This window comes from Phaethon aethereus, assembly GCF_964289735.1.
Source record: "Phaethon aethereus genome assembly, chromosome: 7".
NCBI classification, from domain to species: Eukaryota; Metazoa; Chordata; class Aves; order Phaethontiformes; family Phaethontidae; genus Phaethon; species Phaethon aethereus.
This window is the reverse complement of record NC_138583.1, coordinates 40572134-40715347: the sequence shown is the minus strand read 5'-3', so window position 1 is coordinate 40715347 and position 143214 is coordinate 40572134. Positions and strand designations below refer to the sequence as shown.

The window sequence follows — 143214 nt, the reverse complement described above, 5'->3', positions numbered from 1 at the left end:
TGGTGGTGTCGGGTTGATGGTTGGACTCGATGACCTTAAAGGTCTTTTCCAACCTTAACGATTATGTGATTCTGTGAAATTGGATACCATGCAATGGGTGTGTCAGTTTATTTTGATCTGACTTTGTTGTACTGCATCCTTCTCCTAACTGTCCGTTTCTAGAAGAGGGGGAGAGGTGAGGGAGTGCTGTTTCTCAGGGTGCATGTTCAAGCTTAAAGGAAAAAAAAAACCAAAAACATTCAAAAAGTTTGAGAACCATCCTTCTACTACCCAAAGTGAAGCATTGACCCTGATGTGCCTAATTTTATAGTAAACAAGGAAAACGGACACGGTGAAATAGTGTTACTCCCATTTTCTTCTGGAGTAGCATCCTGCAGCCGGGGAAGCAGATCCGTTGCCCTGCTGCCGGTCACCCCGTGGCATGTGTGGGGAAGGCCAAGGCTGGAAGGAGAAATTTGGGAATGCCCGCGTGAGCCATAGTGTTTCTTGGCCTTACTGTTGGCCTGTAAAACTGATGTCGTGTTGAGAAACAACACAACGGTGGTGCCTTAGTAGGCAGCTGGCTGGGGGCTGTATCGCAACGTGGCTGGTGCTGCCTGCTGTGCTCCTGCAGCCAAAATATAGTGAAAAGCTAGACGGGGTCTCCGCTCGTACAGCGAAGACGGAAGAGATGGTCAAAATTGTCGGAGCGCTCCTGTGAGCACCTGGATGTTGCAGGAGTGCCAACGACTGAAGTCCCTGGCTCACGCCCGACACAAAGCCTCCGAGGGAAGGCCCGGGAAGGGAGGCGTGAGTGGAGAGGGGTGAGAGGATTTGTGTGTTAGGTTTTCTGATGAGCCCTTCCCTACGGGAGCACGGTCCTTCCCCTGATCACCAGGGAGGAGGTTTTGGGCTGTGTGAGGCTGTCGGCGGCAGTCTGGATCCCTGCCTGAGCCTGGGGGAAGAAAGGCAGTAACAGATTAGATACTGAATTATAAGCTCACTTAAGATGTCTAAATACTGGAACTAGACTCATACTTTTAAGTAATTTTAGAAGCTTTACGACTTTTCCTCATGAGCAGACTCCTTGTCTCACTAGGGCTGTGCTACTGATGAAATGCAGCCATGGCTGGTGTACTACTAACCACTTTTTTCTAATAAAGCCACAATCAAATTCCATTTTTCTGGAGTGAAGCCTTATATGATGATGCAGGATGCATTCATTTGTAGCTGTCATCATTAATTACATGCTATCAGGTAATTTTACACTGATTCATGCAGCCAGCTGTGAAACGCTGCATTAAATATGTTACTGAGAAGAGACCGAAAGGTGAGCTTTACTGAGATTCATAGAGGAACAGTGGATTTCTTGGTGAAATCTCCCTTTACAGGGTGTAGCAAAGGTGTGCATACTATGCACTTGCTTTATTTGCTATGTAATGTTCTGTCTTCATCATGGGGCAAAACCAAATAAAAGAAAGTGCTCATTTAGGAGTGTCATGATGCTGTCAAGCTGAAAAAAAGTGCATGAATAAGTGGAAGACTTGAGAAAAGAACCCATTAATAACAACCGATAGCAGTAGTCACTGGCATGTATGAGGCAACATTTGTCATTTGGGAGATTTCTGAATTAGACAAGTTCTAGAAGCACAGATGCTTTTTTTATTGATCCAAGACATGTTTTCCTTATTCCCCGCTGTCTCACAATGAGAGCATTACTGCTGTTTCTTTTCGTAGTTGACAGTTTTATATCTGCTCTTTCTACGATCCCCATCTTGATGGCTAACACGGGTACAAAAGAGATGCTGCTGTCAAGTGGTGGGGGTAAGCAATGAGACCATTACTTTTTCGTTTTCCATGTGATTACTGTGATCAACTGGAGCCATGCATAGGTAGAAATACAGGTAGTATGCATTATTTATACATAATAGTAGACAAATAAACAATAGGTATTGAAGGATTAATGCTGAGATGTATTTTTTTAAAACTACTACTCTGCTGCTTTACATAAGAAAAATAATGCCCGGACTTGCGCAGGTGTTGGGAAGGGGCCTTTGCGTGCCGGCGGTGTGTGCCCTCCGCGGGCTGGGGGTCCTGGCACGCCAGGAAGCATATCGGCTGCTGGAGGACAGGTCTCCAGCCCTCCAATCCGCACTTACAAATCACTTATTTCTGCGTTTCTTCCTTGTTCGTGTTTTGCATAAGGGCATTCTGGTGCTGTCTTGCCTATTTTTAAATGTAGAAATCTTTTCTGCTCATTTTTATTCGGGTGCGAGTTAAATAACTAAACGCTTTACTGGTGCCTGCAGTGCTGTTTGGCAGACCTGGGCATCCCGGAGGTGGAAGTCTCCTGGTGGTGTTTGCTGTATTGACTTGCCAATGATTTAAGTGAATGGAAAAACAAAGCGGAGTCAGGGACTGAACTTGTGGAAATGCTGTTGAAACCGATACCTGGCTAGTAAATAACGTATATTCTTAGTCATCACCAAAGGAAAGTGAGGAGAGGTATTTGAGAGCCTGGTAGATCATAGGTCTAAGCTGTGTTGCTCTAAGTTTGGCAAATGCTATTTCTCAAATATTGAGGAACTGACTGTATCAAAGTTTATGTAAACCAAAAATATTACTTCTAATAAGCCATATCTTATTAGCAGTATGAATGTGTTTCTAAATCCTTGCTTTGCAGAGATGTAATGTGCAATCCAAGACTATAAAACATTGAACTTGGCAAGCTGTTCTCTGCCTGACATCCAGGTAGTGATTAACTTAAATGATGCCTTTCCACACAGAGTATTTCTGTGTCTAATGAACTTCTGGATAATACTGATTGCAATCAGTTCTCTGTCCAAAATTCACAAAATGATGGCTTTTTTTTTTTTGCAAAACAATTCAGAGACTTTAAGGATACATCTTCTGCCAACTGTCCAATGAATATTAATCTACTAGTAATAAACTCTTATGAATAATTTGTTTCACAAAATGAGTGAATTTAAGATATGGCAAAGTTAAATGAACCATTAGTGATGTATCTGTTGTAAATATTGTCAATTATTGGATGTTGTTGCAGAGAGTTTGTCACATGCTTTTATTCATTTATGAACATGTTACAAAGAATCTTTACCCTTTGTTCCTTATCTATCTCTTTGCTGTCTCTATTGAAATGCTAGATGGATTTGTGTTAGATTATGATGGTTATGGCCCATTGCTAAGCATGAAAAAGACTGAAATGCTACCATCCAGTGAAGAACAGAAGGCAGGAGATGAAGTACCTTGATAAAGTGAGAGCTAAGGATGCCTGAGTTAAGATTTTGGATCTTAAATTACCTGTGTTACCCAGGGCAGGACTTTCAGCCTGCCTCAGTTCCCTATATTATAAAATAAGGATTATAGTCCCTATTTTGTTTAAAAATTCTTTTCTTGATGAGAATATTTGGGCACTTTTCTGTGTGAGTGTGGTGCTTAGCTCAGGGTACTAAGTTCTGTTACCTGACTTTTAACAACAAAAAGTTCTCAAAGTTTAACCAAATTGGCTTAGATAAGTAAACAATAAAATAAATTAAAGCTTTCTCAGCAGTGTCCACAGATTATGAACATACTGCACTGCCCTTTTCTCTCAGACCTGCGTTCCTGCTCTCGTCTTGGTTGTGGGTGCCATGAACTGTTATTTCTGCAAAGCCTCAGGACTCAAAAGTAGCACGGAGTGGGGAGAAGGGCCCCAAACTCACAGGGTCTGCATGGTTCCTTAACTATAAATTAATTAGTCACTGACTTCTGTAAGCTCTCTGCCTTCAGAAAGCTTAATTTCCATATTGTAGTGGCAAATATTGTGTATTAAGGTTGGAAAAGACCTCTAAGATTATCAAGTCCAACCATCAACCCAACACCACCATGCCCACTGAACCATGTCCTGAAGGGCCACGTCTACACGTTTTTTGAACACTTCCAGTGATGGTGACTCCACCACCTCCCTGGGCAGCCTGTGCCAATGCCTGACCACTCTCTCAGTAAAGAAATTTTTCCCAATATCCAGTCTAAACCTTCCCTGGCACAACTTGAGGCCGTTTCCTCTCGTCCTGTCGCTGGTTACTTGGGAGAAGAGACCAACCCCCACCTCACCACAAGCCCCTTTCAGGTGGTTGTAGAGAGCGATGAGGGCTCCCCTCAGCCTCCTCTTCTCCAGACTGAACACCCCCAGTTCCCTCAGCCGCTCCTCATCAGACTTGTGCTCCAGCCCCCTCCCCAGCTCCGTTGCCCTTCTCTGGACATGTTCCAGCATCTTCAGGCACTCCCTGTCTCTGCCCTGGCGAGAAAGCAGTGCGCATCCAAAGCAAAGGAGGAAATCTGTTCACTGATGTTTTCAAAGTAATTGTCTAATTATAAACAAATCAATATTATCTTAATAACATGTTATTTTCCCATTGTTCTCTTATTTTGAAAAGCACGTTACTCATTTCTGTAGGTGAGCTTCAGACAGGCAAGATGAAGATTTGCCTTTGGAAACCACAAGAATAGTCAAACTTAATCACTAAAACTGCAGTGAAAAATTCCTTAAACTGCTTCCTTCAAAATAAAAGATCTAGTAAACTGTGGAAAAAGCAATTTTAAAGAAAATGTTTATAGCAGTTAGATGATTTATTCTCTAGAAACCATTCTCAGCTTGACTTTTTGAAAGCTCTCAGTAAAAAAAAATAAATTACTACTTTAAACCATGCAAAATTTTAAAGTAGACAATAAAGTCATAACAACAGTGCCTACTTTTAATATGCTTTAAATTGCAGATTAAAAAAATAGACTCTTTGTATCTAAAGCTTTTAAAGCTGTCGTTATTCATGATTATAGGAATATCTTCATAATTGCTGAAATTCATCCTTTTTTTGTTGGAGAATGTAATCTACCTGTGGAGAAGCAAATGCACCATTTTTTGTTTGCATTGTCTAATTCAGTGATGGGAGAGCGTGTTTCCTTGAGTGAACACAGACCAGAAAAGGTGCTTTGTCAGCAAGTTACCCCCTCCTTTTTAAAATGCTACCTGTGATTTCCACAGAGAGTCAGTGGCTGGACTCTGTTATTCACACAACTGGTGATTCAATACACATTTTTTTTAAGCGTTCAAAAAACGTGTAGACGTGGCACTTCAGGACATGGTTTAGGGGGCGTAGTGGTGTTGGGTTGATGGTTGGACTTGATGGCCTTAAAGGTCTTTTCCAATCTTAATGATTCTGTGAATATTGTGGCAGGTTCATCAAAATCCCCAAGCTGAAAACCTCTGACTAATTAGAGGTTGGCTGTACAGCGGACATAAATCCATTTCCTCTGAGAAATAAGGTGAGACACAAATCTCTCAGCTTCCAAACTTTGAATGGTTAAAGAACTTAGCTATTTATAAAGAAAATATGCAAGCTGTAGAGACAGATAAGGCTTGCTTATGAATAGCATTACCCTATAATTCTCATCTGACGCTCTTATCCTTTCCCTGCCATTGCTACGAAGATTGCAAAGTAGATAATAGAGCCATTTGTGAATTAAGCAAAGTGGTTTTTATAAATTATTCTAACGTTTCAGTTTGTTTCCCTTTTTCCACTTTGGGCTAATTCGGACCTGACCTTTTTCCTTCGCTCCCAGTGAAGCCCACCTCTCGGCACAGCGCTCGTTTCCCACTGCCCATGAGCCGCTGGATGCCGCGCGTCCGTGGCAGCGGCTCGGGCGTGACGCCGTTTGCGCACCGGGGTGCGTCCCCCCGTGACGCACCTGACAGTATTCAGCAGTCCTGTGGCCATCTTAATTTGGACGAAAGGTACTCTGCAAGTCAACTGTCCATAGAGTAACGCCGGACCCCGCTGCCCCTGTGGTATCACCCCGATTTAAAGACTCGCAGAGGCCCTTCATCGCGAGGGGTGATGTGCTGGACGGCGGTTCTCAGCATCCCCAGTGAGTGTCAATTTGGGCAATGGCAGCCTGAAGCTGTGGCCGTCTCCATTTTCGGTTTGGTGATTAATAGCTCTGTTCGGTGCCGGAGCTGGCAGCTTATTTCCTTCGTGCTGCCTCCGTAGCTTCAGGAGCTCATTTCATCTGCACGAGGGTGTAAGAGAAGACCACTCTCACCAGTCTGTACTCGCAGGTAAACAGTCACGTTTTACTGGGGGAGCCCTGCGCTTTGGGGAGGTATTTAATAAAAGGTTGCAACTCCAATAAAATCTATACAAAACAAACTCTTCCACCAAAGTTCTGGCCCTTTTTTCCTCAACTGGGAGCAGACATCCATCTTCCCTGAGCACGGCCACGTGCACGCGGCTGGGAAGGTCGGGGAGGAGCAAAACTGGAGCTGCTTTGTAGAGGTGATTATTCAACTTTGTTCTTTTATAGGAAATTAATTAGGCTATTATCAGGGGCTCAGCAGCGAGTCGCCATGTGGTTCTCATGTGTGTGGGTGTAGTCCTGAAGGTTTTCTGAATCTTTTAATTACTAGTCATGAGTGTAGCAAAGCCTCGTGGAGGTATATGCCTTTGGAGGAAAATATTAATACTATCTGGATGGGAGACTGTGGGGAATATTTCCAGCTACGTGCCTGGAGGCAAACCTGCTTGAAACAGTCTCTGAGACAAATAAAATCAGAAGGAACAATTCCATGGGTTTGAATCAACATTACAACAGCAATGGGGATATATACATTTTGTTTTTAATTTAACAATCTTATCAAATCTGGCTACCACAGTGAGGGATTCAGAGGGCCCTTAGACTGCCAATATTTTTTTTCTCACTGCTAAAAGCGTCCTTTCACGTGCTCGCTTCTGGAAGAAAAAAAAACCTTCCTGTTTTCACTTGGCTAATCCGGTTTCTTATACAGATTTTAAAGGTTTATTGCTTAAGAACAGAAAATACCTCATCCGTATACAAGCTGTGTTGCATTCCTCAACTGTCACTGAAAAAAAATCCCCCTTACAATCTGCATTGGAAGCTGCCTGTATAGCATCACCCAGGGCAGACTGCCATACTCTTCAGTAGCTTGCGGTAAGGTGCTGCTAAGGTCCGTTAGAGATTTTCCTGAGTGAGAAATGCAGGGTCTGGTCCGTAATCCTCATTGCTTTTTGGTTTGGGTTTTTTTTTTTAATAGAAAAATTTACAAAACTTTGTGGTTGCCTGGGTGGTACCTACTGCTGTGCTGCTGTCTCGGTAAGGTCTCGGGCTGGTCCTCGCGAGGTGTGGCACCGTGCGCGGTGTGGGTACGTGTCCCCTGTCCCGCACCGCGCAGCAGGCACCGGCGGCAGGGCGTTGTCTGGCTTCAGCAGAGGGAGCATCACTCTGGCGGCGCCCACTGTTGTATTTCCACAGGCTTAGCTGGGTTGGGAAGGTACAAATACGAAGCCTAGAAGCGCTACTCTTAAGCCAAACCCAGAGCTCTACAGACATGTCCCTCAATCGGGATTTATTTTGCTTGGCAGAGGAACCTCAGTCTTTATCCTACACTTGATGCACAGCTCCTGTTCCATTTGGTGGGCAAATAAATCATCCCCTGTACTTTGGGACATAAGATTTCCTCAAAAAAATAAAAAGGCGTGTAAACCCTTGGGGTTTCTTTCTATTTGATAATTCAAGGAACTGAACAATTCAAATGTTTCTTCTACCTACAAGCTCTGTGCTGTGGTGGCCATGTGATTGTTTTAGGCTGACACTTCAAAAGTTGATCGTGCAAAGCAGCTGGTGAACGAGATGGGAAATGGGCATAGATAGCCAAAGGTGTTCAACCACTCTCTGGGGGAAAAAGGGCTAACAGAAGAGCAGTACCGATAAACGCATTGATTTTGGGCTTTTCAGTGTCAGAAGAAAAAGCCAGCAATTAATTCTGCCCTGATGTGAAGAAATACCCAAAGCATTATGAGTATTTTGTCTGTAGCTTTGAACAAATACTACTACTGCTACTATTCCTTCCCTATAATCGCCAGCAGATTACTGGTTAGAACAGTGTTTATTACCTATAATGTTACCTGTGATGTTGTGTAGTCTCTAGCAAACCTTAAATGTGGCAGAGGTTGTTTAAACTGGAGATTTTGAGCAGCGTTTGCTGCCTCCAAAACACAGCCAAATTTTTTCTTTCATGACAGTCTTTAGATCATGTTTGTGCAATTGCAGGTAGAAGTTTCTGCATGTAACTTTTATGCTGAAGACAGACGTTAGTTAAAAAAAGAAACAAAACAACCCTAATAGCCTGCAATAACTCATAACGTCAATTCCTAAATTGTGTTTTTGTGGCATTGAGATTGGCACTGAGATTACATAAATGTTTTCTTCCAACTGAGGATCTGAAAGACCTGCGTATTTTATTTTGTTGATGAAGACAAATTCTTCAAATGTTCAGTTGCATTAGCTTAATGTTTGAGTGTGTTTCCTTAGGAATATGATGATAAATTAAATTGGTTGGTGTTTGGCATACACGTGTGCAGTTGATCGGTACAAGGTTTCAGGATAATATGTAGAAGTTATCTACCTATAAAGTTATTCTATATGCAACAGTTCACATAACACGTGTTGCTGCCATCAGGTGTGCTGGTTTTTCTCCCACCCCAAGTTTAGTTGTGGGATTCTGAGATTTTTCTGAGGCTACCTTTGCGTTCACCTCTTCGGTGCAGAAATTTAGCTGACTTCCAATGTTCAGCTGAAGCATTTGGTAAAGACAGAGTTCTGCCTAACCTTGGTTTCACCATGTAAGAAACATTCATTTGCGGGATGGTTTAAAACTTGGTTTTCTTTCAACTGAGCTTCTTTGTTCTCTTTTTCTTTTCATTGCTTTCCTTCCTTCTTCATCTTACTTATTTTTAAGTATCCATCTTTCTCTTGCCTTGATTTTACTCATCCTTTTTTCCATTTCTGATCAGTCATTCTGATGATCTTTGTCGTGGTTTAGTCCCAGCCGGCAACTAAGCACCACGCAGCCGCTCGCTCACTCCCCCTCCCCCAGTGGGACGGGGGAGAGAATTAGGAAAAACCTCGTGGGTTGAGATAAACACGGTTTAATAGGACAGAAAGAAAGAAGGGAACAATAATGATAATACCAACAAAGGAATGTACAAGAACAAGTGATGCCCAATACAGCAATTGCTCACCACCCCGTGATCGACAGCCTGTCCCCAAGCAGCGATTTCCGCCCCCCGGCCAACTCCAGTTTATGTACTGGGCATGACGTCGGATGGTAGGGAATATCTCTTTGGCCAGCCTGGGTCAGCTGTCCCGGCTGTGTCCCCTCCCAGCTCCCCGTGCACCCCCAGCCTGCTTGCTGGCAGCCCAGCACGAGAAGCTGGACTGTCCTTGACGGCTCAGCAACAACCCAAAACATCAGCACATTATCAACAGTTCCTCATCCCAAATCCAAAACACAGTCTCACACTAGCTTCTGTGAGGAAAACCAGCTCTATCCTGGCTGAAACCAGGACATCTTTCATCAGTCTGCTCTCTCTGCTTTTTCTTAACTTTACTTTCTTTACATTTCCTTTTGACGTTATTTTCTTAGCATTACTTTCTGGATACACATTTTTAAAAGCCCTGATGGGAGGGGTGCCAAGGCGGAGGGAGGTAGTTCTATCTCTGCAGAAAGCTGACTTCTCTTGCTAGCCTTGAAAACTCAGAAATGCCTTCCACTCCCTTGCAGTCAAAACCAGATTTTGTTCCTGCATGAAGAATATGGTTAAATTCATCCATTAACCTTGCTGGGAGTGTGGTGACCTTCAGCTCATTCAGGCTCTTGTTGGGTTAGCTACAAGAGGGAAGGGTGAACCTCATGATGCTCAACTGCACTGGTCAAGCGCTGGTTGGATGTCAATGGAAGGTTTTGTGGTAACCTCATCTCACTAATTCTGTACTGCTATCCAAAGAGAGAGGGGGGAAAAAAGTGATTCAGAATGTATTTGACTCGAGAGAATGTCTATCCTTCCTGCAAATGCAGCTTGACTATCTATGGAAGAAATATGATCTATTTAGTTTCATATTTCAGACTTCCTCCATTTCAACTCATACAGCGGTAATGAATCACTGACCCTAGAAAAATATCACTGATTTGATTAATTAGCACTTAAAAGAACTCTTCAGAAAGGAAACTTTCAAAGGTTGGAAATAATGCTGGTATTTAATTTGTCCTTTCGTTAACTGGAATCCTAAGAAAAATTCTGACATGATTTTTATGGGGATTAGTTTCCAGTTGGTGCAGTGTAACCTCTGATTAGGTCACCTTTAGCAGAAATATTACCATACATAAACCAGAAGGGAAATTCAAAGGGAAGCAGATTTCATTTCACTGAGTTGGAATTTCTTTTTAAAATTAACATTTTCATTTTGGAAAGCATGGGATGTATTCAGGATGGATAATCTATACTTTATTCATAAAGATGGTATTAGATTGTGTTTATCTGTTTTCAAAGAGATATATCCCACTCTGCCACCTCTACTGGTTTCACCCTTCAACAACACAACTGCATGACAATGAAGGAAAGGCATGTTCTCCAGTCCTCTGCAGGAGCTGCTCATGTGGTGTATTCGGCGGCGCTCAGAATACCTGATGAGACGGGTGAGAAACTCTGCAGAGGGACGAAATACTGAAGAGCTGACTGGTGCTCTTGTAGGTGACCACCTTCCTCTCTCTGCTGTGTTGATGACCTACCAAACAGTGTTTGCTCTAGAGACTCGCCCCAGAGTCTCGTCAGGGGACTAAATGTACTATTAATGAGTTAGAAAAGGCTTTAAGTGTAATGTTTGCTTTTGGGGCAGGGAGTGCAAAAGCCTTGCATGTAACCAATGAATGGTGGAGAAAGTTTTGGGGCAGGGGAGCTCAGGAGGTGTTTTGGCTGTGATGAAAGCTCTCCCAACAGACAGCACGGGTGTTGGTGTCTGCGCAGCAGTGCACAAAGGGTCACAGTCCCAGGGTGGGGAACGGAGAGCTCCTCTCTGCTGGCTACCTGGAAGGTGCTCTGGTCAGCCGCAGCCTTGCTGTGACCTGGGCAGAGACACCCAGAGTAAAGAACAAAGAAAACTGGGCAAACTCCAACGGAATTACAGGAACCAACGTTATCCCCACATCCTCCCGCTGCTGCCGCCCTTGCTCTGTCACTTTTCCTCTCCTTTCCCAGCCCTGCATTTCATGGCTTGGCGTTCCCCTGCCCGTTCCACGGGACCCGACTTGTGCCGTAGCCGATTTCTTATCGTGTTCACACAGAAAACAACGCTGACAAGCAAACATCTTTCAAAGCACTATGGGCTATTACTTACCCTTTTATCAAGATTTTGGTTTTGAAAGTGATCTTGATTTCTTTTTTTATGTTTTCTAGTAGATCAAAGCAGAATTTTCCAGAGGCTGGTGTGAAAGGCAAGCAAGGGTCTGGCAGTGGGGAGTCCCCCAGGCGATGCTGGAGGCATCTTGCTGAGACCTGGGAAGTGGTTCCCAGTTTCCTTCAAGAACTGGGGGTCTGGGGCTGGGTGACAGGCTCCAATAAATTCCCTTTGGGTCCAAACAAGAGAGAAAATACCAGGAATGGTGTCAGAATTGCCAGCCAACTGCTGTTGATCTGATTGTCCTTTATAACGGCTGGTGAACCACCAGACTTGAATCTGGTCTGTTGATCCAAATGGTATGAGCCAGGGAGGGACAGGCTGACCAGCGCTGTAACTGGGTGCGGGATGTATTCTGAGTGCTGGCATTTGCCCTTTGTAGTTAAAGAAGGACACAAATAATCTTGGACTAATTGACACCTATGGATTTCATGAAACCTGTATGTTCACTTAATGAATTCATTTTTCCAGAACTTATGTTTGTGCCTGCCCTTAAAGGGTGTGAAGAAGAAAAGGGAGAAAAGTTGCTTTCATTTTTATTTCATTAAGGAATGGACATGTTCTGCAGTAACTTAGAATTTAATCTGAAAACAAGTTATGCTATTATCTTGGCATGATGTAATGTTATTACATGTTAATTAAATTAATTGAAATATGTTAACTGGTGATTAGTCAAATGCCCCTTAATTGGATAGATGGCATTACGGCGCAGGGAATAAAGCGACAGACACGCATTACAGATCTCTCCTACCTTTGGGTTGTCTACGCACGCAGTAAATAGGCTTTGCGTTTTATGTTGCTGAACTTTACGTGAGTGGTTTTCTGCGTATTGTGCCTCTGGGATATTCTTTGATCCATCCTGTTTTGTTTTATTGGATTAAAACTAATTTAATAACTGCAGAAAGCTGTGTTTGTATTAAGGAGGAAAATTAATGCTACGAGGAAGTAAAATAATGAGACTGATCCTACGCCTTGCTCATCTGACTCCAGTCTCGCTGCATGAGCAAAATCTGCTTGTCAGTGTGCGGGACTGGCTGAAACGGGCATTTTGGGTTCTGCTGAATACCACGTATCAGTAGGGGAAAGGAAACGTTTCTTAACTTCTGCAGAAGTTTGTCACGTGCAACTACAGCACAGGTCAGGAAACACGACGGTGCCTCTCGCTGGAGAGCAGAGCAGCCTTTCCCGGGTGGGCTGCACCCTTCTCCAGCGCCGCCGTGCGCTGGTGCCGCGGGGCGCCTCGGCGCTGATGCGAGCAGGCGCGGCGGGGGGCCCTCCTGCGCCGGAGCTGAAGGCTCAGGGCCGGGACAGCTTCCGCTTCCAAAGGTTCCCTCAAAAGTTTTCGAGTTCAAACAATTTTTTGTTCCAGTACATGCATTTCTAGGATAAGGGAGGACTTACAATAGTTACCTGATAAATTTTTAGCCGCAAACTATATGAGAGTAATTTTTTCACTGCTTTGATGCAGCAGTCCGAAGTCTGTGTGCTTCCCGAGACTAATAGAAAACTTACCTCTCTTATGGAGGATTCACTTCAGTTTGAACCAAAGTTGTTGTATTATCATTAGAACTTGGATAGTGTGAAGAGCCAACACTTTTTCTAACGACATGCGAGGCTTCAACAACGGAGCCGTGACATGAAGATGCCCTATTGATTCAGAACGCTTCCCTGTGGAGGGGTGCTCCCAGCATGCGCGCCGGCGTGCCTCTGAGGGAGCGGCCCGCGCCTGGGGCTCGCCGCGTGCCGCAGGGCTGGGCTGTCGCCCGAGGCTCACTCTGCTTCCCCGGCACTCACAGCCGGCTCCAGCTCAGCCCCGGCAGTAGCTTCCAGCGCAGGCGTGTTGTCATCTGTTATGGCTAGCAGTTTGGTCGGATCTGATGGTTTGGCAATTCTTTCTGGGAAGATCCCAACACAAGTCTAGAGTGTTTAGGGTGGCTACTTAGAAATGCGAGTAACATTTTTTTTTTTTTTTTGGATCGTTGTTATCATTCCAGTCTAGTGCGATATTTTTTCCTGCCTACAGCAGTGAGACAGGCTTTAAATGAGAAACTGTGTATAGTAACCTATTCATCAGTCACCTCCAAGGACAGCTTCTGTGCCTGTGACCCTACCCGTGATGCCAGAGGCAAACCTGAGACCTGCCACGCCAGGTACGGACGCCGGGGCGAGCGTGAAGTTACATGTACTTGACAAAGAAATGGAAACGGAGCAGCCCCAGACCCATTTGGCAGGGAGCAAAATAATGAGTTCCAGCCCCTAAGAAGCATTCATTCACCTAAAGAGCATGCTCTAACTTAGTTAGGCTCATGCCCAAATCAAAGAATACGTGATTTTCTTAGTACTCATTTGGTAGCAACACAGATACACTCACGTTCACTTGTGTACTGTGCTGCTATTCATATGCAGAACTGTGTTTTTTAGAGACCTAATACCAAAACACCCTCATAAGCCCTGTCCAGACAGACCGCTGGGCCACAGTTACACAAACCAGTTACCTCCTGCCCCTTTTAAAGCACTCTGGTTTGTTTTCTTTTACATTTAGAAAGTGCAGACGTTTCCCATAGGAATTAGGACACTTCTAGGAAAACCAGTTCCCCCTCAGGGGCTGGCTGGCCCTGGGGCCTCGTGGGCCTCTGCCGCTGCAGAGGTGAGGGGCGAGCAAATGGCGGGGCTCCGGCGCCCCGGGACGAGCGCGCGGCGCCGCTCTCTCTCCAGGCGGGTGGTGGGTGCTGGCGGGGAGCTGAGTGTTGGCCTGTCGTGCAGCCCCGGCCCGGGGGCACGTAACCTGTCTCGGTGAATTGCCCCTCAGTTCTTGTGGATGAAGCTTCCGGATAGGGCTCGGGCACGCTGGATCAGTCTGTATGGCAGCAGCATTTATAAAGATAAACTGAAAACTGGGTCTCTAACTGCACCAGAAGATCTACTTTATTTTGGGTTATATCTGTGAGTTGAGAGCTGAAGTGCACAGCCAAAGCTGGGAATGCAGTACAGACACTACTATTAATGAAGTTACAACACAGTTGATGGGTAGAGAGCTTGGGAAGAGAGGGAGGATGTGTATTTATACAAAGGCAGTAGTTCACTTGTAATTAGGAGGAACATCAATAGGCTGCCCAGGGAGGTGGTGGAGTCACCATCACTGGAAGTGTTCAAAAAACGGGTAGATGTGGCACTTTGGGACATGGTTTAGTGGGCATGGTGGTGTTGGGTTGACGGTTGGACTTGATGGTCTTAAAGGTCTTTTCCAACCTTAATGATTCTGTGACCGAGCTCTTGGAGAAGTTTGCATGTTCTCACAGAAGCAGCATGTGTGCTCTCTCATTTCCTCCGTCGTGGACTCGCACTCGCCGACACCCGCTTTGGGAAGTCATGAGAGAGTCTCCCCCATGATGGCCTGTCATGGCATATCTTGCTGCTACAGAGCAAGGAGTGAGAAGAGAATTATTTTTTTTTAAACCTTGCTATTATTGGTATTCAACAAACAATAATGTAATCAGAACGATCAAATCTTCAATTACTGTCAAATTATTTCTACAAGATGAAAGCACGAAATGTTCTGTGCTTCTAGCAGTTTTTGCTACAGAAACTGAACAAACTGGAGAGTTTGATAATGCGTTAATGTTACAGCTTTTAAGTGGAGCTGTGTGAAGTGCTACATTTCCCCATTTTTTTCTCATTGTTTGGCGTGTTGGGGGTTTTCTCTCCCATTCCTGCACGATCATGCTCAGGTCTGACATAAAACCTCACGCGTTCCTGGCGGTGCAGCATCGCAGCTGACCCCCTGGTCCCGCTCGGGGGGAGTTTGAGCTTTGCTATGGACTGGGGAGCTAAAGAAACTGTCCCTTGCTGTTAAAATCTCAGAGGAAATTTGAGGAACCAAACCCGGTTGTGGTTAAATGGGTGTCCGTAAGACTGCCAGAGAATGAAAAAGAGCCAGTTTAAAGACTTTGATCATTTATTTGTCCAAACTGATAAATACAAGACTTTCTATCTTTTTGAAGATAAGATGCACATCATGTATGTTGTGGAGTAAGGGGAGATTAAAATGAAGTAAGGCCTCGGGGGTCTGGTGTGAGCTGGGCTGTGGTCTGGACCTGCTGCTGAAATTCAAGACTCAGGCACATCTGATGAGCGGCATCGCTCATGGGGTCGCAGACAGGGACCCCTTTCCTGCTTGTACCAAAGGAAAAATAATTGGTGGACTTACAGTAAAAGAAGCAAGCAACATAAGGGAGTAAGAGCAAAATTCAGAGGGATTGCAGAGGAGTGTAAAAGTAGCACCGCTCTTTTGAGAAATTTTTAAAAGATATGGGTAACTAAATTGTTTTGTTGAAGCGCTGTGATATTAAATATCTACCGCTCAGTCCAGACTGCCCAGACGTGCAGGAGCTGGTTAGATACAAAAGCTGCATCGCTCGGTGAGGCGGGACAGCCAGGCCTGTGCTGTGTCCCCCGTGGATGGAGACGGGTACTGCCGCCCGCCTCCTCACCGGGGACCTCAGCGAGGCTTCCGAAAGCCGAGGTCATGCACGCCAGTCTGGGCAGCGGGGACCAGCACTCAGCGCTACGTCTCTGGCCGAGCTCTTGGCAGGGAGGACTCCGGCTCGCGGGCAGTGCTGGCTCGTGCTGGGGGCAGCTTGAGGGGTACTGCTCGTGGGCAAGCTACAGGCTGGGGGGGGCAGTACTTTATTTTTAATTTGTTAGCGAAAAAGCCGCCTCGTTTAGCTCGGAGAAAACCACTGATGCCAAGTGGCAGCCTGTACTGGAAACACTACATTTCCCTGCCCGATGAGAAACTTTTTGATTTCTGGCTTGCTACCATAAATATCAAAGGATTTTTAACGGGAGAGCTTAGGGGAGGGCAGGCCACATAGTTAATCATGTCATTATCTGAGTGGATAAATAATTCTTCAGGAATGGCATTAAATTCTCATGGTCTGCTAACTGTATTCTTAAAATGGTTAGCCATGTTGCTTAGAAATACTTGTGTCTGGGCTTTTTTTTTCTTTAGAAAGTTCCTGGGAAATCCAGCTCATCCACCATGTCCACCCCTACCCCAGCATGCTCCAACAGGCCGTTAGTATATTGAGTTTTCTCTGAAAGACCCCACGAAGAACTCAGGAAAGACTTAAAAACAAACAAATAAACCCCAAACACCAAACCTAAAAAACACAACAACCACCCTCCAAAAAAACCGCAAAACAAACCCCAAACAAACACAGAAAAGACTGTGATAAGCTCAGGAACCGTTGACTTTTACGTGGGCTCACCAGAAGAGCCACACAGAACTGCATTACCGAGAAGAAATGCCGTGGAAGATGTAATTGCCATCTACCAGCAGGACCCTCTTGCATTGATTACTTTTTCCCTCTAGGAGCTTGCTTGTCAGTTAAGCTTTGCTTTCATTAAAGTACTTCTTTTTCTTTCAATTTTCCTTTGCTCAAAAATATACTAACAAGAAACTTAGGGTTTCTTTTCCCTCCCTCATAGAATAGTGCTACCAGCAGTTGCTTAGGCTATTTTTAAATTAAAGAGAGCAGAGGCATTTTCTAATAAGAAGAGACGATTTTGGTCATTATTAGTCTCCCTTGAAGCCCAAGCCTGAAGCAGAGTCTTCCCCACTTCTCCCTGTCCTTTTGGAGAAGAAAGGCACAAGAAGTCTGCCGTTGTGCCAGGCACAGCGTTATTTTTTTGGGTTTGTTTTGTAATGTAAGATTTTATACTCTTGTCTGAAATTTGCAATCCTCAAGGCGTCTGGAGACTTAAACTGCTTTACAAGGCCGATCACAAGTCTTTACAGAGTAGTAATAGTGATTTTTTTTTTTTTTTGATGAGCAATACCAAGATGTCTAGATGTGGATTCCTTTCAAAAACCTGTGTTAACAGATTTCTTTTCAAAGCTGCTTAGAAATTCTCTTCTCTGTCCCTGCCTCTCTTTCCATTGTCCCACCTTCTTATGGAAATTTAAGAGCATATCCATATGTATGTTAAAAATAGCATACAATATCCATTTGTACATTAAAAATAACCATTCCTTTTCCTACAGGAGAAGAAAGTGATAATTTGGAATTCTGTCTCAACAACTTCTTAGTTTGTATTTCTTTAAGACGTACTTGAATGTTTTCTAAGAACTGATCTTATAAAAATGAAGTTAGGAAAGTGTCATTATGGATGGATGAAATAACAAAGAACATTATTACTTGAATGAAAGGAACTGATTTGAATGCAGTAATGATTAGTTTAATGATAATGACTAGCTAGAAATACTTTGGGCCAACATTTCTTTTTTTTAGGTAGGCTGGATGCATATTTATAATTTACAAAGCGTATCTGGCACAGCAGAAGGAAGTGTTTGAAAGTGAATAATAGACTTACTTCTGTGATATGGCTACCAAGATTTCAGAAAAAAAAAAGTATATGTGCTCCTAGGGAAGGAGAAGGGATGTTACAGCAAAGCCTTTTTTGGCGGGGGGGTTAAGAACTCTGATCAGGTCTATCAAACAGAGGGGAAAAACATGTAGATGACTTTATGAAAGATGAAAGGGTCAAATATCTTACTTAATTGTATTAATAAACCAAGAAAAAATATCCACTTGTAACCATAACCGGTGCAAAATCATTGCTGGTGTGTGGTTATGAGATGAGAACCTGAAGCATTCTTTTTAGAGCGGTGTAATGGGCCCGTTTTTCCTTAACATGTTAGATAAGGAAAAATGAACAGAGTAAGAGAAATCAAGCAGGTGGCTATTGCAGGAGTTACCACTGGCTGTTATCGTAAATACCCACTGTATTTATTGTGTTCCAAGTGTGTATGAGAAGGATTCCAGTTCTTCTTGTGCCAGCCACCAGCCCAAAGCACCGCATTGCTTGGTCCTGTTTCGTCTTGCAACGTCAGGTTAAACGGTACGTGAGCTTCGTGCTTTCGCGTGGCTGAACCTCAGCCCCTGCGAGCTCGCCGAGCGAGCGGCAGAAGCTGTGCTGAAGTGCAATGTCGCGAGATCTCCCGAACTGGGAGCCGGCTGTCGGTGAAGGACCCCTGCGGGGGATCTCAAACACGCTCGCGTTCGGTTCGTGTGGCAACGCTGCAGAAAACACTGTAAGAGGTCATTTTCTAAGTTTAAAGGCTGAAAGCCACAGCCTCATCTACGTTATTCACAAGCTGGGTGAAACGGGGTGATCAATGACTCCCTCAGAAACGTAGGAAGCTGCTGGCGCATCCCAGCGGGCAGCTCCTCTGCATCCCGCGCCAGCCTGGCCAGCTCCTCGGCTCTGCCAGCGGCAGCCTGTTTTGTGCCGGGCCGCATGCCGCCACGCGGGCCGCATCCGGAGCCGCAGACGGGGCCTCGGGCTCCCCGTAGAAAGGAGGGAGGCACGGCTGCGCCTGAGCCCGGCGGCCGCCGGGCTGAGGCCTGCTGCTGTTTCTGCGGAGAAGCCTGCGGGGGCGGATCCAGGACAGGGGATGGCGTGAGGCGTCGGTGGCCGCGGCGGGGAGGGATGGGGCTGGAAGCAGGAGTCGTCCCTGGCTGTCAGTGCGCCGGTGCCCAGCGGCATGCACCGTCGCCTGCCTCCCCCCTCGTCCATCCCCGCACCGGGGCTGCGAACCAGCTCCAAGAGACGAGCTGGACGAGGCCTCCTGAACCCTCCCCAGCACCATCTCCTCCTCCTGCGCCCTTGGGGCTCCCCGCCGGCGGCGGGGGAAACCGCAGGCTGTCGCTGCGGTAGGTTGGGCCGTGGCCCTGGGCGGCCTGCCTGGGGACGGGGCTGCGGGGGACGCTCGGCTCCCTTTGGGGGACAGAGCCCAGCTGCGGCTCTGAGGAGGTGGCTAACCATGGCAGAACGGCGAGTCCTGCCCCCGAAACCGGGCTGAGTGCTACGACTGGCATCTGCTGTTACAGTGGGGAGCTTAGCACTCACTGGAGAGGCTTGGGCGGGGTTTTGCTCCTGGCCGGGGGGCTTCCAGGCACCCGAGGTCTCTGGCAGACCCCAGACCCGCTTCTCCTCTCGGGCTCGGGTGCCTCCCATGCAGGGCAGCACGCGCCCAGCTCGGAGGCAGGGGCTTTAATGCGAGCGCCTGGTTTTCGAACGGTTTTGTCTTCTACCTAATTTCGAAGTGAATGGCCGAGCGCTTTAGTACGTAGGAAAACCAGACGTCTTCTATCCCGCCCTCGGCCGCAGGGGCAGGGCAGGCTCACGGCGTGCGGGGAGGCGAGTTGCACCATCCAGCCGTGCTCGTAGGCTTGCCGGTCACCATCCCAAAGGGCAGGAGAAGGGACGGGGGGTGGAATCAATGGCCAAAGCTAACAGCCAGCTGCGAAGTAAAATCATCCCTGAAATGGGTAACTAGGCAGCAAGCAAAAGTAGCTGCAGTAAGGAGAGACCAGGAGAGCTCTGTCCTGAAAGTGCCGCGAGATGCTCTTCTGAGCGCGGCACAGAACCCATTACAGCTGAGTGACTAAAGAACGATACCAGGGGATTTAATGTTGGAGAAATTAAATCTGAAGGTTTCCAGATGGAATAATTGGTTCTTGGTACATTTTTTTGTAACTTGACTCTGATATTTCCACATTTGATTCCCAAAATGGTTTTGGAGATACGTATGCGATCTGGTATGCTGTCTCCACCACTGTATCCAGAATAATGGTGATGTTATTTAAGAGCAATAATCTGGGAAGAGAAATAATTAGGTAATGAAAGTGTATTAAAGTTACTACAAAGAGGATAAAACTCATAAAAATTAAATTGCTTGGCTGATGAAGTGAAGTTTTAAACCTGCAATGAGCTTTGACATAACCGTGTTAACATGGGAGGTAAAATACCTAATTAACAAGCTAAAAACATGTATTTGTACCTAGGAATAATGTATAGAAAGTAGAGGTAGTAATGACTTTCTACCTTCTGCAGAGACCGAAGTGCCCACGACTCGCCCTCCCTCCCCTCATGTATTTTAAATAACCTGAGTTCAGTGTAACCAACTGTCTCATAACGCTGCCTTTGCAATAAGCCCTTCTAAGCAATTTGTGAAAATAGCGTGTGGGCTGATGATAATTAGGTGCCTCAGGAAAAGTCTGTCCTTGGCATGAAACATTACTGTCTCTTCACCAACTGATTCGGTGCGTGTTGTGTACAACAGTAGTGTGGTGGGTGGGCACGGCACCTTTCAAACATTCCCACTTTGCACCCAGAACATTGCTGTGGGGCATCACGTCTGCATCCAGAAGCCTCCTCCTTGCCTGGTGAATGACACGACCATCCTTTGAGGACCGGCAGTCACCATGCGTGCTGGAAACAGCAGCTCCAAGACAGACAATGGTGTCCTGTGGGCAGTTTTGAAGACTTTCTTCAAGAGACAATGTGATGAATGACTTTCCAGCCCGCTGCAAAGCTGACCACGCTTTTTGCTGTTCTCAATGTTACCCACACTTCGAGCTGTTCTTATTCCTGTTATTTCTAAGGTTCGCCACTGAGTTTGAATAAAGCAGCTTTCAGGAAGGGCCTTGCGACTACCAGATAAACTGTGGGGCCATTCTGCTGCCTGATGTCTTACCAGCTAATGCAGTGTTGCTCCTGCATCTTTTCTGGAAAACTGATCTTTTCTAAACTGGAGATTAAGCAATAACAAATTTTGGTTTAGGATTGTAAGAACTGGTACGAAGACTCCTCTTCTTCCAACTTCCATGCAAACCACAGTGTTAAAATGCTGAGTGGTCTACAGCTGTGAGAAGAGGACAATTTTTTATCCCTCCAGGGTGAAATGCAACTTGGTTTTGAGAGTAAACAAACAAGTTGCTGAGTATGTGACAGGCTGTTTTGCTGGACTGTGGTATCTTCTGCCTGCCCTGCTAGTGCTATGGAGTGTGCAGACTGGATTACTGCTCTTCACCTTTTATGGATAAACTAGCTACTAGTGGGAACCAAAAAAATTTGAATCTTCATACTATAAACCCTACTGTTAGCCTTTCTACAAGGATGTTCATCTGACTATCCATCAAGTATCTTTAGAGTAGTAGGTAGATGTGAGATGGCACCATCTGTTGTTTGTTGTTTTGGAGTCCACAGTTTTTTGACTAGTGATGTTTTGAGCCTTTCACATACATATTTTGCTGAAATTCATGAAACAGTTAATTTCTAAGCAAGTTACTGTGAGTGAATTCATTGACCAGACTTCACTGAGAACCTGGAATGCTCAAAATTTCTTCCTAGTGACCTGAGGTACCCAAAATGCATGTGAGACACATGGTGATGCAGAGGACTAGATCTCCAGGCTTTCAGTGATGGCTGAAGATGTAAATGAGGAAAGCATCCATCTTTTGAAAAGTTAAAACACCCCTACTGATTCTCTTCTGGGCTATACCAGCTGCAATCCAACATCTTCTCTTCAAACCCTCAACGCTACGCATGAGCCTCAGTATTTTGGAGGAATAAGAAGGTGCAAATCTGATTCTGGGAAGGCTACCTTTCTGCAACCTGTCTCCTCTGAGATCCACAGATTTCTTCCAGACCATCTGTAGGCTCTGAAAGACAGGAGGGAACAAGGACATTTGGCTCGCTCTGCTTGTGGTCAGCAATGCCTACCAGGAGCATCTCCCTTGGAAAGCCCTGAGGGCCCTTCTTGAGCACGTGGACCAGCACCGGGTCAACACACTTGCCTCAGTGATGCTTGTACTTACAGGGAGGTGACCACATGTGGCTGGGAGGGAGCTCCTCCCGCGTAGCCCTTTCCACCTTCTGCTACTGTGGGGTGGAGCTGGGAATGGCTACCAGAGAGGGTTAAAATCAGACCAGAGATGTGTTCCGTCTGACTAGTTAAAAAGCAATTCTTGCCTCAAATGACTTTGCTCTTTATTCTTCAATTCCAAAAGAAAGTGTTTCCAGCAACTTAGTCTCTAGCATGCACGTACAAAATATGCCATTTTTTATATTCCGCTTGGTTTGAACACCTTTCTGTTTCTTTTCCTAGCTACCTGAATTGATCTTCCTATCTGAAAACCCTGCAGAGCTTTACTCTGGGCTGTGCATTAGTTTTTCTGTTTTTAAAGAAAAAAGGCGTGTCTGACTTCTGCATCCAAGACAATCAGAATAAATTTAGGATTTTAGTGAATGGGTTTAGCTGTCCCAGCAGTCCTGGCAGGAGATGTTTGCCTATCCCCTCCATGCTTCTGCTTTCAGTTGACCATGCAACTGAAGGGCAGTGGTCTCTCATTTGTTTTTCCTTCCTAAATAACCAAAGTGTGAAACTTTGGTATCAATAACTCCATCTTTGTATAGAAATAAGAATATTGTATAAGAAACTGGAAAAAAAATCGATTGAAGCGTAATGGAAAGGAAATTCATATTTTACAGCTTAACTTGCCAGTTAATCATCTTTGTGCAATCACGTCCTTCTCTGAGAGCTGCTCAAACTGCCACTGGGTTCATCTAGCACCCGGCAAGGTGAAGATGATTCTTCAGCCATAATCTCCTGGTGGGACCACCAAGAAACCTGAAGTCTGGCAAGTTTGAAGACTGAGTGAAAAAGGCAATATAAACAGTGACTCAGACATATAAACGGTATCGATGGTAGAGCAGCTCCAGAACTCACCAGCAGCATTACGGGGACTCTCTTCACTCACACCAGCAGAAGGTGTTGATGCCTGCTGGGGCAGGCTGGGGATGGAGGAATGCTGCTCCACCCATCTCCCCACCCAACGATGATTTTTGGCACTCACCTTCTTGCAAGCTGTGAAGCAGCCCACCTCCCCAGCTGGCAGAGGGCTGTGCTGACCTGCAGGACAGTCCCTGGGGTGACAGGAACGTCTGTGAAGCCTCAGCTGCTCTGCCCGGTCTCCAGGCCATGGCCATGGCCAAGTCCAGCTGGTTGCTCCTCCATAGCTCATTCCCACACCGGCTCATGTCAGTATCTATAACCTCTCAGGGTTTATAACCTTTTATAACCTCTGGGGCTTGTTAAGCATGGTGATCCCTTCAGCCCAAAGACATTTAGATGATCTCTTTGTAGTTTCCCGAAGCGTGTCCCCTTATTTAACCACTCTGCTGTTTGACTTTTTCACTCTCCTTGCCTGTCTCCTGTTGCAGTTTAGGGTGTTTATGTCCTCTGGGTACTCAGCAGTGCTTGTCTGACTGTCCGACCAGGTTCGCCATGGGTCACCGCTGGAGAGCTGGGAGAGGCCTCCCCGGGGAGCCAGGTGTCTCAAGGCAATGCTCGCCATCCCCAGAGACCGAAAAAGGGCTCCTGGGAAGGTTGAACTTATGTATCACGTGTGTTTTCCTGCAGTGATTTTTATTACACTGAAGCTACTATCCATTTGAGTCCTATGCCTTTGCTTTCTCTTAATGGAGTTGAAATGGGCTTGATGCGCTGCATGTAGAAATCAATGGAATTTAGCAAAAATCAGATCAGAGATCGGGTACTTCACATTACGGGAACAGAAGCAAAAGGTTGTTTTATTTCAGGATTTTTCTTTGATGTGTTTGCCTTGGGGACTCTGTTCAGCAGAGGACTGACTTGTGCTCTCAGGGGTGGTGGAATCTGTTCCACCATCCACCTCTCGCACGTACTGCGTTACTCCTCCCAGGCACGGGTGATGGCAGCGAAATCACATGAGAACCTGACTGGGGTAGGCATCGGGGTTTAATCCCTCTATCCAGGGACAGAGGGACTACTGCTTGGCAGCCACCGTTTCCAAAAAGGGGGATTTCTCAAAGCTTCAGACGAGCTGCATAGCAGAATAAAAATAGCATCTGTGATTCTGCTAGCTAGAATAAAAGACATAGGAACAATCAATCCTCATGCTACGGACTGTAAGCTGATCGCTAGCTGGACTCAAGCTCATTTCCCTTCGTAGTACGGTATCGCACAATTAGGTGCATAGAGGGTTTATTTGATATGTTTCTGAAATATATGCTATTTACCGCTGTTGGAAACAAATGACTAATGCAGCAGATAAGGATTAACCCAAGGGACAGACTATTAGTCTATGTTGTTATGAGAAAACTCAGCAGAATGATCACCTAGCCAGGTCATTTGTTTGGCCGGATATTTTGACAGCTCTGCTTGGGAAGAAATAAGAGCTGCTCAGATGGGGTTCCTGATTGCTGCACTGCTGTGAAGGAGTGAATCAGGTGGGTTAGTACCTCAAAAGAAAAAATCCGCTTGTGTTCACGCTTGCTTCCTCACACAGGACCAGATGCTCAAAGATGGCAGAGGAGATGCCCTCTTCTCGCTCCAGCCCCTCCGCACGCTGTGAAATGAGCACTTTGACCTGAGAGGCAGACGCTGGCAAAGATAGCCGCAAACCTCGTTGCCTGGGACTCTGAGCTTAGACAGCACACGGAAGCAGGGAGGAATGTATTTATTAGGAATATGCTGAGGCATGTAATTCCACCGAGAATCTGGTCAGTGCTATCATCTATAGGCAACTTCAGCAGGCTCAAATATACATGGCTACAAATACATCTGTATGTAGGGGCTTCTACGTAACGTATGGTACTGGATATTGTTCTGTTCACGTGTGTCATACCAAATTAAATTTATCCCTATGGATGGCTACTGTGCTACAAGGGAGAGTTACATCACCTATTCTGCCAAATAGTTTGGTCATCACCTGATCTTGTCTCACAAGACAACCTTGGCATGAAGACAAGTGGTTAAGAAAGTCATCAGGAAGAAAAGTCTGTAATTTAGATATTAACGAAAGGGATCCCTTTGTGATTGCTTAGACCCATTTTTCAGACTTAAAAATGAAGATGATGGGTCTCAAACCTTTTATTCCAGTGCTAAACTGGCTTTTTGGCTACCTAAAGTATACTTTGTGGCATTTGAGGGCTAACGTGTGCAGCAGGAGTGAGACTGATTAACTCTCAGGTGCCTTTTTTTTTTTTTTCCCCAAAGCACTTCCAAGCTTAAGTTGCAATAGTTGTAAAAAGTTATGCCTCAAACACTTCTCTCTTCTTTCACCATGGCCTTTCTATTAACCCTCCCTTTAGTGACAAAATGTGAAAAATAAGCCCCCTTTGCTGACATGTGAGGTTTTTCCAGTTTGGTTACAGGCCCTAGGCTGGTATGGGCTGTGCTGCGCTGGCCTCATGGCAGGGAGCCGTGGCTGGGTCGCCCGCTCGCCCGTTCCCGTGCTGGAGCAGACCCCAGCCCTTCTGTGCCCCTTTCTCACCCTTAGAAAACTCTTCTGAGGCCTAAACTAGATTTTTCTTGCTACAATTTAGGACTGCTGCTTCGGGTTCTATCCACCAGGAGCATGAAAAACACATTAATCCCTTCTTGTCAGCAGCCCTTGTGCATATTTACAGGTTGTTACCACGTCTCCGCTCCCCCCTCTCCTTCCCATTCTTTAGCCCCAGTGGGCCACTGGCACCTCCAGCCCACCAGCATCACTGTCACGAATTTCATCCAGCATTGAGCACTGGGGGGAGACTCCTTGAGCCAGTTAATACTGCAGCTGGGGGGCCTGGAAGGGGCTGCTGCTGAAGTGACAAGTGGGTTACTGTACCATCCTCTCAGCAATATAGGCTGTTTCAAGCACATCACGCTTTAATGTGGCCGTAAATGCCCCCTTGGTTCACGAGAACGTGTAACAAGCCCGTCAGCAGAGGAAGAATGCCGCTGCCACGGGCGCTGGGCATAAGCTCCATGAGGAACCGGGGGACTACCTTGACCCGTGTCACTTCTCACTCGAACGCAAGGGCATCCCTCCAACTGTTCCGTTACGGAAAACACTGCGAGGGTTGGACAGGAGGAAGACGGGTGTTCAGCCCCTGATCAGAGCGAAGCAAGCTACTGCGTATGTTTTGGAGAGTGAGGAAGCAGTCGGTGGTAAACAGCATTACGGATGCCGCCTCATTCTTCAGGGGAGGCCACCCCATGCTCTGAAGATAAATATGAAAAGCAGAGCCCCGGCAGCGTACATCACCTGTCTCCGGTGGGCGAGGCAGCCCCTCGCTCCTGCCGTCACCCCTCCCCTGCCTGGCTGCAGCGTGGGAGCTCTGAGCTTAGACCATGACGAGCCTCTTGCATATGGGCTTGTCATCAACCTGCTGCACAAATAGCCTGGGAAATGCCCAAACACTTCTCTAGCTCCGGGGAGGATGGCAAAAAAAATTTTATTAGTATTTTTTAAAGTGTAGGAAAAGGAAGCCTAAGCAAAAAAAGCAGCTGATGCTGGTCTGTGCATTGTTCAGCCAGGCTACAACATGTCTACCAGACGAGAAACTCCCCTGACCCCACTGCCGCGAGTGAGCTGGAGCCTTCTGAAGCCACATTACATATACAGACTTTCCCATCTAATATTCATAGAACCACAGAATATCTCAAGTGGGAAGGGACTGACACGGATTGTCGAGTCCAACTCCCTGCTCCTCGCAGGACTCCCTAAAACTAAACTGTATCACTAAGAAAGAGCATCACCCAGATGCTGAAGTAGTCGCTGAACTTCTTTGAATTCTCTTTCAAACTTTTTCCTCCCAAAAGCAAATCTAATAAAGTGTTCTGTTTTGCTGCTGTTTTCAGTATTTTATAGGTGAGCTATTGCATTTAAAACAGACTGCTCAAGGACCACTGCCTTTCGTAGGAAACAACCTTTTTTTTTCTTTTTGTTGTTGTCTTTCTGTTTCTTTTTCTCTGCTCACTTACAACTACCAGGAAGTGATTTTTGAGTTTAACAAATAGCCAAGCACTAAAACATTTAGAAGTGATCTTCTCTTTATCTGATTTCTGTCACTCTGTAGATACTCAAATCTGTATTTCCCAGTATCTCTCTGAGGATAATTGTAAGCAATGTATTTCCCTGGTCTCGTGTTTATTCACAGATCACAATAATTTGATTTCAAAACTTCTTGGGAATTACCTTTACTACAGTTATTCACTGCCGTGAGAGATCCAATTCCTCTGCACACTGAGTAAAATCAGAGACACTGAGGAGAGAAGATTAATTTCTGAGACCTTTGACTTTCTTCCGGGCAGCTTTAAGAAGCCCCTGCTTTGCCTGCGCACAGCTGGGTCGTCCTGATGCAGCAAGCCTTCCAGGACACTGGTCTGGCCAGTGGCGATTTACAGACTTGTGGCTGGCGCAGTCGGGTATTGGCCTTCTCTCCCCGCGCCGCGCGTGTTGCGCCGCTGTGATGGAGAGCCGGAGTAGTGCTGGTGGTTTGGCAGGGAAACGTGAGCCATGATTTTAAAGTTTGAAGTGTTCGTATGTTCTGTGAGCTCAGGCTCAGCCCATTTTACTGGTATTCATTCCTTTAATTTTTTGCTGGAGAGGCTGGAAGCTGCGATGCCATCAGCAGCGCGAAGAGGCTGGCTCAGCTCCTCTCTCCTCGCAGCCCCGGGCAGCGGGGAGGAGAAGGCAGGAGACACAAACCCGCGGGCTGCAAAGCAAACAAGTTGCTCACCCCGGGGGCTGCCTGAACCGGGCCAGAGAAGGGAGCTGCGTTGGCAGAGGTCGGTGCCTGGTTCTCCTCAAAGTATGATGACTCGCTCCTAAAGGCTAGAGGTTACCCGTGACCAAGCGTCAAGGGCTTCATTTTTAACGAGGACCTACCAACCAATGGCCGCTTCCAGGGCCCGGCAGGGCAGAGGGCACGCCCGGGCGGTGCGCGGTGGTAGTGCCGTCGGGGGCGGTGGGACTCTCGCCCTCTCCTCAGCAGCAGCACCCGCGGAGCTTAGCGCTGCGCTGGGCGCCCGCTCCCCCAGACGCCTGTCTCCGGCAGCAGCGCCGGTACCGAGCTCGCCTCCTCCTGCGTGGCAGCCCACCCGCGCCGCGAGGGTCCTACTCCCACTGGAACCCGAGAAGGGCCTCGTCCGAGGGCGCGTCCCTGGCGCTTGGGCCTGACGCTGCTGCCGGCTCCCCACAGCAGCGCGCTCCGCCCCGCGCCCCACGCCGGGCCTGGGGAAGGTGGGGTGTGGCCGAGGCGCCCTGCCCAGCCCGGGCGCCGCTCCCCGCCTCTGGCGGCCGGGGGCGGCCGTGATCCGCCCGAAGGCAGAGGGGGGCCCCGCAGCGGTGCCAGGCGCTGCCGAACAACCTCAACGCGAGATGATGCCGAAAAGCTTTTTTTTTTTGACCCGTGAGGACCGCAGCACCGCCCGGGCGGACGGGTCCGCGCCGCAGGCGGGCCGGGCCGGTTACTGGGCGCCCCCCGCCCCGGGGCGGCCCCCGCGCGGCTCCCGCCCCGCGCGGCACCCGCCCCGCCCGCGCGGGCGGAGCCAGCCGGCGGCGCCCCCGCCGAGCGGAGTTTCACTCGGCGGCGGCGCCGGTGCGGAGCGTCGGCCCCGCCGCGCCCCGTGCCATGCGGGATGCTGCCGCCTCCCGCCGCCCCGCGCCCGCCGCCCCTGCTCTGGGCCCCCCCTCCCGCCGCCGCCGAGCCCCCGGCGCCCCCTTGGGCCTGGGTGCTCCCGGCCGCCGCGGGGGTGGTCGCGGTCGGCGGCGCCGCCGGGGCTCCCCCGCCGCCGCCGCTGCTGCTCCCGGCGCCGCCGCCCGCGCCGCCCCCCGCCGCCCTGCTGCGGGCCGCCCCGGGCTGGCGCGTCCCCTGCGAGCCGCTCCTGCCGCTGCTCGCCGCCGACCGGCACGCCGCCGCGCTCCTCCGCGGGCAGGTAGGCGTGGGGCGGCGCGGCGGGGGGGGCGAGGCTTCCCGTCGCCGCTGCCCGGAGCCCATCGCCGGCCCCGGGGACGGAGCCTCCGTCCGGCCCGGCGCCGGCTGCCGCCCGCCCGTGGGAGTGGGAGCGCCGAGCGGAGGCGGCGTGGGGGGGCGGCAGCGGCGGGACAGGCGCCCACGGAGCCGCGGAGTGGTACCGTGGGCTCTACCCGCCGCCCCGGCAGCGGGGGCTCCCGGGAGGAGCGGCGCCGGGAGAGGGTCCGCCGCTGCCTCCGGCGTGCGCCGTCCGCCAAAAGCGGGCCAGGAGCGGGGGAAGCGCGCGGGCCGTGCTCGTGCGTGACATGCCCGGCGTTGCGGCGTTCCGGGCGTTCGCAAAGGGCAGCGTCGGCGCCGGGCGGCCGCGGCGCGCGCTGCCGCCGAAGGCCGCCCGCCAGACGGCGAAGCGCGGGCGCTGCCTGTGCGTCCCGCCGCAGCGGAGCGGCTGGGAGCCGCGCGCGGAGTTTCGCCGCCTCCTCATCCTTGTTACCAGGAGGGAGCGGAGAGCGGGCGGGGCGGGGGCGCGGCGGTGCCCGCAGGGTCTCCCCGCCGCGCCTCCCGCCGCTTGGGGCAGCGGCGTCGCGGGCGGTGCGGGAGCCGACCGCCCCAGCAACCCGCGCCCGCGCTTCTGCTGCGGGAGCCCCTTCGCCGCGCGAATTCGAGTCACGAGGAAGTGCGTTTCCGACGCTGCCTTCGGTTCTCCTTCGCCTCGGGACGAGTTTTCAAAGCGGTTCCTGGGGGTGGTTTTGTTTCGCGTGCGGGGGGCTGTCCGAGAGGGGCAAGCCGAGCCTCCCCGGCGGCTGGCAGCCCTCGCCAAGGGCCGCTTTTGCTGCCAGGCTGCTGATGGATGGCTTCCTGAAGCAGTTCGTAACGTCAGTGCCCTGTGTCACGCAGTATAATGTCTAAAGAAACACAAATGGTTATTGGACTTAAAGACATGTTTGAAATTTTCTGTACTCATCTTTTATGTAATGGGGAAATCATGAAAAGCATCTGGTTACTCAGGGTAAAATCCTTTTCTTAACTTTTCTTCTTTTTTTTTTTTTTCTTCCCCCCCAAGTGGGTATTTGGAGCTCATTCTCCAGTCATAGGATTTTCACCTTCTTCGAGCGTGGAATTTGTTCCTGTTTTTCCGCCTGTGTACACATCTACGGTTCCGCCTCATGCTGGGAAAAACTGGATCGATAAAAGGCTACCGAACTGCAAAGTAAGTCTGATCTTGGTATGCTGAAGTATTTTTAAGGCTAAAGAATAAGACGTATATGAGCTGACAAACGTTGTGGGTTTTGTGAACTGGGAAGGCGTGCGAAAAGTCAGGAATTTGTCAGGCAAAACCTGGTGGAGGAGGAATGTTGTGAGGCATGGCTGATGGAGGAGGCTCCTTCAGCAGTTACGTGTCTTCACTTCTCCAAACTTTTAGAAAGACTAAAATATCTTTAATATGTATCTTTTACTATGTTGAGTAAAATGTTTTAATTTTACTACACGATGTGATTAGGGTTGTGTTCCATTTTCCTTTTCTTTCGGGCACTTGCGCTGTTTTTCCCCAGAAGTGATGCTGCGGTACAGCGCTGGCAGCTGTGACGTCACGGCGAGCACTGCCACATCACCGGCGCCAGGGTTTCAGTCGCAGTCCTGCGCCCTCGTCCCGCCCACGGTTACCTGCAGCTGTAGACTTACCTACCTGGATAATTAAAAGGATAATGTTATTTAATTATCCCGTTTCCCTCCTTCGCCCACACCTCTCCTGTTTAGAAGACAGCTGAAGTCCCTGCGGGTGGGCTTGCTCCAGAGTAACTGTGTCTGGGACGCACTTGCCTTCAGCTATTCTTTCCTTTTTGTGGTGCTGCATCAGCTGATTAGTTGTGCTTAAAAGCTGGTTAATTTTTCAGTGGTCAGCTAAACTCAGCCTGCAGCACTTGTGGAGCAGAAATCAATTTATTTTTGCAAGTTTGTCCCAGAGTTGAGATACTATCTGTATTGTAATAGTGCGCTAAAGATGCCTTATTCTCACTTTTCATTCTGAATTCTGTATCTCAAACCTTAACGTTCTTGTATTTATTTATGTTGGACAGATATACTTGAATAATGCATTTGCTCTGGATTCAGCGTGGATACATCCTGAGGAATTGAGACTCTTCCAGGGAAGTGAGAAACCTCTGTTAATGACAAATCAAATAGCTATGGCTATAGCCAGGCCAACTGCTGCCTCCCGGCCTCTCCCCACCGTGGTGTTGGCGCCTCAGCTGATACCAGGTCAGTAGGACATAAATAATTAAGTATTTACTTTTTTTTAATGCATCTTCCCAACGATGTGTAAGCTGTTTTCCAAAGTAAGGGTTTCATTGCATTCAGCTGAAAATCTCTTGCTTGATCTGAACCTTGGTGGCTTCGTCCTCTAAATTACTTTTAAGGCAAGAAAAGACCATGTATAATTGTAGAAGATCGTAAGAGATTATCCTGTAACTGGTTGTCAACTCCCAGGCTGAAGGGGCCACTAACTCCCAACATACATGGATTATTTTTTCTTAATTAGAAGAAATTGCTGACACAATTCATGCATAATTTTCCTATTGGCTGCTAATTTTACGAATTTGGTGTGGTCTGTGTCGACAGCTGTCGGTAGAGAAGAGCAATTGATCCATCATCTCATTAAGACTTGGTTATGCACAGTGGTATTTATGAAATAAATTCCATTAATTTGCGTAACTTGGGTATGTCACAGCTGTTAACAGAAAAGTGAAGACAGAAAATACATTGTCGTAAAGCTCAATCTCCCTATTTTGGTGCTACAGTACTAACTTGAAACAGCAGTTGTCTCGTAGATAAAGGTTCAAATGCTGCTGATGTTTAAACCCCTAACATATATTCTGAAGTTCAGAATTAGGATATTCTCAAAGGCTTGCTCTCGTCCTTTCTTCCTTGCTTAGATCAAAGGTGCTGTCGGTGGGGTTGGCAGCGGAGCCCGCTTACCTCGGCCTTTGCACTGCAAAGGGCTCCTCGTTTTGCAGCTGTGCAGCATGCAGGAAGTTTTCTTGTATTTCGCCAGTAACGCAGAGGTTCAGCGGGAGGGTGCGGGAGGAGATCCTTCCTGTCTGGGTTCATTTGCGAGACTGATTAATTGGCAGCCAATATCGCTCCGCGCTGAAGCGTGTTGAACCGCTCAGTGGGTTCCGCGCTCCAACGTTTTAGCAATCCGTTGCAGCAAGCTGCCGTCTCCTGCCGGGGCCGGCCGGTGCCCGGGCGGAGCGCTGCGCAGCGACGCGCGGTGACGGAGAGCCGGGGTCGAAACCCCGCTGGGTTATCGCCTTCCTGCGGGGCGCCCTGGGGAGGGCTCTGGCGTCCAGCCGCGCTCCCAGGCGGCACGCGCTGCTCGAAGCCTGTTTTTAAGGACAGTGGCGATGGTGAGGGAGGTGTTCTGTGCAGGGGAGCGACAGCCCGTCCTTTGTTTATGTACGTTAAAAAGGTTGCAGTATTTTCAACGTGTTTTGTCACGTACAACTTTTCAGACGTAAAGCGGGAGCGGGTGAGGGAAGCGTGCCTGGCAGAGCAGGGGCCTTCCCAGCCTGATGCCACGGCTGTGGCCTGTAAGTAGCACAGGGAAAAGAAGGTTTTATTCCTCCTGGACAATACATGCACACACCAGCCTGTTTTCACAGGCGATGTTCAGGTGGATCCCGCTCTTCCTCCGGCAGCGTGCTCAGCGTTGGCCGCCGCCTCTTCAGAACCCCCCTGAGCTCCTGTTCGGGGGGAGAGGTGCAAGGAGGAGCACGAAGACACTCCCGCCCCGCCCCGGTCTTTCTAAACCTTCCCATTCCTCTTTAAATCTTATTTCCGATTGATGCGACCGATGCTCATCCAATGACGTGCCCGGCCGTGTGCGAACTCCAGAGGTTGGGCGGAGAAGCGTGCGCGGCGATGGCGTTACCGCGGGGCGGCAACAGCGGTGCCCTACGGCCGTCACCAGAAGCTGCTTCTAGGAGGTGATGTGGCAGTACTTCAAGTATTTCCAGCATAATCTTTACACTTAATATGAAGAGTAATAAAAATACCGAGAGCAAATTGCTTAGTTAAGTGGTTTAAACTGAGAAGTTAATAAGCTTTTTGTAGGCTATGCAGCTGTATTCGTTTTGAAAGCCTGTCTTACGGCAGGTTTGCCTTCTGCAGTTATCGGTAATGATATAATTGTTTTCTCAATGTATCAGCAATGTTACAAAGATAAAGGAATGAGGTACTGGAGTTGGGTGAATGGTAATGCACATAATTTAACAGCTGCGAGCTCCAGCTACTGGAAGGTGTTATTTTCTGTAAGAAAAGGAAGCGGCTGTTATTCTCGCGCATATTGCGAAACATGAATTTATGTACTTACCATTTGGTGTATCTAAAGCGAATAGTGACATTTTATTTTCCCATCTAGGAATGATAACTTGTTTTATGTCTACTGGATACTGCATTTTTTGTGAGGAAGGCAACGTCTAGATACTTTTGCAGAGAAGGGATTAATATTTTTGTCTCCTGCATTGCGCTCTTGCCGTGCGGCTGAAGTCAGGGCTGGCTGGGTCCTGAGTCCATATGGCATCTCCGCGTTCCGCACATCCCTGGTGGGGTGAGGGAGCGCCGCCAGGACCCCTTGGTGCCACCCGTTAGGTGAAGGCTGTAGCCCTCGGGTACGTGATGTTCCGTGCTTTTACTATTATTGATGCTATTTTAAATGTTTGAAGATATGTTCTTGCATTTTGGCATTCCTGGCTCTCAAGAGCATCGCCAACGTGGCTCCTTGCGAGGAGGGTGTGTTCTTATTGGTATTTTCACGAAGGTTTTCCCAGGAAAACATTGGAGAACGAGCCTTTCATCCAGCCTCCTGTGACGGAGGGAGCAGGAGGTACAGGTGGAAGCGTGTGGTCGTCTCTCCAAGAAGCGGAGTTCCCCAGAAGTGCTCTGCAAGCTGCGGTGGGAGCCTGCCCGAGCAGAGTGCACGGCAGGCTGCCGCTGCGGCAGCAGCTGGGCAGTGAGGGGAGCCTCCCTGTCGAGGTCAGAAATTCAGCAGGTTTGTTGAGATGGTGGCTTCCAGCTTATAGCCCTTGAAATGCGCGTTTGCCTCTGCTTGCTGGAGGGTGGCTGCGGAGGGAAGGCTAGCGAGTCGATGTCCCTTGTAACTGTACGCGCGGTCCCGTACCGCGCAGGCTCCAGCATTTGCAGGGACCGAAAGCTCGGCTCTGCAGGAAACTCCCGTGCGATGCCAATCCTAACGGTCTGTGGGCACTCCAGTAGAACCAGTAATATAACGGTCGTTACTGGGCTCCTTACCGAAGACCACAATACTCTGCAGCTCGTTGCAGGGTGTCATGCTTTGGGCGGATAGCCTACGTAGAGACCCAGGAATTCTGTAGGGAGGCCCTCAGCCCGTGGTGAGGACTTCCCATCCACACCCGAGCGAAGTCCTGGCCACAACCAGTGCTGCCAGCGCACAGAAACAAAAGTTGCTTCTGTAAACCTTGCTGATGGCTTATTGAATAAATACCCTCGAGAGTTTCTAGGGGTTAAAGCTGTGGGCAGTTGCTCAGCAGAAATTTGGAGGCTTGCATAACCTTGAAAACGGAGTGTTTGTAGTACAGGAGCTTCAGCTAGGTGGTTGGGTGAATGGAGCCTGGGTGCTGCCTTCTGCACGTCTCCTCAGAGCAAAGGCCAATCTAACATTTGAACATTGTTTCCCTTTGAAAACGTTTGACCGTCCTCAAATGGATTTTTTTATACACATTTCAGCCTAACTTGCGTTTTCTTACTGCTCTTGAGTGTTGTGCTGGCCCTGGTCCTGTGGATGCCCTCAGTACTAGCGGCTAAGGTGTACGCAGAAGAGTGCATTACAGCAAACGCATTGCGTCCTCGGAGGTCTCCTTCAGGGAGCCTTGTCGGAGCCATGAGTGCTGGCAGGAGGTGCTGAAGAGGTAAAAGCCTTTTAATGGTTTTCATCTTTAACAAAATGCTCGGAGTATTTTTTTCCTTTGTAGCGGAGGTAATCTAACCTGGAATGAAGACTTTCATTGTTTTTCAGTGTTTGGTTTCCTTGAAGGAAAATAGTCGTCTTAAATCTGATACTTTCTTTTCTTTCTTTTTTTTTTTTTTTGGTGGAATGATTTTTCAGTAGAAAATGTTTTCTGCCAAGTCAAAGCTTCATTGCTGCCTCTACATTTCCACAGTGTCTCTTTCCTCAATAGCAATCTCTTTGCTCTTTCATCTGTTGGTGTTGAAATCAGAAATGCCAGAATGAAGAGTTCATGTATACTCTTGCACCAAATTGCTTTAGCATTACCAATCCTATGTAGATTAAAATTTTGACCCTTCCTGTTAGTGTCCTTTTTTTTTAATCCCACTAATCTGTACAGAACTGAGCCAATGTTTTTCATAGCAAGTATCAGTATTAGAATTTATATGCATCTACACATACGTACAGATACAGTTTTCTAGGTAACTTCAGTTTTGATTTCAGACGTTACAAATCTGTGAAGAAATGTGGTTGCTTTGTGTTAAATTTGGGTTCCATTTTCTTACATTTTTTATCAGTTTTGAAATACATGACACAGGACCTCTGATCTTCTGCGTTTCCTAAACACAAGCTTTATATTTGAAGCATGTGTGTATATACAAGTAGTTGCGTTTTGGGCCTCTTAAATTGGATTCTCTTGTATTTAATGTGCATATGCTAGGGCTCCCCGGTTGTAAAACGAGAATAGCACTGCAGGAACCTGAATATCCCTGAAATGCCGTGAAAACCCTCTTTATTTGTGGAGCGTTCAGGCACTGCAGAGACAGATGCTTTACTAAGCCTGTGGGAATGCTTGGCTTTAATCACAGCCTTTACAAAGTTTTTGTTTTGCTTATTAAGTTTGTGCTTTTTTAGTGCTTTTTCTGTTACCTACCCAAATCAAGTGCGAACTTTAGCCCAGATAAGATTTTTTTTTTTCCCCCCCACTTAAATTATAGAAATAAAACTACCTGTAATGTGTTTATGTAGTTCTGGCCCTTTCATAATACTGTCCTACCTGGCACCAAGACGTCTTTGTAAAGGAAGCCAGATCTTTCAGCGGTTTGCAGAGGCTGTTTTGGTTTGTGAGGAGCCAGGTATTTTTATTTATTGCGTATGAGCAAAAAACTGAGCTGCTAGGAGTGCTGTTACCAGCAGACTCGTGCAATAGCTGAAGTTTACAAATGGAAAAGACAATAAGCTTTTTTCTAACCTTTGGGCTACAGAAGATATATCAATATGTTTTCCTTTGCATTGGGATAAATACACTATTTAAGTCAATCCACTGCTTCATTTTATTGATCGATAAATGCCGCTTCAGTTGTGCGGTGGCGGATGTTTCGGACCACGTGTGATTTAGGTAGCGGGGCCAGCAGCTTCTCGGTCGTCTGCCTTCCGCGAGCGTTGACACTGGTGCTATAAATCCACGCGCTATAGGTCTTCCCGGTATTTGTACTGGGTGGAAAAGACACGGTTCCTTGCCTGAGGCACGCAAACTGCGGCTGGAGCCAAGCCCTGAGGCGGGGGAGCGTTGCGCAGGCAGGGACAGGCTGGGATTGCGGCGGGGGAGCGGCCGCAGCGGGTGCGGCCGCAGCGGGTGCGCCAGGCGTTTGCGCGCTGCTGCTCAGAGAAGTTTGGCTTGTGTAGGAAATGGCAGGAGGGGATTAACCGGGAAGTGACGGTATATCTGTCTTCAAAGCTCGAGCCCACCTTTTCAAGGATGCGCTGTGCTAAGGGGGAAGGTGCCGCTGCTGTCCCGGCCGGGGCCGCTGCTGTCCCGGCCGGGGCCGCTGCTGTCCCGGCCGGGGCCGCTGCTGTCCCGGCCGGGGCCGCTGCTGTCCCGGCCGGGGCCGCTGCTGTCCCGGCCGGGGCCGCTGCTGTCCCGGCCGGGGCCGCTGCTGTCCCGGCCGGGGCCGCTGCTGTCCCGGCCGGGGCCGCTGCTGTCCCGGCCGGGGCCGCTGCTGTCCACGTGAGCCTTCCCGAGTGCCTGGCGTCGGGGATAGCCTGCGCGAGACGCTCGGGCGCAAGCTGTTCTGTGGGGCTGGCCTTGGTTCAGATAACACTTCCCATTCCCCCTCCTCCCGTAAAGTGTCCGCGTGGGCTTTTCCGCTGGAGTCCCTGGTCGTTGTCTCCAGCGGAGGCTCGCCAGCTTGCCCCCGGCCGCCAGCCCGGCTTTCAGGCGGGAGCGCACCGTGGAGCCTGCCGAAACAGATGCCGAAAAAAATCAGGTTTCACTGTTTCTGAAAAGGAAACTTATTTTTATTGGTAGTTTGTGTGTATCTTTTTTTAGAGATACACTTATTCTATGGAAAGTACCCATCTGGAATGGCATCTCTGTCTGCTGAAGGGTGTTGGTCTGATTAACTTCACAGCACCAGAAAGTGGCTTTTAAATGGTAGAGAGCTGAGCGGAGCAAGTAAGGAGAATAGCGACTGCTTGCAGTAAATAGCCTTCTAATGCTGTTGATGACTAAAACAGTAATAAAAGTAACTTATCTTCCTAGCTGCTATCCATTTATGGGGAATTATATAATAATAATAAAAAAATCAAATCCTAATATTCACAAAATGCCTACGGATACAAAGTTTGACCCTGACTCACAAAACTTGGACCCCCCCTTCTTTTAATACCTCTTTCTACTTGGCATCTTGCGTCTGGTCCTCTACCAGTGTGAGGGACACTTTATTGAGAAAGTTGAGAATTCAGCCTTAAAGTTTGGGGAGCCTGTGCCCCCTCATCTCAGCCCTGAGAGAGGAAAAGCTGAAGCCAACCAGCATCTACTTGGAGGTGCTGAAGCCAGTATATTTACGTGTATCTATATGTAGTATAAATACCTATGTTACTAGAATACTCATGTCTTTGAACCTAACATTTTTATAATCAGTAGCCTTGAAATCCTAGTTACCATTTTTTACATGTAAATGATCCTTTTTTTCAGCTCTGCAAATAGTTGAATGTGCAGGGTTTTCAGAAATACCGTTTTTGTAACTGACAGCCGAAATACTTTCTCAAAAGCTTTTTTTTCTTGGCAGCCGTCCGCTGGGGTTCCTCTTGCCGGCTGCGGGCGTGGGCGTATGGGGCTCCTGCAGAAAAGGCTCGTTTTCCGCAGGAAATTGCCAGGTTTTGCCATGTTGCCTTGTTTGGGGTTTTTTTTTTTTACCTTGTGTTTTAACGGATTAGCTGGCCGGGACGGCTTCTCTGATGCCGCCGCTGTTGGTCAAGAGAAGGTGGTGGGAGCATGGCCTCGCTCTGTGGAGGCTGGTGGCCGTGGTGCGGGAGGGCGAGGGCAGAAACCACCGGTCCCCGCACAGCTTTTGTTGTGCTTCTCCTCCCTTTAACGGCTTGTCTTCAAGGAAGAAGGATCAAGCAACCACAGTCATTTTAGCCTATTTCAACCACCTCTTTCTTTTTCCCTCTCCGTCAAAAGGCAGCTGTTGTCAGTTTTAATTCTGATAAGTCTAATAAAGAACTGTCATCTAAAAGACTTCAGCTCGCAGGCTCTACAGCTGAACAGAAAGGGAATAAGGGATAATAATAATAATTCACATTTCAATTTTTTTCTTTTCTTTCTTTTGGAGTTGTTTTTCCATACATCTTTGGGAGCAGTGCTAAGTATTCTGAGGGCTGTTGCCTCAGAGCTAAACTGGCTGCGGTGCCAGGACGGCACCCTTGCCAGGCTGGGTGATGGTCGCTGTCTCCCCGGGCTGGTACGTGCTGGGGACGCAGGTGCGACGGAGCTGCCACGTCGGCTCTTCGCTACTGCCCCATCCCCTCGAACTGTCCGGCGGCAGCTGCTGCCCAGGGAATTGCTCCGCGCCAGGCGTACCCCTTGTCAGCACGGCCTGGCTTTGGGCGGGCACCGTGCCCCGCGCCGGACCCGGGGCCGGCTGCCTGGGGCCGCGTCGTCCCGCAGGCCCTCCGTCCCCGGTCGGGACAGCACAGCCGAGAGCCAGCGAACGTTTCTGAAGCGGCTTTGTGACCGCGAGCGGGGGGATTTGCAGTGTCTCCTTTAAACGGCAGCTGGGCTCTGCTGTGCTGGGTGCAGCAAGCTCAGCGGCAGCGGGGCCGGGCGGCGGCGCGGGCGCCCGAAGAGCAGCAACGTGCCCGAGGCCAGGGCGGGCAGTGGGGAGCCCCCCCAAAACGGGAGTACAGGCAGCCAGGGTGTTGGGGACCAGCTGCGTTACGAATAAAAATAAGGAGCTTGCGTATCACTTCAAAAAGAAGCGAGAATGGGATATGTCCTGCCGTGGCTGAGGTTTAGGACCTCAGCATTACTAACTTTTATTAAGTCTTGGGTCAAAGTATTTAACTTCTATTTAATTGAATTGGTGGTCCATTTTATATGACTTCCATAGCATACACATTTAGATTGAAACCCTTCAAAATACGTTCTATTTTAAATACATGTGGAAAACATTTCAGATCCCTTGGAAAGCTACTCAGTAATCGGTGTAATTCCCCCCCGGTGGCGTTGAGCTCTGCTGTCCTTTCCCCCGCTACGCCGCCACAGATTAGCGTGGGGAGCAGCGCTGAGAAGAGCTGCGGTGGCTGGAAAGCTTTGGCAGAGACGGTGCGGTGTGATTCCGTGCGCCTGGTTCGCTTTTACCTGGGTAGAGACAGATCGGCACGTTGCAGTGGAAATCTGTTTGCGTTATAATTGTGTCTTTGGGCTATTCAAGGCAAAAAAGAAGAGGCAGCCAGGTCAGTGTCTGCGTTGGGGTCCTTTTGGTCCTCACCCAAAGGAGGACTTCTAATGCAGAAGAGCTCTTGCAGGGCCTTTGGGCGCTTGCAGTAGCTCACGGGCTGAAAGGACAAGCAGAGCCTAGTGATTCACTGGATCATTAAAAAAAGTTACGAGGAATATTATGCTCATGTGTATTAATACTTTTTTCTCCAGGAGGGATGAAAAGTTCAAAAGGTCTTTAACCTGCTTGAAATTTTTTTCTCTTATTTTTTTAATGTAGGTCTTTTGGGAAGGAGATTCATAATCCTTTAGTAAAGATGTTTTCCTGTAGGCAAAACTGAAGACAAAGACTGAAATGCTATAATAATCAAGTGCAATTTAGAATTCATTACACTGTCCGTACAGTAAGTTTTCACAATACCCTTTTTTTTTATTTGAAAGGGAAGGTCTTGAATTACCCTTTTTGGGTAAGAGTGAGTCTCTATATCTCACAAGTGTTGGTAGTCATTACTTTTGTCTTTTTAAATAAAGTAATTTCTGTTCTCTTGGGTGTTTTTTTTTCTTCAAGGAAGAAAATCTCGTGGTTTCAGTTGTTAACGTATTAGACAACGTCAGCAGCCAAAAGGCAGTTTTGGTGTGCTCTGGTTGCAGAGACCGTATGTGAACGTAGGGAGGGCACTGGGGCAGACCGGGGGAGTGGAGGAGTCTGGTGGGTTTTGGTGCGTAGGATGCTGGGCATCATACGTCTGGTGGGTCTGAGCGGGGTCAGCCTTTATATTGCTGAGGTTCTCCTTCCTCCCTGGCATGTGATGGAGACCGCTTGCGGGCAGCGCATCGTGCCGTGTGATTTAGCGTGTGCCATAGGACCACCATGTCTGTCTGTCGGGTTTGAGTACACGTGTGGGGGGAAGGCTCACAGTCTGCTCTCGGCCTCCTGAAAACCCCGGGAGGGAAAAACGGTGGCTTTGGGCAGCGGAGGTTGTGCTGCTGTTCTAGCAAGCCGTGTGCTGGCCAGACGCGGCAGCGGTACCCGGCAGTTCGGTGATGGAGCTGGCAGGAAGATGGAGCTGGTGAGAAGCTTGGCTTCTCACCAAGAGCAGGAAATCGGGCCCAACTCACAAACTTGTAGATGCTGCTGTGCTAGAGGAGAAGGCACAATCGGAGCAGCTCCTCTTCTATACCCAGACATGTAGACCCGTTCCCACGCGGATGTTAGCCGGCAGATATGTGGCGATCACGCCCCGTCCCTCGTGATGGGTTTCCCGGCCGGCTCCAGTGCCCTCATCGCATTTCGCCACCGCCAGTGAATTATCTCCGAAGAAGCTCTCCATTGCTGCTTCAACTGCTCTTCAGTTGCTTCACACCAAAATGGGCTGCCCGTCTCGGAGGTTCCCCCCTGCTCTGTCCGCTTGAGGAGAGCGGGGCTGGGGAAGGACATTGAAATGGGGTTTGTTGTGGCAGCAGACAGGTATTACCTTACTACCCAGGATGTGGTGTGACTGGGCAAAACAGATCTGGGGAATCCACCATTGCTAGGAAAAAAATCTGCATTTTTTTTCCCTCGAGGGTGTATCGATGACAGTATTTTACTACTATTTTCAAGGCATTTGACTCTTGAAGTTTATGTAAATGGGGGGTGATTGATGATGATTCTAAAAAGCCCTTTCAAGAAGTTTTAGGAAATACTTTACAGCAGAATCTGGTTTGTTACTGATGCGAACAACTTCTCTCCAGCCACGCTGAGCGCCGATGGAAGTCCCTAGCTCTCCACAGCCCATGTCCTGGGCCAGCTTCCAGCTGCTTTGGCAAATCATATGTTATGTTAGAGGTGGATAAATTGCTGAGGCGATTGTTCAGTTGAGTGCAAAGCGAGAGAGTGGGCTTGATGGCCCCCAGCCACCGTGTCCGTGCTCTCCTCTTGAGTATTAACAGTTATAGGGGTAGTCCTTTCTTCACAGAATTATTTAGCAGGAGAGAGGGAACTTCATCAAAGGCGGGGAAATCACCAAAACTTCTCTTTCAACTGACTGATGAAACTTTAATAAGGGTCTTGATGAAACTTTAATAAGGAAGCCCTGCTTCAGGAGCATTACTCGTCTGTGCTGGTGGAAGACTTTGGCTATCCAAGCAACTAAGGCTTCCATTATTTTGCTGCTTTCCTGGGCTCTTTGGGGAGATCGCATCTTCTCCAAAATAAAAGAATTAAATGAGAAGTAAACAACCTTTCTGCTCACGTACTCTGTAGGAAGCCAGTACAAAAGTAATTTTTCTAGACAACATTGGTTTTCATAAGAGTTACAGAAGATGTTTTGTGGATTTTTCCCAACTGCAGACAGCTCCAATTAGGAATGAGTGCAGGCTCTTGGAGGCCAGGTGTTTAACCTAACCTCATGGTCTGTGCTAGTCCTCAGGTTAATAAAAAATACACTTGTATTAAACAGTTGGATTTGTTGGACACTGCTTTTTTTTTTTTAATTTCCATTGTGACTCCAGCAAAATAATCTGTGTTTCATCTATTCTTGGTTGAATGATCAGAACCTTAATATTTGTGGCTTTTCTTTGCCTGCGTGCCTGTTAATCAGTGCATATGCAGGTGTTTTAAGTGAATGCTTCTTGGCATTAACCAATACAGTAGAAATAATAGAAGGTTTTTTGTGATGCTTACTGAAGGTATTTGACTCTGTTTTGCTAATGCAGAGCTTGTTTTGTTGGCAAATAATGGTTTATGAAGAGTTAGGAGCAAAGCTGCCAAAAGTTAGTATAATGGATAGCCTCAGGAGCCCCAATTAGCTGCAACCAAAGGTGGTTCCTTTCCAAAAAACACTGACCCGCTCTTTCCCTGGCACCAGCTGAGAGCAAAACAGCATTTGGCGTCTGAAAGTCAAAACTTTTCAGGTGTCTGAAGCCAGAGCGGGATGGAAAAGCCTGGATGAGGCGTCTGGGCTACGAAGCTGTGTCGGGGACTCTGACCTGCCTGGGAACATGCTCTTAACCAGGCTTGCTCAGCCGCGGCACCCACCCCGACGCCCGCGTGGTCACGGGCCGCTTCCCTGCTTTTCCCACGGATACGCACCTGGGAAAAGAGATCCTGCAAACTCACGGAACGCCTGCAGTGAGGAGCCTGATCAAATAGTGATTTTTTTTTTTAATTTTTTTTTTGCAGAGCTACAGTTGGCTCTTACTGCCTGAAGGATTTTCACATGAACTGAAAACATTTGCTAAATGACATAATAAGCTAATGATTGCTTAATTTTTGAATGCATAGCTCAGTGTAGAGGGAGTAACAGCTGGTGTTTGTCAAATTAGGTTTCCTCCTTAAGATTTTTACTACTCATTTTCTTGTTTATTTAACATATTTAGCCAAGATTGAGCTCTGAAGGTCTTCCCCCCAAGCTTGTTAGACTCAAAGGTAATCGTTCGATAGTCTGTAGTGCGTTCGAGCCTCCATTTGGTGGGCTGCTCCCCTGTGAAACCGTTGGGAGCTTCCTGAGTTTCAATTAAAAAAACCAATCTGTTATATCTCACTCTTCCACAGGTGGTTGCCAGAATAGCCTTAAACCGGTCAGCGGCAATCAGACCCTCGCGTTGGCCACCACGGCCACCACCGCGATGGTTTCAGTGGAGCCTGAAGCTCCTCAGGGACCTTTGGCGCCGAGTGTCCAGCCCTGCCACGTGCTGACCTTCTCCCCTATCAAGATTCCAGTCTTGGCTTCACCTTTTCCAGGTAAGGTCCCTCCTGTGGCACTAATGAGCAGCTTTTTATGTTTATTTTGCAACAGAGAGAGGCTTCTGAGAGTGAGTTTTGGTGTGCTTTGGTAAATATCCAGGGGATGGAGGTGGCATTACTGTAATCTGGAATTAAAGTTATTTTTTCCTGGTGCCGCTTAGAAGCGTTCTCTGAAGCTGTGTGTCAGAAGTGAGCTCCAAGCTCCGTCTACGCTTGCAGTGCTTACGTCGCTGTGACGTTTGCAGGCAGTATACAAGCCGAGTTGCGTCCTCTGCAGTCTTAGTGACTTCGTGAGAAAACGTGGTCATGGTGGCACCACGTCTTCGTGGCACATCCCCAGGTTGCAGCGCTGGCAGCTGAAATTATCTGCTTGACATACGATAGTATTTGGCTAAGACTTAAGTAGATTGTTTAGAATTATAAAATGTGCTGGAAGAATGTAGCCATGGTTTTGTATTTTTTCTGATAGGTTTAGATGTGGTTGCTGACTGGGAAAAAATGGTCTTTTTCTTGGCATGAATTTCTGTAACAACTTTCTGAATACGGCAGCTGGGGAAGAGCTATGGCATCCCTGACTGGCTGTGGAAGTCTGACTGGCTTGAAGTCTCTAGGGTAATTTTTGAAACTTTTGGCACTTTGAATGCTTAAGGCTATATTTTAGAAAAGTTATGTACCAATTAAGTGGAGAATTTAAATTAGGGTGAATTTTCCATCTTTTTGTTACTTGAAGTGTAACACAGCAAGATACAGTGAGATTGAATTTTGCCAAAGGTATGCGGTTATGATTTTCTGTGTTCAGATGAGATCTTTTTGAGAAATGTAACTCAGTAATTATTGTTCCTGTTGAGCAGCCATTAGAATCACCCAGATAGATGCTTACCAAGGGTGTACAGCAGTGTTCTTGTGTTCAGGGAGTCTGGAGAGCAAACTGGCCCATAGGAATAGAGGTACGAGTCTTTCAGACTTCGCTGAGAAAGGACGGTACTGAAGTAAGGACAGAAAGCAGAGTTAATCACTGCCATAGGGCAGGGAGTTGGCGGTGCTTTTGCCTGTTTGTAAGTGAGCATCTGAGAGGAGAATCCAAAGTGGGGGGGATAAAAAAAATCATCCTTATCTGTGCTGTAAAGCAGAATTACATGCCAGGTGTGTTCTTCCCTGAACTGAGATGCTTGGGTGACGGGGGAACGAGCCGGCGTGGGACTTTTTATTTCCAGCTGCGCAGGTGAGCTCTGCGTGAAGCGTGTTAGATGTGATTGAACAGAGTAATGCCGGGAAGCTCTACCGCTTCCATAACGGGCTCAGCTCTGCAACGATAGACGTGTCAGGCCATGATAATGGTTGCTTTCCTTTTGAGTGAGTGTATGAGAGGCTACCAGATATCCCGCCTCGAATGCCCGAGTGATCATCCTGTTATCAGTCTTTCACAGTAAACCACGCACTTCTGGGTGTTTTCTCCTACAGAAAATATAGCAGCTTTTTAGAAGAGAAAAAGCTTCAGGACATGGTTTAGGGGACATGGTGGCGTCGGGTTAACGGTTGGACTTGATGATCTTGAAGGTCTTTTCCAACCTTAGTGATTCTGTGAAAGCTTGGAAATGCCCAGTCCATGTACCATAAGCTTGAGATCCAGCTAACCGTTTTTCCCTATTACTCGCCGTCTCCGGAGGGACGGCTAGTGCCTTTGCAAAGGCTTATGTAAAGCGCTTGATGAAACTCCTTTTCGTTGTGCTCGAGAAGAGGACTCGAAGGTGCTGGGTTTAGATTCCCTTTGCCAGCAGCAGCTTGGTGAGCAGCTTCCCCAGCTGGTGCTGGGCTGGGTGGGTGGGAAGGAGGCTTGGTGTGCCCTCGGGGCAGGGACCACTCGTAGCTGGGCTGGCATCCTCTGGCTGGGTCCAGCAAGGCGCAGCCATGGCTCCCTGACAAACGAGGGGTGAGGGTTTCTATGGGTGCTGGCAAGAGAGCCAGGCTTTTGATAGGCGAGGGAGAAAAGGGGGGAGAAGCACGTGCAGAAGCTTTAAACCCGACGCATGCTCTGCGCCCCTTCGCCGAAACACGGCGGGCGAGGTGCTGAATCTGGATTCAACTTAAGTTACAGGAACAAATGGTCAGCCGGCCAAAGGCAGCTCTCTGCTGGCAAAAATAAATGTGTCTATTGCCGTATAAGTTAATGGTTGGAAAGCATCAAGAAAGCGTACTCTAATGTACAGGTAAACCCAAGTGTGGAGCGTGCTTTATAAACCTGTCAGCCTCTCAGTAAAGACGTCTGTGCGTTGGTGTTTATTAGGGATGAGTTACTGTTCTTGAAATAAAATACATCTTGGAGAGAGCATCATCTGTGGACTCTGGGGGCAGCTGCGTTTTTGTTGACCCATGTGTGATTTATAAAGTAATGTGGTAATTAATGAACTCTCCGTGTTCTCCCTGTCTAAAGGTCGTGCAAGGCAATCTTCACATGACGGGCGTGAACTTGGGGAACAAAAGATGAAATTATTTCCAACTTAAATCTACATGTATATTGGTGCCGCTAAGGCTGAATGTTGTGTGCTTAGTCATACGCTGTTAACTGATGATACTGGAGATGGGTATGGCACTAGCGCCTTGTGCAGCGCTGTGTTTCTGATCACAGCGGTTCGTTCACTCAATAATCTTATGATTGACTATTGACTTCTAAAGATGCCTTCTAGTATGATTAGTTTCGCAGCCTTACAGTTTGGCTGCGTTAACTTTATGCCATCTAAATCAGTAAACTTGTTGAGTTAGTAAGAAATAGCAAGTTGGTGAAACAAGGTGGGCCGTTGGTGAGGTATGGCAGCGGGCGCTGGCCGGGACAGGATCCAGGCTCCAGCGTTTTTCCAGCCTCGCAGAGGGAATTTCTCGGAGCTTCCTTGAAGCAAATCGCCAGGTCCCGTGGACTAAGGAGAACTCGAAGTATGCAGAATGCGGTGGTAATTTTTACAAGTTCATTTTAATACAATTTATTTTACATTTTGTAAAAGAAAATCAGGAGCAGAGCTATGATAGAGTACAGGATATTTGGGGAATTTAAAGCCTTTCCCTGTGTGGGGTGCTGTGAAGGATCCCTGTTGGGTCTTTGGCCCTGGGGAGAAGCAGACAAGGGTGGGATGTGCTGGTCAGGAGAGGGGGGTGCAGGTCTGCTGTGCCCTTGGCTGTGTGATGGGAGAAGCTTCTGTGATCGTATTTGCCGTTGGGTATTATTTTGGCACCATGCTGATCTTAGAGACTTTTGACAATGAAATAAATTTATGGAAAAGAAGAATTGTAGAATACTTAAGGTTAACGAACCTGTTTGTCTCTAGATGAAGTGGCCTGTGATCTTCTGGGGGGCTATGGTTGGATGTTACAACGTAATGCAAAATCAAAATACGAGCAAGGCTCTGACCACCAGTGAACAGCTGAAGGAGGGGAAAAAGAAAACAAAAAAGGCACAGACACAACTTTTTTCACCCTCGGAAGTTCATGCTTGGGTGTTTATGTATCCCGCTGGTTCTAGGTTGAGGTCTTGGTGCCTGTGTACTGAGGCCAAATGCCAGCTCGGAGCACAGCATCTCCTCCCCGACCAGACTCCCTCGCCCTGGGGATCAGTGGGCTGGAAAGATTTCTCTTTTCTAGCCCAAGACATTTCCCTTGGCCGAAGAGCTGACTGTAGCCGCAGTCCCTCCTGGTATAGGACATGAATTTTCTGCTCTTAATGCTTTTGGACTTGACATTTAAACTGTTGATATCCATTAAAATCAGAAGCCCAACTGAATTTCAGTATGACATGGTCATTAGAATAAATTGATATGACAAAGCCTTGTCTTGCTGCCGGGGGGGTTGAAGTTGAATACCAGTGTCGTTCTCATTTTGCGTTTGGGTTCGTTTACTGCTCATGCGATTGACAGCAGTTGTTTCTGATCTATACAAGATGGTTTCTGCTGCTGCCCTGATCTGGAGCTGTGTAAACGTGTCGTGGTGTTCACATGAGAGTGAGGTCGCTGCTGAAGCACGTTGTGGAAGTGAGGTGTCGGAGCGATGCTGTAGGCAGAAAAGGAGGGAGCGAGTGTTGTGTCTCTCCTTCTCCAGCCCTACCCGCACTTCAGAAAATCCTGACTTGAATGTGCATAGAGGACATGTGTATTGATGTTCTTTTTTTAAATTCTTTTCATTTGGTAGTAATTTCAGATAGAGCAAACCTGTTTTTCAGAGCCACCTGAAAGTCACATTATTCCTCCCTACCCTTCAAAAACCACGTCAGTGGTCAGGCTCCTTATGGGCTGGAGTGTGAGTAGGCCACAGGATCGTTAAGGTTGGAAGAGTCCTTTAAGATCATCAAGTCCAACCATCAACCCAACACCACCATGCCCGCTGGTGCCCTGACACCAGCTCAGTAAAATCTGCGGGAGCTTTGCTGATGGCAGTAGGGCCACATCTACAAATAGTGAGTAAGTGTTTGGTAAGACTGAAAAAATCTTGAAATCCTTGCGGAAGGATAAAGCTAAATGCAGACCAAATGTGATGTGGAAAGCTAACGGTGCCTGGAAATAGTGAGGCTCCAGGTTATTACAAAAAAAGTTGAAGTAGTTAAATAAAAATGAAATAAAAACTAAAAGAGAATCTAAAGTCAAAAGTCTGTTTGAACTATGGCAGCCGATGGTGCCGGCTCTTCTAGCTGTGCCCCAGGGAGATGTAATGGAGGGTCTCAGGGGTCTCGGCTTCTGTTTCCGACAGCTGGAAGGAAGTGTTCTCCTCCTGCTCTCGGCTCTTCTAGACTGGTTTGGTTAGTCATTTCTCATTTGGTTTCAAAAAAAAAAGTGTCAAATGGTGTGGAAATACGTGGATAAAATCAGAGAATTTTGTTCCAGAGAGCAGCTTGGTTAGTTTGTGTAGGAATGTGACACTTGAAATTGGTGCAGTTGAAAACTGATGCCCCTTAGACTTGCTTCCCAGGTGTTTTCCTCTTTAGCCATCCCCGTCTCCAAACCGCTGATCTCAAACCATTTTAGTCCTGTGGCAATCAGTTTTGTAATATAGTTGTGAGGTATTTGTACAACTGCCAGACCCGTTTTTCTGTTTTCTGTCCGCCAGAATGTAGGATTCTGTCTTAATTCATTTCAGCATTTTCCAAGAAACTCCAAGTGTGCTGGGCTGATGCCATTTTTGTTTACAAAAGTCCCTTTTCCCCCCTGATATTTTTTAAACAAAGTTAAATGTTTCAATTTGCTTTCCTTGACGGGGTCTTTGATGTGCTTGTTTTCTTTTCTTGAGGTTTCACTGGGTTTAGCACGGTGCCTCGTACCATTGCCTTGCTGTGAGCTCTGCCTCTGACGTGCTAAAACGCGGAGCGGTGGCGGCAGCCCCTGGGAGAACGGGCTGGAGCAGTTTTCCTAGTTTTAAGCTGTAAAGCAATTTTTTTAAGCTGGTAAGAAATGAGATCTGCACGGTGTCTTCCATGCAGTATATAGAGCAATGCCAGATGAAATGCCGATTTAACCATCTTCTAAGGACAAATACCCTGAACGACTGGACTTTCTTCTGAAAGCGGTTAAAGCTGTAATTATTAGGGGCTCCTGCAATGATAACGTTAATTCTTTGGCACCACTTTTGCTTTCTTGTAAGCACTGTTGAGCCTCCAGCAGTGGGTTTTGAGGGAGGTCTGTGTCGTGGTCAGCCAGCATTCATTCTTGGAGAAGGGGATGTTCGAGTCTGTGGTGTGTTACCTAAAATGCTTTACGCTGCAATTATCATCAGCTTCTGGAGGATAAGTGGTATTTCTTTTACCTTAGATTTTATCTATGATGACTTGAGACAAGCCTCAACCAAGCTGGAGATGCAACACCAATCCTCTTGGCTAAACAAATGTGAAAATGTTGGCAGTTGAGTCATTCCTAAGCTGTTTACTGAAACATCCTTGTGCATCTAATGTAGCCATGTGAATGCTCTTTAATGGGCTTCAATCTTTAGTGTCTGGTGGAAAAAAAAATACCAGATCTTCAATACTAGCAAATACCCTTATCCCCAGGAAAAAAAAAAAAAAAAATCATCTTCCTTAAGCAGAGGGAAACTGGCTGGGTGAGCCTGGCATCAATACATGGCAGACTTGATACGTGGCGCCGTGACCTCCGGGATGCTTTCCGAAATGTTGCATCCCAGAAGGTGTTGGGCCTTTTCTAGCTCTCTTGTTAAATGATGCTTTCACTCATCCTTTTTCTAGAGAACCTCGTGATTTAAGTTAAATTGATTGCAAGCAGCAAGTGTGTTATAAGCAATGCGTCTTGGCAAAAATTCACATTTCTTTAAATACCTCGAGCCTCCATCAGTTGGGATTAAGAGAGGGTGTGTAAGATCATAAGCAACAGCAGTAGGAAGAGATTCAAAAATGGAGTGGAGCCTGGAGGTCACTGGTCATGCAGGGGTGGGCTCGGAGCGTGGTCGGGCTTGGAGCATCGCCTCCGTCCCTGCCGCAGCCCAGGGAAGCGTCGCTTGATGTTCAGTTCTCCCTCGACATGGGTTTTGTTCCAATGGTCCATGCTGGCGACAGCCTTGTCCTCGGGATCGTGCATGGGAACATTCACCAGAATAAAACTCGAGTACCTGGGGCTGGAGCCGTTCAGAAGCACTGTGCGGTGGGAAAGCTCTTAGCACAGTATTTCTGGGCTGTCTGCTGAGCACGGCGTCAACTGTTTCCACATCTGTGAGTTAAAACGGAGAAGGTTCCAGCAATGCCATTGTAGCTCGGTTTTGGGGTATTCGTTCCTTTTTTCTGTTCATCTTTTTTTCATCTACTGGTGGTTCTGCTTATACATGTACCAGGCAAAATCTTCCCTTAAATATTTAATGTCAGCCTTGCTGTTAACTTAGTTTTTGTGCCAGATTTAATATAAAGGCTAAATAGGAGCTTGTGGAGATGCAGCTATTCACTGTGCTGCATCTTCATGCATATGTGCTCTGCTGGTGAAGAGAAAACTTAATTTTCCAGCACTATCAAACGAAGTCTTTAAAAAAAACCAAAAAAACCCCCAAAAAACCCAAAACAAAACCAAACAACCAAATGCAATCAACTTTGGGAATGTAAGCAGTTACATAGAGTAATTCAGGTATGGGATATCTAGTAATCTCTAATACTGCTTTTATGGCTACTGTATTAAGAACTGGGATATCTATTTTCTTACTTTCACATACAGTTTCTTAATTGAGTGAAAAAGGTAAGATATGAGTCTGTGGTTATGGACTCCATAAATTAGCAGTGAGTACAAATATTAAAAAAGGCACCATCTGCCATATAAACCATTTGCCACCTGTTCCCTTGCTCTCAGAATTATTTAATGGTTTAAATTTAATGTTTTAGCCTGCCACAGAACAGCTGGGAAGTGACTAAGTATTTTTCCTATCAGTACCTTAATGGCCAGGCATTACATGTTAAAAACAGCTCTTAATGCCAGCGTTCTTCTACATGCTCTTTCATGTGTCTGTCAGCTTGCTTCATTAGCAGATTCTGCTGATATAAAACACATTTTCATAACAACAATTACTCAAATTATTTTTATGGTGTTTTTTGGGGAAGAAGCAGCTTCTCTTCTGCAGCAGACCGGTGATGGCTATTTCAAAGTGGTCACAGCACTTTGTAAAAGTTCAATGTACATCAGGGGGAAGGTAGTGTGACGGCGGAGTTACTCGTGTAAAACCCTTAAGCTCAGCCTAATATCTTCCCTCCCACTTAACTGCTGTCGTTGGTGAGGCTGAATGAGTGAGGTGAGATAAAATTTGTCCGTAAGAATTAAATTCTTTTTCCTCGCAAAAGGGATTTAAGAAACTAAAGAGGAAGGTCAGAAATCTGTAGCACCTTCCAGTCGCCCGGAGGTTTGTCCTGCTCGCTTCTCCCAGCACTCAGCTGATGGGGTTGGGGCGGTCCAGCAAGCTGTGGGGCTGAGGACATTTGTCCAGCCTCTGTGGAAACTACAAATGCTTTTTCTTTCTTTTCTTAACAAGATTAATTTAAAAACGTAATCCAGTGAGTAAATGCTTGGAAAGCTTGTGCAGTTCGGGGAGTTTGGATTGTTCCTCCCTGCTCTGCTGGTCCGGGTGCGCTCCGCAGGACTTTGTTTCCCCAGGTACTTATTCCCATCGTGGAGACAATTCACTCTGTGGTAACACTCCTTGTGCATTTCACAGAATCACAGAATCATTAAGGTTGGAAAGGACCTTCAAGATCATCAAGTCCAACTGTTAACCCAACACCACCATGCCCCCTAAACCATGTCCTGAAGAGCCACATCCACATGTTTTTTGAACACTTCCAGTGATGGTGACTCCACCACCTCCCTGGGCAGCCTGTGCCAATGTTTGACCACTCTCTCAGTAAAGAAATCTTTCCCCATATCCAGTCTAAGCCTCCCCTGGCACAACTTGAGGCCATTTCCTCTCGTTCTATCGCTGGTTACCTGGGAGAAGAGACCAACCCCCCACCTCACCACAACCCCCTTTCAGGCAGCTGCAGAGAGCGATGAGGGCTCCCCTCAGCCTCCTCTTCTCCAGACTGAACACCCCCAGTTCCCTCAGCCGCTCCTCATCAGACTTGTGCTCCAGCCCCTTCCCCAGCTCCGTTGCCCTTCTCTGGACACGCTCCAGCACCTCAGTGTCCTTCTTGGAGTGAAGGACTGTTGCGTTAAGAGGCAGATGCCCAAAAGCAGCGTTAGTAGTCTGGTCGCGCCCAGCCCCTTTCGTTGGACTCTCACGGGTCCGGATGCACTACTAACATCGCACGACCTGCTCAGCCGGACACCTCCTGAACTCACACGGCCGCACTCAGAGGTACGGTCGCGTTCAGGGACAACACACACGCGGCTGAGTCAACCAACAGTGCGATTTATTGAAGCAACAGATGCACAAGTTCTTTGGATTGCCGGCAATAAATTCACTGTCTGCAAGCAAGTGCACTAAATCGATTACGGTCGGGTTACACACGCGTGGGGTGATGAAACAACTCTAGAGATTCCTAAAGTTCCCGCGGATCCACTCGGGATAGCCGAGTGTTCGAATCTTACCCAGAGGCATCCCAATGGGGGCGAAGGAGAGGGTCAGCCCGTCGGCGGATCCTAAAGGTCAGGAGTGATGGTGTCTTCCCTGACATCCAGCTCTTACAGTGTTTTACTTTGCAGGTGGAGCTGGAGTGACTCCAGTCATATGTACCTTTATCAGGATTGGTCAAAGTTCTCTCGCTTCGCGTTTAAAGGTACAGACTAGGAAAAATTCAGTGCGCACGCTCATTGAGGGGTGGTCGCACCTTGGGAGGTGGGTAACTTTTGAGAGGGGTGTGCGTTTTAGTATTACAATGATATTATAATAAGCAAAGTTCACTCCAGGTACAGCATTTCATCAAAGTTGACAGGTCACTGACCCAGGGCATCGCACGAGCAGCTTATCAATGTACACACTGTGTACCTTTAAATTCCCCCGTTCACAGAGCGTGGCCGCGACGTCTCCGCTCCGCTCCACCCTCCATGCGATCTCTCCCAGGGTCAGCACACCAAGTGCCCCTGATGCTGCCAACACCTGGCGTTGCCTGGGGAATTGCCATGGCACAGACTCATTGTACACGAGCTACGTTCCACCCTGCTTCAATGCTGTTCTTGGAGGCTAAATTTCCAAATTGCCCCTCAGCGATTACTCCACAGGGGCCCAAAACTGAAATTTGTTATTTAAGATAGTCTAGCCATTGTATACCAGAATTTCTAATTGCTAGGTGAGCAAGAAATAAAGATTTTGGAAAATGAAATGAGCAAGTCCAAGTATTCCAACCAGAAGTGCGATGCTCATCTGCTCGGATAGCTTTTCTTTCCCCTTCCTGGGTGTCCTACATGTCTCGCAGTAAAGCGTGCTTGACTTTGAATACTGAGTAGTTCTAACAAGCTTGTTGTAAATGATCTGCCCAGCTTTAATGCTGTGTAACGAAGCAAGCAAATGAATGTTTATAGTTATTAAAGTGATAACTTCCTACTCGAGCTAATATTCAGCATAAAATTACTTTTCTGTTTCATTTCCGTGTTGGCACACGCAAGGGAAGGAGGGCGTGCATGTACCGTGGGTTTCTGAGCTAAAGTAACGCCAGAGATCAAATTCAAATGAGTATCAATTTTCTCCTCCCGTTGGACAGTAAACCTCTGCTGGAAACTGCTGCCCAATTAAGACTCTAAGAAACGTGATGATCATTCCTAAGATGGCTCTTATTGTTTGTGTGAGAATTCAGCCATTTCTTTGGGTTACCAAGGCACACGTATTGGCATGGGAAGGACAGGCAGAATGATATCAGGCAGAACTTTTTGATACTGCAAATTTTTTACACCATCCCCATTGAAAAATAAAGTCAATCATGGAGCATTTAATGATGCAAACGTGTGGATGGACTAAACCGGCTTTATGGGTCATGAGGCAGTTAGGCTATACAAAGAGACAGTGATTTCCAAGGCGTTAAGATGATGTCTGTCTCAGCCTGTCTTGGGTATCTGTAGGAAGAAACATCTCTAATCCTCCTTTTCCTGCAATATCGCTGACATGACTAACTGGAAGTAGAAGGCAGGATCTTCTGGTGGGATAAAAATACACTTGCAGAGGGAATGTACTGTTGTGGTACTTCATCTTATCTCTTGCAAGAATCCTACGGCCAAGCTGGCATCAGTTACAAATGATCCCTGCTTCATTTATGTCATGTTCTTGGGTAAACAGCTATTTTCTGTGGTGTGAACCAGAAGAAACTGGCTCAGTGTCTGGAATGTAATATCAAGATACTGACAATAGCAAAAACTTAATTAAATATTTCATGTAGTAGGTAGAAAAGACAAACAACCCAAATTCTTTCATTCATGTCCAGCTGTTTGCTTGGTAAATGTCATGAAAGTCAGACTTAATTTACTATATGTTCAACTGCTTGTTAAAACAAGTAGTAGGGTTTTTTCTTTGAGAAATGCCAGTGCACTGCTGTAGAGAGACTTTAAATCAGATTTCAAGTGTTCACACTGTTAAATTTACCTTGTTAAAATACCTGCGGGGTGGCTTTTCCCCATTCAGGAGACAAGCAAGTGGTGCAGACCCAGGCAGTTATTGCTGCTGCTGCTTGGAAGATTAATACCAACAGAGCACGTAGCAATTTTCCCTGCGGAAAAGCAAAGGCACTTCGAGAAACTTTGTCTGAATTGGTCACGTTTTGCTCTTTCCCCAGCTGGACAGGCCTCCTTGGGCTGTGGTGGGCCGCAGTGCTGCCAGGCCCCTCGCCATGGCGCCCGGGGAGTGCGCTGCAAGGACGCCGATATCACTTTTCTCCCTATTTTCTGCTTTGTGATTATTTGGCTGGCCTAGGAATGTGTTAATCTCTGTCTCGGGAGTTTTGAATTCCTGCCTTGGCAGGGCGTGGATGCCTCAACCCTCTCTTGATCCCAGGCTGAAGATGAGGTGTTGTAGTGCGGTCGGGACTGGTGGGATCTCTATGGGTTTCGCAGCTTTATGGGCTAAATTCCTCCCACCTTCGTCAGGTGGGAGCACTGGGGATCCATAGGGAAAGGTCTCCTTTTCCATGAGGCTCCTGAGGCGCCCACCTGCCCACCAGCATTCCTGAAGCATGGTCCCTAGGCTGGGGGTGGTTCTGTCAGTTGGTGGGCGTTTCACACCCTTGCTTAAACGTTTCATTTCAAATCAGTTCAGCTTCTCCTTGTTAAAGAATCACAGAACCATTCAGGTTGAAAAAGACCTTCAAGACCATCAAGTCCAACCGTCAACCCAACACCACCATGCCCACTAAACCATGTCCCGAAGTGCCACGTCTACACGTTTTTTGAACACCTCCAGTGATGGTGACTCCACCACCTCCCGGGGCAGCCTGTTCCAATGCCTGACCACTCTCTCAGTAAAGACATTTTTCCTAATATCCAATCTAAACCTCCCCTGGCACAACTTGAGGCCATTTCCTCTCGTTCTATCGCTGGTTACCTGGGAGAAAAGACCAACCTCACCACAACCCCCTTTCAGGCAGCTGCAGAGAGCGATGAGGGCTCCCCTCAGCCTCCTCTTCTCCAGACTGAACACCCCCAGTTCCCTCAGCCGCTCCTCATCAGACTTGTGCTCCAGCCCCTTCCCCAGCTCCGTTGCCCTTCTCTGGACACGCTCCAGCACCTCAACGTCCTTCTTGTAGTGAGGGGCCCAACACTGAAGACAGTATTTGAGGTGCGGTCTCTTACCTACAAGAGACACCATTTCCCCCCCCAGAAGACTTTTCAATAAGGGATTCTCCTGCTTGATGTTTTTTCTCTTGCAGACTCAAATTTAGTTGATATATCTGTAGCTTAAAGCAGAGTCTTAGCTAAACTTGATATATCCTAAGTGGAGCAGAAGTCTTAGAAGAAAAAAACAAATTGACTGAAACGAAGAAATAGGTCTTGCAAGGATAACGTAATAGTTTCAGGAGTCATTAGCTTGCCCCCTCCAGGAGAAGATGAACAGATGAGAATTACTGTTTGTGATCGTGAGTTTTAAATCAGAGCTGAAGGAACACATTGTTTTGGTGGCTGCTCTTGTTGTTTCCTTAAATTTATTTATACAATTAAACCATTAGGATCTTTGCATGCATTGCCAAGGCTTAGTACGGTTACGATGTAATGTTGCTGCAATGTGAAATAATTCAAGGTGCGATGAAACAAAGCCATCTTTTCTGAACTGCTTATTGGTACCCACCAGAAATATTGTGGAGATTTTGGCAGCGGTACAAAGGAGCAAGGTTTGCGAAGGTTCACGTAAAAGATGGAAAGATGCAACAGGAGTGACGTTACTTTGCATTTCTCTAGCACTGGAGAAAGCTTTAAGCATGTTATCAGAAGAGAAATGAGTGAATGCTTTTTCCTCAGTTATTTAGTTATTTTTCATACTACGTTCAGCCAACTTTATTCTATTTTCTCAGTTTATTATTTGGCTTATTTTGACATTGTAAAATGAAGCTGTAGTGTGGATTTGAACCAACATGTTCTCAATGTTTGATCTGAAGTTGCAGTACTGAATCAGGCCTGTGTGTTCTGTAAACTTGTGCAATGTCTGATGGAGGAAGAAATTTTGTGCTCTCTGTAGACTGATGTGTTTTTGTAGAATTTGCAGCCACAAAATCTTGTGCCTTCTGATAGAAAATGGTCAGAATGATGTGCTAGATAAGGGGATAATTTCACAGCGTTCCCTGAAATAGAATGGGTTCTTGAAAGGCTCATAGTTTAAGTTTCTCCTAAACGGTTTGTCTAATGCAGTTGTGAACTGAGTAAACCCGTGCCACAAAAGCGTCCTTCAGATAATTTAGGAATGCGGTTACATTTAACCTTGGAAGTTAAAAATAATCTAGAAAGGCCTGTTTGGAAGTTTATTCTAAAGAAACCTAAATATAAATTTCAGGGAACCATAGCAGTTCTGAGCAGCTCAGAGCAGATGGGGAGGTCGGCAGGGCTGAGAGCTCAGGGTGGTTCCCTGGCAAGGACCTGCTGGCCCTTCTGCTGGTGGCTTTGGTCTTCCAGCCCCAGGCCCGCACGGGTGGTTGTCATCCCCCGGGGGAGGACACAGGGAATGGGAGAGATTGCATCATCATCATCATCATCATCATTATTATTATTATTATTATTATTATTATTACTACTACTACTACTACTACTAATACTCCAGTAGAACAGCTCTACCTGTTCAACCTCTTAGATGGTGGGAAACAAATTTATAGCAATTTTCATGATATTTTTAACCAGTTACAGTTAGGAGTCAGTGGACGTTTTCTGGTTGACTTCATGTGTTTCTCAATCAGGCCCCACTGTATAAGTGTAAATAAATTTAATGAGGTAAAATGAATCTCAGTTCGTTGGCCAGAATATAAATAAGGAAAATTAATTAAATTCTACAATTTTAAGTGTTCCATAGTTGCTTCCCTAGAGTAGCTAAATAGCATTTCATTGATTTCATTGCAAATTCAGTACTGTTTACCGCATGCAAAGCACGACGATGAAGTTTCTGCAACCAGGGCAGGAGGTCTGCGAACCCCAGGGTGGAGGAGGCTCCATCTGCAGCCACGCCTGAAGCTCCTCTGGACACCAGCCCCGCAGCAGTGATGTAAGGTGACGGCAGATGACGTCACAGAAATCTGGAGTAAGATACAGGGGTGAGACTTTTCAGCTAAAGGTTTAGCAAAGCCAGTGTGCTTGAGGAGCTGGCAGCAAAGAGCCCAAAGCGGAGTCCTGTTGGCCTTGAGTTTGTTTTGGAGAACAGATAAAGCAGCAGAGAACCTCTGACCAGACCCCCATGGTTCCAGGAAAGACAAACATTCCTGCCAGGCCCTGAGTTCTTCCCACTGCCCACCATGATTTCAAGAACCAGTTATCTTGCGTCTCGGCTCAGACACCATCATAAAAGTTGTGCGAGAGAATCTCATTTCTGGTTTCTGCTTTACTGGTTTCAAAATTCCAAACCTAATTTATAACTCATATCCTCGTAGAAATAAGTATTTGAAGATTTTACTCTGAAATACAAAGGATTAGTTCATGCAGAAATAATTACTCTGATATGCTGGAGAGAAAGTGGAAGTTCCAAAGGTTTGATACTGCATAATTTAGTGTATTCTCTCAGAATTACATCCTATTAAAGAAAGAGATTGAAATTTTATGCTGGAGTTAGTTTTCATAAGGCTGGAGATAAATCATAAAAGTTTTGCAAATGGGACCGTGTTAAGGAGCAGTGAGAAGCGTTGCGGGCGGTGGAAGGTGTGGGGCGATTGTCGTCGTCCCCTTTGCGTGCCCGGCTCCACGGGTGCGGGACGGGCACGCTGCAGCCCTCGTCCGTGTTTGCTGGTGCCCCTCGGATGCAGCCGATGCTTGGGGAACCGCCACGCTTGTGGCCTCGGAGACTCCGTTACCTGCGAAATGTGCCGAGCCACGCGGCGTAAATCGCTGCTCTTGGGTTTGGGGACCTACATGCTTGTTTTCCAATTTTATATGATGGATTGTGTGAATAATTCAAAAGCAGCCCTTCATTTAACAGTGGCTGTCACGTTCTTGGGTTCGGGAGGTCCCGCTGCGTGGGGAGGTCACCTGGGTTAGGTGCTACTGCACTGAGGAACTTACCAAAAACCTAATACTAACTTTTCTTTCCGTTTGAGGGGACTGCATTACGCTCTGTAAGGCAACAGGAGCCGGCAGCACCTAAAGTGTTCTCGGTGGAGTTTTAGACCTGCGTCCCTAGGAACACATACGAACCACCGCTAGAAAAACACGGCGGCTCAAATGCCGCTGCTCTGAGCCATCGGTTACATCTCATTTGTGCTTTACTGAGGAGTGAAATAGTAGTGCCGCAATCGTGCCCTTTACAAAAGGGAATTAAGAGGAAGTAATCCTTAAAATGAGAACCCAGAAAAATTTAAACTACTGGTTCTTTAATACCGATACTAATAATGACATTATTTTAAATATAATCCAGATGTAGAGAACGTGCTGGTTTTGTTCTGGATCTATAAGGCGCAATGGGCAGAATAAAGAAGAGTTTAGCGCGTTGCCTTTTTACGGGCGGCCCCTGCGCGGGGGACCGGTGCCACCCTCTCTCCAGCTCAGCCCAAGCAGCAGAGACATTCCGGTGGGAAGGATGGCAGCTGCGAGCGACCCCCCGTGCGGCAGTGGCAGGTCTCTGCGTCCCAGCCATCCAGGCCAGTTCCTCTGGTGTCGTGCAGCGGAGATCAGGGGCTCTCGCCCGGTGTCTGTCAGCCGGGAAGGCGATTCCCCGGACCCGGCGCCTGCCCTGCGGGAGGGAGGGCTGCGAGCGGAGGCACCATGCTCCTCCCTTGCGCTCGCCGTGGCTTGCGAGGGGCCACTGGCCGCGAGGCCGACGGGGCAGTGGCCAGCCATCTTCAGCAGCCGTAAAGCTGGGGCCAGGCGCGGGCCCAGAGCCTGCAGCATGGCAGCCCCGGCACCGCCGGCTGCCGACGCTCCTCCGTGCGCTCGGTAGGTCCCTCCAGGAGCGGCAGTCCACACGGCGTCACCTTCTGTCGGACAGCGCTGGTTTTGCGAGCGGTTAAAATGAAGCACAGAAGAGAAAGTGTCTTTTAAAATAAAAGGGTAAACAAGTCTTTTTTTCCCCCTAAGTGAGCAGAAGAGCTTGGTTTCGCTTCACACGTTGCTTATTTTGATGGTAAATCTGGAGGATGATTTAATTCCATGGGCTTTGTAAATCACACAAGCTAAACATCCGGATTTCATTCGCTTTTAGTGAACGGTCTGACTTTCTGTGCAGTATTGCACAAATCCAGCTCCGGCTTTCGTTATACCTGGCAGGTGTGCTCTGTTTACTGTAGGCAAAGATGATTTTGCTGGGAGAACGGCAGTATTTGAATTTTTTTTTTCTGAATTAGCATATTGTTTGCTTTCCAGAGGATCATATTCACCAGGCTGCTTGGGTTTAGGCTGTAGTTGCTTTGGAAAGGATAAAGATAACTGTCCTTTTGCTGTTTGCTGCAGGAGGACTCAGTACTGTTGTGTACATCTCTTCTGCGACTGTACGGCGCTGGCCACGCGTTCCCAGGGTGTGTTATGGCAATTAATTTCATTATTACCTGGTGGTGAGCTCACACCACTCATGGAAATGAAAATGAGTATCCGTGCTACCGCATGGTGAGGCAGGGAAGTTTGTTTAATCCCGCTCGTCCCAACCTGCAGGTCTCGGGTGCCGAGAAGTCCAGACTCTTCCTCCTGGTTTCTGGTGGCATCTCGGGGCTGCCGAGGTGCATGGTGGGCTCTGTCCTGCTCTTGGCAGGTTTTGTCACTGGGGAGGAGAGCATTTCCCTTTTTATTATTTCCCCCTTCCCTTCTGTCTTTTCTCATGCCTTTTCCCTCTCCTGCCTCGCAGCCCAAGGCAGCTAGATAAGTTTTCAGCATTTTTTTTTGTTTTCATACTGCCTCAAACGTTGCCTTCTTTAGCATCTCACAATGGGATCCAGCTCTTAGATGCCTCATTTTTTGGCACAATTCTGGCAAGATTTCTTTTTAATCGGTAATATTGCCTTGATACTTTTGTTTTTCTCAGTGTAATATTTTGATAGTCAGGGTAATATTCAATCAGAAAGGTATTACCATCAGAAGAACAGCAGCTCCGGGACAGGGTCTCTGTGATAATAAACATGAGTTTGTCCCGGGAAGCCTGGGACACGGCACGTTCCAGCCGTGCCATCACCCACTTTGCCAGAACAGTTCAGTAACTCAGAGAAACTTGTCGTAGTTCAGAATAATCCCAAGCAGTGTGCCGTAGGGAATTGCTTGCTTGTTCGTGGTTCCCAGGATATATTTTGGTGTCTGTTGCTAGCCTGTCCCCCTTCCCCCAAAGCGAGCTGGAGGAGAAGCCGTGCCCAGGGGCATTCTGGTTTTCCCTGGGCACCCAGCGTACGGAAGGGTCTTGTGGTTCAGCTTAATATCGGTGCTGGGGAAGAAAAGGAGAAAAGTGAGTAAAGGTGACTGTTCTTCTGTACTGTGCGTTGTTGTGTCGGTAGCATGTCTATACGCGTACCAACGTAAACGCGGGCAGCGGGGCTGGGGGCCGGTGCTGGCGCCTGGCAGCTCGCATGAGACTTCTTTAGTCTGATCCTTGGCCCTTCTTTTTCTTTTTTTTCTTTCCTATGGCATTGCCTCCCTCTCTGATCAAAGTGGGCAGAATTAGGTGGAGAAGCATACTCGCTCCTAATACTGCTTTTGGCAGAAGGAACGTGTCTTTGGCTTAATAGGGAAAAATGACGAAGTCGGCGTCAGGGTGCGCTGGGTGGTGGTCAGGGGTTCGGAGGAGTTTGTCGGTAAGGGCAAACGCCGGGGCAGGAGGAGGAGGAACCCCCTGGGAAGGGGGAGAGCTGGAGCTCCTGCCCCAGGTGTCGTACAGTCTGTGGTTACTGAGATGGATTCCGGAGTTAGTTAATTTTTTAGGGCAAAAGCAGGGAATCTAATTTCACACTTGATGTATGCAGCTGTTGGGAAGCTCGCTGTAAACGGTGCTGAGGATCTCTCTTACTAAATATATGAAGATCTTTCCCGGGGTTGAAACCTTAGGGGCGTCTCTCGGTTCCCTGCTGTGGCCGTGCGACCCGTAAAGCTGCGGGAAAACCTGCAACAGTAGAGGTGGGGAATTTCACCTTTATGACTTTGGGTGGGGGATCAGTGTTCGACGGCTCAGAAGCTGGATATCTTCTGGGTTGTACTATTTGTCTTTAAAAATAGAAAGGGTGAGAAAAAACTTCTGGGTGGGATTTGTATTTTCAGTCTTCTAAAGATGTGGAATCTGACCCCAGGCAAAGTGCCTCGAGCATTGGGTTCAGAGAAGTCCAGACAGCTGAGCAGTTACGTGGGGACACTGGCTGAGAATTCGGGCATTTGCATCATTTGCTTTTCTAACTATGGGGCTTAAAGTGGTGTTTAATAGTCTTGTTAGCTTTGTTATTAAATATGTCATTTTTTTTACTACCATCATTATGATTCTTGCTTTTACGGCTATTGTGCTGAGAAATCTCATTAAAAGTTGGGAAGTGGTTTGTGTTAAGTTTTGCTGGTCACAGAGCTCTCATTTAAATTTGGACTTTTTTTTTTTTTTTCAATGAAGCACCAGCACCAGGACATAGCTGATGTCGTGCACAAAGGGAGTAATTCCTGCTTTGATGACAGTGATTCCTGTCATTCCATGACAGAGGGGTAAGGCAGTACCAGAGGAGGGGTGGAGCGGAGCACTGCTGGGTCCGGGCAAGATACGTCTTGGGGAGGGTTGAAGAACTGTTTCTCCCCAAAAGGCTCTCCACACGCACGTCCTCCCTCCCCGGCTGAGATGAGCAGCGGTGGAGGGGATGGCCGGTGGCTTGTGTTGTCCCTTTCCCCCTCCCTCGAGTCAGACAGAAGCGGTTTGGTTGATTTTTTTTAACTGATGGTAGCTACAAGCATCAATAATACAGTAGACAATTTCTAAAAAAGCCTAAATCTGCCACTTTAGCTTTTAAGGAGTTTTGACTTCACTTTGGTTTTGAAGCCACTTCGACTTTACTTGTTTTTCTGCTCATGTGTTGGAAACTGCAAAAACCAGATTGATAAGAGAAAGTAGATAGAAGAATCTTACCCCGTCTCGGCTCGTTGGCAGGAGATACTCATTGAGACGTGGTGCTTACTGCGCAGATTTACGGAAATACTTGCTGACTTTCTATCTGCACATCTTGAGTTCTCACTCCAATGAGCAATTTACTTTGTCGCTTACTGGTTCCTAAAGTGGCTATGCCAAGGCATACCGAAATGAAAGCTTAAAATTATCCTGCAGAAACAGAAGCGCAGCTAGTGCTTGTGCTGGGGAGGGTGCGGACTCGGGTGCGCCCGGCTCCGTGACAGCAGCGGTTTTGCATTTGCTGTTGGAGGTATGTGATGACTTCAGTGTTTCCCACCTTCAGCGGAGAGTGAGGGCGAAGCTGCGGAGTTTTCTCAGTAGGAGAAAAATACGGAGCTCAGGTAAAGCAAGAAAGGAAAATTTTGAGAAAGACTGTGGGACTTGCTGCACTGGACGGAGCTAGGGAGGAGGACCGCTGCTGGGGGCTTGCCTACTGGGAGGTATGGGAGGTGGTGGGACAGGACCGCACCCCAGCAGGCAGTGGTGGAGGACAGAGGGAAACCATTTCCCATGAGGAGCTCTGAGGGAAAGGGCTGAAACCCACCTTTTGTCCTATCTACAAACAAGAGTGGGCTGTAGGAGCTTCCTCTATTGACCCAAAGGCATCCAAATTTACTTTCAGAGTTTGCAGAAGTGTTTGGTGCTCTTGTTTAATTATTTTAAAGTACTGGGCAGGGTCAGCTGCCTGTGGCACTCCCACAGATGTTCCTGCTGCCTTCTGCCCGTGGTTCGCCATCTTCACTTCTACGGTTTTCTCCAGCTATCTGATGAGCACATGAGCTTGCATTTTCCAAAGAGCACAGTATAGTCAGCTGTTGATTTTCTGGATTCCATGTTTGATGAAGTTATATCCTCGTGTTGTTTCCTAGGCCAGGCTGCTGTGCCGCTACCCCGTCCCTCTGATCTCTTCTGCCACCCAAGCCCGTCCTACCGAGGAGAATTTGATGTCTTTCCTAAGATCACGGCTCCTATTTGCCAAAATAATTTTGAGAAGAAGAAACAAAATATGTCCGTTTTCTCTTTGATATTGGTATTTACCCAGCTTCTGTTTTCTGCTAGGAGCCAAGTAATGGAAATGAAAACCTGGCTGGAGGTGAGGGTGCCCCGGGCGTCCAGCTCTGCTGCTTGGTGGGCTGGTTAGGTGGCTGTGGAATTTTTGAGCCTTTTATACCCCCAGGCTTTCTGGCAAATTAATTTTAGTTGCATAAATTGACGTAGGTGCGTAGTTGGAAGGCTTAGAAAACTTCCTGGTTCAGCTTTCCAGATTCTGCCATTAGCTGTCCAGTTGCTGCTCGGGGCTTCTGTGGGAATTTTGGCATTTGGCTGAATTAGCATCGCTTGGGTTTGTGGTGGACATTAACTAGGTGCGAAGGACAAGGGTGAAGGTGTCGCGGTGAGCCCTGGTGAGGAGTTCGGAGTTGGCTGCGAGCGGGTGAAAGCACCTACTCGAGCACATGCCGGCCCTGCTCTTCTTCAGGATGTTAAAGTCACCACTCTGCCTCACGCCTCCCCCCTTACAGCGCAGCCGTGGGCTGGTGTGCCCCGTTTCTTCGTATTAAAGGTGGCAAATTTTAGCTCTGGTTAAGCAGCTGCTTATGTCCCATTTAGTTTGGGGTTGCATTTCCTGCAGACTCCATCAATAATGTTTTTACAGGGTTGATGTTGAAAGAATTTTTTAAATTTTTTTTAAGGAAAGTCATGGCAGCACATTATGGAAGGTGCTTGCGCACGCATCAGGTGAGCGCCAAGTTACTTTAAGTGCTGTCACTGTCTGTCCATCTGCACATTGTGTCATCCTGTAAGGCTGAGGGTGGCAGGAAATCCAAGCTGGAGAACACCAACAATTTGCTAAATATGTCTCCTCACAAAAGTAAAGTGCCTGATGTTGCTCTCTTTCCCTCAAGTTATTATTTGTGTGTATATGTGTCTGCAATAGATACTTGATATCAATACAGATCATTTTGAAGGAAAAATTTTCTGGGGCAAGCTTTAGTAGAAGCAAAGTAATTTAAAACCATGCCAGCCTAGCACAGATTGTAATCTAATATTTGTAGCCATGTCGTCTTCATGATTTCTATCTTGTAAATATCCGCTTGCATGAAATGAGATGAAATCATATTTTCTCTTTGTCCTTAAAAATCAATTGTGCTGCTAAAATCCTAGTGAATGAAATGCAGAGCAGTATCAAGATCTGCAATCGTGTCAGGCAGTCTGACCGTTTTTCTAGTCTGTTCATGGATATGAAGACCATCTTCTTCCTTGCTAAAGGGCGAGGGACGTAGGATGTAGTTATAGACCCGTGGGCATGGCTTTGTACCGCGGCAGGTCTGGGACACACACCCCCTAGCACACCACGTCTCCAGCCACCCACGCTTTGTTTCCCTGGGCCAGAGCCAAAAACATCTTCAGAGACGAACCTCGAGCTTTCTGCTACACAAAACACGGTTTCAGCGGCTGTTTGTGGAATAGCGGTTTGTACAAAGCTGGCAGTGGAGAACCTGCTGTTGGAGTATGGGAAGAAATGCAAGGCCAGGACTTTGGAAATGGGAACCCAAACTGAGGCTCTTGAACTTCTCCTGGTCTCCTGAACCCCAGTGTGGCTTCTGCAGAATCACAGAATCATTAACGTTGGAAAAGACCTTTAAGATCATCAAGTCCAACCGTCAACCCAACACCACCATGCCCACTGAACCATGTCCTGAAGTGCCACACCGATATGTTTTTGGAACACTTCCAGTGATGGTGACTCCACCGCCTCCCTGGGCAGCCTGTTCCAACGTTTAAGCACTCTCTCAGCAAAGACATTTTTACTAATATCCAGTCCAGATCTCCCTTGGCGCAACTTGAGGCCATTTCTTCTCGTTCTGTCGCTAGAACTAGCAAACATTTTAAAAAGAGGAGGTGTCAGAGGGATAAATGGCACCGAACCCATCTGTGCATCAGTGCGTGAGGCTTAAGAGCATCCCGAGGTGGAAGGCTTTGTCTGGGAGCCTTCTGCAGAGGAAGGGCTGTTGCTCCGTCCACCTCCGCAGGCTGGGGTGGGTTGGTCTGTGCTGGCATCTTGCACTCAAGCGAGCCACCCAGAAATGCCATGCAAATTCTGGCTTCGGAAGGATGACACTGAGCCTGCTGTTACTAAGCAGCGATGTGAGAGCAGCAGTGTTGTTTTCCCAGAAGTTCTTCAGATAGCTTCAGACCCAAGTTTAAACCAAGACAGTGATGAAGATGCAGGAGGAGAGCACTATATGATCTTGACCGGGCTCTATAGAAGTAATTGCCATATTATCAGGTGTTGGCTCTGCTCCAAAATATATTTCACTTATTTATCTGAAACTAATAGTGACACACAGCTTGCCAATTATTTGCCATGATAATTTATTTTTTATCTTTCAGGGAATGAGGGGTCATTGCACATGAAAATGAAAAAAGCATAAACTCACAAATGTTGCTTTTTAAAAAATTGTACCAGATTCTCTTAGCCCCTCATCATACTGTTTTTCTATTAAATTTTTTGTGCATTTCTTTCTTGAAGAAAACAAATGCTGGTTCAGATTAGATGTAACCCAGTGCTTCCCAGACAATGAAGTATAGCTAGAAAATACTAAAATGCTCCCTTCAAACAACTACAATAGTAGAAGCACTGAGTTGCTTCAGAAGTTACTAGCAAGCATTTGATGCTGACTTGCGCCATTTAGCCTCCTGCAGATGAATGGTCCCTGTGGGTTGCAAGGTCTGATGCTGCCAGCCTTGCTCGGAGTGGGTTTTGTTCCCCATAACACCAGTGCCTGGGTCAGACTCTCGATATAAAGCAACAGATTTCCTTCTTTCAGCTTTACGTGGGGGTGGAGAAATTCGGGATGGGATTTAGAAGCCATAGGGTAGAGCAGGCTGGAGGTGCGGAGGGTGTAGATGATGGAGGTGGCAGCTGTGGCGAGGTGCTCTTTTGTGTCCAGCATGACCAGAGAAGACAGTACGATTCTGCACCCCAAAAAAATTCCATGTCAGTTCTGCTCATTTCTGAGGCATGGAGCATTGCTGAATGTACAGTCCTGCCTTTACCATGAAGATGTGTTTGCATTTTGTTTCTCCCTTTAGTTTTGAAAAAAAACCCCAAAACCCACTTTTAGCCTTACAGCGATGGAGTTGGTGGCAATTAAATATTGAAGTTCCCAAATCTACCTGTAAATCCAAGCTGGTTGGGTTGTGCACGGCTGGCACTGTTACTGAGCCGGGGCACTTCTGGAGACCAGTCTGACATTCACTGTCGAAGATCTTCCAGAGAGAGGACACCCGACACAACAAAGTTATGACCTGGGAGAATGGCGTGAGTGAGAACCCCGAGTTGTGCCCTTTATGTAGGGGAGAGGGAGCTTTTCAGCACGTCTGAGCCTCCCTGCTTTTGGGAGAGGACATTCACCGACAGTGATCTCGTACGTTACTGCAATTTTGGTACCAGGTGAAACATGCTTTGTTTTAATTTCTGCTTATGGTTGCAACTAGTCCGTGTTCTGATTTCTCTGCTTAGCCGGACCTGAGAAGCACTGAAAACAAAGGAAACCGGTGAGGAAAAAAAGTGCCAAACAAATTTGTTTTCTTAGGATCCCTAACTTCTCTTTAATGAACTACAATATCATGCATAATTTTAAGCATGCGTTTTGCATATTTTTAAAATGCATTTTTGCGGAAGAAAACTGTAGCTGTTGCCTGTACCTCCCAGCTGATCTGGATCCGGTGCAATGTTCTGGTTCTTTTAAAATTTCATTATAAAAAATGTTTCCAGCCCAGAACAGCTATTGTTTTTGTAGCTGGCAGAAAATCAGAAGCGTAACTCTCCAGTAGGTTTGCATTACTATGGATTGGTTTGGCTCAAGAAGGATTGCTTTTTTTTTCCCTTTTAATCCTTTTTGGCACCTTAGAAGGTGCCTCGTTTCATTTGTTTTCTGTTACTGCCTTGTTTGTTCAAACAGATACTTAAGAAGTCATGACTGACTGGCGAGGCAGCCAGCACATTTCCATAGGCATCGCCAATTAATCGATCGATTCCAAAGAACGCAAATATTTCCAGTATTTCCAAATACGTGAAACAGAAACATGTTAAGAACGTGCCAAAGCTGAGGTCAAAGTAATTCAGCGAGAGTTCCCCCTGCAGAGATTTCCACAGACTTGCCCTGGAGGAGGAATCAGACGAGCAGCTGCATCGGTTGCCGGCTGCCCTTGGCAGAGCTCGCCCGCCGGCCGCCTCCTGCGGCTCTCCGGAAGGCGAGCGGCAGCATCCCGTGCCGAGGAGTCGCATGGGGAACGGGAGATGGCCACCGAATCCAGACCCGTGTCTGTGCAGCGCTCTGGTGCCACTGGTGTCAGATCTTGTAGGTGCTCCCTGAGTGCTCGCTCATGTTGGTATCAGGGAGGAGAGTCTGCATAAAGCTACGTAACATGGGAATGAGCTTGGGGGGGTTTCCGTCGTAGGTTTCTTTTTGCATATAAACATTGAATCCATTGAGATTTGTGAGAAATTTGTACACCAGGGTTGGGTCACGGCTGATAAAAGGACAGAAACTTGCGTCAAGCCATATTATGAGCCAAAGTTTTCCCATATTTTTTAAATATTCCTTTCCAAAAAGAAGGAATTAGAGGAAAGGGAAGAGCAAAGACTTTTTTGCTTTTGTAGGTGTGCCCAAAAATGGTACAGGTCCTTAAACCTTTAGTCCAGGTAGTAGATTTATGTCTGAGGGAGGTTGTGTCCTGAAAAGCTTCTCCACAAGCGAGATGAACTCTGAAATGATAGTCCTATCCCAAAATCCCATCAGAAATTAAGTTTTTCAAGGAAATCTAAATTACTGTGTAGGAGAATGTAAGAGTTGCAGAGTCGATCTTAATTTTAACCACGGTGGTGCCACGGATCTGCCAGTGCTGTTCGCCACAGACAGACAAGGGCGGGCTGCTTTTTTATTGTGCTGAAGTTCTTCACCTCTACAGACGTACTGAGAGAGTAACTGGTACGAGATTATTTTCTGATTTTTCGGAAGCCTGAAGACTTACTCGTTCCCCAAAAGGTCACCATCCTGTCAGCGGATCTACTGCGCAGATGCCCAGCACTCCACCGGGTGAGTTCTGGGACCTGCTGATCAGAGACCGCCAAACCACTTCCCTTGAAAATCCAAATATGAAAAACATCACTGAGCTTCCTTGTGGGACACAGGGAGGAGCGACAGTGCGTGTCAGGGTTGCTGCCTGGGCGGCAGGACGCGGCGGCGGCCTTGGGCAGATTCCCAAGTTGAAAGGCTGCCACAGAGGACTGAATTGTAAGAACTACACAAAAAGAAATGTTTGTTTTGTGAGCTGCCATAGTAAATACACACCTTGCTACTCATCCTAAATGAGGATGTTCTCATTCAAAACAAACAGATACTTATTTTTTCTACTTTAACTGTGCTTTGAGAGCTGAATCTTATCTTCTCAAGCACCTTGTTCAGGCATCACAGCGTTTCCCACATAGACTAGGAAAATTCCCCGCGCGAGCACTAGGCAGAAGGAGCCGGGCTGCGCTGCCCGTGCTGCCTGCGCTGCCCGCGCTGCCTGTTCTGCGGTTCCCCCCCTCCCTCTGCGGGTGCCTGTCCCACGGCTCTGGGCCACAGCTGCCGTGTGCCTGATCCCTGAAACCGCCTCATTACATGCAAGACTACTCCTAACGTAGAGGAAAAGATTTTTCCAATAATCTGTTTTTTAGGCAGAACTCACTTGCCAGCCTGGCATTCACAAATGTAGCAGAGGATCATTGTAATGAAATGTAAATATTTTCCAAGCGCAGAGCCTTTTCTGTCGGGAGCCTGCTGCTGTCAGACGTACCCCGGCGTGCTCTTCCAGCTGCCGGTTCGGTGCTTTTGGCTGCTGGCTCTGCACCCGTGGCCGGCGGCACGGCTGGGCTCCCGGCCACGGTGGAGTGTGCAGGGGAGCGTTGCTCGCCCCTTTCCTTGTGCCCGGGATTTAGAACCGGGCAGAGTCCTCGCAGCTGGAACCGAACAGCCCTTCGTTCCTCGCTGGTGAAGGATGCTGAAACAGGGCTTTCCGACAGCAGGGTAACTTGGCGGCAGTCGCGGGAGGTGACTTGCGCTTGATGCTGAGGCAGCTGTGTCTGCTGGCCCGTAAGTGTGCAAGGAGGTGGGCAGTTACCTCCTGAAGTAATTCTCTGGCCTAATGAGGGCGAGTTTCCCATGGATTTATGCCTCCTGGTATTTAAATAAGTGCAAACTTCAGCTGAAGCTTTTTTGACATTCAAAGCACTTCCCTTTCTCGTGGATGCTCGGGCACTTAAATGATGAGGTTTCACCGTCGTCTTCTTTCAGTCCGTGGGCTTACAGCATCTCTCTCCTCCTCCCTGCCCTGCCGTTGGCGAATACGGCGGTGTTCATTCAGTCTTTGAGACACTGACCTTTTTTTTCAGATCTGTTACAGAAGCTACGAGTGGTTTCAAATGTCTTAGTGGAGGAACATGGGTATGTTTGGGCGAATATCCCCTAAAAAAGAAGGTGTGATGAAAAGACTCTGCTTCCGCAGGAGCCAGGCTAAGGAGTACTCCCCAGGGGCAGCTCCGGAGGGGAGGAAGCTCCTCGCTAAGCAGCTCGTTCTGACCTCGCAGGAGTGCAGGGATGAGTGAGGGATGAAGGGCTTCGGGCTGATGCTGCGGGCAGCTGGGTCCTCAGCGCGGCTGGCGTGCTGCTGCGCCTGCTTTTTAAAAGGTGTCATCGGTCTGGGTTTCTCTTCAAAGCGATACATGCTTGTCTATAAAACACCGAAGTACGCCGTCGCTCGGGCTCGAGGAGGGCCGTAAAAGCCACCGGGGCGGGACAGCCGGCTGAGGCCCCTTCAGCCCTGTGGTGCCGCCGGAGTCGCGTCCTTCCCGGTCAGGGGAGGGGTGCGAGGGATGCAGTGGGTGCCGTCTTTCGGGTGTGTGGGGAGGGGGGCTGCTGGTGCTTCGCTGGGGAAGAGCTTTCTGCCACGTTTACCTTCTAAAGCCGTTCCAAGTCAAACAATTGTAATGAAGAAGTTGGAATTTGTTCACGCGGGCCCATTCCTCAAAAACGGGTGTATCCGTTAGAAAAGACTGGTGATAATTTTCCGTATTGTCTTTCTGCTGTAGAGTTACATACGGGCACATGTATGTGCATATATCTATTTGTAGTTATGCATGTCATGCTTCTATTTTTCATTTAAGCAAAGAGTGAAAGTCATAAACTAATTTTCTGACCTCCTTATAGGGCAATATATTAATCTGATAGAATAACAATGAGGTGACTAAGCTTCTGCACTACCCGTTTTTAACAAAACAAAACAAATTGTGTCAGAATTCATCAGCCAGCTAATGGTTTATCCAGTTGGCTGTGATGCCCCCGATTCCCTCGGGTCTGGGCCAGGTGGTACCGTAGCCTGCTGAGAGCTCTCCCTTTCTAGAAACGTACATTCATTTTGGTATCACCCTTCACCCTTCCGTCTCATTGCCGTTCTTCTATTTTCCACCTCAGGTCATTGCGTATACTGTTTTTGCTACTTGCCAGTACAGTAGCAAAACAGATCTTCAATAGCAATTTTCTTTTTTTTTTTTTTAATTTAAAAATAGGAAAACTCAAACAAAAATAAAACTGCAGGAAACCAAGAAAGAGACCCGCAAAGCAATCAGGGCAATTCTGCCAAAAGCAGTGATGCTGCCAACATGGAAAGCGTTGTTGTTATTTGGACAGGAAGCCTGACAAGTCTCGATTTACGAAATCCTTCCCCTGTTTCCTCCCCGCCGGCGCGCGGCACGCGGGCCCTGCAGCTCGCTGGGGGCTGCGCCACGTCGCCTTCCCGCCCGCGGCCGGGGTCGCCTGTCGCTTGGAAGGCCTGCGGTACCTCGGGGGGTTATTTCACAGAAAGCCTTGTGCAGACATCCGTATAAACGCCCGTAAGAGTGGTGGGTGGAACTCCTGCTCCCCGCGAAGAAGGTGAAGGCCGTCCGCTGGGACTCAGGCAGCCCCCCGGGGCGCCTTCAGCGCGAGCCCGCGTGTCTGTAAAGAGTGTCATGGAGGCTCTCCCTTGCGAGGACAGATCTCTACCCGCTTGCTGCTGGAAATCGGGCCGTGCTGAGACGGTGTTACGGCCCGTGCTCCGGAGGGTCCTTGCCGGGCTGGCCGGCTGCCCAAGTGCTTCTCCTCACCACCAGCCCTCCCTTTCTGGGTCAGCTGTGAACCAGTTTGTCTTGGCTTTGGCTTCCGGGCCAGCCCCGTTCACTGGAAGAAGCAAAAACCGCTCCCGGGCCGTCCCCCTCACCCCCGTAGTGCATGAGGAGGGGGGCGAACCCTGCACCATTTCACCCCGCGTGGCTGTGGTTTACCTGGGGTCTGCGGAAAACGCACTTTTAAACTCCTGGGGAAAACGCTGTTCATACGTGGCCTGTCCTTCTCAAGAAGCCAGTGAACAGACCCTGCTTGCAGCTCACCGTTACATTTGCTTCAGTTTCTGGTTGCCAAGCGAGAGGGGCCAGCAGCAGGCTCCGGGCGCGGGAGCGCTTGGCGGTGCTGCGCAGGTATGCGCCATAAGTCGTCATTGCCCCGCGTAACTAACGACTTTCATGGTGGATACCAGGGAGAACGATAAATGGTGATCGCCATTTCCACCCCCCCAGCTTTTGGTGTTTTGGGGCAGTCGCTGTGGTCACTGCGCCTTCCTAATTAGCATCACAAGGTGTCACAGCGTGCTGGAGGTGAGGAAGGAGGGGAGGCAGGCTGGGTTTGCTCCTGCTGGACTCAGGTGAGACTCTAAGTTTTGGGGTGGGAGGGAGGACAGGGCAGACGTGGCTGAACCTTTTAGCAGCCGTGCCGTGCCCGTGCCAGCTGTGCTCAAGGCATCTCTTGCAAGGATTCACCCAGCAGCACCTTCACAGACCGGTGAGGGTAGCCCCCGCTCAGACAAGGCGACACGTTTTGCAGTCTGAAGCAGAGGGAAGAAGGTAACCAGATTCAGAGAGTGCTGAATATTTTTACTGAAGGTATCTGGGCCTTTCAAAGCAACAGAGTGAGGAAAGAGAATTCGGCAGAGATGGCTTCTGGGCAGCCTCAGGGTTAGCCGACTGAAAATGGCCTTGAGGGAAAGCATGGTGTGACCTTGAGGAGAAGGTAGAAGCAGAGCTGAGAGGCTGAACGTAGCTGGAGGAATCTGCACGTTTGTAAAAATTGATTTCTTTTGTTACTGTCCAATTCCTCCTTTGCTTAAGCAAAGAGGCTTCTCCTGTCCTCTGCAAATAAGCAGTATTGCCCCAAATTACCTAATCATGATGGATGTTGCTTCTGAAGGAAGCGCGTCCCTGGGCCCTGATCTTCACTAACTTCTGGGGTCATAAAATGATAACAGCAATAATAAAAGTAAATTGATGTGTTTCTGTGTCTGCCTCTGTTGCTGGCTATTAGAGCAATTGAAATTATTAGTTTAATTGCTCTCCTCTTTTTAGTAGTAAACTATGGGTTTGTTTGAGGAATTTTTACAAACTAATCCCCCCTGTTGCTGACAACAGTTCGGCCAGACCGAGGTGAGCAAAGGGGGCTTCTCATGGGGAAGCAGGATGATAAGTGTCCGCATCACCTTGTGCTGGCGCAGCTGGTGGTGATGTCATTCACCTGGGTGAGTGCCGTTGGGACTGGGAACAGGCAAAGTCCTCCAAAGTAATATTTCAATAATGAAAAAATTGGATCAGATAGGCATTTATTCTGTTTCCTTATTACTGAAGCATCCTGCAGCGGGCTCTTCTGCCTGTGACCTTGCTCACCAGCAGAAGGACTGCATTTCTCTGCTGTGCCTGGATTATGTTGGTTAGCGGGTTCCTTCTGATGCTTCTTGCTCGACCTGCTTCAATCCCAGGTACACAGTTCTTCAGGTTATTATCTTCTTTTTCAAGATTTTTGAACTTTACCCCTGTTTGTTTCTCTCAATTCAAGTCCAAATCCCACAGGAGACATTAGAGAGACAAGAGAAATGAGTTAAATGTGAAATGTTGTCAACGATTTTTATAAGCACGCCGCGGTTTCCCTGCGGCATCATGCATTGGATTTTCATTCCCAGTAGTTAGCTCCCAACTACTGAGCTACCCGTGGCAGCAGCTGGGTATTGCGTGCATTCCTCAAATCCGACAAGGGCTGTGTGTAGTGCCCGGTATCAAATCCCTCCCAGACTTGATGCCTCAAGCTCAGTCCCTCAGACAGCAAGGAGTATTTTGGGAATCGGTCGGCCCCTGTAGTGCCAAGGTGATGTAGACAGTGCACTGGGCACAGGCCACCTTTCCCTCTTACCTGCCACGGTGTCCATGTTGTGGTGGCTGTGTCCGCACGGGAGGGCAGCGTCTTCCAGGTGCGGGATGAGGCTGGTGCGTGCCTGCCCTGCAACGTAGACGTGCTCCTTAGCTGCTGCTGAGGAACTGGTGGCTGCATGGCTTCACTTAGCTGCTCTTCAGTTTTATGTTCCTGCCAGCAGTTTCCAGGGATTTGGGTGAGATTCCTTCACAGTTTAATGCTTTTCTTTAAACCAGTTTTGTCATTTGGCAATCTTACAATGGTTTGATTATTTTTGAATGAGCCATATATGTATGTATATATATCATGTATCTATCTCTCTACCTAAACTTCATCTTGATTCCTTTTTGTTGGTCAGCCTTTGGCTGCACAGTATTCAGGGCAGCACCAGAAGAACAGATAAGCAACCTTCAGCTGGAACAGGGACGAAGGGCAGGGTGGGAGAGGACCTGGTGGAGGTCTGTAAGGTCATGGGAGATGTGGGGACCATAAGCAACTGTCAGCCTCTCACAAAGACACAGAGTTATCAAGTGTTAAACAAACAAGACATAGAATATTTGGAACTCCTTCCTAAAGCATTTTGTCAGTGCAAAAACCTCTGTGCGGTTTTATCTTGATGGGTGCAGAAGAGTTACTAGAGACATTTGTGGACAAAAAAAGACCCGTTAAGGTTTATTCAATTCTTTGAGCCATGGGTATTTGAAGGGTTGGAAGAGTATCCTATTGAAAGACTATGCTATCTCTGTGCTTTTTTCTTACACCTTCTCCCTGTCTCTCACTACATCCTTGCTCTATTCCTACACTCTTCCCACAGCATTTGCAGTTAGCTGGGGCTGGTGCTGGTTGGGAAGGACCTTTGCTCTGATGCAGTGTGTCCATCCTACACTTTATGTTCTTACGGATACAGTGCTGTAACACATTTCTTTTCATGTTTGTGAATTAAGACCACCTTTCAAACCAGGGGTCTCCATGCAGTCAATGGGAGCTCTCCGTTTGCAGCACACCTGGTAGGTTTGTGGCTATTTTTCAGGTCTGTGCAAGGGTTGTGTTTCTTTGGTTTGCTGTATTTTCTTTTACTTTGATGTTACATGCTGTTAGATTATTAATAGGTGCTCCATCCTTCACTGTGCATAGATTTTAGTTTGAAAATTCCACAGAACCTGGGAAAATTTTGTGTCCTTGGAAGGGAGGGTTTGATGTGCTCAATGCCAGAACCTCTCCTCTCGTCTCTGCAACTGGTTTTACAGCAATATGTTCATCCGCTCCATGAGTTTGGATGCATTCAGGATTATTATCAGTAAGAAATAAGGTATTGATGGCAAGTCTGTGAGTAGTGTGCTGTGCTCCCAAAACTGTGGCTTTCTGTAGGTACTTGCTGCAAAAGGAAACAGCAGCTATACTTGCCGCTGTGAGGAAAGCTCTTCTGAGTGTTTAGATATTAGTGTTTTATTTAATATTTATAGGTTGTCTCCTGCTTTAGGCTTTTCTGGGGTTGGTTAGTTGGGTTTTGTTCGATTTTTTTGTTTGTTTTTTTTCCCCCATGCAGAAGTGGAATTCCTCTAAATGGTACCAAAAGGGCAAAGCCAAAGCCTGCCCTACATCAGCATTGCTCTGCGGGTCCCTCTGGAAGTGTAGGGTAAAGCTTTTCCTGAGGAGGGCCAGACCACTGAATATTTAATGCTTTTTGTTAATACATTCTCATTACATTTCAATTTGGATGTAAAAAAGAATCATTGTGGCTCACACTTGACTTAGAAATAAGCATATCTTGGAGGACCTGCTGGGTTTCTTATTGAGTGTTGGATTTTCCGTGTTGCATCAGTAACTTGAAAGTCAACAAAATTAAACTGTTAATAGATTTTCTACTCTTCGGTCATGGGCACACTTTTGAAAATTAAATTCTTGGGCTTTACACCACTGAAAATTTTCGCTGTCTTTAGAAACCAAAGGTGATCCTATGTACACAGCAGAATGTAATGAATATACATACAAAGAAGCAAGAATAGAATTTCTGACAAAGCAGAGGAATTAAAACACCGGTGTTCGATAAACAAAACAAGGTGCTAGAACAGATTAAAATATTCTAGGAAAGGAAACAAAACTCTCATCTTCCCACACCTGAGACCAGCTGCACTGGCAGGAAAGTGCCGTCACCGAGGAGGCTTGTATCTGTACTCACCCCTCCATGCGGCCAGCCCAGCAACCCTGCACTTCAGCCGGTTAAGCGCTGTACATCTCGGGGGCCTTTGCCTCAGTCGGCAGATTAGGCTGGGAAACGGCGGGAGCAGACACCCCGCAGCTTCCACGGGAGTGGGCAGTGCGGACCTCCCGGGTCCTGCAGACCAAACGGGGTAACTCCTGTCTGAAGGGCCGGTCAGGGGCCGGGGTGGAGATGTCCCCGCTGCTCCTGCCGCGCACGGCTGGCGTCCTGCAACCGTCCCGCAGCTGGTCTGGCAGCAGCACGGGCATTACTTGCCGGGACATAACTGATAGGTGTGCGGTAGGGTAGAGCCTGTGCACTCGTTAAGTGCGTACAAGGGTGCTAACATGTATTTTCCATGTGTTGTCTTGTTTCTGAGCTATTTAAGGTGTGAGTAAGCATTAACAATCGCTGTCCTCTTTCCAAGGCTCTTGGTGTCTCTCCGTTGGCTCCGGTGGGCTCTGACAAGAGCTTTCCTTAACAGCTAGCGCCCGCGTGCAGTCTCCATCTCTCAGCAGCACAGGCGCAGCGTTTCCTCTTTTATCCTTAAGGCAGTGAACTTTATGTGGCTGCCTCTTGGACTGTGATCTCCAGGCCCTGGAGATGGCTGGAGCTGCTGCAGCATCCCCATCCCTCCCTGACTGCCTCCCGCTGCGGCCGCTGGGACGGGGCGGTGCAGGGCGCGCTGGGCACGTGCCGGTGCACCGGTGGCACTGGGGCCGGCGCTAGGTCCCAGCCTGTGGCACCTCCTTGCCTGAGCCCATTTGGTTCTGTAGCTGAAGGGCTCGTGAAGGGCCAAAGCAGCTCTCGTAAGTCCTCTGTTTGGCCTTGGCGGGGTTTAAGATTGCCTATGAAAAGCGGCTGTCTTTGAGCAGGCTGGCTTTGTCCAGCTGCCGAGGCGGCAGGGTGAGGGTGAGTGCAGGCGGAGGAAGGCAAAGCCACTGTGCCCGCCTGGGTGGGAGCAAGGAGCAGAGTGGGGCTTCTCTCACCTGGGTAAGAAAAGAGGCTGATTCACCCACTGTGGGCATTGTGTGGCTTTAAGAACAGGGGGAAATCTTCTGAAAGGACCTGAATGCGGGAGGATCAGAGGCCTCACTGTAAAGCATTTGCGACAGGCTTAAAAAAACACTGAAAGTGGTGTTTTGCAGAAACATGCTTCGCTGTTTCAGGGAGTTACAGTCATGGTTACGAAGTCATTTGAAGGGCAGCCCCGGCAGGTCGATGCCACCCGCCGGCCCGGTGGCGTTTACTTCATTGCCAGGCGTGGGGAACGGCACGCTGCGCTGCCAGCGAAGGCGTCGGGTACCTGCGAGGCACCGGGGCAGGGGGGCTCCCAGCTGCCCCCGCAAAGGCCGGGGCTGCGAACCTGCTGAGAACCAGCAAAACTGTTCAGCTGCTTTGCCCGATTCCAGTTGCCCAGATAGGTGATGGGGCAGCTGTCGGAGCCTGGCTCCTGTGCGCGGGGAAGGGGTCCCAGCTGCGGCACCCCTGAGAGGAGAGCATCGTTTGTCATTGGGATCTCGCCGCCTTCTCCCCATTTTCCTTCCTGCACAGTGGGTGGGCACTGGCGTACTGTGCTGGAGAGGCGTTTTCTCCCCCAGTTTTGGTGCAGCGCTTTCTCTCAGGAGTTACCACCTGCACTGGGATTGGGTGGGATCGATGGGAGTGGGTCCCTGCAGCTTCGACTTCCCTCTGGAGTGCTTCAGTTCCGCCTGGGAGGGGGCTGCGGGACCCCTTTTAACAGAGCTCCTCCTTCTCCCAGGCAACTTCTTCCCGCTTTGGATAATTAATTTGTATTGCTCTTACTTGGTGTGCTCTATTGAGGATGTTTGCTATCATTTCATCATCGTCAAAATAAATATCCTTTATTTTCTTACTTTTCTCTTATTGGCAGGTCAGAATTTGACAAGCAAATACAGGCAGGTGGTTATTAGTGAAAAGTAACAGGAGGTATAATTCTTTTTGTATTTTTTTCTGGGAAACAATCTTCTAGAGATATGCCAGCTAAAGGAAATAGGCCCTAGAGAAGCATGGGGGGATTTGGTGTACCTGAACAGCACCCATGGTAGGTGGGTCCTGCTCTGTGGGAACCTGCTGGGGTTGCTCTGCTGGAGTGGAGGTTACCTGGTATTGAAATCAATTACATGACTTGTAATTCCTAATGCTCAGTAGGGATCTTGATTAATTATGACCCCAACTGGATTTTTATGTAGTGTTAATGAAAGTATCCCCCTGTCTTTGCACGCGTGAGCGTATGGAGAGGGGGGCCTGGCTTGCTCGTCCTGGGTAGCCTTTGCTGGGGATGAACCAATCGATGTTCTGACCAAGGGCGTGGGAGAGATTGTGTTTATGGAGAAGGGTGGTGTTCACTTTTATACGTTATTTCTTGTAACGGAAGGTCTGCAGACCAGTAGATGGGTAGGCAAAGTTTGAGTTTGTGAGTTTTAAAAAACTATTCCTGGCTGGATTATTTCAGGTGAAACAGGATTAATATTCTCAAAAATGCCTCTGGTTTATATTCCTCTTCAACAGTCTAATCCCAATGGTACAGAAAGAGTGCTTCAGATAAGCGTGTTTTTCGTATGTTTGAAACAAATCTGTAAACAGGCAAGTACGAAGTACATCATAAAAGGTGAGGAAAGTTGAGAGATGAAGGGAATAGGGGTGTGTTCAGGTATATGAAAAACATTCAGGCTTTGAAATGAGTTTTTTTCACTGCTGAAGGGGGTGGCGGCGCAGGCTGGGCCATCGCTGGGTGCTGGAGCAACTTGTTCTGCACCAGGTCCAGTGGCTGGCGTCCCTGTGGAGCACAGCGGCCGTGCCGGCGGCTTGGCTGACCTGCTGGGAGCAACCAGCAGTTGTACTTTGCTGGGCAGGTGAACAAACGTTTCCATGCGGGGAACCCCCCGCCCCGGTCCAGCCCTTGCATCCAGTATTCCCGTGCTCGTTTGCTCTGGAAGTGGAGCCTTGCCAGGCCGTACGTGACGGCAGCTGAGGGGGTGCTCTGCAGCCCAGGTGCTGCTTTGCTGCGGCCACACGGCTTCCATGTACGTGAGCGCAGGGGTAACTGTCTTCGGAACGCAGCGTCGCCTGCCCCGCAGCCTGGTCCGAAAGCCCGGCGTTGCGGGAGCTGCTCGCTTCGGAGCAGCTGGAGACCTTCGCGAGCATCCCAGGCACACGGAGAGCGGTACCAGCTGGGCAGTGCCGCCTCGCAGCGCCGGCCCTCTGCGTGGCACTGGCTCTCCAGCCCTTCTCTGCAGGAAACAAGTATTTTGATCGTGTAGTTGAATTTTAGAAGTTCTTACAAGCGTTCTCCTGGCTGATTCCCACGCAGGCTGAGAGCCTGGCTGTGTTGGCTCTGCGTGCGGGGTGCCCAATGCCGCTGCCGTCCCCCGGGCACTTTGTGCTCTTATGGCTGATGCTGTTCGTGAGCCAGCCTTACAAAGCCATTAATAAAAACAAGTTCTGAGATATATTTAGTGAAAATAAATGTCAATGACAAACTATGCTGTTCAATAATGCATTAAGGTCTTTTTTCCCATGGCAGAAAGAGTAGCTTTGCAAGAGGCAAATGCGTTGCAGGAAGAAAGGCAACGGTTTTGGGAGCATGATTCAGTGCCCATGAAGCTCAACAGAGACTTGTGCTGACTTCACCGGGGTAAGATTAGGCTCATGCTGCGGCTATTATTTTCAATATGAATAAGTCAAACTAAACTATGCAGCCCCTTTTCTTTTGGGTGCAGAGCTGTTAAAGGCTTCTTGAATTGCAATGAGGAAAATCAGGCTTCAACCCTTGCCAAGCTGCTAACCTGAAGTAGGATAGCTTTAAGATAATGTTGGAAGTGCCATGGTTTAGTTGGAAAAAGTGAGATTTAAAATTTAACAGCAGGAGCAGACCTCTGCTGCTGTAGCCAGCTCCGGTGCGGGCCAGGACCAGTGTCACGTTATCTCGACATGGGCAGCGTGGCTTCCCTTAGCGCAGGTTGTTAGTGTCTGTGTGCTGTGCAGTGGAGTGATGAGAGCCGATGGGTCTGCTGAGGCACAGAGTAAACATTTATAAAGAACAGTTTTGCCCTGAAAATACGTCCTATCCCTTTCAACCAGGCCACGAGCGTCAGTAATGTATCTGGTCCCTTTCCTGATGTCTGTTTTGGCCTCGAGCAAGTAGGGGAGGGAGCTAGCAACAGTGATCTGTCTGTATGCTGTGGGGTGAAAAAAGAAACCGTCTTTAAATACTGTTTGGTAGAAATAACAAAGGTGGAAAAGTTATTTGTCTGTTCCGGGAAAAATCTACTACCTAATTTAATTTGACTCCTGGTGCACGCAGAGATGAGGCAGAGTCGGTCAGTTATGTGATGGGGAATTTCCCGTTCTCTTCTCCAGGTGCTTGAACAAGAGCGTAAAAATGCCAGTTCAGGCATACTGGGTGACGGGGTTGTCCATTCTAACTGTTCCCAGTTCGGCCAGCGTGGCTGTAACTGTTCCCAGTTCGGCCAGCATGGCTGTGGGACTTGGCCATTGAGCTTGCCTGGGAGCAGAGGAGAAAGAAAACCTTGCCGGGGTTGCGGCTGACCGTGCCGCGAAGCTGCAGCAGGCAGGGAGCGGAGCCCTGCCAGCCCTGGCTGTGGCCCCTTCCGCGGTCGAGCCCTCGCGCGCCGGGGAGGGTTTTGCCGCGGGAGGGTGTGCGAAGCGGGGGAGCGATGCCAGCGTGGGAGCTGAGCTGGTGCCCTGCTGCCCTGCTCCCGGTGGCCTGCAGCCATGCCTGAGGAATGCCTGGCAGCGTGGCTGCGTGGACCGGCAAGCTGGGGGCGGGCACATGGAGCCCCCAGGCCCCCAAGCACAGGCGCAGGAGAGCCCTGGCCCTGGCGGCGGAGCTCAGCCCAGCTCTCTGCTCTGGATTCCACCATCAGACATGGAAATCAGCATCTGCTCATCAGGGATGCAGATCAGGGCAATGTACCCCTTGCAGAGGATCTTCAGATTTCGGAACCTTCCGCTTGTCTGCTGTTGTCCTCCTTTGCCCTTGCAATGTCCTCAGTGCAGTTAAATTGAGCCATAGGTTGCTTCTGTTCGTAAGCGACAACAAAACGCGTCTGCACTGGAATAATCTTAAAAAGGGACAGATGTTCTCAAAACGCACGACTTGCTGGTCAGGGCTCCTCGGCTCTAACAGTCACCAGAAACTTCGTAGAAAAGATCACTTTTATCCTCCCCCCTGTCGTATTGTTCTGTAGTAAAATTTGCCTAAACCTAATCATAAAATGCACAGAGTATGTGTGGGTGGATGTCAGGTTCATGTTTAGGTATTAGTCCGGTCCAGGTTATGTTTAGTTGATACTGAAAGCTTATATTGCCTTATGACATTAAACCCAATCCACAGAGTTTATTTGCATTCCAAATCCATCTATTGCAAAGGCTGCTTTTTATAAGCATGAAGAACTAGAAAGCATAAATATTTATTCCTTAAATGTTATGATTGCCTTAAATCATTCAAGCGTATTTGGTGAGCATCAGATATAATTAAACTAAGCAGCTGAACTCGATCTGCATGTATGAAATAATATATATGTGTATATATATACGTACATGCTTGACTCAAATATGGATGGAAGATGTGAGCTAATTGCTTCCATCACATCAAAAGATGCACTGATAATTTTATTGTTCCTGGATGTGATAATAAATCAGCATAAAGAAGCAGTTGAAATTATATACTGGAAAGTCACAATTCAACATGCAGCATACACTGCGCTAGGAAAATGAGCAGAGCTCATCTAAAGTGGTATATGTCTAACTATAGGGAGATAATTAAGCATGTTATGAAAATTACTCCAATTTTGAGTGGAGAGAATTGCTTGTGTACTGAAATTCATGTGCCTATCTTAAGGGATGCTTATGTCTACCTGGTGTCCCTTTGAACCTCATAATTTGGGTGTGGATCTTCAAGTGTCCGCATGTGTAGCCCGCTTAGAAGCGTGAGAGGCAGCAGTGGGATAGGACCGGTGGCGTTTTTGGAGCTGGGTGTGACTTTCTCCCCTGCACAGTGACGCCGCCCCCAGTAAATGGCGGTGGTGTGAGCCGTGATGCCCAGCTGTGCTCGGGGGCAGGATTCGGATCAGCTCAGCATTTCTCAAAGAGCTTTCCAGAAAGTCTGGGGCCACCTGAGACCAGCCTGTCCCCCGGGGACCTTCAGCAGCAGGAGGGAACCTGGGCTGAGCCCGTTTGGTGGCACAGGTTCACACCTGTAGGTGAGAACCTTTCCCCCTTCCTTGGCAAATTTAAAGGTGGAAAAGGACAAGCCAGAGATTCCCAGCCATGCTCATCTCCAGTAGTTTTGATTTGTTATCATCTTTAAAGATGGTAATTTTGGATAAATTTAAAATAGCTGCATAGGCTTTTCCGAGTATATTGTAGATAGCAAGGCAGCCGTGTTCGCGTACCTCACCAGAATCAGGAGAGACCAGATGATGAAATACCATTTCCTTCTGTCTCTGATGACTCCAGCAGAGATAGGATGAAAGTGTCCTTTTTGTTGTCATTAAAATTAATTTGAAAAGCCAAAGAAAACCGAACTCTTGCTCTATAAAATATTATTCATGGAATTAATTGTGTAGTATCACAGCATCATTAAGGTTGGAAAAGACCTTTAAGACCATCAAGTCCAACCGTCAACCCAACACCACCATGCCCACTAAACCATGTCCCAAAGTGCCACGTCTACATGGTTTTTGAACACCTCCAGTGATGGTGACTCCACCACCTCCCTGGGCAGCCTGTTCCAGTGCTTGACCACTCTCTCAGTGAAGACATTCTTCCTAATATCCAATCTAAACCTCCCCTGGCACAACTTGAGGCCATTTCCTCTCGTCCTATCACTAGTTAGTTGGGAGAAGAGACCAACACCCACCTCACCACAACGCCCTTTCAGGCAGTTGCAGAGAGCGATGAGGGCTCCCCTCAGCCTCCTCTTCTCCAGACTGAACACCCCCAGTTCCCTCAGCCGCTCCTCATCAGACTTGTGCTCCAGCCCCCTCCCCAGCTCCGTTGCCCTTCTCTGGACACGCTCCAGCACCTCAACGTCCTTCTTGTAGTGAGGGGCCCAACACTGACCGCAGGATTCGAGGTGCGGCCTCACCAGTGCTGAGGTGTGCATTACTTAGCAATGTACATCTAAGGTACAGATGGAAATCCTAGCTTAAGAAATGATCTCCAGGGATATGGAAACCAGAATTTCAGTCCATTCATGCATGTGTCATACTGGGCACCTCCGTAAAACTGGAGGGGCTGTTGCGAGTCTGCTATTGGATGGATTGCTCCATGTAATTAGAGGCACCTTAGACTTCAGTGTTGGAATTTATGGTTCCTCAGCGTTTCTCTATATCCAGAGAGCTCATCACTGTTAATAGTTTAGCCAGGGGCTTTGACAGGAGCAGAAAAAAGAAACTGTTGCCTCAGGTCCAAACATCATCTCCAGCTGGGAAATGGCTCACTGTCTCATTAGAGATGGCCAAGTTACCAGTGTATCCAGTTACATTATTGTGCTGTAGGTAGCACACCAAACCTCACGCTGACCTGTTCCTTGTCCGTAAATACTTTATTTATCATTATTTCTTCAAAGCAAATGTGGATTAAATTTATCACGGTACTTTGGAGGGTAATTTCTTTATCGTGCTACGTGCGTCTTGGAGGAATTTCTCTTATCCTAACTTCATGGCAAAAAAAAGAGAAATAATGTTTCCTTTTCTGGTGTTTCTCCTGCAGCTGCTTGCAATTAACCTTCCCCGTGCACCCAAGTTGCCCGTCCTGCTGTCCTGAGGAGGCGACCATCAGGAGAATGGCACGGAGCTGCTTTGTTGAGACAGTTAGTGGATCACACAGAGATCTTCTTGTTGTTTCCCCTCTCCCCCCACTGTGCTGGTGTTAACGATCTGGGAGCATCTCTTGGTACCCGTTTTGCTTTGCTCTGGACGGCCGCAAGTCCATGCAGGGCTCTCAGCAGTTCGGACGGGGCACCGCGCATCTGTGCGTACGCCTGCGTTAGTGCTTGAGAAAATCCCTACTTTGTGTATGTATTTCTACCTGTGCTTGAGATGTGTAGTCTTCGCGGTCTGTCCCGTACGAGCCGCTGCTGGGCCTGGGAGGTTAAGTGAGCGCTGGCAGTGTCCTCTCGTTCCCTTTCTGCTAGCCGGCTGGCGCGACGCTGCCTTGCTAAGTAATCCGCGGCCTGGCAGGGCCGTGCTGCGGGCGCCGGCTGAAGCGTGGGAGGAAGCCTGTAGAAACACTAAATGTGCTTCTTATGTTCTTGGGATTTTCAAGCCTTTTAGGAGGAGGGCACCAAAAAGAAAACGCAGGGATGTGACGTACTGGTGTGCAATAGCGGCGGGGCCGGCGCTTGTCGGTGCGCGTACGGGCACGTGTGCCTGGGTGTAGGGAGCAAATGGCGGTTGTTTGCAAAATATTCACCTAAGGCGACTTCGCGGTTGTCTCGAGGCCTGCGAAGCCCAGAGTTCAGGGGCTGCTCTGCCGGCCCCCGACGGGAGGCAATGCTGCGTTCACGCCTGGCTCCGGAGGGCTCGGGGGGGTGGAGGTTGCCAGGGGACCCCCAGCTGACTGGGACTGACCCGCTTCGCCACTCGTTCATATGGAAATACTGCATTTGTCCTCCCGGTTGTTGCATTCAGCACATTTGGAAACACATTTGGTTTTCTGTGCTGGACGGGGATCATGGTTTTCTGAGGTGTTTCCTTTGCATTTAAAATGAATAAATCATCCTTTACCAAGTCCTGTCTGTAATATTCCCTGGCTAACAGCAAGTTGGTGTCATGCAGATGCGTTGTTGAATATTCAATGAACTTGGTGTTCTGGCCCCGACTCCTAGAGCTTCATGAACCTCCAACTTTTTCGTAAGATTATTTTTTGGCAAAGCTTTACTTTTCCCTGGGTGGTCCTTTAGCCATTTTAACTCTTTATAGGAATGTGACTTTCTAATTTTACAAAATGTTATTGCTTTTTTAAGATTTATTATTTTATATCCATTTCTGTTGTTGCAGAAGATTATTTTTAAAAAATGGAATTTGATTAAAATTATGTATGATGTTTTAAATTCTTCTTCGCCTGTTATGAGCGTGAATCCCACAAAGTCTGGTGATAGCCTGAATTCCAGTCTGCCCTCAGGAGCACATAATTTATAATATGAGAAAGTGCATTAAAATGTCAGATTCATAAACATGCTGGCTAGGGAAGAAAATAGTCCTGCAGTCTCTGGAATTATATTTCCGTAGAGAATATCACTGGGTCCAGGTGGAAGACGTGGGCTTTCCCTGTTTCAGTGGTAATTTTGGACTTTGTACTTCCAGCTGGGCAAAAGCAGATGTTTAACATTGCTTGGACCGACAGGAAAGCCTTTAAAATAGCAGTATTATCTCCAGTTTTCAAGAGAGACCTTTTTACATTACAGAAAGCTCTGGGCTTAGGGGTTGAGGGTGAAGAGGCATGTTCACGGACATGCTGTGGGGCAGTCTCTGAGTGGTGTAAGCTGAGTTTTCTTTAGACTTTCTGTAGTCCCAATTTCTACCACCTTCTTCATTTGAACAATCTACTACAAAATACTCAGGTTTATCTTTTCTTGGAGAGTTTATGGCTTCCGCTGCTGTCTCCTGGTCATTGGGGTGGGAGACAAGGGGAAAAATGACCATGAATTTCATGATGCATGTTTTATTGTACTCACACAGGTAATGTGGATTATATTCAATAGAATATATGTCTGCCTAACAGCAAAATACATACTTTGTTAGCGTAATTAACATCATCATTATTATTGTTGCGAAAATGCCCCCCTTTTGAATCTGTGGGGCTGTTTCAAGCGCCGGTAGCCAGGGTGCATCGTACAGCTCTGGCTGCAGGATGGGAAGGTGCCTCTGCCCCTTCTGTGCGCTCGTCCGCATCCAAAGCAATGAGGAGATACCCTCTTGCGTTATCGCTAGCCCAGATGATACCCAAGACGCTAGTTTTGAGGAAGAAAAAGTGACCTTTTTAATGATAGAACGTTGTTACAGTTGCATTCAAAGAGGCCGACCAGTGTCCCCGTGTTGGTGAGAGTTACGTTTAATAATCTGCTTTGGCACCTAGAATCTGAGAACCAAAAACCAATGTAGAGGTTTATAGTGCGCAAGTGAGTTTTTTATAACAGAGCGAAGGTTCCAGAAATGATCCCTACCACTGCGAAATGCAGAGGAGCTGGGATGAGTACTGTTTGATAGCACAAGAATAGTTAGTGAAACGAAAGGGCCGTAAATTCTGCAGCTTGGATGACGCTTGGGAAAGCAGACGTTATTCCGAGAGTCTGCCTTAAACTAGGGATGTGTCCCTCCTGCCAACTCAGTTTTGAAGTGCTAGTTTCCAAACACGGTATGGAGGCACCTGAATTTATGTCTGGCGTGAGGTGATATGGTACGGGTCTTTCAGCTTCTGACAAAAGGTTTCATGCACAGTTAGTGGGAAAGCGATGTTCAAGGTTTGACCTCAAATTCGGCAATGGCCATGAATTCTCAAGGATTAAGTAACCTGGTGTAATTAGCATAGTTTTAGCAGCAGAGCTCAATTACTGCTTTAACCTGAATAACGTATATGAGCAATTTAGTGATTTTCCATTTTGTGAATTATCTGAGCAGACTGTGATTCCCTTGGATAAAGCCGCTGTTTTAAATTATTGGCAAAATAATTTCCCATGGATGGAGCGGGACACAAAGAGTTCGTGATGAGTAACAGTAGGAACTGGAGGTGTGTTACTTACTCTTAAATAAGAAAACTGATCTTGCTGTAATCCGTTCTGAAAGCATAAATATATCCTTGCAAATTCTTATTTTGAGTGTGTCCTGGTTTAATTTAAAATTTCCACTGGTGCTTGTTTGCTGAGAATCAATGGGTATCACGGCCAGGCTAGACCAGTAATTCAACTAAACACAAAACCTGTTGTTTTAACCATGCAAATGGATATAGAGAGAAATGTTTATCAGGAGGTTAAAAGAACATTCCGTGAAATAAGACTGGAAAAAAAAAGCGAGTTTTTTGAAGGCATTTTTTTTTACTGGGAAAAAACCAAAAGGTTTCCTTATGGTTTGAATGCAGGTTCTGCCTCCAGAATGGATGCTCATGTGGGTCCTTTGATGCCAGCTCAAGTCACTCGGGTAACTGCTGTGGCTGCACCGGCGGTGACCTTCATGGCAACCGATTTGATGGATCAGACATTAACAGGTGTGTTTATGTCTCTATATACTGATTATATTGCTGAAGCATATGTTGTATATTTGCTTACTTCCAAGCAAGCCATGCTTTCTGTACTGTGTAGAAATGGGAGACCCTTAAAAAATTGGCTCAGATTTTATGACACTTGCTTTAGCAAATGATGAGCGTATTCGGAGTGTTTCAGATCCTGTTTACTCGGTCTGGCAATTGGCAGTAGCTTTGCATTTGATGATGCAAAAGGGAAATTTCTGAAACGTCCTTGGGCTTTTCATTTCCCATGCCAGCGGTACTCACAAGCATTACAGTGATAACATGGTTGCCTTTTGGCTAGTTGCTCCATGAAGCCTTGTGCTGTACTGCGTGATACAACTGGTTTACTCGCTGCCACGTAAATGTGTGCGTGTTGTCGGGAGAGGCAGGGCAGTGTTCCCAAAGGCTGGAGGAAGTCTTGTGACTTTATTTAGTCATGTATACGCGTTGCAAATCATGATCAAAAAGCAGCCAGATTTTGACAGGAAATTGGGAGCATCTTTCCTAGTAACATGACATTCCTCTTACAGTACTGTCATCGCTGTGAAGGCAGGAGCTCTGTTAACGGAGATGAGATGCTGCGATGGGGCTGGACAGGCTGTTCCTCTGCCTGACCTGGGCGCACACAGCCTTGGAGAGGGGATGCCAGCCAGCCCTCGCTGGCTGTGCGGCACCACGGGGTCCTGAACGTGCCTTCCCAAGCCATGTGCCGTGGGAAAAGCTGGTGTTTATCGGGAATCACCGGGTATCAGTTCAGGCATGATTTATCTGATGCTGCACACCTGGGGATTAATAGGGTTGTGGAGGTGTTGAAGGGTTGCGTACTAGAAAGGAATGTACTTGTACTGTGTTTGTTCATGTACAGATTTTTGGTGTAGAAGCTCTCACTTGTCCTGCTAAGCAGTTTCCTTCGTGGGTACCTCAGGCTCACTGGTTCTACCCATGGCTAAGATAAATGTTTCATAAAATACTTGGTGGTCAGCTGTGCTAGGCAAATCCATAAGTGGAGCTGGAGGCTCCCTTTGAAGCAGGTCTGCCTGCTGCTGTACCTGTCTTGAATAAGATCCTCTGACTGATTTTATGTTGCTGAGTATTCCATCTCCGTCTGGAAATTGCTTAAAATTTTATGACACAGACACCTGAAAACTGAAGAAAAGTTCATACACGTCTCTTCTGACATACTTCAACTTTCAAACCAGTCAGGTTTCTTGTCTGGTTTGGTTTGCTTTTGGTAAACACCTACTTTTTTATCAGCTATACAGTTATTGTGCTTGAAGGCCTGCACACCCTCTTCAAAGTCACCAAGAATTGTATTGACTTGCTTTCTTGTCAGAAGCAAGTGAGACGGAGGAAATATTAAAACTGTTCAAAGAATGCAGGGACAGAAAGATGAAGATTTGTGCAAGGGTCATGCTGATCTGCAGCTTGTTGCTTGTTGAAAACTGAAATCATGGTTTCTAAGATATTTCATGTAAAATATATTTCATAATCTTCTTATTGGCAGACTTGAAAACATGAACACTCCTGATTTTATCCGTCGTACTGAATGAGGATTTAACTGTATAAAGCCTTTTGATGACTAGATGACTTCCAATGAGGCCGGTGTGACATTTGATTGATAGGTTGCCTAAATCAAGTTGCTATACTGTTGGGAGGCCATCACTTTGGAAGAGCAATCATTACATTTTTATTTGCATACAAGTAATGTAAACAAGATGAACATTATCTTTTGTTTCCAGCTTTCCCTTGGAAATACAAACACCTTCATCTTCCTCTGTTTGTCATCTTTGATTTCCTGCCAACTACATTTAAGAGAAAAATGGTAATTTCACTCAAAGATAGTACGAAATTTCTTTAATGTTTTTGAGGAGATCACACTCTTTTCTATAGATTGCTACAAACTGTCATTACCTCCAGTGGAAACGTAAGCAAAATAGGAATCATAATTAAGAGCAAACGACAGGAATAAAGGTGTTTTCACACATCAGCCTCAAAGTGGCACAGAAAACCAGACGCTTAGGATGCTGTTAGGAGATGCTGGGAACCTGAGGAAGTCCAGTTGGTGTCCTGAGTCAGCACATGGTGGGGCCGGGAGAGCAGGACCTGCTGCTGGGACCTGCTAGTGCCTGGGTGGCAAATGCAAGTCAGCTCTGGCCAGGTGGACGGTTGCGGGGGAGAGATGTTATGAGAAGGTACCATCCTCCCAAGTTTGTTTTTTTGTTTTGGGTTTGTGTTTGTTTTGCTTTTTTTTTTTAATTTAAAAGCTCTGCACCTCAAAAAATATATTCAAGTTTGTGTGTATTCAATAAAATGGCCTCAAGTTGTGCCAGGGGAGGATTAGACTGGATATTAGGAAAAATTTCTTTATGGAGAGAGTGGCCAAGCATTGGAACAGGCTGCCCAGGGAGGTGGTGGAGTCACCATCAGTGGAAGTGTTCAAAAAACGTGTAGACTTGGCACTTTGGGACATGGTTTAGGGGGCATGGTGGTGTTGGGTTGGTGGTTGAACTTGATGGTCTTGAAGGTCTTTTCCAACCTTAATAATGATTCTGTGATTCTATTCATTGAGTGTCTCCAACCCAGAAGCCCTGAAACACAGAGGCAGTCATTTCTGAGAGAGGACGAGGGCAGAACACCAACACATTAAGCCGTGAATCATGTATCTAGTATGTAGAGTGCTTCAACATACATATACAGGCCTGTGCCACCATGTTTCGCTGCCAGTACCTACAGTGGCAGTGTTAAGCCAGCGTACAGATTTTATATGGCATTACAGCCATACTTGTGTTTTGCAATATAGATAAGCCTTTCTTCGACTTGGTTTTTAAAGAGAAAACTGGGTGTTCAGCAAGGCTTGGCACAGCTGGGTTTTGCTCACGGCAGCACTAAATCCCTCTTTCACAGAATCACAGAATCACAGAATCACTAGGTTGGAAAGGACCTTCAAGATCATCAAGTCCAACCATTAATCCAGCGCCACCATGTCCCCTAAACCATGTCCTGAAGCGCCACATCCACATGTTTTTTGAACACTTCCAGAGATGGCGGCTCCACCACCTCCCTGGGCAGCCTGTTCCAATGCCTGACCACTCTCTCAGTGAAGAAATTTTTCCTAATATCCAATCTAAACCTCCCCTGGCGCAACTTGAGGCCATTTCCTCTTGTCCTATCACTAGTTACTTGGGAGAAGAGACGAACACCCTCGTCGCCACAACCCCCTTTCAGGTAGTTGTAGAGAGCGATAAGGTCTCCCCTCAGCCTCCTCTTCTCCAGACTAAACAACCCCAGTTCCCTCAGCCGCTCCTCATCAGACTTGTGCTCCAGACCCCTCACCAGCTTCGTTGCCCTTCTCTGGACACGCTCCAGCACCTCAACATCCTTCTTGGAGTGAGGGGCCCAAAACTGAACACAGTATTCAAGATGCGGCCTCACCAGTGCTGAGTACAGGGGCACAATCACTTCTCTACTCCTGCTGGCCACACTATTCCTGATACAGGCCAGGACGCTGTTGGCCTTCTTGGCCACCTGGGCACACTGCTGGCTCATGTTCAGCCGGCTGTCAACCAGCACCCCCAGGTCCCTTTCCGCCGGACTGCTCTCTAGCCACTCCTTCCCAAGCCTGTAGCGTTGCATGGGGTTGTTGTGGCCAAAGTGCAGGACCCTGCACTTGGCCTTATTAAACCTCATACAGTTGGCCTCTGCCCATTGATCCAGCCTGTCCAGATCCCTTTGCAGAGCCCTCCGACCCTCCAGCAGATCAACACTCCCACCCAACTTGGTGTCATCTGCAAACTTACTGAGGGAGCACTCGATTCCCTCATCCAGATCATCAATAAAGATATTGAACAAGACCGGCCCCAGAACCGAGCCCTGGGGAACACCGCTTGTGACCGGCCGCCAGCCGGATTTAACGCCGTTCACCACAACTCTCTGGGCTCGGCCATCCAGCCAGTTCCTTACCCAGCGAAGAGTAAACCTGTCCAAGCCACGAGCTGCCAGTTTCCCCAGGAGAATGCTGTGGGAGACGCTGTCAAAGGCTTTACTAAAGTCCAGGTAGACAACGTCCACAGCCTTTCCCTCATCCACTAGGCGGGTCACCTGGTCATAGGAGGAGATCAGGTTGGTCAAGCAGGACCTGCCTTTCATGAACCCATGCTGGCTGGGCCTGATCCCTTGGTTGTCCTGCAGGTGCCCTGTGAGCACTCTCAAGACCAACCGCTCCATAATCTTCCCCGGTACAGAGGTCAGGCTGACAGGCCTGTAGTTCCCAGGATCCTCCTTCCGGCCTTTCTTGTAGACGGGCGTCACATTGGCAAGCCTCCAGTCTTCTGGGACCTCCCCTGTTAACCAGCACTGCTGATAAATGATGGAGAGTGGCTTGGCAAGCTCCTCCGCCAGCTCTCTCAGTGGTGGATCCCATCAGGCCCCATAGACTTGTGGGTGTCCAGGTGGCTTAGCATGTCCTTGACTGCTTCCTCCTGGATTATGAGGAGTACATTGTGCTCTCCATCCCCGTCTTCCAGCTCAGGGGGCTGAATACCCTGCGGATACCTGGACTGGCTATTAAAGACTGAGGCAAAGAAGGCATTAAGTACCTCAGCCTTGTCCTCGTCCTTGGAGACAATGTTCCCCGCCATATCCAGTAGGGGATGGAGATTCTCCTTGCCTCTCTTTTTGTTGTTAATATATTTGTAAAAACATTTTTTATTATCCTTTACGACTGTGGCCAGACTGAGCTCTAGCTGGGCTTTTGCCTTTCTAATTTTGTCCCTGCTTCCCTTTCTCTGAAGAGAAAATTAATAAAATTTTCTGTAGTTCTGGAGCAGAAGGAGTAAACATTGCAATGCTCCTGGCTTCTAGTAAGCATTTGTTTTTGTACTGGAAGCAGGAAAACTCCAGTCTCAAGTACAATACAGTAGGTACAAGAGAGGTGGAGCTGTAACTACCACCCTCAGAGCGCTCTGCATGATTTTATAGATATTCAGAGCTTAAATCATTAAATGCCTTGAAGATCAGGGCCAAGGTCTTGATATTTCAAAAGAATCACATGTAAAGAGCAGAGGAAGGAAGGTCGGCAAGCATCAGTGATGGCCTTTGGCTCAGAGCCCGGCTTAGCTTGGGCAGAGGTGCAGCAACAGCTGGAGGGGGAGGCTGAGAAATGGTACAGGGGCTTAACCGAGGTGGAGAGGCAAAACCAGGCAGAACACCGTGCCGATGAGCACGGCAGCGGCTGCCTTGTGCTCAGGGAGGGAGGAGGCGAGCGAACGGGGGCCCGGTGCAGCGCCCGGTGTTGGTGGGAGCTGATGCTCCGCTGCGGGCAGCGACGCTCCTGCCTGGGCAGCTTGATGGGAAATGAGTGCACGGAGCCGGTCTGGGAGGTGGGGATGGTTCACTGCCCACCTGCGCGGTGCCCGAGGGAGTATGCCAGTAGGGGGTTTTCACCTTCTCCTTCTTTATAACGAAAGTATTTTCAGGGTAGTGGCAAATAGCATCTGTTGGGCGGTGTTGGCTGTGTGCCTGAAAAGCCCAAGAATGAAATGAGTTTGTCCTTGAACTCTGCACCAGGCACATAGCCCACGGTATGGTACAGTAGACAAAGAATTTGTCCTTGTTATTCTACTGTTCCCATTACAAATCTCCAGAAAAATAAAAGGGCTGAGTGGGAAGAGAGTGCTGCAGAAGGAAAAAAGCGCCGCTCCGGGAGCCCTGCGCTAAGAGGGGAGGCAGAGCGTTTGGCTGGCGCAGCGAAACCGGTCAAAGCAGAAAACGGGCACCAACCGAGGGGTGACGTGGAGCGTGCAGGCAGGAGCAGGGTCCGTTTCCCTAAAGCAGTGATGATGGGCTGAAGGTGGGATCCCTGCCCACGGGAGCGGGGCGTGGAGCCGGCCGACGCAGCTGGCACTGAAATCCCGCACTCGGCTCGTCGAGCGAGAACCAGCCGAGGAGGGACGGTGAGTCAGTCAGATACGGTTTTTAGGCTAATCTCAAGAAACAAAAGCAGCAAGGTTGTGGGGAGGGACAGAACTGACCTGCAGAGATACTGGTGGGATAATAAAAAACTGAGTGTTTAGATGTGTTTGCTTGAAGTAAATCCAATTCTTGGGAACATTTAGAATCAAAATTGTAAACTGCTTTTAAGATTAATGGAGGTTTGGCCTCTAAATACCTTTGCAAAACAATTTTTTATTGTCTCTTGTCCATAGCTTCTTGTGGCATGAATCAATCATCCCTCTTCATCTCACTCTCTAATTCTGCTTTTAATAAGATGTTTATGATCATACATCTACATCCGCCGTGATATACCCAAGATAGTTTTGCTACTTCACCTTTACTTTCTACTGTGAATTATTCATGTGTCTCTACCTGCCGCGAAGCCTCAGAGAAGTCTCTTTAATCAGATATCTTTATCTTTCCGTCTCCAGCGCATCCTTCAGCAGCGTTACAGCAAGCGTGGGAACACATCGTTAGTAATTACGCTGCTAAGTTTAGGGGCAAAAAAAGGTGTGTGATTATGTTGGAAATATGTTGCGGTAGCTTAATTGTCAGGCTGCAGTTTATTTTATGCACTTAAGTTAAAGCGGGGGAAGGTTAATTAAGGAGAACAGTGTAAACCTGAGCAAAGACGTGCGCCAGTTGCCAGCGGAGGGTAAACGTGCATCTCTCTGGCTGTCCTTTCCCAGCAGGTGCGGAGCAGGAATCCGTAGGAATCCAAGAAGTCCTAACAGTGGTCTGCTTGATACTCTCTGCGGAAGGCAGAGCGGGTCTGCGGGTCAGCGGCATGGGCTCCCTGCAACCGCCTCACTTTTTTGGGAGTTCGGTGTCCCTCCTTAGTGCAGCGAAGCTGACCCAGGGCGCACTCCCAGACTTTCTTTTTTTATTTTATTTCACTTTTTAAATTTACATCTCATTTTATATGTGCTGATGGCCCAAAATTTTGTGGAAGTGTATTTCATATGTGAATGCCTCATGAACCGCGCGCTGCAGAAGTTCACCTACGTCCTGCACCGGTGATGCCATATTTCAAGCAAAAGATACAGCACCCTAGTCCCTCCCTGAGGCTTCAGCCTTTCTGTTCAGATGCTGTGAGGGAGCTTTTCAAAGGAGGAGAAAAAGAGAGGTTGCCTCGGGCGTTGGCAGCGCAGAGTGTCTCCGCGCCGAAGACGTGTAAGGTTCGAACAGGAGTGAGAATGGCTGCCCGCGCAGGAGAGCCTCCCCGCACCGGTGCGTCTGTGCTCCGTACTTTGAGCCAATCTTCAGTTATTAAAGAGCAGGGTACGAGCAGCCATGACAAAAGCGTTTATGCCGTACTTCGTCCCTTCCTTGGCATCAAACCGGAGCTCCTGGAGCTCTGTGAGTGTGGTTTAGGTTCCCTCTCCTATTTCATTTCTTCAGCATCAGCTGTGGGAAACCGCCCACATGTGCAACATTTTGTTTAAACCTGCCAATTGACATTTATATATTTGTATTACTGCTTGTAGAGCTAGGTAAACGTGTTTTCTTGGTCCTCATGCATGTGTGCATATGCATATACGTGAATGAAAGATCTTGGCTAGTTCTTAAACCAACGTGATAATGAAGACTATGGAAGAACCAAATTGTAATAACAATAAAAGCCTTTTTTCCTAGGACTAGAGAAATAGAAAGAGAAAGAAGCAGAGCTGGAAGTGGGTTTAATATGACTTCCCTATTAAAAGGAAAAAAGAATCCCAGGTCGGTTAAGCATCGTTTCCCAAGCGTGCAGCTCCATGTTCAGCTGCGCCGCGTTCGAGTGACAGAATCCAAACAGCAATTTGTTTGTGGCTGCTTCAGCAGCAGCTAACTGGCCTTCCCGAGTTGTTGCTTCAAGGATTATTTCATGGCAAGAGCAGAAGAAGCAAGAGCTGGAAATGCCGAGATCTGTTGCACCGCTCACCAGTGTTGCCCTCAAAGGCTCTCAGCACGTGGAGCCCTGAGCCCAGCGCCAGCTGTGCGCCTGCAAAACGTGGCCAGCGCCAGCTGTGTGTTTCTGCAAAACATGGCCGGCGCCAGCTGTGCACCCACAAAAGCCATCCCAAACCTGGGCTGTTCTGGCTGCCTTTAAGTTGCTGCAAAATCAAGGACTTGCAAAGGAATATTTGCTGCAGAGGGGGATGTCTCAAGGTCCCTTCCATCCTCTGCAAACGCGTTTCCAGAAGGCACGCTGATACTCTCCTTGAAAAGGCCGGTCGGGGGGAGGCGGGCTGTGCCTCGCCGCGCCCGCGGGCTGGCTCCTGGCGCACCCCGGGGGCAGAGAACGACGCGCCAAAGGCATCCCCGGGGAGCGGCAGCGGGAGAGTCCGAGTGGCGGGGAGACGCTGGGCAAGATAATGAAATACCTCTGCAAAACGGTTGAGAAACTGCACGTTGTCTTTCTTCTGCCGTGTTTTGGAGCTGGAGAATATGTTCGCAGAGTTTAACCCAGCGGGAGGTGGGCGCGCGCAGGCGGGCTGAAGCCGGGTGTGACTTCGCTGCGTTCGAAGACTGACGTGCCCGGTAATGCTTTGAGTCCCGATTAACAGACGTCTAATGAAGAAAGACAAATTCAAGAGACGCTTTTGATATGTATTAGCTGCTCTCTACTCCTAGCCCCTCTAATGTGGAAATTAATTGATGTGCTTTGTAAATGTTCTTTCTCATTGCCCATAAAAATTGAGGAAGTCATCTTCTGAGAAAAATGACATATATTTAAATTTTTATTATTATGATATATTCCACGGTGAAACAGAGTCAAATGGCAGAAATTCCAGCCTTTTCCTGGGTGTAGTTACATGTGTGCCTGTTCTGTAGTCTGAGTAATTTTAAAATCCATTGAACAGTATTTTCACGTGAGAATCTGCTATTTAATATGCAGTCCTAAAAAAAGCAGTGCTTGCAAATAGTTTCTTGAAGCTACTATACCAAAGTTTTAGTCTGTTTGGCAGACACGAAGCTCCCCAGAACTCTCGAGATGGGTAAGGGGTGAGGTGACTATGTCATGGCTTGCCATTATGGCAGTCTTAATACTGGTAGTACCAGCCCATATTTGCAGCGTACGGTTGTACTGGAGGTCTCCGGGGAGCCTGCGATGGCGAGGTGCAGGGTGGGCGTCTCCCCGCAGAGCCGGGCGTGCAGGCGTGCTGGCGGGGATGCATCCCCACGGCCCCCGTTTCTGGGTGGTTTGAGCCTCCTTTGGTAATTTTGCTGCCGTGCCGGAACTCTGCAGGCACATATGCACGAGAATGCTTGATTGTGGTTGCTCATGGAGTTTTTATCATGAATGAGTTGAAACATCGTCATTATTTGTAAGTCTGCAGGCACATACGCATGAGAATGCTCCCGCCAGAGCCATTGCCGTCACTGCTGCATCCCGCCTGGGCAGAGGCGATGGCTGTAGTAGGGAGGAAGGAGTGGGCGATGTACGCTTCCCCGAGCACTGCTTATCTTGCAGGGAATGCACCTTGTGCTCCCTGCCGCAGGCAGGATGCGCCAGGTCACTTTGCTCAAACCCACAGCTATGTGTTTTAAGAGTAGCGCAAGGATCGGATGATGAAAAAGAAACCCCAAAAAAGAATGCCTTTTTCAGTATTTCTTCCTGTGAAAACTAGTTTTTACTCATTGTGAGGCCTGTGTCTTGTACCTGCTGCCTGTCTGCCTTTCCTTACTGTCCCTTCTGAGTAAACTCGGTGTAGTAAAAGCCTCCCACTAAAATACAGCATGATGTTGAGAAAGGTGATACGGTCCTCGGCACACACGTACGCCTGTAAGTAAAGGACTGAGCGAGGAGGAAGAGGGGAGGGAAGGAGGCTTGGAGCCACAGGGGGTGGTTTGGTTTTTCTTTGCTAGTTTTGATTTGTTGGGAATGTATTTATTGCACGTTAAAAAGAAATCCTTTCCCCTCACAGATAATGGCCAAGAGTCGAGTAGATCCTCCTGCCCACCGACCTTGATTTTGCATACGGAGAGGAAGAGTACCCCCATGGAAAGCGATGGCACTAAGGTTTGTGACGGTTTCTTTTATAAACCTCTTTAAACTACTGAACTGCACAAATTGGAGCCAGCATACAGGACTGTCCTGTGGCTGGATCTGTGCTGGTGGTAAGGGATCGTTTCCTACAGTCGATCTTCAAGAGCTGTCTCTTTGTCTGGGTGCTTTACAGGAGCTCAGTCCCTGTGGTGTTGGAGAGGCAGAGGAGGGCTGCTCGCGGCTGGTTTTCTCCCCATACTGGAGGAGGAGCGGGTCGATGCGGGGTGGGGGGCGAGAATGCAAGCGTGGAGGTGCGACACAGCCCGGGACAAAGTTACTGTGCTGAGAAGTTGAAGTGCAGAAGCAGCGTATCTCACTTTCTCTGTCTCACTGCTGTGGCAGGGACCTGTGGAGCTGAGTCAGCCCTGGCTCAGAGCAGGATTGGCTCCCTGGACCTCGTGCCACTTGTCACAGCATCAGCCCCAGGTGCAAGGAAGAATTTTTTCATGGCCCTCACCTTCTTAGTGTTACTAATTTAACTGTGTGTCGTGGTTTAGCCCCAGCCGGCAACTAAGCACCACGCAGCTGCTCGCTCACTCTCCCTCCCACAGTGGGACGGGGGAGAGAATTAGGAAAAACCTCGTGGGTTGAGATAAACACGGTTTAATAGGACAGAAAGAAAGAAGGGAACAACAATGATAATACCAACAAAGGAATGTACAAGAACAAGTGATGCCCAATACAGAAATTGCTCACCACCCCGTGATCGACAGCCCGTCCCTGAGCAGTGATTTCCGCCCCCCGGCCAACTCCAGTTTCTGTACTGGGCATGACGTCGGATGGTAGGGAATATCTCTTTGGCCAGCCTGGGTCAGCTGTCCCGGCTGTGTCCCCTCCCAGCTCCCCGTGCACCCCCAGCCTGCTCGCTGGCAGCCCAGCACGAGAAGCTGGACTGTCCTTGACGGCTCAGCAACAACCCAAAACATCAGCACATTATCAACAGTTCCTCATCCCAAATCCAAAACACAGTCTCACACTAGCTTCTGTGAGGAAAACCAGCTCTATCCTGGCTGAAACCAGGACACTGTGCTGGGCGCTTTTGTAGCCCTCCTTTACAGATAATTGCGTGGTCCTTAAATAAACCTGACAGGTGAACATAAATGGATAGCAAATAGTATGTGCAGCTTACAGCTTACCATATATAACTTCACGTATAACTTACCTGTGAGGTTATATGTGTGTAACTTCGATAACATTTTATAAAAAAGCCTAGATTATTGTATAAAGAAAAAAGACCTAAATTGTACTCCCAGCTTCCATGAAATAAATGGAAGTATTTGCTTTCTGCACAGCTCATGCAGACATTGTGAAAATGGCTAAAGTTAAAAGAGGAAAACCTTTATCTGAGTATGGGTGTGTGGAAGAGCATCCCGAGCTCAGAAAACAGCAATGCGGAAGATGCTCGAAGCTGCCTTGAGCAGGCGTGTCTTGTTCCCCCGCATGTCTTCGCCCTGCACACACGTTTTCTGCATCGGGAGCGCTGTCCTGCAGGAGGAGGACCTGTGGGCTGAGCTACTGTTCAGTTTATTTTCATTTGGCACATTCCTGTCACGCTGCTGTCTTTAGGCTCCGTACGAGCAAGCCTTCCCTGCCTGCCGGGCGCTGCGAGGGTTCCTCATACTTGCAGCTGCGTTGGTGGCCTTAGGGCTTTAAGTTGTAAAATACTTTCAAGATGAAGACCTCTGGATATATGCATTATTATTTTTTAATTAAGTACGTGCTTCTCATGTTTTGATACCGCATTGAGCTAGATCACTGCCTTCCTCCCACGCCTCCCCCTCACAGCTCGTTTCCATAAGCTACTACAATAAATAGCTGTTCTTCAGCCGGGAGAGCAGCGCCCGTGCTTGCCAGCTGTACCGTACACCCTGCCGCACTGTCTTGTCGCTCCGTCCGTATGGCCAGCCTCACGCCGAGCGGCCCAGCCCCATCGCAGGGGGGTTCGATGGGGACAGGAGTGCAGCTGTGTGCCCTCCAGCTCAGGGGTTGCTGTTGGCCGAAGCCAGGGAAAGTCGCTCTTGCCAGTGTTATAAAGTCCTTGGAACGTACCAGGAAAAACGGCTCAGGAGCGAGCAGCCAGCGATGGCGGCGAGCTCTGTGGAACAGGGTGTGCTCACCGGGCTCGCGCAGCTGCTCCCGCGCACCGTGCAAGCGCTTCCCTTGGGTCACGCGCTGCCTCGCGCGCTGGAGCTGGTACAAGTGCTTTCTTGCCACGTCTGCACCCGCATGCCTTCCCTGGCCCTCGCCCCACCGCCGCCCTGCTGCTCGGTGTGCAGACCCCCAGATTTCCCATTTATCTGGGCTGCTCTCAAGGTAGCTGGTTGTTTCATAAAGCCGCTCTGGAACGATGGCAATAAGGATACTCCACACTGAAAAGAGTGATGTGTGTAACAATAAGTCTCCTGCATCAGCTTTATTTGTTGACTAATCTCTATCTGTCTTTCAAGGATCATTCTTTTAAACTGGTAAATGAGGATGACAGCACATCAAACGGCAACAAGCCCGTGGCATCCACTCCAGTGCCGGGATCACCATGGTAAGCAAAAGCAATCAGCCCTGCTAGAAGCCATTCATCAGTGCCGTTTCCCTTGCCAGACGTGCATTAGTGGTCTGGTACCTGGGGAAAATACACTATCCTGGGTGTTAAGTAGCAATGCTGGGTTCCTGTTCTAGCTTCCGCTGAGGCTTTTCCTTGTTAATCATGTACTTACGGCAAATGTGGGGAGGTAGCCGCAAGCACGACATGAGCCAGCTCCCTGGGATCTGCAGGGTAAGGGCAGCGTGCTGCGGAGCACCGGCTCAGCCGGGACCAGGTCTGGCAGGAGGTAACCGGTGGTTTCTCTGGTTTTGTGGGCGTGCGTGGCTGCTTGCCTGCTGTGAGCAGAGCTGTGTGTGCCCGTGCTCCTTGGGCTCTGCCTCACACGTGTCGAGGATGCAGCTTGGGTGGCACTTGGATGGATCAAAGGGGAAATACAAGATCTGTAAGAGACGTTCTTGCTTTTTAAGGCCAGATCCTCTTTCTCTCCTAGTTATTTCGTTGGCACTGGATGCCTCTTACTGTCTTGCAAGGTTGGTGTTGATTTCAGGTTGTATCAGTAAAAATAGGTTGTGTCTCATGACACAGGTTTCCTGGCCATGTTCCCATTCAGGTAACTACATGCTGGGTGACTAAAGCTCTTGTGTCATTTTTAAATAGATACAAATTTTCTTCACTTTCTGTCTTGAACAGTTGACTAGAAGGATTTTTGACCTCCTTTACCCATATAATAATTAATTTCTTCTTAGTGGCTCACATCTTTGGGGTCTTTGGCTAAGGCACTCCACGTAGATACCAGCCATTATTTGATATTATCATATTGTGTCATTTTGCAAACCAGTGTTGTAGGCACAGGCCAACGTCCTACTTAATCTCGACATCATAAATATGTAATTCCCATCAGTCATTTATCCTCTTGACAGTTGCTGCTGTATGGGGTAGTGCAGAGTCCAGCAGTGTCATAGGCAGGTTATGGTTTGGTCGGTCCGTTGTTACAGAGGAGAGCCGTAGGCAGTGGTACCCGCAGAGACGTCTCGCAGCACCCCCTTTTCCCAGCTGTGTCTGCTGAGCATGAGTGGGCAGCCGGTACCTCCACTGAATGGCTCTTGGATCCAAAGTTGTGATATTTTAATCTCTAAGGAGAAACCTTACATTTCTGAGTTTCCAGAGGATTGTTTAGTGACCCAGTGAGTATTCTGGATGCAAGGAAAGGCATCCAGATCTGGTCCTTGGGACCAGAGGGAGGGGACATAGTCCCTCATGCTGACAGTTGTCCCGTGTTCTGAGGTGACAATGTCTCATGTGCCCCGTGGCTCACGCTGGGACATGCAGCATGCCTGTAGAGTGCTTCAATCATAACGTACATTTTTTTCTGATAGGTTGAAACTAGATACGCAACACAAATTCAACAAATCCTGAGTTTATTTCAGCCACTCCCCTCCTGTAGGTTGACTCTCTGCTTCTGCGGGACCTGTGGTTGATGTGACATTGCCAAGAGCCTGTCAGAAGTAGCTAAACCGTAATTTTTAACGGCAGAAGAAATTTCAGGAATGTTACCAGACCTTACCTACCTTATGGAATAAAAGGAACCACTAATATCATCATCTTGTGCCCTTACTCGTTCTTAAATTACAATTTTCTAAAGAGGAACATGAACATAACAATATCTGCATTTCCAGTTTATGCTCTGTGACTGAAACAAAATACCATGCGTCCCCTATGGATAATTGAAGCCGTTATTATACCAAAGAGGAACAGGTGACATGTTACATGGGGAAAGGAACATTAATTTTAAATTAAATGTCAAATTATATTAGTCATGGAAAAGTGAAGAGGTGTCACGAGGGACCCCAGAGTTTCTAACCTGGGGTGATGGCACATGAGACCTGGTGATACTCGGTGATTAACGAGCGCCATCGACGTCTGCCTGCGTGGCCAGAGGGGCAGCGAGCAGAGCGGCGTACCGGCGGAGACCGAACGCATGTTTCCAGCCCCACCGGTTATAATCTCTGTCAGGTAACAGCTTCGACAGTCCCGCGTGCGTGTGGTAGCGTCGCAGGTCCCAAGCGAGGTGCTGGTTTCAAGTGTACCCTCACGTGCAGCTAGCTCCCCAAGCGGTTCAAAGCCTGCAGCGTGCTTCCTTGCCGTGGAAGAAGCTGCAGCAAGGCGCATTTGCAAGCAGGCGTTCACTCCTGGGCAGGGCTGGGCCCGTGCCTTGGCTGCAGTGCTAACATTTAATAGAAGGGTAAGAACAGCCCACTCAAATTCATCAGCTACCTCTGTCCGCTTCACCTAAATGCCAAGATTTTTTCCCTTCCTTCTGGGCCGAGTGTGGTATTCATGGGCGAGCGCAGCCGTGGTTTGAGCGTTACTGGGACGTCCCTCTTGGTGTGTGCTGCGGAAGGGGCTCGGGGCTGGCGGGTCGGTGTTTCTGGGCGAAGCGGGGTTCCCGGAGGTACACAGTCAGAAGTAGTAACTAGATCTAATCACTGCATGACAGAGGGTTAGAGCCTCTTGTGAGGCTCTTTCGTGATCCAAAACATTTGTGTATTAAAATAAACAGAAAGTTATTAAAACATTTGGCACGTCCGTGTCGCTGAGTTCAGGATGCCAAAACTTGCGTGGGGCATAAGTGTGACTGAAGTCAACGGCTGGGTTCGCACGCCCAGTCTGGCGCTCCCGTTCGTTGGGAGAACATGTAACTCTACTGAGCACAAGGACTGGGTGCTGGGGCTCAGGAGCACGCTTCGAGGGAGCTGCTGCCGGCACCCTGCGGCCCTGCCGCTCCTGCCGTGGCTTCTTACACAGCTTTTGTATTTTTCTGTATGTGTTCGGGCAAGATCAACGGTGATGTCTCGCCAGCGGTACACAGAGTATGTCGGGTTGTCTCACTGCAGTACTCTGCACTGATGGAGCATTTTTCATCTTCGCAAGTCTTTTACGCAGACAAGACTTCTTTTTTTTTTAAAGCAGTTTTGTTCACTGCTTTTAATAACAATTAAGCAGCAGAGCTTCTAATGATAACGTTTGTTCCTGCCGGGTATTTATGCTTCAGAGAAACCAACATTTTCCCATTATAAGTGTGTGTGTGAGGAAGTCAGAGCATGTATGCGATGTTTGTTAGTTTTCATTACAATTCAGAAAGTGTGGGCTTGAGATTGGTATTCTCTTTGTTTATTACGTACACGTTTAGTGAAGTATAATGAGGTTTTTGAATGTCTGTTAAGGATGGTGTGATACTTATTTTCATATTACTTTAGCTGATTTTAAATGAATGTTAGGACAGAAAGTTGAACTGCTGTCATGCATATTTTAACTGACCAGGTTGAGAAACTGATTTACGCAGCAGCAACTTAGTCACGTTTTTCAGATTTGAAACAGAGCCCGTAAAAATCACCCTAAACCTTTGTGGCAGACTTCTGCGGTGGCTGGTTGTGCCTGTCCGGCGCAGAGCGCGGTGGAGCCGGCAGCGATGCCTCGGGGATGCCACGGCGATGCCTCGGGGATGCTGTGGTTACGCCTCCTCCCTCGGGGAGCCGTGTAAAGGTCCCGTGGCCAGCCACCAGCAGCAGCACAGCCCCGGCCTGTGGGCACCGAAGCGATGGCCACACAGCCCCGCTGCCGAGGCTTCTGCCACTCGCTGCGCTCCGCCACGGCTTTAGAACATGGAATGTGTTTTCCTGTGGTTTCTCTTGCTGTGAGCACCATGGCGTTCCTCTTCGCCTGGTTCTTTTTCCCTTCCCTGATAGAACAGTTCTCCTGCTGCTTTTTTGGGGTGTTTAGACCATTTCTATGATATTTTAATGATAAGGAGAGGGTTACTCTACCCGAGGTGGCCGGCGTGGACTGGCAGGGCCCGGGGCAGGCTGTCGGTCCGAGAGCAGTCTCGCCCGCGCGCTGCGAATGGAGATGCAACAAGCCAGCTGTGGGTGAACTTCTTGTGCCTGGATGTATCTGACATTATCTAAGCATAGTTTATCACTTGGAATAGGTGTGTAGTCTGGACTGGAGATGACCGGGTCTTCTTCTTCAACCCTACAATGCAGCTGTCAGTCTGGGAGAAGCCGGTGGACCTGAAGCACCGCGGCGACATAAACCGGATCATCGAGGACCCTCCTCACAAGCGCAAGCTGGAAGCTGCAGCAAGTAACTAAAGCCCTGTGATTATTTGCCTCTATTTAAACTCAAATGTCAAACGAAAGTTGGTCACTAAATGCGTTTAGTGAAAGTTTGATAACTGTAATTAGAAGGGTTTTCCTTTTGAGATTTCATATAAAGTATTGTGTTAAAATTGATGTTCATTGCAAAATCCGTATTTTCACTGAAATGCTGAACTGGGAGGTAGGGCTTTCTTGTTGCTGGCAATGAAGAAACAGGTGGCTTATTACACTGGATGAATACTTGATGTATAAAATACATCTTAGAAGGTGCTATCTTTATATTTTATTACACTTATTTCCAAGACGTACGTTAGGAATGCATTGCCAATGCATTATTCAACTGTTACACAAAAGCAGGTATTCCGTAGCTAATGATTATCCAACCAAGTTGTAGAGGAGGAAAAATCCCAGTAGTAAATCTCTCATGAGTGGTAAAAGGTTTGGTGGAAACATGGGTGCTTCCATCTAAACGTGACACTGCCAGTCACCTTCAAAACGCTGTGGATTCCCAAAGGGGAGAGTCATGGCTAAAGAGTAACTGCTGACCTGCAGTAAGACATGTTAAGTGGTTCAAAGTACAGTTTAAAAGACACCCCGTGGCTGGTCAGGGATCCAAGGTGTTTGCTATCTGGTCCTCCCTGAGACAGCCAGTTTGCAGAGGCAGTGTTCCCAGCCTGACTTTCCCATCCCATGCTCCTCGCCCTGTGTCTTTTTGGGCTGCTATCCACAGCTTCATCATCCAGTCCAGATCTTGTCCATGCTGGTGACCAGCCCAGGAGCAGCCCAGCGTGCCAGCCTGTGCTTGCCGGTGCAGCAGTGGCTCCATAGTCTGTTCCACTGCACTTCCCTCCAGTGGTTTGGTTTCACCAGTTGATGTGGACTCCCTTTGCTCTATTACCGGGAGCTGCTCCATCCCACACAGAATCACAGAAGGGTTTGGGTTGGAAGGGACCTTTCAAGGCCACCTAGTCCAACCCCCTGCCACGAACAGAGACATCTTCAACCAGAGCGGGTTGCTCAGAGCCCCATCCAGCCTGACCTGGAACGTTTCCAGGGTTGGGGCATCCTACCACCTCTCTGGGCAACCTGGGCCAGGGTTTCACCACCCTCACTGTCAAAAATTTCTTCCTGATATCTAGTCTAAATCTTCCCTCTTTCAGTTTAAAACCATCACCCCTTGTCCTGTTGCTACAGGCCCTGCTAAAAAGTCTGTCCCCATCTTTCTTGTGAAATGGCACCCACCGCTCACTTAGTCCCCCTAAATATATTTGCTGCCGGTGAATTGTGTTCTCCTGTGCTCTCCTGCACCTCAACACCTTCCTTTCCAAGGCCCGTGTTGGTGCTCCTTTATTTCCCGACGCTTTAGGTTACCGTTCAGGCGGGAGCTGTGCCGGTAAGACCAGCCGTTGCTGGGAGGGCATCTAGGCGCACGGCGGCCATTCGAATCGCTGCTTGTCGTGATCGGCTGCTGGTTTACAGCAGTTTCACTGGAGAGCCTCCCTCAGCCGATGCCTCTTCTTCAGTGCTGAGGTCTGGGAAAAAACGGAGGGGGAAAAATGAGACTGTTGTCATTCTTTTTAAGTGTAGTGTTGTATAACTGAAAATAAGGTAGCAGTGCCACTCTCGTGAAGTGACCTGCCTTTTACACGCGGGCCATCGGGGCCGCAACGCACGCTTGGACCGCCAGGCAGAGCTCCCAGTTACCTACCGCGGCACGGGCTGTGAGTGTGCGTTTGTGGGCTTGAAACGCTGTGTCTGCAGGTCGATAGGAGTGAGTGATAATCAGGATTTATGTTACCATTTTTAGCAGAAGTTTACTGAAGAAAAGCTACAGAGAGAGATTTTCTTTTAGTGTAGTCCTTATCAACATATAATGTCATTACATTTTTCAGTATGAATTTCAGTCGTCAGATGGTTGTATATGGCTTGAATAACTTTAGCTATATATCTACTAATTCCAAAGTGTAGCTGCTGAAGTTCATTTTTCAGGAGAAAAAATATAGCATACGCTTTCTATTACAGCATTTATTGAAAGATCAGTTAATTACTGACAAGGGGGAATGATGGCCAAAGACAAAACCGAGCGTCCTTGTTCATTGTCTGTAATTAATTAATGAAAAGAGCCTAAAGTCACTGTTGATATGCGCCACTTCAAAAATCTGCTTTTTTGTTGTGTGTTCCACCCTTTTTATTTATGATCTATAAGTACCACCACGATTTGATTCATGCACCAGTTTCTTTATGGCCATGATTTTCATTGTTGGTAATAGTCTTCATCTTCCTTGATATAATTGGGAGTCGCAGTTGCTCAGTATTTGAGACAGTCAGGTTGTAATTAGTGTATATTAGCTGCTGAGGTGAAAGGGATTATTTGTTACCGTTTCTCTTAGCTTGTAATCTTGAGTAAATAAATAATACAAATGAGCTCTGTGTTTGCAACAATGGTTGCCAAATTTATTTAGCTTAGTTGTTGCGGCTGAGTTTTAATTAGCATTTTTAAATCAAAAGGCACAGAAAAAGTTGGCAAGCGTAGTTATTCATGGCGTGTTGTAGGTCATCTGAGCACCGCTCCGCTGAAAGATCAAGTGCATTTATAATTTAGGCATAAATGAAAAATTACTCATTTATCAATTACTCCGCCTCCACAAAGCATTAGTTCTTAGGGAGATTTATGAAAGTGTCATGGCTCTCTACTAACGGGCTCCCACCAGGCCGTCCCGTGGAATCGGGGAGGAGGTGCGGCTGCACCGGGGCCGCTGCGGCAGCAACGGCAGCAGAGGAGCTTCCGGCCAGCGCTGCCCCGGCCCCTCCAGCGGGGACGTCGCCTGGGTGGAGGGACCCGCCGCCCACCAGGCACAGGGCCGGGACAGAGACGGCGTTTCCAGGACTGTCGTATCTTGATCTTCCGTGTTCCCAAGCCAGAGCTGTCTGACAGCAGAGTGCAACATCCTCTGGTGACAGCTCTCTCTCCTCGTCCCCGACTGTCGTTACTCCTCTCTCTTGGTGCGGTCATGGACTGACCGTAACAACCCTGTTTTCCCTCAAAGATTCCTTAAAATGTTTCTCTCTTACTGCAATGGAGAAAAAAATTTCTGTCTGTTCCTATTCCTCTGCCTGCTCCATGGTTTGTCTGGATGCTTAGGCTGAGGAAGTTATTTTCTCAGCTAATTAATTCTGACTACAGAAAATGGCACATTGGTTCATAGTTGGTATGGCCCCTATTCAAAATCAGTTATCATTTAGTTTACTCCGTCCCCACAAATATTTTGGACCCTTTAGCATTCAGACAAAAATAGGAAGCACGGTCCCTGGAAACAGCATCGGTAAGCTCCTAGGCTTACGCGTGGTACGTGGGCGCCAGGTCTCTATAAAACTGCAAATCCGATTTCTGCGTGTGGCCAATGGATTGACAGCGCTTTAACTCACCTGGTAAATGCTGGCGTTTCCTCTTTGTTCTGGAAAATGAACCGGAATGCACGACGTGGCTGGGATTAGCTGAATGATTTAATTAATGAGCACTAAGCTTGATAGACCATCACATTGGGGCAGTGCTCCGCTTCATGATTTCATGGAAAGATTACCATCAAGTAATATTCTTCCTCAAAGCTTTAAATCAATTATTAGATTTTGTGCTCGGCTGCCTCTCTTCGCTGTCGGAGTCAGTTCATAATCTTGCTGGAGGGCCAGCGGTGCAATGTGATGCAGTCAGTTCCTGAGTGGGAGTTAGAGATACCATTTGTCATGTTCTACGGAGTTTTGCATTCCACTGAAATTTTAAGTGATGATGCTGGCTCTCATCTTGCCCCTTTTATCCAAGGCCACATAGCCATAGCAGTCTCTCACGCAGGCGAAGCGAGAAGGGTTTGGTGTCCCTCCCTCGGGAGGCCATCCGTGCGCTCCGGGAGAGCCCAAGGTGTGTCGGGAGCCAGCGGACGGAAGCAAACACTGAAATCGGGCTGTACTGTATCACATCTCTTTGATCTGTACGGTAACTTAAGATTTGGGTTTATAAATGCCCAGTTCACATATTTTTCACAACAAAATTTTAAGTTCATATATCCTTTTCAGAAGTCTGTGAAAGATCTTGTTGTAAGATGACTTCAAATTTGAGTTCACCTTCAAGTAACTGGAGAACTTCACATAATCGTTTGTCACCACCAGAGGATTTTCTCTTGCCCTGTGGAAATGTCGATCGGGAAGGGCTCACTGCATGGGCCAGACTTCTCGCCACACGCTCGCTTCACTAGAGGAACATCCCATCAGGACTCGCCACGTCGGAGCGTAGCACAACGTACGTCCTTTAGCTGGCTCTGGAGAGCTGTCCCTGGCGAGTGTCAAGCGCAGGAGGTGCCCTCCCGGGCACGGCTTTTCCTTTTCTTTCCTTCCGTGGTGGCGAGGTTTGGTAGGAACAGGGTTGTGCTTGCCTGTCACCTTTAACTTCAGCTCTCTTGGAAAACACCATCAAGTACTCTATCATTTCATATTATTGCCTTCAGAATTCATTAAAGTTAAGACCACCGCTGCCTCCACAGGTTGTTCAGCTCTTGATTAATAGCTTTATAATCTCTCTGTTGAATTACATTCCGCCTTCCGAGTTTACAGGTTGGTTTTCCTGTTTCGCTGTATTTCAATTGGGTGTCCCAAAGAAAAATTTAGCAAGACAAGGTAATAGTTCCAGTGAATTTATGTATATTTAAAACATTCGTTGATGTATTCATAATGTTTCTATATTGTCAGGAATGTTGAGATCAAACTTTATTTTGGAATGCCATTCATTTCTCCTTAGTACCATTTTAAGTTGTAGTTAGTAAAGTATCCATTTGCACCTGCTGTGTGTTTCCTCCTCAAGGTTACAGTGCTGTTTTGTTTTTTTCGTTCGTGTTCATGCACTTAATATAAATAAAAGGTAACATTTGCTGAAAGCATACCAATAAACATTCCGTTTCCCTAAAATAGGGAAACAAAATGAGCTAAGAACAAGACTTGTAAATTGAAACTTGAAATAAATGGCCAAATTTCTGTTATCTTCAATGATAGGAAGATTAGACCCGGACAAGTAACAGGGACTTGAAATTAGTTTATGGATTTCAAAATACTCATTGATCTCTATTTGTGTTCAGTCATTTCCTAGCAGATCTCTTGGAGTTTTGTCTGATTTCAGTGAGACTAGGTTTCACCATATCAAGTTATTCAAACCCTTTATTTCCATTAACCTAAGTTCAATTTTGTGTTTATTTTTATTTTTTCATAGTATCCTAAATAGCAAGACATGTCTTCATTACTAGTCTAATACAAAAAGGCTGAGGTTTGGTGTTTCTGATATTCCCAGGCTAACCACGCACAGTTTGATTTTTGTATTTCTCAACCAATTTGTGGTGAACCACTGAAGAATCTCCGACACAAACCAAGCACTGGATGGACATGACTTCTGGTGGTCTGTTCATTCGAATTTTGATGAAAATTGCGGTTTGTATACATGAAAAAAAAAGTAATTTCCAGAAATAAATATCTGTTCTATATGCTTCACATTCGTTATGACCGACAGTGCAACCTCAGAGTCCTTCAAGAACGAGTGTCCAGGCCAAACCAGGAGCGTAATGTTGCCTTGGAGTTACTCTGCAGCATCAGGAGTGTGGAGGTTGTTGGTATCTCCATAAACTTGCAATACTGGTGGTTGAATTTATGGAAAAGCAGTGTTATATTTGCTTATATAAGAAAGAAAAATGTGCTAAGGAGGGACGTTCTGGTGTGAGGTAGCACTACTGAATACTTCAGGCTGCCAGGACTGAAGTAATTTTGCAGAAGTGTCTTTGTAGTTGTGTTTTTAAGGGAAGGGAGGAGGGAGTATTAGGTAAAACAATAACAAGATTTAAAAAAAATCATGTTACAAATGAACTATGAGTAATTTTTCAGAATGAAGATGGTTGGTTTTATTGCTATCGGTCGCATTGGGATGAAGGCGTTTCTGAGGATCTGATGAAATACGTGTTATTTTTAAAACACTCTGTAGAGAGTGAAAAAAAGTAAATACCTGAGCAGGGGCCAAAGACAACAAATGAAACGTTAATTTGAGGAATTTGTATTCCTATTTATCTAGTTCAAATCTAATCACTATTTATTTCTTTTTAGCAGATAAATGTGTTAGTTCTTGTCCAGGGGATGAAAATGATGATCTTAGCATCAAAACTAAGAGAAATAAGTAAGTTCTAAAGTTTACTTCTCTATATCTAATGTTGGGAAGCTAACGTCTGGTTCAATTAAGTGCAAAGAGAAATATGGTTATTTTCTTCTGTGTGGATAACTACACCAGTAAATTACGAGAGTCATTTTTAAGATATCCAATCTTCATCAAACCCCATGTTTCTCTAAAATACCAGTTTTCCATGAACATCATCCATTTTTCTCTGAGTAACTCTTACGTACTTTGAGATGGTTAAAAAAACCTGGTAAGGTTATGTAGTTATTTCAAAGACATTGGAAAAAAGCTTTGTCTTCACTGAAGTAGATTTTTTTTTCACTGACATCAGGGTTTCCAAGGTTTCAAGTCAACTATTACCATGCTGTAGGCAGGTGGAACTGCAGCCAGGCTACCAGCTCAGAAATAGCTGGAGGTATTTCTGTTTTGCTTTTATTTCACCTGTGTTTCAAATTATCATGAAGTAATAGGCAAAAAAACCCTGTAGCAAATAAGCAACTCTGTAACCCTTTGCCAAAACAGCAGGAAAATTAAGTCAAGTGAATATATTGAAGATAATTCTGTTCTCTTTTACATTGCTATTCTTACCCTACTACACTGGGTAGTTCTTTTGACCTTGTTAAGACTTTCTGTGGATTTATATTTCTTATGAAGGAAGAATCGCATACTCCCAAGTTGAATACTCAGACTATTTAAGCACTTAGTGCTTGGTATAAAAGAGTATATTTATACTTCATATACTAAATATGTACTTTTACTATTTACATAGTATTTATAAACAGTATAAAAGTTTATATTTAGTATAAAAGTATTTAAGAATACTTCTATTGACATCAGTGGGTCCGACAATAATGGGCCAGTACTATGACCTGTGTACAGAAGCAGGTATTTGCCATGTGCTATTAAGGCGGTTCCCTTTACTGCTTGGTTGTGAAAACCGAAAAACGTCTTTCCATTAATGTACATAAATGGAATTCTAAAAATCCAGAAGCTTGTTCATAAACTCCAGAAAAATGCACTTATTCCAAGATTACTGTATCAAAGTAGGCTTGGGTTTACTGCGCAGCGTGTCGCAAGGTCAGGCAGCACCTCTTTCACCGTCTGCTTGAGGATAAGGAATATTGTCTCATCTTCGTTGGAGTGCCATGGCTTATTCACTCTTGAAAGACTAACTTTGGGGTTTTTAGTGTCTTATTTCCTTTACACTCAGAAGGACATTGTCAAAATTGTAAGACCCAAATATGGACCATCTTTTTGTACATTTTCAGTATGTATCTTTTATTATTTTTATTTACTTGCAGAAATACATTTTCATATGCATATTTTTTCCCCAAAGCAAGTAGGTAAGTACAGTTCAAGCTGGGCAATCTCAGCCTACCGCAGAGTTGCTGCAGGACTCTCTTGCTTTAACACATTGTATCACCTTTCTTGTGGTATATGTTTATAGGCACATATATACACATATATAAGCATACATCATGCAGCCGTCCAGCGGTGTCCGCTGGCGCCGCGAAGGCATCTCGCACCGAAAAGAGCATTCGCGGGCTGGGAAAGCATCCTTCGGGTCTTGAACAGGTCATCTGAGTCACAGGCAACACAAGCTCAGCTGTGCCTTTGTGCCACAAAAGTTAAGTAGCACGTGATAATGGATGTATGTCACCTGCTGCTTATGTCATCATTTCTCTTTATATTATGCTATATTTATGTATGGTACAACAAATAATACAACGTTTATCATACTTGAGATTTGTGGCAAGAGATTCATTGAGAGGGTATTTAAAGCTCTGAGAACCCTATTGTAACCTCTATCTTTAACTTTATAAATAAATCTTTAGATTAGCAGGAAACAATTCTTACTTGCTGTATTTGGGCAATTAGTCCTATGAAAGTCGTGGGAAACATTCACGTAATAAACAAGTAAGATTTGGCTTGGCAGCGTAGGATTTTCTCAGACTTTGCTGTGATGATCCCAATTCCCCAGAAGTTTGGCCTGTCATCAAAAGCCATAAAGTGTTTATTTTTCTGTCTATAGAACACCCATCCCCAAACTACTACATGGTTTCTACAGCCGTTTTGAATTTTAAATTATCTTTTATAACATGTGAAGATTTCCTGATGTTTTGCTTTGCACCCTGAAACAATGGCAGAACATAGAGATTCATGGATGGACCTTTAAAACACTGACTTTTTATTAAAGAAATGCAGTTTAAGTGCTTGTTTAAACATATTAATGTTCGACTATAGCTAACACTTCATGACATAAAAAAGTGAAATGTTGCATTTTCATTTCAAACTAGAATTTAGTTATCCTCAGGATGAAAATAATGTATAAACTCTTTTGCTATATGAAGACTGTTTCCGTTGACATGATTGAGACATCCCACTGGAGGTTGGACCCGTCCCAGCTGGGTATCCACTGCAGTGAGCAACCTCCCACCTCTGCAGCTGGGACTTACTAATGGTTGTTTGCACAGCGGTTAGAATCGCTGCTGCCATCAGTGTTTGGAACTGATATTACTGTTTCTAAGTGCTGTGGGTCTCCGCTGCCTACATCCGTGTGTGTCTGCTCAGCCAAAAGCAGATCTGATTTTTAAAATGTGGCTTGTAATTCCTTGTAAGAAAAGGTTACTGCATGCCATAAACAGGAGAAGGGGTATTCTCAAGATGCAGAGTCTACTAAAGTGCTGGTTAAGCTCTGAGTTCTGGACAAGAGGATACACATCACTGGCTTTTCATCTTCCAGGTTGCACGTACAAGGTCCACATCTGACTTTCTGTTTCCTCTGCTTTGTTTTACTTGGGAATGGGCAAAGTGCTGCTGACTCCAGAGGTGAAAAAAGATTTGTCTTTACAGAAAACTAAACAAATTTTCACTTTGGTGCTGCATGGACAGAAAAACCGTTCCTGTTGCTGTCATACCCACAGTAGTAATTGCATACGAAGACAGCGAATGTGTCCCTCCAGTTAGCAGAGCGTGGTGGGGAGGCGGGGAGCACCGTCATCCTGCCGTGCCGTGGTGCTCGCTGCCGGCCTCCCCGCAGGTGCCCGGGCTGCTGAGCTGGACGGTGGCGTGGGGCCAGGAGCCCCCGGAGCCCAACCCGGCCCTGCGCTGTGCCGGGCGGCGCCGCTGGCTCGGCGCGCTGCGTGTCTGTGCCGCGCAGGGCTGGCGTGCGCAGAGAGCCGCTGCAAGCGGAAGGCAGGTTGTAGCTGGCCATCGGCAGCCCTACGCCTGACATCTGCAGCGGCGCGGGAAATTGGACCCCATTTTTACCCCCAGACAGCCATTCTCTGTTTATTTTTGTGATACCAAGATTTTTTCTTGGTCAAGTATAACTAAAAAAGGAGGTGTTGCATGCTTTCAGAGTTTGTTTGCAAATATGCTGTATTCCCTATTCTATTTTATTTAAGCTACTTACTAAATCATATTGTTCCTTTGACATACAGTAAATCATCTGCTATACAGAAGGCACTCTGCTAGGGATAAGATCTAATCCCATCAAAGTTCCAGCACAATTCTTTATAATTCAACTAGAGGGTCATCACACAGACGTACAGTAGAGGTTTCCAATTCCAGTATTTTTTTGCATCAGTTGTCATTTCCAGTATTCACGTTTATGTCTATATTTGCATTCACGTGTTGAGTTTACATTGGTAAGAAGAAATCTGCTATTTTGCTTCTCCTACTCTTGCTTTGCTGGTGGCAGAGGACCTGACCCGAGGCCGCCGCAGAAGAGAGCAGAACTCCCTTCTGTCGGGGACGTTTGTGCAACCAGTGCTTCCAGCCAGAACCTGCGTCTGCAGGTTTAGGAGCTCGGGGAGCCCTGTGGAGCTCTGGGCTCCACAACCTGCTCTTGCACTTTCAGTTACGTTTCATTGGGGTTTAATGAAACTGCTTAAAAATACTGAAATCAAATTCTTACTCAGGCAATGCTGTGAGTGTACTCTGTACAAAAGAAAAACAATCTTCAGAGAAACTTAGGTGTTCTGGATTTTCTTCACAGAATGACAGAAGGGCTGGGGGTCTCTGTCCCACCCTGCTCCCAGCAGGTCGCTCAGGGACCTGTCCAGGGCGGTTTGGGCATCTCCAAGGACGGAGCCCCACAGCCTCCCCAGACAGCCTGCCCCAGCACCCAACCATCCTCCCAGTAAAAAGCTTTTCTTATGCTTGGACAGGTGCCCCCATATTTCAGTTTATGCCTGTTGCCTCTTCTCCTTTCAGTGGGTGCCAGAGTTATGCAAAAACATCTCTCCACCCTATCCATTTTGAGATTTGCAGGCTTCTGAGATCATGCTAGTAGGCTACTCATGTGTGTCCTGAGTAGTAGGTCACATAGTTGGTTGTGCAGGTTATTGTATTATTTGCTAAAGAAAATTGTATTCTCTACTGTCATTTTTGGCATGAGAAAAAAATCTGCATGATTTGCAACATCATTTCCAATTGCGTAAGAAGGGCTGAAGGCAAGAGGGGCTCTTCTGGTGCTTGGCTGATGGAGTAGTGTACTGTATTTCTCACTTTCAGCTTGAAAAAGCTCTTTGTGTGTACTAGAAATTGGATTGGGCCTTTCATGGATCATGTCACAGAATAAAATTTGCTATTACGATACAAAAGTCACTGTCATTCTGTGAAGAGCACCAGTTTGAGACCTCTCAAATCACTAGTCATACAGCATCATTCTAGGATAGGTGGAAGTGTAACGTAATTATTTGTAGAAGGAGGATAATACGCTAGGGCTCACATTACATACTGATCTAATTCATTTGCTTGGAAATCAAAAAGTGTTTTCCTGTTGAAATTTCAAACTAAGTATTATTCCGTAGTGGTGAAAATTGCCTCAGTAGAAAACGCAGTCATGCCTTGTAGGAGGCTAAAAATCAAACCACCTGACTTTCATTATCCTCACTTGAACCTTGTGATCATTTTAAGGCTCCCGATCTTTCCCGAAAGAGCCTTAATTTGTGCTGAACCCATTCGTTGCTCAGGGATTATGAAGCAGCAGGGTGGCCCTAGAGCAGAAGTCTGATTTCGAGATCTGAGTTGGCCAGCTTCTCCAAAGTCAAGGCGTTCGTATCCCCACCTCAGATCCCGTTACCTCCTGAAGCAGACTCCTTCCTACCTCTGAGGTCCCCGTTTAACTGACCTCTCCCTGCAGATGCTGAGGGCACACGGGGGCGAATCTTCAGCCCTCCAAACAAAGGGGAAATAGATGTTCGCTTCCAGCGCCGTGAGAGTGCGGCGTTAGCGGTCGCTAAGTGACGAAATTGCCTGGGTATTTGTCTGGTGTGAAACAGTTCCGCTCCAGTGGCGACAGCCATTACGTAGGGCTGCACCCGCGGAGAGCGTCGCTCTGTCGCTGCCACCGCTTTGTGGCCGCGGCTCGCAGTAAAGCATCCCTCGTTCCTGAAAGGAGTGCAGCGCTGCTGCGGGCGCGCCTGCGTCCCGGCGGCCTTGTAGGCAAAGTGACTCGGGCGAGAAGTAGTAAGCGTTTTCTCAGAAACACCTATTTATTCCAATCGGATGCAATCTCGGAAGAAGGCTGCCAGGGTAAATACGGATTGCCAGATGACTGCCCTTGGGAGCGAGCTCGTGGGGTGCATGGGAACGTAACGTAAAGATTAGTGTTGACCTTCAACTTCGGGGGCATGAAAACGGGAAAGAAAAATAAAACAAGATGAGTCTCTTCAGTCACTCCTTTAAAGTCTCCACTCCTTGACAAATTTTATATAAAGCTGTCACTTTTCTGCAGCTTGAAATGCAGCGTAGCGTTGCGCTGCTGAATTCCTCTTTGACCGCACCGGCAGACCCTCCTTCCACGTAACGAGTTGTCGGAGGTCCCTTGGCAGCACCCGCAAGCCCCGCGGTTTCATAGTGAGCTGCCGGTTTGGGTCACTTGGCTGCCAGCCTCCGCGCCCCGGCTCTGCGCCGTGCGCACCGAGGAGCCCTGCCGTCCTGCAGCCTTTCTAGAGAGGGCCGCAAGTCCCCTCCCGAGCTGATGATTGCTGAACTATTTTCTGTCTTACCTTGTTAAAGAACAGAAGATTCCCCAGCTGCTGACCAGGGGAAGGCCGACCTGGAGGAGAAGGACGAGGAAACGTCCGCGGCTCAGCGCACGCCTCCCTTGGAAGAGCGCATCACTCACTTCCGAGACATGCTTCTGGAGAGAGGGGTAAGAAATGCGCTTGCTTGCTCTGCAGGTCTCATTTGTGACAGTAGGGCATCATCGAGGACCACGGCAGGAACCATTTGTAATTATGACTTAGCAGTCAGACGAAGAATCGTTGAGGGCGGGGTTGCTGTCTATTAACCATGTAGCTTTTGCGACACTTGGCTGTGGCTTTTCTTCCGACGCCAGCCGGGCACACGTGGCCGCGCAGAAGTGCAAGCGCGTTGCGGGTGCGGCTGCTGGCAGAGCCCTGCAGACGGGCCCAGAGATAACCAGAGGCAGTAGCTCTTCCAGCGCAGGCCGACGGCTCAGCAGGGCTCAGCCACGCGCCCCCGCGGGGTCCCGCGCGAGCCCCAGCAATGATGAACAAAGAATACATAAATACATAAGGATACATAAATAAAGAATAAAAGATGCGTCGTGCGCGTGACCTGGAGCACAGCGCCAGGCTCGGAAGCAGTCCTGGCAAGCTCTCTGCTTTATTTAGCACGGGGGAGGTTTCATCGCCCAGACTCCAGTGATCCCAGCAATGGGAAGCCAAATTCACTCACTGGCCATCCAAAATCTTCCCAGTCTGTTGGGAAAGGACGTACTGGACTCTCTGGAGGGTTAAGAAAACCTGCCCTGTTCCCTGGACCTCCCCGACAGGCCTTGGACTCCCCTGAGAAGAGCTGGTGGTTCCAGCCGAGGCTGAGGTGCAGGAGCGTGGGGTGCTCGGGGCTTTGGGCTGAACGGGGACGGGAAGAGGTGGCGGGAGCGCCCGGAGCATCGTTCCCTCCCACAGACCCGGCGCAGGCTGCGGCGGGGCTCGGGGCGACTGCCGCCGGTGTACCGGGACCTGGCCGAGATTATGCGTCAGTAGCTGGAGCGTAAATTCAACGGGCAGACTGGCCCGTCGGCGCCGTCAGCCTCGTGACCGCCGGTAAAGCGCGGATTACGGGTCACGTAATAGCCGCTGGCGACTGATGTTGTAACGAGTGTCAGCCTGACTTTTCTGTGGTAGCATACAAACCTGTGCTGAGCTGGTCCCGTAAAGGCTACCAACAATGTGAGGAATTTTGGATACCGTTACTTATAGACATAAAACGACCTCCACCAAAAATCGTCTCGCAGTGTCCCTTCTTCCAGAGAACTGATGATTTTGAGCGTGAACGGAATTAATAGGCATAGCAGATTTAGGCCCTGATCCTGCCAATGTAAACGGGTGTATAATGGAGCAGTGTATGCAGGTTGTATACCTCCTTCCAACGCTCTGCAAATATGTATTCTATAGAAGTTCATGTAATTTCTGTAAAGGATTTTTTTATTTTATAGGCAGTAAAGCCTATAAAATTTATCACTAGTAATCAGCAGACTTTAAAGGTAGATAATTAGAGCTTCAGAAGCCCAACAGTAAATTATCTCTGTTCCAGACCTGCTTTATTAATACATTTTGTTATTTATGCTTAAAAAATGCAGAAGTGCCATAAATGAATACTGGTTGAAGACTTCTGCTGACATGTTTTAAATCAGGGGGCAATAAGTCCAAAATTAGAAAGTATTAGGGATATTCTGTAATAGGATTGCTCAGGTGTTTCCAGTGTAAGATTCAGACTTGCTCATAAAAATCAGAAATTCAGGGAGCTTAGTGTTTGATTTTGCTATTATTTAAAAATGTCTAGACGATAGCTTACTTTGCTTTTGCCCTGAGCATTTTTTAAACATCCAGACGAGCCACTGGTCAGCGCCAGCTGGTTGCATTGCTCGAAATGCAGTGAGGCCATTAGCGTTATTTTAAACTGATTATTTAAATGAACGTCTCCTGCCGTTCCCTTGTACTGCTGTTTCTCAAGAAGTTACTCGATGGCGTTACAAAGAGCTTGAACTAGATCGAGTTCTTCAGTGTACTTCTGAATCTTCCTACGCAAATTATAGCAACAGAAGAATATTTGTTGTAACATTTTGCAAATAAAACGTGATTTTGGTGTAGCTCCAAGACAGTAGCACTATTCTTAAGTCTCTGGCCAGTTTTCCAATTTAAAATGTAATCTCTGCTATCCTCCTGTAAGTTTAAATATTTTCACAAAATCCTGAGAAAATCCAAGCCCCTTCCTGGCTCCCTCACAGGCACGGCATCAAAATATCCAAGTTCTCCAGTCTGCATTTCTGGGAAGTTCTTCTCTTTGCTAGGATGAAGCAAAAAAGTCAATGAAACAAGACTTTAATTATACTTCACATACTTAATTTTTTTAGTGCATTTATTCTTCTTTGTAATTAGATGGAGCAAATATTTTGTGTTACTCCAGAGCCTTCTGTAACAAACTAATTAACAGCGACATTGCGTGAGGTACCGAAATCAGGCTGGGGATGTTAGTCTTACGCTCCCAGACTGTTTTTTCGTAAAAGTCCCGGGCAAAGGCGCCTGGGCAAGGGAGGGACCTGCTCAGATTCGTGGTGGTCCTCACAGCCCGCTCACCGTAAGGAGGTTTCGGAGGAGACGGAAGAACCTCCGTGGGAGCGTGACATTTTCACGCGACGTGGCTGCGGGAGCGAGCGCGATGCGGAGGGCGTGGGTGGGCGCCCGGGGCCCACTGCAGAGAGCTGGATTCAGCGGGGAAGGGGGGAGCCTGGAAATGGAGGAGACGTGACACCCGTGCTGTTGAGGGAAGCGGCACGTTTACTACAAAAACATGGTGCTTTGATGGTCTTGAGTGTGCGTGAGCATTGACAGCCTCATCGGGGTTATAAATTGAGTTTTGGAGAGGAGGGGAGTTAAAGCTGAGGTAATTGCTTAAATGGAAATTGGTGCTTCTGTTGTGCAAAGGGGATAATAAAGTGGCATTTTCCTTTCAGCTGCGGATTCTTCCCATCAAAAAAATGTGGAAAGACCATCTCCCAGATACTCACTGAGATGTCCTAGAGCAAATCAATGCTAATGGTGTGGGGGTGACTAGAGCATTGCCAGAAACAGATTAAAATTCAACTTCCAACCGCTCAGAGGCATCCTTTAAAGGGTTCATTAGCTTTCTGAACTACTCTTTTGCTTCACCTTGGAACATTTCCATCTTTCACATCCTTATTAAAATTCCTTAATGCAACTGTATTTGTGTACTTCACAGGTTTCAGCATTTTCTACATGGGAGAAAGAGTTACACAAAATAGTATTTGATCCACGCTACCTTCTCCTGAATTCCGAAGAACGTAAACAGGTGAGCCTTATCTTCAGCGTAGCTTCTGACTGGCAGCAAACATCTCCCAAATTAACCGTAATAACACTAATTATCTTGGTAGGGTAAAAAGAATTGCATAAAATTAAAATGTCTTTTTTTTAGTTTTTCAGTGAGACTCATAATTTAGGCTCTGCTCATAAAAAAGTGCTCTGTCTGTTGAAAAGCAAGTGGTAATGAGTGAGTTTGCACACAGAGAAGAGCTGCAGTCTCTTAGGTTGTAGGAACAACTCCTACTGAGCCTGGGAAACCGGGCTGTAGAAAGGGAAATGGCCGTAAGGTAATGTTTCCACTCTGAATTATTTAAATATTGAAGAGAGTCTACTTCATTTTTATTACTTAGAATCTATTTTCTAGGAGTTTGGCAGTATTTACTGCTATATTTTGCAATCACTAAACTTGCTGGACATAAGTGGATAGAGCACGGTGGCCGTGCTGGTATCTGTTTGAATGGGTTTAGTTTTTCTGGCAAGCTGCAGAGGGAAGCGGGCGTTTTGCTGCCTTGTTCGCTTGGGCATTAATTATCACTAGGGATCTAAAAGGACCCGAGAGCTGCTGGCTAGTCTAAAAAATTTAGGAGAGATGCAAGGAGGTGGCAGAGAAGGTGAACGCTTCTGTTCTGTACTTATTTCTGTTCTGTCATTTGTCATCCTGGAGAAGGAAGAATTTTGAATATGGAATTGTCCATTTTTTAAATAAACACGATGAAAAGTATACTTACTCCTGTTCCATTGCGCCTGGGGCCCTTGTTGTCTTGTGATTCTCCAGAGAGCTTCCTGTAGGTATTTACTGAGGGACTGGGCACATATATCTTCATTTACTACCTTTCCAATATTTTTTTTCCTGAGAAAAAAAAGTCAAATAAAATAATAATGAAATACGGAATTGAAAACGTAAGAGAAACTGCTAGAATGGAAAAATACTGCTAAACAAGAGACTAAGCAGGGAGTTTTGTATTTATTTCAGAGAAACAGCAAGGACAAAACCTAGACCTTGATGAGTCAATCAGGATATATTACTTCTTTCATTTTATCAGCCTTGGAGGTGATATAATAAAAATACATCATGAATGCACATATTATATTATAATGTGCTTCAAGCACTGCTGAGGGGGACCTTGTTTGTGGGGTATATTTAATACTCAAGGAGCGGGTTATGCGCAAGTGGTTGACAGTCCTGTAGGTAGAATCCGTGGTCAGGTGGAGGTTGGCTCTGCGAGTGACGGTAATTCAGGCTCAGAGCTAGGGTGGAAGAGGGTGATTGTCGGGTGCTCTTCTGCAAAACAGGGTTAAAAAAAAGTAAGCTTGGGAGCACATGCTGGGTGTGTAATATATTTTAGATACTGCGCTTGAAGGTAAGGTTTCTAGATGTTCCTTATGAGTGGTTCCATTTAATTAGACCCCATTTTCCTCCAAGAAGTAGTGTAAGAAGAAAGTTAAACTCGGGCAGAAGTAGATGCCTGACTTATGGAAGTACTTCTCGAAGTGCAGCTCAGATTACTGGAAGGCGTTTAGGTTTATGGAAACATTTCCCTTCACGGACGCTGACCGTGTGACCTGAGTAGTGAGCATCTGAGTACTTTTTAAATCATGCAAATGCATTTATATTGGAGGGAGTTACGAGGTGAAAAGTGGCTCACAATGAAGGTGGAGAGTAAAGGAATGAAGAAGTGAAGGAAGGAATGAGTGCCGGAGCATGGCTGGCCATACTGCAGTTCTCTCCATGGGCAGGCGGCTAGGTTGGGAAGGGCAAGGAAAGCATTTTGGCTGATCTGCAGGCGTCTGAGGGAGCTCCTTCTTGACTTAAACTTGTGTTGAGGTGGTTTTGACTTCCAGGAGTGCAAGCTCTGCTGTTGGTGGGTGTCCTTTCACTGCCTGAGGAACCTAACGATCTATATTGAACATCTCTGGTTTGCTCCGCTTACTTACCAGTGTTTTCCAATGAGTTATTAACAGTTGAAAGATGCTACTATGTTTAAGCAAGGAAAAGTGAAGGGTAAAGGAGCAACTGTGCTAGATAATGAGCTATCTGTTAATTTTGATTTATTACCTTCATGATAGTTTCACTGTGTCCCCTACTTGATTTGCTCTATTTTTGCCCTTGTACTCAACTTATGCAATTGCATACAGTGTAATATATTCAGATTTCCTAGGTTTTCATAGTACTTCTTTCATGGCCATTTTTTGATGTTTACTTTTCCGGTGCTATTTCTTCCCTTCTCAACATACCATGCTAAATACCGGTTGTAATTTGGTTACTTTAGCTTTCATGTCATGTAGATTTGCACCTGTGCATCCTCATGGCTGATGAGAAAGCAACTGTGGTAGTAACCATAGTAATCATTTTTAATTTACATAATTTGTGGTGAAAAGGATGGTGAATATGGAAAGCTAATAGTATTTTGAGGAGCAGCTCCTTTTATTCAACAATGTAGTGTGCCACACTTTTAAGAGCATGAAACCAGCAGGGCCAGATTTTTGGTATTAAAAATAGTGAACTCCTAAACTCCTTCTCAAGACACCACAAGTCCTGATGCTGCGTGCCCTGCTGCATGTTTAGCTGCCAAGAAGCGTTAGAGGAAGGTTGTTGACCCTTCCAAACATATGAAAGCTTTCGGGTGTACGTGTACAGAGGATCATGTGTAAGCTCATGTTTTTTGACAACTGATATGAAAAGTCTTCAGGCTTTTTTGGGGATAACCTCCAGAATATTGATGTTTAGCATTATAGACATTTTCAGGAATTCCAGCAAGTTGGGAAAGATGCAGGATCCAAACTAAATAGCTGCAGTCAGTTGTACAGATGTACAGAAATAACGCTACAGGCATGAAAATGTGAGCAATACACTGAAGTCAGGTAATTTTGATTTATGTTGCACTGGATGTTTGAATGAAGATGTCATCTGTCCAAATTGTACCTTTTCCAGCTACTTACTTTGTGAGAACACACAGTCAGTGCTGCGTGAAGCAGGGTCAGCTGCATGCAGGGGAGCCGATACTGAGGGCAGATAAGAACTGCAGTTCTTGAGATTGGCAGCCCTTTGATCAAGCAGAAATGCCGCAAAGGCTTTGTTAATAAATGCTGTATCTTGTTTCTCTTTCTTGGAAAGATATTTGAACAGTTTGTCAAGACCAGGATCAGAGAAGAGTACAAAGAAAAGAAAAATAAATTGTTGTTAGCCAAAGAGGAATTTAAGAAGCTCCTTGAAGAATCCAAGTTATCACCAAGGTATGGCATTACCTTATGAAGATCCGTTAAGATAAGATTTCTCATTTGCCCGTGCTTATCAGCCCCAGAACATCACACTGAACGTACTCTTTATAGCAAGCTTGTACATCCATCGCTACAACGCTGTGTTGACATTTCTTCTCTAATATTTTACAGTGTTTTGTTACAATACTGGGAAAGGGAACGTACTGTTTTTCTCTCTGTTTCTTTCTCTCTCTGCCATTAAGAATGTGTAATATTTTGCATAACACATTTATTTTATATGCATATATATGGTATAATTATAGAACACACAGACACACGTATATATTAACTATGTAAAATCAGTACCTGAATGTTAAATCTCATTTATGTTAGACCTACGGGTGTGACTAGTGAAAAACTGTATTCAGGTTTGGTTTTTGGTGGAAGAGAAACATAATTTAACAGTTAGTATTAACGACACGTCACTAAACTCAAGCATGCAATGCAATGATTTATTTTTCTACATTGATTTTTAAGTAAGGGATCCAAAACTGCGCAATGGCAAATGCAGTGCTTAGGAGAGCGCTTACCCACTTGTGTGTTAATGAAAATAAAGAGATTCATGTATTATAAGTCTGGTTAAACTGTTGGAACTAAAGAATTACATTTTTCACTACTAAAATGGGCAGGCAATTGTACAGCACTAGCTGCCTAGACACGTGATACAAACAACACATCAGGCTCTACAGAAGTAGTAATTATAAGAGGTTTCTTTACAACAAAACTGAGAATATTCTGGGGTATTGTAGCAGCTAACGCTGGTTCCAGCAATGATGTTTTCAGTCTATGAGGGCAAAATCGTGCGGGCCTACAGGACAGAGAACGTTTTGCCGGTTAATCTTTTTGTTGAGCTGACTGTGAGACCACAGCATCAAAAAAACTCATCTGCCAGGAATCGTCTCTGGCTCGATTTTCATGTGCCGTCAGATGCCATGTCTGCACTGGGGAATGCCGGACCTGAGGATGAAATCCTCAGGCAAAGCTCCCTGTGGGCTCCAGTCCCATTGTGCCCGTCACTCAAAGTTACAATGAATTTTTTGCTGTTTTTAGAAAAGATCAAACTAGCATGGTATTTCATCAGGTGTCGTGTACTACTGACAGTCCAAGTGCATTGGTTTGCAGTTAGACATGGGTGTGATTTTCTGCTCTGTTATAGGCTAATTATTGAAATTTTGGCCATAAGTGCCGGCAGGCGTAGATTAAAACCGCAGTAACCTGGGACGCAGCAAATACTGTGTGAATGATTCAAACTTGTCCTGTCAGCTATCACACAGATCTTTCTAAATCAAACAGTGGAAGTTAGCTATTGCAGGCTGCTCCCTGAGTCTGAAGCCCAGGCCGTTCTGGCATGGTCTCGCCTCCCTCGCCCCGGGGATTACCATCATGTTCCTGTCAAATATTCCCCAGAACACTGTGTGAAAAGTGAAGCGAGATCCAGATCAGAGAGTCTGAGTGTGGACTGGCAAAGTCGCAGCTTTAAAATGTCTCTCTTTTCTGCAGAACAACGTTTAAAGAGTTTGCAGAGAAATACGGAAGAGATCAGCGGTTTCGGCTTGTTCAGAAGAAGAAGGACCAAGAGCATTTTTTCAATCAGTTCATACTTATTCTTAAAAAGAGGGACAAAGAAAACAGGATAAGGCTACGGAAAATGAGATAAAAACTCCTGAAACTGGCAATAAATACACAAGTCCATGCTGTGACTGCAGTGAGAAATTCAAATGAAGGCTAAAGCGCTGGGGGTTAAACTTGCAGCAGCTTGACGAGGAAGCAGATATCCCCGAGAAAAACTTTCTCTAAACGAAGTTTATTGAACGTGTATTGAATTTGTGAAGGTTGTTCTGCAGGAATCTGAAGGATATTTTGTTCTCAAAGAATTAATGTTTCATATTGAAGCTCTCTTTTGTACAACATCCAGAGTTTGATGCATTTCTAATTGCCATGATATGTCAATCCGGTAATTGTTTTAATTATGCAAATTACTTGTAATATACACAAATTATGAATCCAGTGCAGATTTCTAATTAAGCAGAAGCAGATGCCATCCATAGCAATCTCAAGATATTTTCATCATTTAGGGGAATTATCTAAAGAAATCTTTCAGCAACTTTATGCATTAACATAAAGTGTTTAGAGGTACAGTGGTACGCAGGAATTCATTACCCGGTGTTCATACGTCTCTGTCCAGTTCTCTGAGTAGTAGTAATAAGATATTAATTGTTAATCTAGTGAAGAGTGTGAAAATCTTGGCATATGTTCCATAGGAAAACTCTCAAGTTTCAGAAATTGCTTTCTCCGTACAGTGAGCGGTGCTTTCGGGCACCCAGGCGACAGCAGCACTTCTCCGTCAGAGTTCCGAGAAAGAAGTTCTTTTGTAAAACCATCACAGTATGATTTCAGTTATGTTACTGTATGTGAAAAGTCTGCATGAGATTTTTCTCATCGTATTTATATAAATAAATATTTTAACTTTTTTAATTAATAAATATTTTAAGCCAATTTTCAGGGGGTTTCAAGTTCCTAAACTTCTTGAGATATTGGGTAAAATAGTGCAGGTCTCATGGCTTTTACTTGAGCGAAATCTGGAAAACTAGAGAGAGCTCCTACCGCTCGTGATTGGTGTGCAAATTCCACAAATATCAATTGGACTTTGGAGCATATTGAGAGCAAAATGGTCGCTGTGACTGCGAAGGTAGGGTGTCCTGGCTAGAGACGAGTCAGCACAGCTCTGCTGAGCATCAGCGCATCCCTTCCTTTATGCTGCAGGAAAGACACACTCTCCTCTGTCTCTGATCATAGCTGTTTCCTCTGCTGACCTGGTTTTTAAGTTTCGACTCATTACATTTATAGATTTCTATTCGGTAGGAGTGATTTTGATATTTTCCCCAACTAATGGTAATTTTTGTTTAGATGTGTGCTGGATATTTTTTATAATCAAGGAAATAAAGGGTATTTTCTAATGCTTTGGAAAAATGAACTCAGAGTAATTCAAAGAAGAGTACTTAACGTAAGATGCGTTTTAGAAAGTACGTAGAGTTTCAAACTTCCACACGAAAAAAGTGTCGTTTATTTCTGTGAGAGCAAGATCTGACCCAGAGTTGCTGCTGCTGTGAGCGAGGACCCGTGGTGCTGGGTCGGAGTTACCAGGATAAACAGACGCTGCCAATTTTGTCTCGCCTCTGCAAGTGAGGCTTGTACTTGAGGACCGAGCGAGCTGGAGGGCAAGCTGGTGGGTGCAGTTTGAGTTTTACGCGGCTTGCAAGACTTGTGGTAGCTGCTGACTTACAACTTCATTTAACAGTTATTTTTACATCACTGGAAGAGCCTGGTTCGCTCCCACCCCTGGGTGACTCGGGAGTCCTGCAGGAATTATGTGGAGACAAACGCGGTTCACTTGCACGTGTGGTAGGACTAGGCAGCAGTGACCCAGAGAAAAGATGTAGGTCTTTAGTAGACCTGCAGACAGACGTCACAGGGGGTTTCATGAGGTTTTGCAAATTTTCCTGTTTAAAAAAAAAAAAAAAGAAGAGAAAAAGTAAGATGCAGAAAACCAATGAGATCTTGCTTTTATGACTGAAAGCTCTTCTGTTTCAGTGGCTTGTACCCCTTGTGTTGTTTTCTGGTTTAACTGTATGTGCGTATCTAGACCCTGTGCTGCCGTCCTCTAGTTCAATTATGAATAAAATGGGGTATTATTATATCGGGGATTCTCTTTGATTTTAGCATTTCCTGGCAACGTCAGGAATGCTCGTCACGGTGCAAGTACAGTAGTGAATGTCTTTGATTTTCTTGTGAAGTTCTGTGAAACACAAGAAGTGACCGGTGCCGGTGGTGATCCGTATCTGTTAGAAAGCCTCCAAGTTCGGCTCTGTTTTCTTATATTTAAAATGGAGAAATATTAAAATAAACGCAACAAGCCCCATGATACAACAGAAGGAAATGTGTGTATTAAGGCATACTGTAATGCAAAATACTGATAGTCACCGAGGTAATATACCTTCAGAGAAGCGCTTCAAGTTTGTGGAAGTGCATGATCTCATCCCAAAATAATATTTTTGTGGCTATTCATTTTGCAATACCCGTAACAAATCCTAATCTCACTTCAGGTGCCTCAAATTAAAACATTCTCCTCTCGTTATTAATACGTAAGAAAAATGACTTTGTCGGGAGCGACTGCTTTTCATTGTTCACCAGAAATCTCAGACGGCAGCAGAGCCCGTCCTCCACACTACGTTCTGGATTCTTACTTAGAAAGTTTTGCTGAGCTGAAAGAGAAGCCTGGGTAACAATAAGAAACAACAAAACCATTTTAGATTTTAACTTAAATCACAGCGCTCCTTGTTAGGGATGCCGTGTTTATTCCTTCTGGCTATAGTGGTAGCGGAGATGCTGCTCCTCGGCCGGATGCGATTCCTCGCCCGCCTCGCGAGCACGGAGGGCAGATGCAGTGTGGCTGGTCCTGAGGTGGGTGTGACCGAGACACCCCCGTGCTCATGGGGATGCACTTCTGCCAAAAGCAGGAGTGCCTGTTCTCGGAGCCGGGGCTCAGAAAATTAAACAGCTCTTGTGTATCCCATGTATAATGCAGAAAACTCCCAAGGAGTTGAGGGGATCCATTACATCCCCTTTATAAACCATTTTCACCACATATAAGAATTGTCAGAATACATACATAAGCATTGGGAATAAAAATGAATTGGCATTCCTGTCTCATATATCAAAGAAAAACCTTCTATCACAACTTTTTAGTAGAGTCCAAGATGAATATAGGTGCTTTCTGCCTTACCACATTATCCTTTGGATAGTGTAGTATATAGCACATAATAATAGCCCTTAGTATTCTAATTCTAATTATTATTGTTTATAATCATATTACCTGAATAAAATATAACTACTTTACAGTCGGGAAGACCTTGAAGGTTGCAAGTCCCTTTGATGGGTCCAGAAGCTTGGCTCCAGATCCGTCCATTTGTCCTGCAGGCAGTCGGGTGAGGCTGTTTTAGTTGAGGTTAGAGGTGAGGTTGGTCTAGTCTCCAGGCATTGAAAAATGAGGCTACCCCTGATGCCAAATCCAGCGAGTCTTGGAGAAAAAGGAGGCCTGATGCTTGGTTTGGTTGTGTTTCCCGGGAGCATCCGCATGGTGCCATCAAGGAGGTGCCGGAGCCTTCTGCACCCACTCAGCCTGTCACCAGGGATGACTTCATGGCTGATGGGAAAACCGCACAAGAATGATGGCCACAAACGTGGGTGCCAGGAAATTCTAGCTGTAGAGGTCCAGGGGAGTTCGCCTATAGAGTCATATGTAATGGCGTGGTGCCACTGCAGAGCACTGCCTGTAAGCTGGGTGCAGCGTCGGAGGCGGCATCGACCCACGCGGCTTGCTTAGAGCTTTGAGCTTCTTCAGGAAACTTTGAAAAGCGCTAGGCTCCTTTGGATGCTCAGGGTTGGTTATTTTTCTTAGGAAATACAATTTTTCCAGAGCTAGGGGTTTTTTTTCTGCGATAATATCTAAATTTGGCTATGCCGGGATGCACGCTTGCCTTCGCCAAGGTACAGCAAGGCCAGGCAAGGGGCCCTGCCTGCCCGTGCGTCACTGGCAGGACCTCATCGCCTGTGCGAGGTGATGCGGCGGCAGCCGGACGGGGGGAGCGCAGCCCCCGTCACGAGGGGATGCCAGGAAGAGGAAACGCTAATGTAAGAGAAGACTTAAAAAAGCCAAACAACCAGCCCTAAAGGCCTCAGACTTGGGCTGGTGCAGGTGAGTCTAGAGAGGGCGATCATTACTCTGCGCGGTCGCTCTAGGAGGGCGTAGCGTAGTGGGAGATGATGGCTACTAAACCTGAACAACTCCACAAGAACAAATCAGAGTAAACTGATTTTCATCACTTGGAAGTTAATTTTCAGGACTCTCTCTTTACCTTCTAAAATGAGGGCACCCTTCCTTTTATCTGGGTGACAACGGGGAAAATCTAGTTATTCCTGACTTGAGTAACCCATGGAATTTTTTTCTAGAGTGGTTGCAAGAGCGTAGCACTGTGGGTGGATTGTGACTACGTTGTCCAAATTATCGTCACAAACGTCGTTCGTCTTCAGCTCTCCAGGAATCCGCCTGTTTCCTTGTACTGTTAAAGCCAGCACAGTCCGTCTTGTAAGCCCAGGTTGCCTGACATGGTGGATTGACGAGGGGGTTTGGTCTACCCCAGGTCACTGCCGCGGGGGGGGTGGGAGGCTGCCGGGGGGCATGCTCCCGCCCAGCTGCCTCCAACCCGATGCAATTTTTCTAACCCTGCTCATTTACAACAACTTGATCCCCTCCGAGCCTCCCTACTAAGGGCTCCCCAGCTCACGCGTGGGCAGTTTTTGACCCCAGTGGCAAGAAACACTCAAACTGATCACCCAGCCTTTCATGGCTGCGTGCATCCGTTAGGCTGGAGGTAAGTACTGGGCCTAATGCCGTGAGGCTTACGCTCAGGTGGGTCTGCCCTGCCCCGGCCAGAGCCCAGCTCAGAATCACCTGGGCCAGGGCTGCGCATGAGGAGGCGACTTGGGGGTTGTGGTGTGGGTGTGCTGGACCCATTTCTCCTCAGCCTGTGATGAGCGGTGATGGTCTGGCTGTGGAAAGTGGAAAAAGGTCAAATTACACTGGATTTCTGAAAATAAGAAAGAAAAAAAGGTGGGTGTGTGTGAGGGAGGCTTTCCTTTTGTTGTTGCTAGAGTTAGAAAAAAATTCTAGGAAGACCCTAAATGGTCCTGTAGGAGCCAATGAAACTGCATAACAGCCTTGAATTTGCTATTTCTACAGGGGCAAAAAAGGAAAAAAAGAACTAAAACTGAACCTTCAACGAGATTTTTAATAAATTTAGTCTTTCTGTGTCGTAAGAGGAAGAAAATCTTTGCTACATTTTGAGTACCAAGCAAATGAAATGCAGTCAGCAGCAAAGTCCAAGCCTGCCGTAGCAGCAAGGGACAGAACTGAAAATGAGTTTGGGAAAGCAGGTGGCAAAAACGAGCCAAAACACCTTTGGAAAGAAGCTGCTAGCGTTGGTGAAACTTTCAGCATACTGGATTTCTTAGGACCCGAAAATTTTTTATCGAAATGAAAAGATCTTGATCCTATAGCATTTGTTCAACACCACTGTATTTCAGTAAACCAGACACTCATCTGCTTTGTTGAAAGAGTTACGGAAATTAAACGTGGAATACTGGGGGGGACACACGCAACCAACACCCTGTTCCTCTAAGCCTTTCCCTGTGTCCAGGAGCCTCAGCTGTGTTTAATCCCTCCTGATGGGCTTTTGGCTGGTTTGGTTCTCTAAACCTGCAGAAACAGAGGTTTCTGAGATCCCCCGGCAACTCGTTCCCCTCCCTGGCTGCTCCTGGCAGGAAAGCTTTCCCCGTCCGACATCAGCTCCTCTTGCTGCAGTTTAGGTCCAGTCTGGCTTGACCCACATGGGCGTGGAAAGCAACATAAGTGCATTTTATTTTACCTGGAAGCTTTATGTATTTGAAACACTTGGCTCTTTTATTTGAGCAATACGCAGTCTTGGCATGAGGCAAGGGAAGGGGCTGGATGACGCCGCGGAGCTGCCCTCGCCCGTGCCGAGCCGCGCGCGCTGGACACGCATGGTACCCGCTGGCTGCTCGCGCGGCGACTCTGTCCAGCTACCGGTTTTCTTGCTCCTCGGGGGAGCCTCCGGTTGCTCTATGTCTTCCTTCAGTTGCTCCATGACTTCACGTCTGCGATGGACTTGGTGTTCTTTTGCTCAGGTAAGTGCCTTGGGGGTTTTTGGATATCTGCTTTCTCTCAGTTTTCAAGTCGGAAAATAAACATTACAAAGCACGTAACGGTTCCCGGTTCAACCAACAGCATAGAGAGAACAGCCCCGAAACCTCAAAAACCCAACCAAAATGGGACAGGTAGAGCAGATATATCTGTAAGTTGGCTGGGTCGCTGGGAAACCGCGCGAGGCAGAAGGATGAATTTGGGCTGACCACGGGGTACGTGCCCAGAGGGGGCTCTGGTTTTGCCTCCCCTATGAACAAAACACTAAAAATTAAGGAAGCTGCAGTTTAACACGAAGCTGAGGTGAAATGGAGTGCTGAAGGCTGGAGCTTGTTGCATATTAGCTTCACATGCTGATAAAATGCTGATAAATTACTAATAATTGCTTTGCTTAAATAATGTTGTTTCAAGAGTAATTTGTTTGTTTACAGCCCTAGCAGAATTATATTTAGCTAAAAATGAGGTAAACAGGAGGAAAGAACAAAGGTGATAATCTTACAGGTTTTTTTCTTTAGGAAAAATGAAAAATACTTGGCGTAAGTGCTGAACAGTATGGGCAATGTGAAAATATTCAAAAGACTGTTGATGGCAGGTTTTTATGGGTTTTGACTTGGGGTTTTTCTCTGCTTTTTGGGCTCCTAACAAGGCTACAGATTTTTGGGTAGACATTTAGTGGCTCAGCAACAGTTAAGGTAATTTTGTTTCCCTTTCCAAAGTAGTTTGTGGCTTTTTTTTTTTTTAAACTTAGTTCTTCCTATTTTGATATCTTCACTTGGGTTTACTTTGGTAAATATTACTTTCATCCCATTCCTCTGGGAACACGCTTTTATATTGCTGTGATCATTGTTGGGAGAGCTAATCTCTAGCATAAATGAAGAGAAGTCAAAGAAATGAAAACAAATGATGGCAATGTACCCAAGAGACTACGAATTTACTTTTCTAGATTCACAGCAAGATGCTTTGGGTTTGCTTCTGTGAGCAATTTAACTTGATTTATCCTTCCAACCGTCAATGAAATATCTATATATTGTATTTCTTCAGCAGTGGCTGTGACATCCAGAATTGTTGCCTCTCCACATGCTTTTCATAATGAATACACTTCTGGCAAGTTTGCTTGTATCAAGGCTGTTTTGTATCCAGACAGTTTTTCACAGTTTTCTTCCATTTACTTGTCTTGAGGTTGTTATATTTAATAATGTCTTCACATTGGGAAGGAAAACGGGGCAGCAACTAGAAATGTGGAAAACATGCTTCCTCCCACAAGTGGGACCGCGTTTCGCACCCTTCTGCGGGGTGAGGTCTGAAGCTTGTGCAGACTATCCAACTTTTGAAGAGTTTGTGAAAGGTACCGCGAGGGTAAACTGGATACTCAGTCTACCCCTGCCTGAACACTTTATGGTTTATCAAAACTGCTATAAATCGGACTTTTTTTCCCCTCAATCATCCTATACTGGGGAGCGGGGGGGGAGGAGATATTGATGCAAAACCCTGCGGATGTCTGTCTGTAGTTTTGGTGCGCTAACCTGGTTTTTCGAGATACAAGGTAAAATGCGTCGCTGTGTGAGTAAAACGGGTGGACGTACGAACGCGCGTTGGGAACCCAACTTCCGAGCGTCAGCGCACGGGCCGCTGCTGTCGCTGCCTTGGCTGCGTGTATGGGGCATTGAGAAGAGTAGGTTTAAATTTTTCTAAGCACCCAAATCTCCTGATAACGGGTAACCTTAAATTAATGCATAGATAAAGGGCTTTGCTGATTCCTGCTGACATCAGCAGAGTCAGGCTCTACCTCTTGGTTTGCAACAGCTTAAATTTGGAAAACAGCAAAGCAAGCAGGGCCTTTGGTCTTCACTTCTCAGCTCCTTCCCGTTCTCCTACATCCCGCCTCCTGCGGAGATGCCTGGCGCCTTCCCAGACTGTAGTCCTTTTGTGCTGGCGATACTACATTTTTTCTGATTTCCAGTCCAAATGCAACCATAGAAAACACGTAACAATTGTCCTTCCCCTCCTTTAGTGGTCGTTTCCCTCGCATGTTGGTAGAAGGTGCCCACGCCCTGCCACCCCTCTCCCGGGGTAAGGCAGGTTTCTTCCAGCCTCTCGGGTCAAACGCTCATTTTCGCGGTTGTCTCTCAGCTTTTCTTTGCACCGGCTACAGCTCTTTTCTGTGGAGGCTTCTTCAGTGATCACAGCCAAACCCGTTGATTATATGCGGTTACCGTAGAGGTGTAAGGTAAACGTGTCTTCCACGTTTCTGCTGGACGATCGCCTTTGTTTTAGCACAAATTAATCCCCAGGTGCCCGATCTCACATTTCCTATTGTTAAACTTTTCCCCATTGCTTTTCGTCCTACCCGCCGGGGTACAGGTTTCCGCCGTGTCAGCCCCCGAGCTCTGAGCCGGGTTGGTTGGCCGCGGGCAGTTTGCACGTGGCGGAGGTCACGCAGAGGCTGGAAGAGGACGGCGTGTGGCCCCGCGGCTTCTCCCTCGGCGTCGGCCGGTGTTTCTCTCCTGTAGCGCTTCTCGCTGCTCCTTCCCACCACCGCCGTCCCTGCTGGCAGCCGGCGGCCTGGCGTCCTTCTCCGCAGCTCTCCCGAAGCCCCGGCGCATCGCGTGGGCGGCGTTCGCCTACGCGTTGCCCGAAACGCCGGCGCTGTGCCCCGCGTCAGCCGCGGGGCCGTGGGCTGCTCCACTCGCCTGTTCCCCGCCCTCCGCGCACCTGCCGTGTTTTCTGCCGTTTCTCCCCGCTAAGGGCGTTTGGGCTGCGATCGTATCGGAAGCGTTTCGGTTTGCTTACCGCTCAGTTCTGACCTATTGTATTTCCATGCTCAGGTGTTCAGCAGGGTTTGTCTTCGGGGGGAAAATTGAAGGTGTTTTTTTAAAACTACAGTCAGACAGCTGTTCGCGTCCTCTCATCTTCACTGAAGGTCCCAACACATCCCCCTTTTCTTCTCTTTCTGTTTATAAAAGCGAATAATTTGTCTGTATTTAACTCCGAAAACTATATATATATCACAATGTCTCCTGTAGTTGATTTTTTTTTGAGTTAACTTCTGACAAAAAAAATGGTATGACTTTCTCTCCTGATTTAGCCTTTTATTCTTATTTGCGAGCTCTGAACACTCCCCCGTCCTTGTGAGCTCGTTATTTATCTAGAGATAAGAAAGCCTGTCCTTGTGAGTTCCCATTCTGGCAAATTTCAGACATCTTTTCAATTAAATTGAAGAGTCTCCAGCTCTACTCTACATACGAGCTGCTGTGCCGTAAGGACTAGTCTATATCTTTCTAAATTAATTTTTCCACATTTTCCTGTTGGAGTCTGTTCTTCTTTAGCCGTTGTTGACTTTGAAACAAACCACTTTGGGCTTAACCAAGTTGTTTGGGTTTTTTCCCTTATATATAACTAGCTCTTTTACACAATTCCCAGCATTTGTCAAACCTATTCTTAACATAACATCGTCTTTCGTTAGTAATTTTTATATTACATATTCAGCTACAGCAGTTCTGTTAAATCCTCTCTGTTGTTACTTTCATGGCAGAGCGCAACTGTGGGGAGATTTAAATTCCTATATATATATCCCAACGTCGTACTTCCTGATGCAAGAACCTCCGCCGACTCTTCCTCAGACTTCTTCCGTGGTGTCTCCCCCTCAAATGTATAAAACAAAATAAAACAACTTCAAGGGGCGCTTGTTCTTCACCACCTTCCCTCAACCTTGGGAGCGCACACGCGGTACTAAACTCAAGCGCACACGCGGTGCTAACCCAAGCCTTAGCTGCCTGAAAAGCAGCCGAACGATGTGCCAAGGGAGGGGGAAGGAGAGAGGAGCGTTAGGAACTCGTGGGCAGCCCCGCACCGTGCCGGGGCGCAGCGGTCTGGAGGCCAAGCTGCAAGCGTTGCGCTGCTGTTCTTAGATCAGGCTTCACCTGATGAAGCAAAATGTCTTTTTTTATGTATTTCTCCTTTTCCTACTTTGAAGAGAAAAGCTTTTCCCTGGCAGCACAGGAAAGCAGTGTTTCTGCTTGGAACAAGCACTGCATGAAAAACACTAATATATTTAACTTTAAAGAGCATTTTTAATACAGACCTTCTACATCTGAAAAGGCTGTGATTGTAGGCACGGTAGGCTGAGACTTTCAAGGCCTGTGTTTTGTTTGTATTAAAAATAATTTTCCATTAGATGTGGTATTTTTCCTCCTAAAAGAATAAAATATTGATTTAATAATTCAAACATAGTCAACTGGAGGCTGATATGTCTAACCCGCATAGATCCTCTTACAAATAGTAAGTAAATCTTACAAAAACAGTATGTTTTTAGTTTTAAACAAAACCTGCTAATATTTTTCTCAAGAATAATCGGAGCGGCCGTAACGTCACAAAGTGGGGGAAAGCCTCTTCGCTGCAGCACCCGACCGCGCCGCGCAGGGTGAAGGCTGTGCTCGGAGCGGGGCGCCGGGCGCAAAGCGGCAGAGGGGGCTCTGCCGAAACCTGTCCATGGTTAAGGAACTACAGCTGCAGGTTTTCTCTAGGAAGGCCATAAAATGGCAAAAATAGAAACTGCAGAAGAGCTTGAGCGATGCGAACGAGTAGCGGGGGCAGTTATTGCTGGTCATCCGCAGCAGCGGCCTCCTGGGGCGGGATCCTGTCTTATGGGAGAGATCCTTATGGTGTCTAACTCCTGCGAGTTAGGAATTCCTCTCTTTTTCTCTATCGGAAAAGCCACAGGCTTCATAACTATTTGGCCTCCTTGCAGGAAAGATGAAATGATTTCCAGCTCTGAAACATCCTCACCTTTCAAGACAAAGTATACTCAGCCGGTACCTCCAAACACGCACAGCTGAATGCCGCACGGGTAAGACATGTGATGTGGTTGGTCCCTGTTTATCCCGGGGGCTTTTTCCAGAGAACTGGGGAACGGCCCGAAAGGAGCCTCGCGCGCCTTTATCTGACACCTGGGCAGCGTAACTGCCTGCGGCGGCGGCGGGGCCGGCACGTTTGCGTCTGGGTCACTGAGTATCTGCATGGCATCTGCAAAAGCGGTACAAAGCAAACCCTCACCCTCTGCTGCTTTTCAAGAGGGAGGTTTAGGTTGGATGTTAGGAAAAATTTCTTCACCGAAAGGGCTGTCAAGCCTTGGAACAGGCTGCCCAGGGAGGCGGTGGAGTCGCCATCACTGGACGAGTGTAAAAGACGTGTAGACGTGGCACTGAGGGACGTGGGTTAGTGGCGGACTTGGCGCTGCGGGGTGAACGGTTGGAGTCGGTGGTCTTAAAGGTCTTTTCCAACCTGAGCGATTCTGTGACTCTAAGCAGACGTTGTTCTCAGCCTCGGCAATCTCCGTGTATTATTTTGTCCCCAAAGCAGTCGCAGATAATATGGATGCTGTTACTCTTCCCCTCCAGGACAGCTTCCATCCCTACGTGGCTTCAGGGCTGCAGGCGACGTGGGAGGCAGCTGCTCTGCATTTTCCTGGGGGAGGACGGATGCTCAGCGTGGTTGGATTCACCACGCGGCCCCTCCGCTGGTTCTCTCGTGGCTTCGGAGCAGGACCCGCCTTTGTGGCGCGCGCCTCGGCGAGCTCACGCTCCGAGCCCCCCGCGCGCGCACGGGGGGAGCCGGCCCGGGCTGCCGCCGCTGCAGCCTCTGCCGGGGTCCGGCCGCTCCGCGCTGCAGCCGCTTAACGCTGGTGGCCTGAACGCAAAGTTAATTTCTTTGCGCCGGAATCGCTTGGGTGGGCGTTGGTTGGTTGAGTAATAAAGTGCCGTTGCTGATGAGCAGTGAAAGGTCTCAGCAAAGCAGAACCGACCATCGCTGTGCTCTGACGTCTCGGGCAGGAGCGCTGACAGCGGCTTTGGCTTTTCACGGGCTGGAATTACGGGTGGCAAACGCACTCCACAGATAAGACTTTTGTCAGTGCCAATTTGCACAAATATTGGCTAATTAAAAATTATTAAATCTTTCAAATCTCTGCCGTCACTTTGTGTTGCTAAAGTCTCTGCAGTTGCTATAAATGAAGAGAGTTTGCTAGCATGTCAGCTTTTGAAATTATGACACCAAAATCTCTGTTGCCCTAGGTTGCTTTGGAAGAAGAAGATTAGGGTACTGCTTTAAAATTCAAGTATTTGCTTTAGGCAATTTAAAAAAATCTATTTTGACTTTTTAATTTAAAATAAAATGCAAGCTACTAATTTCAATACTGAAATGAAGAGCGTGAACATGCCGCTCACTGTTTCCATGAACTGCATGAGTGACTTTTTCTCTGTAAAAAAAAATTTTAAAAAATTAAGCAAAACCCCCAAATACAGCACAGGAAATAAAACACAAACTGACTGAATTATAACCTGCCAAAAGGTCTTCCTCATGCCTTGCACTGCAGAGTCGTCGCTGATGCCGGAGCGGCTACATGGGGCTCGGGCAGAATGACGGAGGGAGGGGAGACATGCAATACCCCCCAGCTGCGCAACGAGGGTGGCTTGCACGGGGCATTTCTGTGTCGCTGATAAAAAACTAAAACTCAGGACTGACTTATGCTTTTCTGTCGTGATTTTAAAGTTTCACTTTGGAAACGCCATCAGGTAATTTAACGAGCTCCCCGTTTCTATTATTTTCTGCCTGTCGAGCCGCCTGGGTAACTGGCATCCTCCTGCCCGCAGAGCGTGATCCGCTCTTCGTGCCTGGGGCCAGCCGAGCTCCCCAGCCCGCTCCCGCGCGGTCCCCACCCCGCCGAGGTCCGGCGCACCCGCCTCTGCTACAAGGGTCAGTGGTGCCGTGTTTCCCTCGGGACCTGCGCCAAGGCACTTCAGCTCGGTTTCGACACCTCCCGACCGTCAGTGAGAGTAGGGGCTCCTTGCGCAGATAAATAACCCTTGGGCGAGCGGCTGCCGGTTTGAGAGAACCCCGCAGCCGTCGTTCAGCGATGCTGGGTGTAACGCTACAGGCGCGACGGGGTGCTCATGCTGTAGCCCCACGCACAGAGGCGGTGGGACTGCGCCCGTGAGGTGACGTAGGGGTAATTCCCGTGCCTGTGCTTCAACGTACAGGATGCAGGTAAGGACGCGCGTTGGCTTGGAGGTGAAGCTGGCGTACGTCACCAACATCGCCGCAACAGCGTCAATGTGGAAATAATTTTTTAACTGCCAAGGGTCTTGAAGTTGGTGCTGATGTCGGGTGTCCTTCGTAAGTCTGATTTACAGCAACACGTTTATTTAATTGTGGGTAGGAAAATGCTAGAAGTAAAAGGAACAGCGAGCACCTGCGCCATGTAGACTTCATAGGTGTCACAGCGTGACACCAGAGCTCTCTTCTTGAAAGAGCAACTCTTCTTGGCAACTCTATCCAAGAGCACGGCCTCAGCTTTTTCCAGAAATACCTATTGCTCAGACAGCTTTCAGAGCCTGCCCCTAAGGCTATCCAGTACAGAATGTTTCCATTAAAAGAAGGCGTTGCTCTTTACAGCAAGGGTCTGCAGTCCCAGCTGTGCCCTACTGCGCTCATCACGGGGGTCGCCTGCGCCGGGAATGTGGAGTTTTGTGTTTGTTGTTCTCCGAAGTGAAGACTGGGAAGACAAAAGGCAACTCCTCCTCTCTGCTTTGCTGGTCTTTTTATGTATTCTGCACTTGTCCTCTGTTAGGAGAAAAGTTTTGCCACAGGAGAGATACTAAGGCAAAACAAAAGAAAAAAGCTGTAAGATTGTTTACTTTATATGCTGGGAATTATAATACAAATTATGCAGAATGCCAAAAGTAAGCTGAAACGCGTTCAGGAGAAGGAATCACAGGTTTACGTCCCAGTGCTGATTTATTCATCCCAGCGTCGGTGGCTGCCGTCACCGCCAGCCATCACAAATCCAGATTGTTCTGTCGAAGCGGGATCCCACCGCGCCTCCTGAAGCCGGTCACACATCTGTTCCTCGGGGCTTTGGGCAGGAATTCTCATTGCGCGAAAAACACGCTTGTAGATTTCTGTCTGTGGTTCTGGATGTCTTTAATCTTGGTTGTTAGGCTTTAACTATGAGAAGAAAGAATTTTATTTCCCTTGGTGGAGTTGTCAGCTATTTCTTGGGATATACAAGTAGCTTGTAATTATCTTTCCGTGATAAAACCTTCGTGGTGCTAAAACCGTTGTGTTTTCCAACTGGTATTTGGTAGTGTTGGACAGAATAAGGTGGAGGTGGGGTTTTTGGTACTTTCTTTAATATGTTTATTTTGAAACAGCAGCCAAGATGATAAGTTTTACTCCATCGGTCTGTCCATAATACTCAGGAAGACAAGACATTGTATTTTGAATCTCTCTGTATTTCGAATTAGAGGTTTCGAATCTCTAAACTTATTTTCTTGCAGTGACTCTTTGATGTGTATTTAGCAGACTGTCTCCCAGTGATGGGACCTGTACCTTAAGGAAGAGGCAAAAATCAATGTATTCCTTTACTGTGGCATGTTGTGGGATCGGCCCCGGAGCGGGCAGGCAGACTGCAGGGCACCGAGGTCCCTGCTCCCGTAAGAGCATCTACCGGGGGAACCCGCCGTAGGAAGCCAAGCAAAAAGCTAATTTTAGTCCAAGTGAATCGCAAACATTGTTTTTTAGTCCAGCCAGCTCCAATCTGACTCCCAATTAAATGAAAAAGAAGCAACCAAAGCAAAACAAAACTGGAGAACCTATTGCAGCTGATGCACTTGATAATTTCAATCGCACCGATGCAAACCCATGGTGAAGCTGATGGTTCAGTGGCTGGTAGTAACTCAGTTCCTTCTGACAGTAATGACAGAAGCAGATGGTTTTGCACATGGTTTTTATTTCTATTTCTATAAACAAACATTTATTTTGACTGCTATGCTAAATATATATACTTTATTAAATGGTCTTAGCTGCTACTGTGAGTAACGGTAATTACCTAACCCATGTGTTGAGTTTATAGCTGGAGTCTGACACCTACTTTACAGCAAATGAATATGTGATATATATATCATATATATATATGAATATAGTGACATAACTCCAAAGTTAAAAAAAAAAAATAATAAATTGAGCCACCTTTAGTTGATGCTCCACAGCCAGAATAATTTCTAAAGCAATCTTCGTGGCTGTCTTGCATGCTGCTAAGGGTAGTCTGATATGAAATACGCCATAGCTCTAGTTCTTCCTTGTACTTCTGGCACGATGCTTTTATTAAGAAAATACACAGTATACCTTCACACCGCATCCCTGCATCTTCCCAGCAAGTCAGGGAAATGTTCCCAGGTTTTAATTGAACAGAAGATACTTTTCTCTTCCACCTTGCCGCAGCAAATCGGCTCATCAGAGACTGGGGGAGAGCGAGGGCCTGAGCGCGGGCTAAGCCTGAAGGACGCGCAGGCGCTGCCGAGAGCAGAGCCTCCGCCGCGCCGCCTCAGCAGGGTCTGGAAAACCGGGAAAACCCCAGGCGTCGGCGGCTCCCCGCGGCTGGTGCTGCAGGACGGTGGGTCCCCTCGGCCCCCACCCCAGGGCTTACGGGGTCTCGGCGGAGCACGCGTGCCCGCTGCTGGCGCGGCGGCGGGAGAGAACGTGGAGCCGCGAGCGCGCGCCAGCCGGGCCCCCTCCTCGCTAAGCAAGCGGCTGGCGGCAGTTCTGCCTTTCCAAAGCCTTGAAGAAATGACCTGTTTCCCCACCCCGCCGCTTTCCAGAGGCCGAGGCTGAGGTTCAGTCTGCAGGAGGGCCGGGGCCAGGGGCGCTGGGTGTGTTGCCCCCTGAGCCCCGGGGCGTGGAGACCCCCCGTTTTGCCGTGTGGCCGTCGGGCTGTGCACCAGCGTTTTGCCCAGGCGTGCTTGAACGTTCCAAGCTTTTCTCTGGGCTGACTTTTTTTGTCTTTAAGCAAATTACTTCAGGAACCAGCACGCCGTGTGGTAGCAGCGTTAGCAGAGGACCCCGTAACACGGCCCCCGGCGCTGAGCTGGCTGAGCCCTGCCCGTGGAAATGCATGTCCAGTATGAACCGGGATGCTGGAAGGCCTGGCAGGCGGGGCCGTGGCAGCGGGGCTCCAGCCGTGGGCCCTCAGGCCCTACGTGGGTTCACCTCCCCACCACAGAGAGCAGCAGAGCTGCAAGCCCTCGCCGTTGGAGAAAGCCTGCGCTGGGGCTCTGCGCCCTCCCCCGGGCACCTGCTGCCGTGATGAAACACGTACGGCCAAATGCCAAAGCTCCTCTCCTCCAAAATGGCAAATATAAAAAACACTTAGCTCGTAGCCTGGTCCCCTGCTGAGCTCAGGCCAGCGTAAAACCGTTTTGCCATCCAGCACGAGCTCCACCTGCAACGCGTTAGCTCGTGGGTACAGCCTTGTCGAAGCAATACACTCAAAAATGAATGCTAACGAGTCGGAATCATACCGCTTCATGGGGACTAGCAGAAAAATGGATATTCCCTCTGCCACCTCCTCTGCTTCCCCCTCCACTCAGCACGCTCCTAGACTAGCCGCAGCGGTGCATTCAGAATAGCAGCAACAGCGCGGGGCGGCGAGGGCGCGCGTCCTGCCGTCCTGGACCGGCCGCTCTGGACAGACCGACAGCTTTTGGCTCGTGTCTCTTGGTCGCCGTTGCCCGTGCTGCCCCGCACGCTGCAAAGCCGAAGCACCCCCAGTAAATGCAGAAGTCGGTTGAAAGACCGGAGCTGAAATTTTTCTCGGTGCTGGACAAGCTGTCGGCGGGCGGCTGGAAGCCGGTGGGCTCCTGCGTGTGCCGAGGGCAGGATCTCATGATGCACAAGCATCTGGTCGGTGCATCGCAATCTATCACAAGTCGCCGTTCTTCCACGGCCCGTCTGAAACCCGGCACCACGCAGGAGAGTGCGACAGCGTTTATCAACAACCCAAACCAACAGCAAGAGTCGTAAATAGGCACGAGCAGAGTGTTTGCAGTCGGAGAACAGCTCTTTGCACAAATCCTGCTTGGATCGGATTATCCTTGGCTTGACTTTCCTGATCTTTTGGTATGCTGCTCGATAGACGCCCTTCTAAACTCCATCTCCTGTTTTTTCACTTTAATTCCTGAACTCGATTATCCGCTCTCCCCTGTGTTTCAGCCAGTTTTGGTTCACTTACTTCACACTTATCTTTTTCAAAAAGTGTCTGTGTTTACAGTTTAGCTCATTTAACTTTTGTTTTCCTGTCTCTCTCGCCGTGATTATGCGTTATAACTGATAATTTATGCTCGGGGGATAAAAAAGGGGCTACTTTGTTCCAAAAGTGCCTAGCTATTTAGCAAAGCCAGCTCCTTCCAAAGCGCCCTGCGCTGCTGGTGAATCTCTTTGCAAATCCTGCAGACGTCCCTCGGCTGGGCTGATATCTGCAGCCCAGATACGGGGCATCCTTTCTTGTAAAAGGAACAATATTTTTTCATTATATCTGGGCTTGATTTAGAAGCCATACCATGGTGACAGTGGTGCAAAAGGGATGCCTGAGCCTGCAGGTACTGTCTGCAAATTATTGCTGCTAACTCAAAGGAGCTGCTCGCTTCCCTGTCCCTCCAAATCGGTCCCACACCCCGGGTATCACTCCTTATTGCAGGCTGTCTGCTTTTGCTTTCCTACTTAATGATTTTCAAAAACATGAGCAGCAAATTGCACTTGCAATCAAAATATTTTTAGCAATCAATCAAAGAGTTCAGTATCTTTAAAAAAGAAATGCAGGGCAGGGCAGAAGGACAGGGCTACGCCTCGCAGCGGGCTGCTGGCGGGGCAGAGCCCAGAGCCGGGCTCTGCCGGCGCTGCACACCCCGCACACGCTGTCTCTGGGCGATAGAATCACAGAACCATTAAGGTTGCAAAAGACCTCTAAGACCATCAAGTCCAACCGTCAACCCAACACCACCATGCCCGCTAAACCATGTCCCAAAGTGCCACGTCTACACTGTTTTTGAACACTTCCAGTGATGGTGACTCCACCACCTCCCCGGGCAGCCTGTTCCAGTGCTTGACCACTCTCTCAGTAAAGACGTTTTTCCCAATATCCAGTCTAAACCTTCCCTGGCACAACTTGAGGCTGTTTTCTCTTGTCCTATCACTGGTTACTTGGGAGAAGAGACCAATCCCCACCTCACCACAGCCCCCTTTCAGGCAGTTGTAGAGAGCGATGAGGGCTCCCCTCACCCTCCTCTTCTCCAGACTGAACACCCCCATTTGTCATTGCACGCCGCGGGAGCACATCAGTGGGGCTGCCTTGCCTTGGAGTGAGATGCGCTTTTACTTCATTTCTTCTCCACAATACGCTGAAGAAAGATTTTCCTTCACTAGTTCAGGAGAAGATCTGCTCGAGGAGGCTGGGGCTGGGGCAGGGCAGCGTTCCTGCCCCGCGGCAGGGCAGGGTGCCTGTGTGCTGGGGGGTTCGCCCTGGCTCGGTGTCTTCAGTAGCTCTCAAAGCTGCAGTCATGCAGGCTTTGGGTTTGCTTTTCCTCTTTTGGTTATTGTGGGGGGAGCTGAGTAGTTGTCATGAGTTATGGAGCTGCTGCTGTTTGGAGAGGAGAACATGTTTTTGATGGCAGTGCTGGCGTAAATGACCTTAAAATCTCTTTCCTAGCGATTATTACACACACGGAACTTTTGGAGTTGTTTTTTTGCAAATTGTTGTATAGGTGAA

At 47.5% G+C, this 143214-nt stretch overlaps 1 protein-coding gene across 1 annotated transcript; it reads left to right on the top strand.

The window, feature by feature from the left end:
- Nucleotides 1–28585: 28585 nt before the first annotated feature.
- Nucleotides 28586–124496, top strand: TCERG1L (transcription elongation regulator 1 like; the record flags this gene model as incomplete). Its single annotated transcript, XM_082002403.1, has 13 exons — nt 28586–28882; nt 29981–30127; nt 30996–31176; nt 43162–43350; nt 87163–87288; nt 97209–97303; nt 99778–99866; nt 103858–104012; nt 110156–110225; nt 116250–116385; nt 119481–119570; nt 122697–122815; nt 124340–124496. 13 exons carry the CDS (start codon nt 28586–28588, stop codon nt 124494–124496), a joined length of 1851 nt encoding a protein of 616 aa, XP_081858529.1.
- Between the last annotated feature and the right edge of the window lie 18718 nt (nt 124497–143214).